The 144,179-nt window shown below is 40.8% G+C and overlaps 1 long non-coding RNA gene across 3 annotated transcripts; it reads right to left on the reverse strand.

The window, feature by feature from the left end:
* Window positions 1-11,975: 11,975 nt before the first annotated feature.
* On the reverse strand, window positions 11,976-68,232 carry LOC105877236 (uncharacterized). 3 transcript variants are annotated; one of them, XR_012920937.1, is made up of 4 exons: window positions 68,051-68,232; window positions 37,088-37,180; window positions 36,611-36,724; window positions 11,976-12,236 (listed from the first exon to the last, which is right to left on the reverse strand). It is a non-coding gene; the product is annotated as an uncharacterized LOC105877236 (long non-coding RNA). The 3 variants fall into 3 exon arrangements; XR_012920936.1 differs by lacking the exon at window positions 11,976-12,236 and adding an exon at window positions 35,114-35,718 and having other exon boundaries at window positions 68,051-68,231; XR_001156840.3 differs by lacking the exon at window positions 11,976-12,236 and adding an exon at window positions 35,114-35,718 and having other exon boundaries at window positions 36,615-36,724; window positions 68,051-68,226.
* Between the last annotated feature and the right edge of the window lie 75,947 nt (window positions 68,233-144,179).

Consider the following 144,179-nt stretch of genomic DNA (forward strand, 5'->3'; position numbering starts at 1 on the left):
AAGAAGCATTGTCTCACACACAGGTTTTCTGCTTGGTGAACTTACATACGTTCTTCTCATCTACCAGTCACTTCTAAGTCCTGTTGTTCCAAGAGTAAACAGCACTTTGAGTATGTATGTTTCACCTCTGGTTTTGTCCTTGCTCCGTTAAGCTGAATGCTTAATGAGGTTTCTGTTAGCATTTTCTCTGTTTAATTTCCCATGAAATATCACAGGGCTTCTTAATATGGAATGATGGGTGATTTTCTTAAATCTACACAATATCAAGTTGAAATTACAGGCTTATGGAATGTGAAACATACTTTTTAAAATACCAGTAATGATGTATTTCCAATCATTTTAAGCATATATGGTTGTGAGAGCTGTTGTTAATATTTAGTCAATGGGGGACAGAGATAATGTATTTCTAGTCTCATGCTTGGGAAACCAATATGAAAAGAATATTTTTAGTTAAAATATCTGAGATTAATGGAAACTTTAGGATATGATGTGATAGAATAATTTTTTCTAGTTTTGCATCTATTCTAATTCTATCATTGTTCCATTCTTGCAGAGTACTTTTCTCAAAATGGATATCTTGTCAATCTTTCTGTTGTTATCAGTAAATAAGTTAAATGGAAAACTAGATCCTATATTTTCATGTGGGACAAGAAAGTAGAATTGAATCTATCCATTAATGAACCAGCAAGTCACTTACACAGATAATCATTATACATTTTGCAGATAATATGGCTTCACTATCAGAAAAATTATCATGTCTATCTATATGGACATCACCTGTACAGTATATGCAAAAATCAGTGAGAGGTGATTTTTAAAATATTGAATCATATGGTAGACAGTACAGCAAACCGTTATGTTAGAAGTATAGGTGAAATAAATAATGTGTGCTCATAGGGGAGGAGAGAAAATTGAGCAAACTAATGAGTTTAAAATGTCAATTCAAACTTGCTGCTATTCACATACAAATTGCATTTAGCAAATGTTCTCTGGGGTGACAGTATGTATGTGTCTATGTTATTCCTATTCACAAGATGCACTAGAGGGAAAGATTTCTCAGAGACAACTGCTCTAAGATTGAACATAAACCATACTGGGCTTAAAAAGAGAAAGTCCAGGAATTACTGTGTATTTCAAATATCAGATAAAAGGGAATGCCCGGTATGCAATGATAATCAACAATGGTTGTTAACACAATATATCAAATCAATATTTGGATTAACTTTTGAATTACAAGGACAAATGGATCAAGTTTTGACTCTTTAGTAGATTAATCTTATTATGCTAAGATGTCATTTCTTCTGTTTTTCCACAAGGAGATTACAAATTTGCAAACCTCAGCTGCTCTCATTTTATGCTCTTGTTAAGGCAGAAGCTATTCAGTTCATTAATCAATGTCTCTAAGTGCTCACTAGTTATATATGGCTTTGTAGTTTAAGCTGTTTTTCCAACTTCCTAAATTATCACCTTTATTTGTGCTTGCTCTTTTTCACTATCACTTTCTTATTGACCATATAATGAAAATAAAACACCAGAGTTTAATAACATTTAAATTTCATTTACATTTCAAAGATTAAATTAAACCCAAGTATAAATGAATGTGTGACTTATATTTACATTATTTTGGCATCAATTTGCTATTCTTCCTCATACACATAAATAGAGACTATATCTAAACCCAGAATTTCAAACATTCAAGCAAGAAAACATGGGTGTTGTCATATTAGAATCAGTGGTAAGTTATGGTCATTGCACTCATAATAAGATTAGTGTATGAGCTTATACACTCATAGTGTATGAGCTTCCTATTGCTGCTGTAACAATTACCACAGATTGGTGGTATAAAACAAAGCAATTGCATTAGCTTGTAGTTGTGGAGGTCAGATATTTGAAGTGCGCCTTAGAGGGCTAACATCAAGTTGTTGGCAGGTCTGCATCCCTTCCACAGGCTGTATGGGAGCATCTGTTTCCTTGATTTTCCGGCATCTAGATGCTGTCTTCACTCCTTGGATCATGACCTCATTCTTTCATCTTAAAAGCCAGCAGTTTGGGCTATTTCTAGTACTACCACCTCTGTGGTCTGCTCTCTTCTGCCTGCCTCTTCCACTTACAAGGAAGCTTGAGACTACACTGGGCGCACCCATTTAAGATAACCTCCCGTGTCTCAGGGTCATTTGATTAGCAACCTTAATTCCATTTGCAACCTAATTCCCCCATTGCCACGTAACCTAACATATTTATAGATTTTGGGGATTAGGACATGGCATTTCTAGGAAGGCCTTATTTTTCCTACCATGCTTAAACATAATCTATTTATCTGTAGATTAAAATGTTCGTTATTTTCCTTCCTCCCAGTATTTTATAAAAACATTTCAAGGCCGGCACAGTGGCTCATACCTGTAACCCTATCGCTCTAGGAGGCCAAGGTGGGCAGACTGTTTGAGCTCAGGAGTTTGGGACCAGCCTGAGCAAGAGCGAGACCCCGTCTCTACTAAAAATAGAAAGAAATTAGCTGGACAACTAAAAATATATAGAAAAAATTAGCTGGTCATGGTGGTGCATGCCTGTAGTCCCAGCTACTTGGTAAGTTGAAGCAGGAGGATTGCTTGAGTCCAGGAGTTTAAGGTTGCTGTGAGCTAGGCTGACGTCATGGCACTCTAGCCTGGGCACAGAGTGAGATGCTATCTCAAAAAAAAAAAAAGATTCAAAATAACATAAATTGTGATTAAAAAAGAAAAACAGAAAAAAGAGGAAGGAAAATATTAGTAACTACATGGTTGGCTATTAGAAAAGATTCCCTACTCTTTTTTGACTTGAGAAGAAAGCATGTTTGCTGTGGATGATTGGTGATATTGTTTGTGTTTTCTACATGCCTACTAAGTTTGTGCCTATAGCCAATCCATGTTCAAGGCTTGCCTTTTACCTCCAAATGCTTTTGTCCCCCGTCCCTTGTTTCCAGACTTTATACATAGGTAAGTTGTTACCTCTGTCTCCTGACTTTCCTCTCTTCGAGCACATTATCCACATATCTGCCAAATGTGAATACACAAATAACAAACATGAATGTGTCATTCCCCTGATTTAAAATGCTTATTAGTAAATACCTTCAAGACAAAATCTGGGTTCTTAGCTGCTAGAGAGTCAAGCTTACTTATACCGTTTTCATCTTCTGCTACAGCCTTCTTTCCACATCACAGCTATACAGGCCTTCCGTTCTATTTTCATTATTCTGTCTGCTCAAACGCAGCCCTGAAACACCAGCGCACCTTATGCCATGGGCTGCTCCTCAACGGACTGCAGCGACCCGCGCCGGTGCGTGGGTGAGAGGGGGCTCTGCTCCCAGAGCCCTCAGCCCTCTCAGCCAGACAGACCCTCACGTTCCCAAGGCCCACACCAAGACTACTCAGGGAGAGCCACACCTCGTGTGATTAATGACTTTACACATGTTAATCAAGATTTTAAACTGCTAAATAAAAAATGTCCCACCCTACTAGAATGACAAAAATAGCAGCATAATATCAAATTGAAACTATGTGCACAGCTATACTTATATAACTTCAAATTGCTAAAAAATCAATGACTGTTATTGTATATTATTATTCACAATGTCTGGGCATTCTGTTATGGGCAGGAGATATTTGGGTGGAGAGTAAAATAAATACATGATTTATACATTTGTATATGTTTCCTTCATGTAATTTATTTCTCCTACTTTTATTATAGCAAAATTACCAATTATGTTATTGTTATCAAGATGTTCACATAATTTGTATTCTATTGAAAGTAATGGTCAAAATAATTAAAATCATATTAAAAATATACTAAATTTGAATATATTTTTAAAACACAATATGCAACACTTAAGACATTTTAAATAGGTTTTCAAAGTTATTTTTCTTCTAATATTCAAAATGATTTATTTATAACAGAAAGGTAAAACAAATTATAGATAACAAATATTTAAAATTTGAATCAAATGTAAATAGAGCAACATTTTTGTTCATTTTGTTAAATAATTTCATTAGATCTTACTAAATATTTTGTGAAACAACAATGTTCACATTTAATGTCAATGTGGAGAATCATTGGGACATGTCAAGCATTTTACATATAGAATTACATTTATGCAATTTTAATAATGATATAATTGTTTAATATTCCAAAATACTTCTCTGGCACCATGTACATATGAGAGATGTGATGAGCACTCTAATTCCTGAGCAGTCTGAGACCCATGGATTAGAAAATGTAGACAAGCATGAATGACTGTGTACACTACTCATTAATGATCATTCATTATTTAAGAATCTATCACATTTATGTGATCTAGGAGAAAGGACTTAACAAGTTAAATAATGTATCTTTCCTCTTAACTAAACACTCCTGCCACTCAGACCTTCCTTCACTCACATTGCCCTCTCCAATAAATCTGACCTAGGTGGGATTTGCTCATGGTAATTGCTTGCTGAGTGGGAGTCCTTGTCCGCACCTATCTCAGTTGACACAAGCACAACACACAAGCTTTGATGACATTCTTTTTCTTTGGGGACAAAAGGCAAGGGACATTGGAGAAGCATGTGCCCGTGGACTGGTGGTGTTGGTCACGCAGTGATTGTTGGTGGTATGGACCACACTGAACATGAGACCCTGAGTGACCGACCGCAGTGCTTCTGTGCCACTTTATCACAGTCCTTCCATGTTCACGCATTTATTCGTCCGTGTGTGTGTGTGTGTGTGTGTGTGTGTCTGTGTGTGAGTGGTGGTGATGGGTGTGGCTATTTCACACACAGAGAGAAGAACAGGGGCCCTTTTTCCCTGGGCCTAAAAGTTGCATTAACAAATGAAAACTGATACTAAATAAACAGGAAATAAAAACATTTTTTAAAGAACTTATTTCACACAAGAAATATCATTAAACATGTTAATATGACATTTTTTGTAAATTGATTATCATTACAACTATGTATTATATGCAGTCTGAAATCACTCAACACCAACTATACCAAATTAATATATTTGAAGGTTGTGTTAAGGAACCTGCATTTTTAACCAGCTCCTTAATGTAGAAGACAGTTTCAAAAACATGGCTACATGCTGTCAGCAACTTGAGTCCCAGGTCATGCCTGGCTTCCCTTTGCTTAGTGCAGAGCCTGGTGCATAGCATATGCTAAGTAAAAGAACTCTGGGTTGGGAAAAAGCTAGTTTGACTCAATAAACAATCCCTTACTGACAGCCTTCAGACAACGTTAGCACTGTACTCTTTCATTATGGAAAGAAGAGGCTATATCTGACTGACAAAGGGGAACGCCCTGAGAGGTAAGTAAGAAGTAGTGGCAACTGGGCTCCACGACAGCAACAAAAAAAAGACTAAACAAGAGTTGTGATGTTTGTCCATAATTGTACTCTAATGAAGAAAGTACAAAAATCACAGAAACAGCAGATAAATTTTTATTTTGTTTCATGACATTTGAGCTAAATGCTAGTTTTCACTAAGCTAGTATGTATTTTGTTCTAAAAATTATATAATTCTATTTTAATGGCTAAATATATGTTGATTACAGAAATAAAATAACAGAAAGAGAAAAAATGTTCATATATATGTGTGTACATATATGTATACATACATACATATATGTGTGTGTGTTTCTCCATTTGTGCTGCTAAAACAAAATTCCAAAGACTAGGTAATTTGTAAACAACAGAATGTATTTCTCACAGTTCTGGAGGCTGGAAAGTTCAAGGTCAAGGAGCCAGCAGGTTCCATGTCCCCTGAGGGCCTGATCTCCCTTCCAAGACAGGACCTTTACCTGCATCCTTCCGGGGAGACAAAGGCTGTGTCTTCACATGGTGGCAGGGATGGAAGGGGTGAAGTCACCCCCTAAAGCCCTTTTGCAAGGTGGCTAACTCCACTCATGGTGCTGTACCTGCCAGGACTTACTCGCCTCCTAAAGGCTCTGCCTCTTAGTACTGTCACATTGGCATTAAGTTTCAACACATGAATTTGGGAGGACATTCAGACCACAGCAACATAATTATCTATTTCCTTCTCTACTGATCAATTCTATAGGAATTTTAATGAAAACTGTTTTTAATGTATTTAGCATGCTTAGCAAGAATTTTTTAATTTGTTTCCTCATCAAGCACTGCATATTCCAGAATCAGTTTTAATGTATGGAATATTTTTATTCAATTCCACATCCATGTGTGGAGAAAAATCTAACCTGCCATTCTGCTTCTGTAAACTCCGCTCGCTCAACCCTACTCCCTCCCCTCGCTGGCGCCACTCTGTAACTCCCCAGCCGTTAGTCCTTGGAAATTACTGACCAAGATTAGGAGTTCCCGACATTAGCTAATGTGGTACATGTTTGTGCAAGGTCAAAGCCCATGAAACTTTCCCCCCACCCTGTGACCCCTAGCCACCTGCGTGTGGTTTCTGTCTATAAAAATCCTAAGGAAAAAAGGGCTGGTGCGGCAGCTTCCTTAGCTCGCTTGCCCCTGCGCGCGCTGGTAAATGAATCCACCTCATGCTATTGCATCAAGTCTCTGGACTCTGAGTTTTTTTTGAGCGGTCGCCTCTCCCCCACACGGGCTGTACATTTCTGCGGCCCAACACATGAAAGTTTAGTTTACTTCCAATATTTTATAATGTTATGTCTTGTATACAAATTTTTCAGATGTCTTTTATTATTTCTTAAGATAAATTCCTAGAAGTGAAAAGGCCTTTTCCAAAGGCACCTAGTTTTTAGGCTTTTGTTAAATGTTCCCAGATTGCCATTGCAAAATATTATACTAATTTACAATCCCATCATCAATGTATGAGAATGTTCAGGGCTGTAATTTTTGATGTTTTCATCTTCAAAGTATATTGTAGCATTTTTTTTGCACATCTTGGAGCAGGAGGTGACATGCAGGGAGGAAAAGTCATATAGGAGGCTTTTGATTGCTTGAGGCAGCATAATTGTAACCACTGCTTCTGGGCCACTGACCCAAACTTAAACCTAACACCATTCTGCAACGAGCTTCTTACCTTGTTTTCCTCCCTCTTTAAGCCATGACCATGGCTGCAGTTGTCAGGAAGCACATGGCTAGCATGTGCTAACTATATGTACGATCAACAGCAACTGGGGATAAACAAAATTTGTGACAAGACGATAGTATTTTGGAATGTGTTATTACATTTTACAACCTAAAACCTTAGGTTACATTTACACGCATATCTATAGACACTGGGGTATCTAACCTCATCTCCATCATTACCACTCTAGACAAAGTCAAAGTCACCATCATCTCCTGTGAAGACTATTACAACAGGCACCTAACTATTCTCCCTGCTTCTCGCCCTGTGCAGCTAACACACACAGACACACACACACACGCACACACACACGCACAAATATATCCTCTATCTGGCAGCCAGAGTGGTCAGAATGGTTCTTTTACAACATGTATTAGATTATATCACTTCTCTGTTTAAAACATTCCACGGTCTTCTCTTCTCATTCAGAATGAAAAGCCAAAACCCTACATGGACTTCAAGACGTTTTCTTTCTTAATTTGGGCCCCTACCACCTCCCTGATGTAAGCCCCTATCAGTCTCCCTCTCATTCAGTTGGCTTCTTCAACATTTCTAAAACAGTCCAAGCACACAGCTGCCTCAGGACATTTGCACTTGCTATTTTTAACTGTAATATTATCCTGTTCAGGAATTCATGTTTTCCTCCCTTTCCTTAGATCCCTTCTCAGTTGTCACCTTATCAGACAGGCATTTCCCTAAAAACTTACACACACCCCCAACACACATATTCTCTTGCACTTTTAGAGTCTGCAATTTCTTGGCATGGTGCAACTCTAGAGTTTCATTTATCACCCTCATCATTCCGCAAGGTTCACGTTGCCAGCAATGTGGATGCCTCTGCTAATGCCAGTAACAGAGGCACGTCTTCTAATTTTTGTGTTGTAAATTCGTGATTGAGGGCCAAGCTTAAAACATAATTTGTTTACTGTCAGAAATACAGATGCCATTTTACTTTTATTATAATTAATTACCCCCCTTTCTCTATACATCAGTTACTTTTGCTTATTGGAGCCTAATCCCTGTACTTACATAAGAAATAATTACTCTGTAGCATAGTTTTCTTGAATTATATAGAGATAGACACTGCACTGATCACTGCCTCATGATAATGTGTTTTAGCAAAATGATCCCATCTTATCTTCACAACAATCCTTTGAGGGTAGGTCCTACTTGTGGCTAAACTGAGAACCATAGAACTGAAATAACTAAAAAAAGTCAAACAAAGTAAATGTGGTTAAAATGCGTATTTTTAAAATCTAATTCTAAAGTTTGGTCCTACCTTTATATTTCTAGCTTTGCAGGAGGCAGAGCTTTTCCCTCGTGCCACTCGGGTTACAAGTAGCACTTTTGCCTTTTCTCCCCTGCCTCCCTCTGCCACTCTTTTCTGGGCTGCTGGGATATTCAGAATATACTGCAATCCAAAAGAAAAAATAAGTTGTGTCTTGTTGTGCTATATAAAATCATGAACATTACTGCACCAGGAAAATAATTTATACACATACCATGGTTCTTCTCACTGTTTTCTAGAAGCTCTAAGCCTTTCAAAGAGCGAATATATCTTATGTTTTTGTTTCTTGCTTTGAGAAACGATTTCTGCCATGAAATTTAAATTCTAACCAGTCAGTCTTCTAGTTGTCCAATGAGCAAAACATATGGACTTTTTTTACTTTATGCAGATTCTGGTCTTAAATGCTCTCTTACCTTTTCATGCACACACTTCTGAATCCTACTGATCTTTAGAGATAATTTCAATAACCTCCACAAAATGATAAATTTTTTAAAGTATATACATTGAGCTATGCAATCTCAGAAAGCCTGTATTATTTCCCTTAATTTAAAAATATTATATATACTACATATGCACATGCACACAGTTATGTATATGCAAATGTTATATATATACACACACGTACACAATTATATAATACCACCTAATACTATAAATATAGTATTATTTAGTTAGTATACATAATATTACATATGCACATACACCCAATTATATAACACACATCCAGGTACCAATAAACAGATTTCATAAATATTAACTTTTTTTTAATTCAGATATATTGCAAAGAAATAAGAGCTTACAGATATATATCATGCCTTTTTGTTCCCTTCTCTATTTCATTCTTAATTTTAGTTTCTTGTAGCAAACTTTATTTTGAGATCATTGATTATTCTTCCTAGAAATACATAAATACAGTATTATGTGGCTATATAACAACATAAATGTTATATTTTCTACAAAATGTGATATATAACCTAAACACATATAGCAATAAGCTATGTGATTATTAAGTTTTCTTAACTGATGCCATAGCATACATATCTTTGGAAAGTATTTTTAAGTGATCATATTTTCAAGATTTACAGGTGACACTTGTGGACTTACTTTGTTATTTTATTCTACTATATTGTGATGTAATATTTTAATCTTAAACATTTAGAATTTTGCTAAACTTGCAGCTAGAATTTGAAGTTCAAGGTCAAAGTTACCTTTATCTTAAAATGTACCAATTCTTGCCACATGGATGTCCAAAATGGCCCTACAAATGTATAGCCCTCTCTGCAGGGGCATGTGAATTCCTATATCTCTGTATATCTTGCAAACTTATAAATAGGACATGGCATTACATTTTGCATAAATTTGCATTTTCTGTTTACTACTAAGTTTGAGCATCTTTTCGTGTAAGTTGTCCATTTGGCTTTTTTTCCTTATAAATTATCTGTGTAATATCCTGTGCCCATTTTTCTATGGATTGTTTGTGTTTCTTGTTTATGTAAAATTAACCTTCTTTTCATAGGTCATAATGATATTCTTTTATATTTTCATATAATATTTAAAACTTTGGTCAAATTTTTATGTCATTAATTAGTGTAATTTTTTTAACTGTTTGAAGTAAGATTTAACTTCCCTTTTCCCATAAGTACAAATGTTCCCTGAAAAATTAAAATCAATTTATAACTAGAATAATTCCATTCTTTACCAGTGTTGTATATTACAACATCTGATAAAAAACAATTTACATTGGTTTATTTCTCCAATTCTATGACAATTTCATTTTGTTTTCATGATTGTAGCTACATTATGAGCCTTGTAATCTTATAGGGAAGATTTTTAATGGTGGTACTTTTAGACTAAACTTCATAGTATGTGTGTGTATTTAAAATATTTAATGACCTACTAATTTCAAGTGTGTCTGAGCTATAAATTACTAACAACTTTGATTTTTAACATAATATTTTTAAAAAGATGAAATTATATCTCTCATATGAATATATAATACATATACATGAAGAATGTTATCTCGGTTATTATCTATGAGAGGAACAGCAAGATATTGCAAATAGCTAAAGGGAATTCAAAAAACCACACATATATGTAATGACAGGGATGAACCTTGAAGAAATTATGCTAAATGAAACAAGCCAGTCACAGAAAGACAAACACTACATGATTCCACTTATGTGAGGTACCTAGCATCAGCAAATTCATAGGACAGAGAGTGGAATGGTGTGGTCAGGCATCTGGGGAGAGGAGAATGAGTTGTTTGATGGGTGTGGAGTTTCAACTTGCAAGGTGAAGAATTCTGGAGGTTGGTTGCACAACAATGAATGTACTTAACATTACTGAACTACATGCTTAAAAATGGTTAAGATGCTAAATTTTACTTTTATGTTTATTTTACCACAATTAAAAAGAAAGCACACACATAAACAATAAAAAATGCTATAGTAACCGTACACATACATAGAAGCTATGACACAAAGGCACATACTACTTCAGAATCAAATCATTTGGAAGGTTGTACTAGACCAGGAGTTGGCAAACTTTTCCTTAAAGAGATAGATAGTAAATGTTTTAGGCTCTGTGGTCCATTAGGTCTTTGTTATAACTACTCAGCTTTTCAGTGGCAGCACTAAAGCTATAGACAATATTTAGAAAAGGGGGTCATAGCTATATTCCAATAAAACCATTTACAAATCAAGTGGCTGGTCTGCAGATTATAATTTGTGCTAAACTACACCTGGCATTCCATAAGACTTTTTCTTTTTTTTTTTTTTCGCCATTTCAAAATCTTTCCCAATGTTTCCTGAAACTCTTTCACCTGCTATGATTGCAATAATCTCAAGAAAGAAATATTCAAAATCACAAGGAAAGCTGTCTAACTAGGCATGACTTGATTATTTACATAGGTGTAACAAGTGATAACAAACCATATAAGACTTCTTGAGTTGGGTTTGCAAACTAGAGCCATGCAATATTGAACAACTACTCAGGGTACAAGCTCAACTTGTGCCTGGAAGTTTCCACAAGGAATCTCTAGATGTTTAAACACCTCTCTACTATTTTCTTTCTCAAAACTATGAAACCAAGCCCCGGAATCAATTCATCTACGATAACTATAGATATGAGCTCAATTTTCCTTAAGTTCTTGGCCTAACCTTTTTTACACCTATAAGGCTAAGAACCAGGCTTGTTTTTCTGGAAGGTCTTTGTAGGCATCAGTTCTATAAATAACACCAAGATTTGTCCCTTAAAAGCGACTGTTCCTGTCTGATTAAATGAGCACCATTCTCAGAGCTGACACTGCAGGTGAGCACTACATAATTGATTACCCAGACATCCTATAAAAAGAACATACTCTCTTTGCACGCATACAAATAACAAGTTTGCCACAAAAAGTAAGGAAGCAGTAAAAATGTCTGAATTCTAAGGCATGAGTGAGAAACAGGTCTCATTGGAAAAGGTCATTTTAGCTCACAAAAGCAGGATACACTAAATTATTATGGATTACTAATTAAAAAGAAAGGGAAGGGGCTTTCTCATATACTTAGAAAGTAGAATATTAAAACAATATCAACAATATTACAAACAAATAAAATTTATTTCCCGCATCACTTCCTTCATACCTGTATAATTAATTCTTCATTCAATGAATCTTGGGTTATAATCTGCTAAAGAGTCCTGCATACGCCAACTTAATCCTCTGGTGCGATGTGAAAACTTTCTAAGCATTTCAGCTTCTAATCTATTCTTTGAAGGGCCAATAAGTTAAAGTAGCTGGTACAATCATTTTTTCCTAGTGCTCTGAGATGGTTCTTTGTTGGAGACACAAAACATAGCCTACACTTTATAGCACAGCATTTAGGCAAGCACCTGAGAAAGAAAAATCAAAACACAAAAACAAGTCAAGACTATTTACATCTTAATGGAGATGTTAACTTAATACCATAACTTAGAATACTAAAATGAAGGAGAGTACAATATCCTATTGGGTACAGAACATAGCTATGTCATAAGAGTTTAGATCAGCGTTTCCCCTAGGGCAAACATGTTATGAATGGTGAGGATATTGGGAAATCTCCAGGGACTTCCAGCAAAGCATAATTTCTGAAATATTCATGTTCATAAAATATTCCCTACAGAAAATTAGGGAGGGCTGAATATCTCTTCAAACTAAGAATTTCTTATATATATTATAGTACCAACATATCAAAAATAAAAACACCCTTATTATCTCTAGTACCTCTCTTGTTATGAGGTGAAATTACAAATCTTTGCGATTTTTTCAGGAGCCTGCCGGGAAATCTCAAAGATTGTTTTATATTAAAGGTATCCAGAAAGTTATTATTCTTGTTACTAATATTATGATATGATAATATGATTAGTGTGATCTGAATCATCAGCAGACGTGTGTGGAGTTGACTGAAGGTTGTAACAATAAACATTTAAAAACAAACACAGAATCAGACAATGCAGAACACCCTGCCTGACATGCCACAGGACATATGTTTGTTGTCCATTTCAAAAGCTTTCAAAACGAAGCTAAAGCTGAGGAGTTTAGAGTACAGGAGAAATAAAGGTGGGGAAAATAAGTAGATCCAGGGTCAACATTATTAAACATCCATGTTAATAATTTTTCTTAAATATATGTATTTCCTACTCTTTAGCTCAGTAATACCCAAGAGAAACATAATATGAACCATAAATGTAATTTTAAATTTAGTCTTAGAACCTTATAAAAAGTAAAAGGACACATAAGAAATACATTTTTATGGCATCTTTAAAAAAATCATCCCCATATATACAATAACATCATAATTTGAACATGTGATCATATGAACTATTAAAACATTGGACACTTTGTAGCACTGCACGTCTCAGTTCTTGCTCTGTATAAAGATTTCGTAAGATTTACAATTGAAAAAGTGGATTCATGTATCCGATTTGCCTCAAACATACTTAAAACATTTCCGTTGACTTGGATATCAGTTTTAAATTCATTCAAATAAAAAGAATAAGCTCATCCTTCAGCCACAGCAGCGCGGTGGCGGTGGAGGGAGGCCGGGAGGAGGAGAGGGGAGAAACCCAGCGTGTCCGCTCCCTTCCGGAAAGCAGCAAGCCCAGCCTTCTTCCGCAAAGGGCGGAGGTCAAATGGCGCAGATGATTTTCAGCCTGGGCACCCGGGCATTGCATGCGCGCACGCTCACACTCTGGGGGGAGTGATGAGGGGGGAGCTGCGTGCGTGCCTGCAGCCGTGCGTGCCTGCAGCCGTGCGTGCCTGCAGCCGTGCGTGCCTGCAGCCGTGCGTGCCTGCAGCCGTGCGTGCCTGCAGCCGTGCGTGCCTGCAGCCGTGCGTGCCTGCAGCCGTGCGTGCCTGCAGCCGTGCGTGCCTGCAGCCGTGCGTGCCTGCAGCCGTGCGTGCCTGCAGCCGTGCGTGCCTGCAGCCGTGCGTGCCTGCAGCCGTGCGTGCCTGCAGCCGTGCGTGCCTGCAGCCGTGCGTGCCTGCAGCCGTGCGTGCCTGCGCGGGGCTCCCCTGGTGGCCCGGCCTTCTCGCTGCCCGGGGCGGGTGTGCGGGGCTCCCCTGGCGGCCCGGCCGCGGCGAGAAGCCCGGCTGTGCTGGCTGCGGATCCCGCGTGTGTGTGGGGAGCGGCCTCACAGCCCCTGCTTCCCCTTCGGCGACCGGGGAGTGTCCGAGCCCTCCGGACACAGGGCTCTCCTGGCCCCGGCAGCCCGCGCAGGTTTCCGCCTCTTTCGGCAGGCCCAGCGCCGGACAGGTCCGCGTCCCTTCTGGGGAGATGCACCATTTCAGGGTGCCAGTGGGAAAGTGCCCCATTTATGGACTTGACCGTTACTTCAGTCACCAGCTAATGAGGCTTCCAGATATCTCTGAAAGCTTTAAGGGCCTCTCGGAACACGGCGTCGTGGCTGCTGGTACTGAGAGGCAGTTTATGTAGCGGAAAGGACAGGTCACCGGGAACCCGGGTCCGCGCTGTCCTTGTTCATGACTGACTTCGTGATTAATCCAAATCACTTAACCTCTCAGGGATGCAATTTTTGTTGTCCATGTTTTGGTGGCGGTGGTGGTATTTCTTTTGCATATTAAGGATGATAAACAGCTGTCCTCTATAACTCTTAAAAAATAATGTGAAAATCAGATTCGATAGTACTTATGGAAGCATGTTACCTGTTTGTAAAGCCCGTAGGAGGAAATTTTGTGGGTTTTGTTTTTGTTTTTAGTTACACCAAAGAGCATCAGAGTGTCCCCTCTGTCCCCAAATCAGGCAGCCTTTTGTAGGGCACAGTAAGAGTAGGAGCAGAAGGGGGATTATAGTTCTACAAAATAAATCAGCACAGGGCTTCCCTCCAAACGATGCTCACAGCCTGCTCTAGGCTCTGGAAATCCTTATCCATATGCTTTTTTGGAAATAGCAATGAAATGAAAACTGCTGTCAAAAGCACTTCAACAACAAACAGACTTCTGTTGAAAATGTAATGCTTTATTACACTTTTTATGTTTTCCAAAGCAAGTGTTTATCTATTAAAATGTCTTTTATAAAAGTTCATCAGCAAAGATCATTATAGTTTCCTTAATTGAACTTTTAATTAGACCCCAGAGATCATTTTAATTGTTTCCTTTGATTATGTGTTGAGTACTATGACTTGTTGCCTTGTAGAAATAGAATTGACGTTTACTTCCTTATCTTCTTTAAAGCATTCAGATGAGGATAATTTCATTAGTTCCTGTCTAAATGGTGTTTCACATCTAGGGCCTAGAGCTAAGCAAATGGTTTTTAATAGACTGCACCATTCACTCTATTCATGTAGACAAATTAATCCTGATGTTTAGAAGAAAAAACTCTAAAAATCCATAATTATGAACAACAACAAAATTCATTATTTTCTTTGAAAAGACTGTGACATTAAGAAAAAAATATATAACTGATACTCAGAAGAAAAGTGAGTTCTTGTCAATCTCTAGTGAGTTTGCCAGGGGAAATGTCAAGTACATGCTGCTTTTTATCTTTAGATATTTGCTTCACTATCTGCATAATCAATTATTTATTCTTAGCTCAAACTAATTAGCATTTTCATAAGAAAAGTATCTTGAAGTTTTAATATTCTTCTAATATTAATGTGATTATATCAAACAAATCAAACCTGCATATAAGGATGAAAATAGGAAATTTCACATGAAATTATGGACAATTAAAAGTATGTGAAATCTCGCTACCAAATTGTAGGGACACATTAAAGCAAATAGCATCACTGTATTTTAATGATTTATAAAGTGAAAAGTAGAAAAATTGTTATATCTGTTTTGCTGGATTTTGATTTGCAAGTGATTTGTTAACCATTAAATCAGGAGACATTCTGGGTTCAAGTTCTCATCCAAAATTTTTGGTCAAAAATATTTGGTATAAAACTTGTATTTAAAATTAAATGTCATGAAATATATACACATTTTCAAAATATGAAATATAATTATACTTCAAAGAAGTACATATTTCATAGAAACCTTATTGCATCAGAAACCACAAGTACCTTATTGCATCAGAAACCACAAGTACCCAGTAAGTAGAGAAACTTAAAATTTATGTAATTAAGGGAGAAAATACATAATTATCTAAACCCTGGAATAATCTAACCTCTCTTTTCTCTTTTTTATTACAAAACTTTAGTAGAAGTGAAATCACATGCTAGGCATACGCTTTGCACATTGTTCCTGATTAAACACAACGTAAGAATTCCCTCCATCATATTCAGAAGCCACTACATGAAGCTTGTTAGCTTGAGTTCTGTTTTCATGCGATAGTGAACCCTCCAAATTTTGCATGCATAGGAATTGTCTCTCTTTGTACGCTTATTTGTTTGGCTTCTTCCCCCTTGTGGTAGGGATAGGCTTCTTGTGAGTAGGCAGGTTAGGACAACCTGTAGGAACTTACGGCTATATGCAGAACACCTCCTTCCATGATGATGTTTAAAGTTAAGGTTAGGTTTAGGGTTAGGGTTAGGGTTAGGGTTAGGGTTAGGGTTAGAGTTAGGGTCTTCGGAGCCTTGGTTTCAGTGACACCAAAGCAGCTGCAGCAGCCTCATGATAACCTCAGTAACTTATAATTCTGAATAGTAGTATTTATCTTTAATTTGCACAACACAATGATTTATTTATAAGGGAGTTAGGGGTTGAAGGAAGCTAACAAGCTTTGTAGCTGTCAAAACACAAATTTTGAAAGTTGTATCAAATAAACTTCTTGAAATTTCCTGTAAGCCTGAATTCTTCAGCTCATTCACTCAGTTTCCTGCCAGAGAACTGCTCAATTAAATGTCATCATAAAATTGACATTGTCATGCATCCACATCAGGAAGTCTAAATGGTGAATATGAAGTGGATTTGCATCCCCCTTCCACATGGAGGAACCCAAAGATAGGAGCTGGCCCTCCCACACTTTGAAAGAAACAAATATTATCTGCATCTTTGTATTATATTCATACAACTTTTATTCTCTAGTCCCACGATACCAGCTCTAAATATCGACTAACTAGCTGTCTAATGTTTTATTTTCATTTGGAGAGTTGATAAGGAACAGAAAGAAGAAAAAGAAAGAGGGAAGGGACGGAGGGAGGGAGGGAGAGAGTGAAAAATGGTGAGGGGAAGGAGGGAAGGATACAAAGAGAGAGGGAGAAGGAGAAGAGAGAGAGAGAGATACAGACATGGAGACAGAGGAATGTGTTGTTGCCAGAGCTGTGATGTAGAACAGAATGCACTGGTATTTCTCGTTGCAGCCAAAAGTGACAGCTGGTCTTATTCTCTTTAGGGATGTAGATGCAAGTTCTTTCTGCAGCATATAATCTCTACAACTCTCCACTCTGTCATCCCTGCAGGTTCGGCCAGTCCCTATCTTGGCAGAGTTCTTAATGCCAAATCTAAGCATGTGTTTAATTTGTCTCTGAAAACTCTTTGCTCCAGCACAGATACATGCCAAACACAAATTGGCCGAGATCCTTTACATAGGAAAATTATTTTATGTATACCGCAAATATTTATCAAGCCCCTTCAGTGCACTTGTTATGGCTTCAAAAGCTGAGGATACAGCATGAACCAAAGTCTCTATTCTCATGGAGTTTGCTTTCTAGTTGACACATATATGTCTGTATAGTTTCTGTCAATATTGTTTTTGTATAATGGAAAGTTTATCAATGTCAAGGACTTTGCCTGAATAATCAATCACGTTTACTTCAGGCACAAAGTCTAATCTGGAATGTAAAAGGCCAATCAATATTTTATCCAGAGCATTTTTTTTACCAACATCTATTCTAATCTTTTTACAATCTAAGTTATTTAAAACTCAGAACCAGCATTTACTATCTCCCTCACTTTAGAGATGAGGACAGTGACTCAGAAACAGGCTAAGAACCTTGCTCAAGATTAAACAGGGCTCACACTCAGCCGCTGAAATCTGTGCCTTTGGCAGCTACCGATTCACCATCGCTGCGTCTTTCTTCCTCTACCTTTGCTTGTTTTCTCTGGGTCACTTTGTAGGTATCTTTTTATGGCTCTAAGTTCTTTTAAGCAAGTTACCTAATTGCTCTAGTTCAGACAGACTGGATTAGGAAGGAAGCACGGGGACCCATTCAAACGCTCTCAGGGGAGGCCACACGTGGCGGCTTCCTCATACCTCTGCCTCCCTCCCGGTGAAAACCAGCGTTGGGGGATGGAGCTGTGGACAAGGCCTGGACAGGACTGATGGCCGTGGCCTCTCTATGGAAACACAAACTATGGCTGTTTCCATACAGAGTAAATGGATTTTCTCAGTTTCTTTTTATGTCAAAGACTGTCGATCTTATTGACCAAAAGCACCTAGGAGACTTCTGCCAGGTCACTGCGCCTCGCGTGCCCCTCCCCCGCTGGCAGCGGGCTAGCTCATCTGGGCGCCGACCGTCGGCTCTCCTCACGCGCCCCTCCCCCGCTGGCAGCGCCCTAGCTCCTCTGGGCGCCGACCGTCCCTCTCGGCACGCGCCCTCCCCCGCTGGCAGCGCGCTAGCTCATCTGGGCGCGGACCATCCCTCTCCTCACGCGCCCCTCCCCCCGCTGGCAGTGCGCTAGCTCATCTGGGCGCGGACCATCCCTCTCCTCACGCGCCCCTCCCCCCGCTGGGAGCGCTAGCTCATCTGGGCGCGGACCATCCCTCTCCTCACGCGCCCCTCCCCCGCTGGCAGCGCGCTAGCTCATCTGGGCGCGGACCATCCCTCTCCTCACGCGCCCCTCCCCCCGCTGGCAGCGCGCTAGCTCATCTGGGCGCGGACCCTCCCTCTCCTCACGCGCCCCTCCCCCGCTGGCAGCGCGCTAGCTCATCTGGGCGCGGACCATCCCTCTCCTCACGCGCCCCTCCCCCCGCTGGCAGCGCGCTAGCTCATCTGGGCGCGGACCATCCCTCTCCTCACGCGCCCCTCCCCCCGCTGGCAGCGCGCTAGCTCATCTGGGCGCGGACCATCCCTCTCCTCACGCGCCCCTCCCCCGCTGGCAGCGCGCTAGCCATCTGGGCGCGGACCGTCCCTCTCCTCACGCGGCACACAGGCGGGGCGAAAGGCACATTCCTAGGTCACCGTTTGAAATATTTTCACTTTTAAAATGTTTTTGTTGTGTGATACAGGAGAAAAAGAGAGAGCAATCCCAAACGATTCTTGAGCTGATCAAATAATATAATCTAAATTTGGAACCCAAAATGATGGTAAAGGAATTATAAAAACAGCTAATATTCTCAGTCAAAGGTCAAAGACTGTATTCTAGGAAACTTTCACTTTTAATTTTAATATCAAATAGAATAACAATTAAATATAATAAAATTAATGCGTCATGCTCAGGTAAAATTATTTCTACTTTGAGGTTTATTTTCACCCTGACTTTGTTAGCCAAGTTGGTTCAATTTTAACTGAAATACATTTTGTTTTATCTTTCCTTTTCAGCTTTCCGCCCATCATACTTTACTCTGATTATGTATGACACTGATTATGTTTCTGTATGACTTTCTGGAGTCCATGTAGACCACACCAGTGAGTGACATCTTCTTGATGGGAAAACAGTGTTTTGTTAAAATCTTCTACATAGGGCAGAGTTGTGAAGATTGTGTAATTCTTAATCATTCAATAAGGCCCAGAGTGTTTGTTTTCTGTGAAAATGTGGTAATTGACATATAGTTCTTAGCTACAATCTAAGTTGGTTGGAGAAGAATGTGTTTGTTGTTCAGTGACTTAGAAACCCTAACCAGAGGGTGAGACAGAAACAGAGAAAGGGAGAGAGGAAGGCATGGAGAACAATGGAAAAGAGAGAGATGTTCCAATGTGACGAGCCTGTTTACTATTGAGGCCTTGCTATGTAGAACGAAGAATGGAATGCAGCATGTTGCCAGTTTTTTTTTTTTTATTAGTAGGCCCAGTAAAAAAATACAAAAAGATAAATTGATATTATTTTAAATGTAAAAGTCAAACAAACTTGGTGGAGTTTTAACTCAAATAAAATTATAATGAGAGAATTATATTGGTGGGTGTCACTTATTTAAAAGTAAATAGCCTCTTAGGGGAAGAGGGTAAATAGAAACTAGTGAAGACAAATACCAGGGTATTATTTCACAATATATTTCTCACATTGAAAATGTTCGTGATTTTTACTGTGTTAAAACAATTAAGTAGATGAGGGACACAGAAATGGTGGAGATAAGGTGACCTCCAGGATTCCTTCTCCCAGAAAAAGAGGCATAGATCTCAGTCTGCTACACACGAGTGGATTGCTCCCCAACAAGAACAGCATTGTGAATTGACAGAGAATCAGCGTGGGGCACACAAAACAGGAAAAAATGGTGAATAGGAGATAGGATCACGAAATCTGGAGAGTGTATGACACACAATAGACAATAGAGCGTGGAGCGGCTGTGCCCACCTGAACAGAGTGCAGTGGAATCAAACCCACAGGAGAATGTCCTGCTTCCCCGCTGACCTCCCCACACTCACTCAGACAGGGACCTGCCTAAAGTCAGTGCAAAATTGTGACAGGAGACACGAGGCTCTGTGGAGAGGAGACAATAGTGGGAGGCATCTTGAACTCCCTGGAGCTCTGTGCCAGGACTGCACTGGGCGGTGGAGGGGCTGGTCTGAGCTACCTCTGGAGGGAGCTAGGAGACAGGTAACTTGCCTCTGGCACTCCTGGCATCAGCGGGTCAAGTCAAAGGAGGTGATTGTAAATAAGAGACTCTAAACTGGAAACCAGTGAAGGAAAATAGGCCCGCTCAGGTTGGGTCAGTAAGAGCGAGAGCTCCTGCTGAACAGGTGTGAGATTGTGGGAAGGTGACAGAAAAGACACAACAGAGCATTCTGATAGCTCAGCTACCCGATCCAGTACCTACCAACTCCTGAACAGTGCTAGCACTCGGTGGGTGGGTGGTCACCATTTCCAGGGCCCACAAACCAGCTGTGGTATGATATGGTGTCAGGCAGCTCCCTTCCCCCAGCCCAGGGACTGTCACGACAAGTCCTGCTCTCACAGGACATATGGTCAATGAGCCAGTCCTGTTTTGATGAGTGAATTCTGAATACTTCCCTAGTCATGGAAGGCTAATGCCTGCAAGACATATAGGCACTGGGGCACTCGGTAGACTGAGGCACCACCACCACCTCCCCCTAGCCAGCATTTGTCATGCCAAAGTGGTAGTCTCCACCCCTGGAGGTAGGGTGAGACAAGAAAAGCCACTTTCATTCTGTGGGGCCTTGGTGCAGATCAATAGTTGACAAGCCAGTGATACTGCTCACTAGAACAGTTTAGGTCACCCAGTAGGATTGTAACTCTGGGGCTGGATTTCCGCCTCCTGTCAGCTGCCAACAGTGGGGTCCATGGTCAGGGAACAAAAATCCAGACAAGAGGCCCAAACAGGCTCCCCAAGTAAACCCTCCCATCAGAAGCAGCCTCCCAACTGTGGTAGAAGAATCCTGAACAACATATTAGCAGCTCCCTCTAGTGGCAGATCAACCAACGCTAGAAGTGCACACATCCAGGCTGATATGCAGCAGCTGCCATCTGCCTTGCTTCTACAGCATATACTGGAACAGACCCTACACAGAGCATGTTACTTTCCAAAAGAAAACTAGAAGGTGGGAAGCAAGGCTGATCCAAATGGGAAGAACTCAGCAAAAAAACTTTGGAAGTAGGAAGAATCAAATAGAAAGGATACACCCAAAGAGGAACACAGCTCTTTAGCAATGACATTAACCAAATTCAGAACACTAAAAGGAAGAAGAATTTCAAACATGGATTGTAAGAAAACTCAATGATATGCAAGAAAAAATTGATAACCAATACAAAGAAACTACACAGACACACAAAAAAATCCCAGACTTGGAAGAAAAATACACTACAGAAATTGAAACACTAAAGAAAAATCAAACAGAACTCCTAGAAATGAAGAATTTATTCAGAGAACTACAAAAAACAGTGGAAAGCTTCAAGAAAATGGTAGATGAAATAGAAGAAAGAATCTCAGAGATTGAAGATAATACCTTCCGATTAAATAAGCCAGTCACAGAGATAGAGCACAGAAATAAAAGAAAAGAGCAAAGCCTACAAGAAATGTGGGATTATGTGAAAGAGCCTAACATTAGAGTTATGAGCATCCCTGAGGGTTAAGAAGAAACCACTCAAGGGTTGGAAAAGTGATTTGAAGATATAATAGAGGAAAACTTCCCAGGCCTTACTAAAAATCCAGATATCCAGGTACAAGAAGCTCAAAGTACCCTTGGGAGATTCAATGCAAACAGGAAGACACCGCAACATGCAGTCATCAGACTGACCAAAATATCCACTAAAGAGGCCCTTCTACAAGCTGTAAGGTGAAAGAAACAAGTAACATACAAAGGAAAGCCCATCTGAATGATGCCAGACTCCTCAACTGAAACCTTACAAGGAAGAAGAGACTGGGGCCTTATTCTCACTCTTCTGAAAAGAATAATACCTAGCCTAGAATCTTGTGCCCACAAAACTAAGTTTTGTATACGAAGGAGAAATAAAGACAATCTCAGATAAGCAAAGACTGATGGAACTCAGACAAGACAAGCCCTCCAAGAAGTACTCAGGGCAGAGTTACACATGGATCAGCACAATAAACACTTATGAATGTAAAACCACTCAAAAGCTAAAGACCAAAGGTCAGATACCGCAATGGCTCAAGAGAGAAAACAAAACAACAAAGTTCAACCCAACAGAATGAACAGAAATTTGCCCCACCTATCATTTTTCTCAATAAATGTGAATGGATTGAACTCCTGACTCAAGACACATAGGCTAGCCAAATGGATTAAAAAAATACAAGCCAAGTATCTGCTGTCTTCATGAAACACATCTAACCTGCAAGGATGCATTTATACTCAAGGTAAAGGGGTAGAAATCAATATATCAAGTAAATGGAAGCCAGAGGAAGGCTGGAATGGCAGTTTTTATTTCAAATAACTTAGTTTTTAAATCCACAAAAATAATGAAAGACAAAGAGGGTCACAATATAATGGTGAAGGGTACAGTTCAACAAGAGTACATAACAATTCTAAATATGTATGCACCCAACTTAGGTGCACCCAGATTCATAAATCAAACTATACTGGATCTAAACAAATTGATAAATAGCAACACCATAATACTTGGAGACTTCAACACCAGGCTATAGCACTGGACAGATCCTCCAAACAGACTATTAACAAAGATATAGTGGACTTAAAAATAACTCTAGAACAAAGGGGCCTGAATGACATTTACAGGACATTTTACCAAAAAAAAAAAAAAATCACTGAATATACATTCTTCTCATCAGCTCATGGGACATTCTGTAACATTGACCATATCCTAGGACACAAAGCATGTCTCAAAATATTTAAAAAATAGAAATTATGCCATGTATCTACTCAGATCACAGTGTAACAAAAGTAGCAGAAATAAACCCTAACAGAAACTCTCATTTCTACACAAAGTCATGGAAACTAAACAACCTTCTGATGAACAATTTCTTCATAAATGAGGAATGAGGAATGTGGAAAACAAGATGGAAATCAAAAGATTCTTTTAACTAAATGACAAAGGATATACAAATTACCAAATTCTGTGGGACACAGATAAAGCAGTCCTGATAGGAAAGTTTATTTCCATAAATACCTATATGCAAAAGACAGAAAGATGAAAAATAGACAACCTTAATGAAACCTCTCAAAGACTGGAAAAGAACAGATTGACCCAAAATCCAGCAGAAGAAGTGAAATTAAAAAGATCTAATCAGAATTAATTGAAATTGACAACAAGGAAACTATACAGAAGATTAATTTTTAGAAAGTTGGTTCTTTGAAAGATAAACAACATTGACATGCCTTTGGCTATACTAATGAAAAGCAGAAAAGAAAAATCTCCAATAAACTCCATCAGGAACAAAAAGGAAAAATTATAACTGGTACCACAGAGATACAAGATATCATCTATAAATACTACAAAACCCTTTTTGCACACAAACTGGAACACGTGGAGGAAATGGACAAAGTATTAGATGCATACAGCCTCCCTAGCTCAACCAGGAAGCAATAGAATTCCTGAACAGACCAATATTAAGTATTAAAATTTAAGCAGCAATAAAAAGCCTTCCTAAAAAGAAAAGTCCTGGACAAGATGGGTTCACACCTGAACTTTACCATACCTACAAAGAAGAACTGATGCCTATCCTGCAGAAATTATTCCACAACATCGAGAAGGATTGACTTATTCCCAACACATTGTATGAAGCCAACATAACCCTGATACCAAAACCAGGAAAAGATGTAACAAAAAAGAAAACTACAGACCAGTATCTCTCATGAATATAGATGAAAAAATTCTCAATAAATCCTAACTAACTGAATCCAGGTGCTTATCAAGAATATAATCCATCACGACCAAGTGGGCTTCATCCCAGAGATGTAGGGATGGTTCAAAATATTCAAATCTATGAATGGAATTCACCACATAAATAGAAACAAAAACAAAGACCATATGATCCTATAATAGATGCAGAAAAAGCATTTGACACAATTCAACACGCTTTTATCATAAGAACACTTACCAACATAGGCATAGATGGGGCTTACCTAAAAATAATACAAGCCATATTGACAAACCCACAGCCAACATTATACTGAATGGGGGAAAATTGAAAGCATTCCCACTTAGAACTGGAACCAGGTGAGGTTGCTTACTATCTCCACTTCTATTCAACATAGTGCTGGAAGTCCTTGCTATAACAATTAGACAAGAGAGCAGAATTAAGAGCATCCAAATGTGACAGAAGAGATCAAAATCTCACTCTTTGCTGATGATATGACATTATATCTAGAAAACCCTAAGGATTCAACCAAGAGACTCCTGGAATTGCTAAATGAATTCAGTAAAGTCTCAGGATACAAAATCAATACACACAAATCAGAGGCATTCATATATGCCAATAACAGTCAAACTGAGAATCAAATCAAAGACTCAATTCCCTTCAAAATGGCAACAAAGAAAATAAAGTACCTATGAATATATTTAACTAAGGAGGTAAAAAATCTCTATAGGGAGAACTATGAAATACTGAGAAAGGAAATAGAAGAGGACATAAACAGGTGAAAAACCATACCATGCTCATGGGTCAGCAGAATAAATATTGTTAAAATGTCTATACTACCCAAAGTGATCTAAAGATTCAATGCAATCCCTATTAAAATACCAACATCATTTTTCACAGATATACAAAAAATAATTTTACACTTCATATGGAACCAGAGAAGATCTTGTATAACAAAAGCAATCCTAGGCAATAAAATAAAAATTGGAGGTATCAATTTACCAGACTTCAAACTATGCTATAAGGTGATAGTAATGAAAACAGGTTGAGACAGACACAAGAACAGGGACATTGACCAGTGGAATAGAACTGAGAACCCAGATATAAAACCATCCTCATAGAGCCATCTAATCTTTGACAAAGCAGACAAAAACATACACTGGCAAAAAGATTCCTCATTCAATAAATGCTGCTGGGAAAACTGGATAGTCATATGTAGAAGACTGAAACAGGCTGCATACCCTTCACCTCTCACAAAAATCAACTCACGCTGGGTAACAGACTTAAATCTAAGATGTGAAACTATTAGAATTCTAGAAGAAAATGTTGAAAAAACTCTTATTGACTTTGATCTAGGCACATAATTTTTTCAGAAGACCCCAAATCAATCACAGCAAGAACAAAAATACATAAATGGTGACCTCATAAAATTAAAAAGCTTCTGCACAGCTAAAGAAACTTTCATGAGAACAAACAGACAACCCATAGAATGGGAGAAAATTTTCACATGCTACACATCTGATAAAGGGCCGATAACTAGAATCTATTTAGAACTCAGGAAATTAACAAGAAAAAAATCAAACAACCCTATCAAGAAGTGGGCAATGGCCAGGAATGTTGGCTCACACCTGTAATCCTAGAACTCTGGGAGGCCAAGGCAGGTGGATAGCTCAAGGTCAGGACTTGGAAACCAGCCTGAGCAAGAGTGAGACCCAGTCTCTTCTAAAAATAGATAGAAATTAATTGACCAACTGAAAATATATATAGAAAAAATTAGCCGGGCAGGGTGGCACATGCCTGTAGTCCCAGCTACTCGGAAGGTTGAGGCAGGAGGATCACCTGAGCCCAGGAGTTCGAGGTTGCTGTGAGCTGAGGTGACACCACAGCACTCTAGCCCAGGGAACAAAGTCAGATGCTGTCTCAAAAAAAAAAAAAAAAAAAATGGGCAAAGGACATTAACAGAAACTTTTCAAAAGAAGACACTATAATGCCCAACAAACTTATGAAAAAATTCTTAACATCTCTAATCATCATGGAAATGCAAATCAAAACCACAATGAGATATCACTTATCTCCAGTGAGAATGGTGTTGGGGACTGACATTATACTTTCCTGGTTTAAGAATTAAACTTAGTGAGTAATGTATGTGCTCTGCCCAGGGTGTTTGAGAGTAATGCATTCCAGACAGGGTCTTTATGACAAACAGGGGTGCTGCCTAGAGGCATAACAAAGGACCTGAGTTTCTGCACTAAGGCAAGAGCTGCCCAACCCCACAGCAGTGGGAGTCTGAGGCCACACGATAAACACATTGTTGCTGTGATTGATGCTTAGCCCCATGAGATGGCTGGTTAGTCAATGATGGGTAAGATCCCTCAAGGGAGGGGCAACCTAAGACAAGCACAGCCACAGGGGATCAGCCTAAGAGGAACTGGGGATGAAAAATGCCCCCTGTGGCGGCCTTGCCCATCCTTGCTAATCTCAGTCTGTGATCTATGCCTGGCACCTAGAGCAACCATCTGGAAACCTTGAGTCAGGGGACATCTGTGTCCTTAAGGCTACGTGTTCCGGAATTTATGGCCATTGCTGTAACTCTGGCAAAGGGGAGGGCCATGAAGGAGGGTTCACTCTCACGAATGCCAAGAACTATCAAAAAAGACTGCAAAACTCACAAACTTGCACAAAGGGCTTTGCAATCTTACACAGAAAACCACTTCTTCAAGGACATCTGCCTGGCGATTGCTTGTCCCACCTCAGACTGGGGCCCCTGGTCATCCACCCCCGCAGTCAAGGACACTTACGTCAAAAACAATTATATAATCCTCCTCCTTTTTCCATTAAAAACCTTTGTTTTCCTTTACCTCACGGAGTTTGCACATAGTTTACTATGGCACGTGTATTCCCATTACAGTATGCTCCTGAAAATATATAACTTTACTTTAGAAAGCTCTCTCTGATTTTAGGTTGACAGTTGTTTTTGTTGTTATTTTTTAAATATTCTCTATATTAATGAGGTCATTGTTTTCTTTTTTGACTTCTGGATTTTTGTGTCATAGTAGCAGAATTTTCCTCCTCCCAAGATTAAAAGAAGTTTTCTCAAGTTTTCTTCCTTGGTTTGATGGTTTTATTATTTATAGTTAAATTGCAGATCCATTCAGAATATGTTTTGCTACAGGGTGTGAGATATATACAGTTTTATCTGTGTATATACATAGTTTTGTTTTACTTTTCAAATGGCTATTCAGTTATCCTTACATTGCATAGTGAATTATGATTTGTTTGTCACTATGACCGTACCCTAAATTCCTGTTCCTAATTGTCTAATTCTGGAATTTCTATTTTACTCGGTGGTTCTTTGTCCCTTTTCATACATCGATACCACAGTCTTTCAGTAGTGTAAGTTTATCAATATATCCTCATACCTGGTAGGGTAAGCTTCACTTTTTCATCTGTTTCTTTCATAACTCATGTGTGTACTTGTTTTGATACATTTCCATATAAATTTTAGGATTAGATTTTCTAATTTCAATGTAAAAATACCTGTGTTATCTACATTGGGATTTTAATCAATTTATAAATTAATCTTTATAATTTCACTGTTTTATGCAAAAATCCAGAAGTCAAATATATTTGTCCATTTATTTTATGTGTCTAGCAGTTTTTAAAGCATTTTTAAATTATATTTTATATCTGGTTATCATTGATTTAGAAAGCTATTGATTTAAGTACATTATTTTTTACCCTATTTTTACTAAAATTTTTAGCACTGAATAATTGAAACAAACTAAAAATATGATGTCTTAACTCTTCTCTAGTTTCTTCGTCAAATTCCTTTCATTTTTCTAGTTGCATTATCTAAAGTGTTCAGTGAGCATTAAATGTTAAACAAAACAATGTACACATTAAACAAAAAAAGTGGTCAGCTTTTATTCCTGATTTTTTGGGGACTGCTCCTTCTGTGGCTTCTTAGCTGAGACAGGCATATTTTATCATGTTAAAGGACAAGTCCATTTATTGTTATTTAGTTTCTTTTTTTTCTTAAAATCAAGGGTGTTGACCTTTGAAGCATTTTTAGGTATGTTGGATTTTAAGTATATTGTAAAAGATTTATTAATACTGAAACTCCCGTTCGTTCTTGGAAGAACTACAAGGGCTGTTTGGAAAGTATCCAGCCACGTACCCATCCTTGTTATAGGAACAAGTGCTTGGAAATTTCTGGACAGCTCTGGTATACTTGCTCATGATAGTATTGTTCTGTATTTGTCTCTTTTTTGAATGTTTGAAACTATATTAATTATGAAAATTTCTCATGCCTTTTGTCTTGTCTTTATTCCCAATGCCTATGAGATTTTAGTATCAATATTATAATTATTTTATATAAAGATGTCCATATTATGGCTGGGCGCAGTGGCTCACACCTGCAATCCTAGCACTCTGGGAGGCCGAGGCGGGCAGATCGCTCAAGGTCAGGAGTTCAAAACAAACCTGAGCAAGGGCGAGACCCCATCTATACTATAAATAGGAAGAAATTAATTGGCCAACTAACATATATAGAAAAAATTAGCCGGGTATAGTGGCACATGCCTGTAGTCCCAGCTACTCGGGAGGCTGAGGCAGGAAGATCGCTTGAGCCCAGGAGTTTGAGGTTTCTGTGAGTTAGGCTAATGCCATGGCACTCACTCTAGCCTGGGCAACAAAGTGAGACTCTGACTCAGAAAAAAAGATGTCCATATTTTGAAACATTCTAAATAATTAGTAAAGATAAAATTTAAAAAATCTGTTGAAATTATCTGCTTTTTAATGGTTTGTTGAATTCTCTTCTAAAACAGTGTAGTTTTGCTACTAATTTTATGAGACAGAACTTTTAATGTTGAATTGCCTTGCAAATATATATATATATATGCGCATATATATTTTTTACTTGTACTAATTTAGATTTTTCAAACTTTTCTGGTGCTCTGGTGTTAGTTTTGGCAAGTTATATTTTCATAAAAGATTGCTACTCTATCTCAGTCTCCAAATTTATTTGCATCATGGTAGGCAAAGTGTTTTAACACATTCTTTTTTGAGTATTTTCCACTTAATTGTTATTTTTTCATTTAAAAAATATTTCTTTTTTTCTTATTTTTAAATTGTGATTTATGTATTTTATTATATTAACGCTTTGATAAATATTTATTACTTACATTTTAACCTTTTATTTCTGCTTTCTTTAAGCCATTTTGTGGTTTTTGTTCATTATATTGATAATTTTCTAATTCTTTGGTATTCTTAATTCATTTCTTTTTAATTCATATAGTATTAGTATTAGAAAGATATTAAGGCAATAACTTTTCTCCAAAGATTGTTTTAGTTATAGTTTACAGTATTGGATATGTACAGTTGTTGTATTCTCTTTTTAGCTTTTTTTTAGAAAATTATTAATTCTTCTTTGACATAAGAATGTTTTAAAAGAACATGTTCACGTTTCAGAAAAAAGCTTTTTTCCTTTTCTGATTACTTTCAAATTTCTGTTTTCATTTCTTATGTTTGTTTGGTTTTGTTTTTGTGTTTTAGAGAAAGGATCTTTCTGTTTTGCCCAGACTGGTCTCAAACTCCTGGGGTCAAGGAATCTTCTTGTTTCAGCCTTCAGAGTATCTGAGACCACAGGTGCCTGCCACCATGCTCAGCTCCCATTTTTATTTCTATATTATGTGAAATATTTCTATATTGAGATTTTCTTTGTGCCCTCATATATGGTTGGCTTTTGAAAAGTTCTATAGACTTTTAAAAGAGGATGATTGAATAATAGATGGTGTAAATTTCATGTTTAATTATTAAGGTAACAACTGAAAAAAAAATTTTTTCTCGTTTGTTTTTGTCTATGAATGTAAGATAATACCATCTACTAAGTAGGTTTTTTCACTTTCTCTTCATTCCTATAATTCTACTTTATAAAAGTTATGGTTTTATTTTCTGCTTGACTAATTATAATTATTGTGTTATTATTGTGATCTGATACATTTTGCATTATATAGCACTCTTTTAAGATGTATTTGAATGTGTTTCGGACCTAAATTTCACCTTTTTGTTTTTAAAATGAAAGACCTGTTTTCTTTAATTTAATTTTTCTATTATGACTGTCCAACTTTTTGCCTTCTGAATTATTTTATTATTTTGTATAATATTTTTTCTAAAGTATTTATTTTACTATGTCCTATAGAGCAGAGTTGGGTCAGACATTGTTAGACAAGCAGAAATTTTTATTTTTAATAGGTAGTTTAAGTATAACTATTAGTATAATAGTTACATTTACTCCTTGAGAATTCTGCTCACCTGCCTGTTTTCAGTCTCTGAGACAGGTTTGCTGTGGTTTTCAGCATATTGGCCTTCTGCATTTAAGAAGGTTGTATTTTTATTCCAGTAGCTGCCTTCATTCTTGTATCTTTATATGACATGCTCAGTTCTTAGTTTTTAAGATAGTATTCTTTTCCTTTTCCTGTCCTTTCTTTCTTTCAGCAAAATAACTAACTAAAAATATTCTATAGTCATTTGTGTTGCACTTCTTGTCAATGTAGCCTCTGCTCTCTCGCTTGCTATCTGATACTTCCAGGAATCAGAGATCTCACTGAAATCAAAGTGTGAATATGTAGTACTTTAAGGTAAACCTTTAGGGACAGAAAGGCTGTTCTTTCTAGAGTTTTTGGAGATCCGTTACTTGGAAGCATTTGTTATTATTTCCTCTTACACATAGCAACTTGTTGCTGTTGCCCATTTGTGGCTTCTTCTTATTCTCAGACAATTCTTACATGCATTCTAATCTTGAATTATGACTACTTAGTTTGGATGAGAGTCGAGCTTGCAGATTTGGCTTGTGTGTGATATTCAGAAAGATGAAAGGGAAATCCCTTGCTTATGCCACTACTTGATACAAGAAGTATCTTGTTCGATTTTGTTGTCTATCTTCTGCCACTAAAATATAGGCTTAATGCAGACATCAATTTTTGTTTCCTGTATTTACTACTGATTGTCCAAATTTCAGAATTGCTTGGCATGTAACAAGTACTCATAACCATTTGTTGAATGGCTAAATTAATAAATATGAACATTCCTGCCTTGAATTAAGATTTACTTGTCTATGGGTCTCAATGCCAAGAAAATTTAAAGAAGAAAACATTCAATTCAACTCAATTTAACATTATAAAATGCAGACCTGATGTTAAATTTTCCTTCTAAGGCTTCTTTTCCATTTGAAATTCTAATCTATCAGGTAGTTTATATCCAACTCATTGGATTTTTGTTTAGATATTATTAGAATAATCCAAATATAGGTGCTATAAACATTCATGTGTTAAGTCCTGTATGGGCATATATTTCCAGTTATTTGGGGTAATTATCAAATAGCGGAATGTCTGAATCATATGTCATGCATCAATTTAGATTTTGTGTATTTTTTTGCTATTTGTAAAAGACAATTGTAAATTTACATGTAGTTTGCATTTGTTTTATATTGCTGATATTACAAGTCATAACAAACTTCATGGCTTAAAATCTCCCTTACCTTTTCCAACTTTTGGAGGAGTTCCTCATTCCTTGGCTCAGAATCACATCACTCTGGCCTCTCCTCCCTCCCTCTTATAAGGACACTTGTGATTGAATTGGGTCAACATAGATAAACCAGGATAATCTTCCCTTCTCAAGGTCTTTACTTTAATCATATCCAAAAACTGCAATTCCTATGTACAGTTACATATTCATAGATTCTAGGGATCAGAACATGACATTATGGGGGGGCATTATTATTCTACCAGACTCTACTCTCTGGCTCCTAAGATTCACATCTGTCCTTCATGCAAAATGCATTCACACATACAGGCAACATTGCCAAAAAGGCTCAATCCCCTCCAGTGTCAACTCAAAATCCAAAATTTTAATTAATCTCATCAGTTCAAAGATCCCACATCTTAGCATTTAAATCATCTAAGTCAGGTATTGGTGAGGCTCTGACTGTAATTTATCCTCAGGTACAGTACAGTACCTCTTTGTCAATCTGTGAAACTCAAGAAAGAAGCTATTTGCACCCAAATTTCATCATGGGACAGGCAAAGGATGACAGTTATAAACATTGTAACTGAAGGAGGGAGAAAATTGCAAAAACAAAGATGTCACTAGTTCCAAGAAATTTTGAAATCCAGCTAAGTACACAGCTTTAGCTGTCAAGATCAGGGAATAATTATCTGTGATTTGTGGCTCCACCCTCTTGGCTCAAAGTTCTAATCTTAGAGTCATCCTTTTTCTTTCTTTTTCTTTTTTTCTCTTTCTATGAAGATTAGCATGTTATTGATGCTGAGTCATTTTTACAACTTACTTCCTGCCGGCAGAATTTTGCGGGTCTGAGGACCTTCGTTCATTTTGTACTCTCTCAGTTCCTTTCAGTTCAATATGACAGTATAAAGTTCTCAAGTACTTTGTAACAACTCTTAAAATCTAAATTGTCTGATATTAGTATAGGTGACTTAACTCTCTCTTGGTTAATATCTGCATGGAGTATCTTTTTCCTATTCTTTCACTTTCATCCTACTTATGTCTTTGCTTCTAAATTGAGTCTCTTATAGACAGCAAATAACTGGATCATGTTCTTTTTACTTTTTTTTTTTTTTTTTTTTTTTTTTTTTTTTTTTTGAGACAGAGTCTCGCTTTGTTGCCCAGGCTAGAGTGAGTGCCGTGGCGTCAGCCTAGCTCACAGCAACCTCAAACTCCTGGGCTCAAGTGATCCTTCTGCCTCAGCCTCCCAAGTAGCTGGGACTACAGGCATGCGCCACCATGCCCGGCTAATTTTTTATATATATATCAATTGGCCAATTAATTTCTTTCTATTTATAGTAGAGACGGGGTCTCGCTCTTGCTCAGGCTGGTTTTGAACTCCTGACCTTGAGCAATCCGCCCGCCTCGGCCTCCCAAGAGCTAGGATTACAGGCGTGAGCCACAGCGCCCGGCCGTTCTTTTTACTTTTAATCCATTCTGCCAATCTCTGCTTTTTTTTTCTTAGAGAGTTTAATCCATTTATATTTGAAATAATTAAAAGAGATTATTACCACCATTTTGACAAGTGTTTTCTGTATACCTTTTAGCCGATTTGTCCCTTGTTGTTTTCACCATTCTTTCCTTCTTTTGTGTTTAGTTTTTTGTAGTTACACATTTTCATTCCCCTCTCAGTTCCTTCTGTCTATATGTTATAACTATTTTCAATGTGGTTGCCAAAAAGATACATATAATATCCTAGCTATTATGATCTAATTTGAATTGATACCAACTTAACTTCAATTATATACAAAAACTTTTCTCCTATTCAGCTATTTCTCTCTTATGTTATTGATGTCACAAATAATAATTTTATACTTTGTGTGTTCAATAACATAGGATGTTTATAGTTATCTATTTATAGTTTATAGTTTATCTACTTATCATTTGTCTTTGGAATCCTGTAGAAGAAAAATTACAAACCAAAATTACAATAACACTGGCTTTTATGTTTACCCATGTATTTACCTTTACTGGCGATCTTTATACCTTCATATAACTTTGAGTTACTGTCTAGTGATCTTTCATTTCAACATTTCAAATTCTCTCTTTAGCATTTCTGAAGGGCAACTATAATGATAATCTCTTCCTCAGCCTTGTTTATCAGGGAATGTATTAATTTGTCTTTCATTTTTGAAGATTAGATTTACTGGATATAGAATTCTCAGTTGATTGTTTTTTAAGCACTTTAAATATATGATTCCATTGTTTTCTAGTCTCCAAGGTTTCTGCTGAGAAATCCACTGATAATCTTATTGACGATCCCTTGTGCATGATGAGTCACCTTGCTCTTCTTGCTTTCAATGTTTTCTCTTTGTCTTTGACTTTTAATGGTTTAATTACAATGTGTTTTGATGTGAATCTTTTTGGAGGTTTCCTACTTGGAGTTTGTTGAGCTTCTTGATTTATATTATCCATGTTATTCCTCAAATTTGGGACAATTTTAGCTATTTTTCCTTCAAGTAATTTTTCTGCCCCCTTTTCTGTCTTGCTTCTCATTTGGGACTCCACTTATAGGTCTGTTCATCCACTTGGTGTCTCACAAGTCTATTAGGTTCTGTTTATTTTTCATAATTCTTTTTTCTTTCTGTTTCTCAGACTTGATAATCTGAATTGTCCTATCTTCAAATTTGCTAATTCTTACTTCAGCCTACTCAAATCCACTGTTGAACTCCTCTAGTACATTCTTTAATTTATTGTAATTTTAAGCTCCAGAATTTCAGTTTTGTTACTTTTTATAATTTCTATTTGTTGCTATTCTCATTTTATTTGTATATTGTTTTCCTGATTTTTATTTTTTAGTTCTGCATTCATGTCTTTCCTTAGTTCTTTGAACATACTTAAGACAGTTGTTTTAAAATCTTTGTCTGGTAAGTTTTTTGTCCAGTCTTTCTTTGGAATGGTTTTTATTAACTTATTTTGATCCTCTAGATGAGCTATGTTTTCCTGCTTCTATGTATACCTTCTAATTTTTATTGTTGTTGTTTACAATTGTGCACTTGGCTATATAATGTGGTGACTCTGAAAATCAAGTTCTTCCTCTTCCCAGTTTTATTATTATTATTATTTAATGCTGTAGTAGTCTGTTTAACATTTTTCCAAAGCATTTTTTTTCTTGTCATGTGTGAAAACTGAAGTCTCTCTTTCTCTTCTTTTCTTTTCTTTTTTTCTTCCTTTTATTTCATCATATTATGAGGTACAAATATTGTTAGGGTTACAAATATTGCTCCTGCCCCTTCCTTCCCCCCCATGTGTTAGAGATTCAAGTGTGTCCAATCCCCGGGTGGTGAGCACCACACACTGAAGTCTCTCGTTCTTTAGCTCATGTTTATTTAATGTTTTGAAAGGTATTTCCTTGAATAACAAAAGCTGGAACAAACAGAAAATGAAAGAGAGAGAGAGAAAGAGAAAACAACTACCTCTACCAGTCTTTGCTATATGCTAGAGAATTTTCCAGTACTTATCTTGGCCTGCTCTGAGCCTAGGAATCAGCCCAGTTTGAAGGCTAAAGGTCTTCTTAGGACTTTTCATCTTCAAATACAGGACTTGCTTGGGATATGGGCAGCTTTCTAAATTTCCCCATATGCATGGCTGCTTTTGAATGGCCAAATTTCTCAAAGATTCCCAGCTCAAGTTCTTTCCCAAACCTTAGAGGATGCATTGTACATCTCCACTCATAATGTCTTCCCTTGGGTGTTGGTAGATTTGTCTTCTCTATTGTACCGTTTATGAGCGGTTCCTGCTCCTTTTCTCCCACCTGCATTCTGAGTGAAGCAAAGTGAGTACGTGTATCAATCCTTCAGGTATCCTCCAAACAGGTTAGAGCAGATATGCATAACACTTTGCAATTACTGTCTACTTTGCTCCCCTTCATTCCACTAGGGATTGAGATGTCGCCTGCTGAGGACTAAGACCTCCATTGTGCCCTGGAGGGAGAAAGAAAAGAATGAGTAAAAAAGCTACAGAACATTCATGCCATTTTTAAGATGGCTTTTTCTTGATTGAACATTTGCTTAGTTGTTGCAACCCTTTGGCTGTTTCCACAGATATACAAAGCTGGCTGAGAAAACTGCTGCTTGTTTTGTTTTTGTTTCATTTATTTTGTTTTTTATTTCTGTGGGAAAACAAGAGCTTGGAGATGCCTACTCTGCCATTTTGCTTATTTCACTCAAGTAAAATAATACTTTTAGAAGGTCCTATGCCCACAAGAATGGGTAGAACCTTAGATAAAATAATCGTAATAGATTTATGAAAATTGGAAATCAGATGAATAAGCAATAACTGATTTAGTAGGACCAGCAAAGCAGAATTCCCAAACAGAGAATAATAAAATTTGAGAACACATTCTCATATAGAAATTCATTTTGCTTTACTCAGAATGCAGGCAGGGAAACAGTGGCAGGCACTACTTGTAAAAGCCATAATGGCAAACTATTTGCACTGTAGAACCTCAAGAATTGGCAATACCATAAAGGGTTACAGAAATCAGAACTCCATTTTGATTTTGTTAACATTTTCTGCCTGCTATTATCTGCATGTCAGAGGAAGGCTGCTGGAAGGGAAATGATGGCTTACTCATTTGGGAAATTGATGAGCATTTAAATCAGTGGTTTACAAATACATGGGTAAGCAGCCAGGCATAACAAAATCAGTACGACTTTAACATTTCTAAATATGAAAGGCCAGGCATAGAGTGGTTATCAGAAGCACCAGCAGATGTGTAAGGAGTCCACCAGACTAGCATGATGGTCTTTAGTAGAACAACACAGCTACCGCCAGGCTGTGATTCAGCAGCAAGGAAACCAGAGAAATACATACTCACTCAGACCTCTTTCTCCAGCTGACCTTTCATCTATGGCTAGTTCCATTGGCTGACCTACACCAGGAGCCGGGCAAGGCATCCCGTTGGCACAGTCCACAAAGAGCAGCTGCCTGGGTCAGAGGTGAGAGAGAGGAAAAGGAAAATAGACATGCAGTAGCAAGCACATAATAGATCTCAAAATTGTATGAAAAACAATTAGTACCTAAAATAACAGTTACTGTGCTTTATAAAATCTAGGCTCTAAAGCTTTAATTTGGCTCTCAGCTTATCTATTTTATTGTCAAAATAAAACTCTCAATAACTTACTCCAGGAAGAATAACAGAGAAAATTAGTAGCTGTATATGTTAATCTAGGGTGTAATGTTCTGTGGGACTTTCTGTGCATCAAGAATACAAATGGTCATTTATTTTAATGTTCTCACAGTGCGTATTTGCTGTCAACATTTAATAAGCTATGCCTCAGCTGTCTTTACCTTCTAAGGGCATGTTTCTTCCATCACTCATCATCTCTTCTTTGCCATATCAAAAGTTTTGCATTTGGACAAATAGCAGAAATCACTATCATTCTGTAGTAAATAGAAAGTAATGTGATAAAAATAGGTATTTTAACTTACACACTGTTATAGTTTCTTTCTTTCATAGGACTACATTTTTTATGCTAAAAGCAAAAGCAAATTATCTCAACAAAACAGAAAGAAGAAAACAGTTGCTCACTGTTGGGACATAAATCAGAGCCCCGACTGCCTTTTGTTCCACCCTGTGTTTTCAGGAATGATCGCGTTGCCAGGAGCCTTGCAAGACAGAGACGTCATCTCCCCAGAGCATGCTCACTGTCAGATATAATGAAGTCGACATCTTCCTCCGAAGTGAAGAGGAGGCGCTTGCTTTCTTCCTATTATAAAAGATTGGAGCTGTTTTCTTGTGATACCATCCACTGTGGGCGAAGGTGTCACCCGGTGCTCTTTGCGTTACTTGGTGGGACAGAGACAGGGAGGACTACAGCAAAAGCAGTGCTGATGTTCTGGCCGTCACTACGGCCATGAGAAAGTTTGTTTCCTCTGACACAGAAGTCTGTGTCTTCTAGCAGCACAGATGCAACCATGGCAAGTTAATTTTGTTAACTCGAAAGTAGGGTAAAGTTTCAGACACTTCCCAGTTCCTGACACTTTTGATGACGAAGCTGGGGCAGTGACAGAGGTCATGCCTTTCTAGGAAAAAGAGGACGAGCACCCAGTGGACTTACTATTCATCGGATTTGAAGGAAGTCCATGGGAATCAGTAGCAAACATATTAACCACATTGTGTGCTTAAACTGAGATATAAATGATCTTCCACATTATTGCCCCTTGAGACGGAAGAATTGGGAAGTGGCAGCAGCTACACACAGGGAAAGAGGCTCAAATCAGCTGTCTTCACTTTGTCCTGCTCATTCTTCTCCCAATGGGAGGACTTTATTGCCAGTCTGGCAGACAGACTCAGATTTGTCTCACTGTAACAATTAGCGCTAAGAATTGCCCTGGATGGACAGAAAGTTCAGACTTCTTTCAGGCAACAGTATCAGAGAAGCGGATCACATTGAATGTGAAAGAAAAAAAACCAAGGATATTATTGGCCAATACCATGGGCAGAAATCAGGCAAACTGTTAGAACCTTTGTTCTCAGCCGGTTCACTTGGGAGATGAAGGGCGTAAGGCTTGCTGCGGATCCATGGTAGCCAGGGAGCGTCCTTAGCACCGCCACCAGAGGAGACAGCAGGAAGTCTGCGCCCCTGTTGTCTTTGCAGCGGGCCCTGGCTGCTGCAAGAGAAACTTGGGTCTCTCGGTAAGACTTCCCCGACACAGACACACGGCTCCTGTCAGCCACACGCGAAGCACCCACTCGTCACTGGTGTTCAGGCTCCTGTTCTGGGCGAGCCCTAGGCGGGGCATTACCTTAGGAAGAACCCCAAGCTGAGGAGTAGGTGTGGCTGTTGGAAAGAGGGTAGGATTCCTTCTAGGCAGAACGTAAATTCAGAAGGAGTAAAGGAGTGGAGTGAATGAAGAAACCCGTGAATAGGTCTTTACCATTTGGGTTTCAGTTTCCAAGAGAGCAGAGGATAGCGTTTGCACTCCCTTTTCTGAGAGGGTTGCAGAGCTGCTTCCGCCACTTGGTGACTCCCTTTAAAATTGCTTAGTTTCTGGATTTTAGGTGTTTTTGTTTTATCCTTAAATGGGAGTACTTGTCTAATTCAAAATGCCATGTGAGACCTAAAAGATATAATGTGATTTAAAGTGTAAACTTGTGTCTTTGGTTACAAAATGTTTTTTCAAAAATATCAGCTTATTAAATGCTGCTGAGGCACTAAACCACATGAGCTTTTTTCTAAATGTTAAACTATTCATATCATCTATATTATTTTTATTGTATGCTAACATTATTAAAATAAAAGACGGCTTTTTTCAAGGACACATCTAATAGAAGCATGTAGACAATAAGGACATGGTGTCAATGTCATTGTGAGATTTTACTTCACATTTAGCTCTGAGCTCCTGCAGTTGAAGATGGAAAACGAAGTAGAAAAACAGTTTGAAATTGCGCACTCTATCTGTACTCCAACTTAAAGTCCATTTTAGCGTTTACAGATTTCAGACTTCTGCCCTTCGAAGGCATTTTGATCTAGTTAGAGGTAGAGACACAGAAATGGCATGGAATCTGAGTTTGTCCTGACAGGTTCGGGTCCTGGTTCTGACCTCACAGACTATCTAAATGTCACCGTGGCTCAGCTCCATTCCTAGAAAGGAGCCATACAGCAAGTCTAAATAACCGTTTAAGCATTACCCCAAATAGCATGCGAATAATAGCTAATAATGGAAGGCTTATGAATATTTATTGATTATGACATCAGGGACTATGCTAGGCATTGATCACATCTTATGAGATCAGACAGCATTTCCCCAGTTATACAGTTTAATAGTTTCGATGACTCTCCTGCAATTGGAAACCCTTTCATGGGGACATTTTGGATTTGAGTTCCAGATCTCTCAGTGCTCCAAGCGCTTCCTCACACTGCCTCTCACATAGTATTTGACACAGGTGTTTGAGAAGTGATGTCTTCATCTCCTTCCTATTGTATAAGATGCTCTAAGATTTAACTCTGAAACACATCAGATCAGAAGAAAGTTATGTTATGCTGCTTTGTCAAAGAACTATTTGAACAGAAAAATAAGATATTGTACCCAAGTCTGTAAAGGTGTCTGATTTTTTAAAAAATTACTCTTAACAAAAGTATCATTTTTGCTGTATAATGGCCATATACATGGGACAATCACCACTGTTCATTCAGAAGATATTCATATCTCCTGAGAAACTAATAATCTTCCATACAATGAAGAACACTGAATAATACTGATGCTTTCCTCTATAATTACCTATTAATCCTAAGTAAAATTAACTTATAAATTGAGAAAAGCCATGGACTTCATGTGAAACATGCCATGAATTAAGAAATATCTCTTTGAATTCAAAACAGTTCTCTCTTTAAGGCTGTGTGTGTGTGTGTGTGTGTGTGTGTGTGTGTGTGTGTGTGTGACTGTGTCAATTTAATAAATGGAAAAAATGTACATTCCCCAGACATGTTTCCCTGATAGTATTAAAGGTCCTCTGTTGGTGTATTTTTTATTAATTGGCATATAGGTTATCTTCTGGTAAGCAAAGGTTTTAAAGCACGGCCACTAACACTTGACATGTTGACATGAGCACATGACATGCATTGAAATGTCCAATATCAGGGGAATGTGCACAAAAGTCTTAAAGAGATCACATATAAGAAGACTAAATGATTTTTATTTTGCAAGTTTGAGAAGAGAAGAACATTATGGACAAAGACATTTCAAAGACTAATGAGTCAGGAGTCTCTAAGACAAGGTGACAGAGAAGCTGAGCAATGGTGCTGCAGCCTGTACTTCAAAACATAAAGCCTACTGTCCAGTGAGGTGAGTGGGGTGACTTTGGTGGGTCCCAGCAGGTAATGTGGAGGCTGCACTCTCCATCCCCTACTCTCGCACATGGGCACACACACACACACACACACACACACGCGCGCGCCCACGTGCACGCAACCAAACCGACTTTGTTGATGTTTGTGGAGACTAGCCATGGGTTCCTGGCACAGCTTTGCTTTTTCATAAGTCATCTTCTATTCTGTCAACATCAGTGGTACCTCAATCCTGTGAAATTCTAATGCCAATTTCTCTCCCAATTCTGAAAGTGTCCAGAATTATTAATTTCTTCCAAAAAAGGAAGTTATTGAAAAGTTATTGAGTAATATGAGATATTATCCACTTCTTTTTAATTCCATATATAATATACTTTATTTTATATTTTATATATATATATATATATCTCCTCATCCTTTGGTAAATACACTTAAAGAGTTAGTAATAAAGGGAATACACAAATAAGATTAATAAGATGAAATTTTTAAGGTGTGGTGTTTTGTAAAGGGGGAATGCATTCAAGAAAAGAATAATTATTTTACACATCCCCTCTTTTTTTGAAGACAGAGTCTCACTTTGTTGCCAGGGCTAGAATGCGGTGGTGCCACCATAGCTCACTGTAACCTCAAACTCCTGGGCTCAATTGATCCTCCTGCCTCAGCCTCCTGAGTAGCTGGGACTGCAGGCATGTGCCACAACATCTGGCTAATTTTTAAAATATTTTGTATAGAGGCAAGGTCTTATTGGGTTGCTCAGGTTGGTCTCAAACTCCTTGCCTCAAGTGATCCTCCTGCCTTGGCCTCCCAAATTCTAGGATTATAGGTGTGATCCATCACACCTGGATAGTTACCCCACTTTTTGATCCATGATGCTCCTATCACTTAGCATCTTTCCTGTATCCTCTGATACCAGACTAAAACCAATGAAGGCACTCCTTCACCTGCCACTGAGAAGTCACACCTATTAACAGTGCATGTTTGGGTACGGAAAAATTCCCCATCACCTATCCTGAATAATGTCAATTTCGAAAATTGTGTGAGAACTTTACTGGGAAAACAAGGAAAGACTTTGACCTTTAACATTGTTGGTTTCAAAGTATAATCTAAGTAAATAATCAGATAAGCACACAAATATGTGTTTGAAATTTCTAAATGAAAAATGATAATTAGATAAAGTGAAATACAAAACAAGCACAAGATATGATTATATGTCGCTATACTTATCGCAGGAAATATGTCAACAATATATTGAAAAGTAACAAAGGTAAAATTATTATGTTTGAGGTCTTTATAATTATTAAAATTACATATGTATATATATTTTATATAAATATATACCTAATGCTATAGACTGAAAAGATAGTCATCAAAATGCTAACTCTTGGTAATGAAATTATGGGTGCTTTAAAGAAGTTTCTTCTCTATATATTCATGTACTATAGAATTATAACTAAAATTATTAATTTCATATAAAAGCATGAGAACTATTTTATATATCAAAGACAAAAATGAAATTAAGAAAAAATTAAAGATTAAGTAAAGAAAATAGATATAAAGGATACTGTTGAACATAGAAAGTATGATCTTTATAGTCTAAGACATCAAAATCTTTTATCAGGTTGAATTAATTTCCACAGATATTTATGGCATTTCTATGGTGTTCTAGTAATATCTGAAGCACTAGTAGGGAGGATGAACTGAAATTGTGTAACTGGCTTTCTGATACCTAAACTGGGAGAAATGCAGGCCATTGTTCTCTTCTCTACCCCCGGCAGGAATCCCGAAAGTCTCAGTGAGTATGACCAGCCTCCCAGCCCGCCCCGAAGGAGCACCAACTCAGGCTGCCCCATCCTGTTATCTTTAGGGAGAAACTCTTCCCTAACCGCCCCTAAGAATCTTTGCATGAACATGACTTCACATTTGCCCACACCTTCAGATATATCTAAGAACTCAGAGGGTCATAAGCACAAAAACATGGAACAGGAACTCAGAGGAAGGTTACTAAAGGACAAGAGGCCTTTTGGAGTAGCAGGAGCATGCTTCAGATGCAAGCTGCAAAAGAAAGATTGTATAAGTTATGCAAGTTTTAATCATCATCATGGGCCATTCTCCACAGGATAGAGAGCATCAGTCTCTGTGGGTGAAATGTGAGAGGGGAAAAATACTACCAATATTTAAATCAAATGGATAATTATTAAATAAACATTTTAAGGATTATCACTTTCTAATTATACTCAGGCCCCTACCTGCATCTTCCAGGTAGAGTCAGCTAGTCCTAATCAAAGAATAAGTAAAAGACTAAGGGAATATATAACAAGTATAAGAGAAGAGTAGAGTCATGATCATAATCATCTGGCCTGACTAGGAGGCAGCTCACAGATCAGCCCCGGGGCCTGTGGGGATGTTGGGAAGGGCTGCCGGGCAGGGTGGCGCCGTCAGCCACAGCCCCTCCCCACATATGCACACGCTGCAGTCACACCTGCTCCACCAGGGAGAACCTGGTCCCCTTGACAGTACATTTGGGGCTAAAATTTGCCTCCATTTACCATATTTTGGCTAAAATGGAGGATTGGAAAATGTGGGAAACCCTCCCAACATTAGAAATTTAGAGGAAATTTCAATGTTGTGGAGAAATGTCAAATTCATTCCATGGTATTAAATGATCAGAATGATGAAAAACTAGAATTTTGACAATTCATTCTAGATAAGTTAAATATATATATAATATATATCTAAATACTTTATGGTGTATATGCATATATAATATATACCATATCTAAATTACAGAAGGAAGTCTTGTTTTTAAATACTCAATGCTTAATATAATGATATTTTGGATTTCTCTAGTATTTTTTTTTTTTTTTTTTGAGACAGAGTCTCGCTTTGTTGTCCAGGCTAGAGTGAGTGCTGTGGCGTCAGCCTAGCTCACAGCAACCTCAAACTCCTGGGCTCGAGTGATCCTTCTGCCTCAGCCTCCTGAGTAGCTGGGACTACAGGCATGCGCCACCATGCCCGGCTAATTTTTTATATATATATATCAGTTGGCCAATTGATTTCTTTCTATTTATAGTAGAGACGGGGTCTTGCTCTTGCTCAGGCTGGTTTTGAACTCCTGACCTTGAGCAATCCGCCCGCCTCGGCCTCCCAAGAGCTAGGATTACAGGCGTGAGCCACAGCACCCGGCCGATTTCTCTAGTATTTTAATATGCTTATTTCAGTAGCCTAATGAAACATCTTTAGAAAACTCTTACCTGTGGTGCATATTTATACTTCAATATTATCTTCACATTTCACATGTACAAATTAGAGCAGGAGCACGAATCATAGATTAGAATGTCAAAGATGTTAGTGATTACATCCTATATAATACATTGTCTCTGCTAATATTTTAATTAGTTATGTAAAATAAATCTCTGAAATATGCTTAGTAGCATGGGTGATCCTGCAGCGTTAGTGTATATAAGAATCAACAAGTTAGCATGTTCAAATACTGTTTTATGGGCTCCACTATCTGAGGTTTTGAATTAGTAAATCTAGAAAAAGACACAGAAATCTGCAGATGCAGCAATACCCCAATGTAATTCTAAAGCAGGAATTCAGAAACAAAGTTTGAAAAGTGTTACTCTATATATTGGTATGTGGATCTTTTCTTGCATGTATGCACAAAGAAACTTTTGTTAAAATGGCATACAAAGTAGCATTTTCTTTCTTCATCAATTGTTACTTTTCTTCTCTTTCTTTTTTCTTTTGTGTCTTTTTTATTTTAGCACATATTATCAACAAAACATTGTGTGCAACACTGTAAGGGATACAAGGAAAGGAGGCTGATATTTAGTCACTCAGATAAATACTGTGTAATTTTTGGATTACTGCATACTCTAAAGTTTTATAGGTAAAATGTATTATGAAATTAATGTCATGAAAGCTTAGAGATTGGTTAATTCCATTTGATTGGGAAATAATGTCACCATGGAAGAAAGAACACCTAAGGAAGACATTCAGGGAGGTTAGACCAAGTTTTGTTGACAAGGAAAGAAAATGAAGAAGAATCAGACATTGGAATTTTAGAATGGGTGTGGAAATATAAGATAGTCCATTATTTCTAATGCTATTCTGGATAGCAGGCATAGATGTGATTTGTGACAAGAATTGAAGAACTTAACTTCCTATACAATATTCAAGAATGTAGATTTAATAGTTTAAAAATGTGGAAATATTAGATATTTCATAGGACAGTAACAGATTTGATGTATTTTAGAAGGAGATTTATCTCATGCATGGTGGGACAGATGAGAAAATGGAAAGGCTGGTGGTCACAGACAGAAAAGGGTTCATGGTGGCAGTAAGTAGAGGGCATACAAGGACAATGAACATTGGGATTCAATTCTGAAGTAGAGTGAGAGGCACCTTGAAACTGGTCAAGTGTGGAAAACATGAAAATTTGAGAGTTCCCATATTTTCTGGAGTTTGTATGATGAGGTTTAGAAAAGACATGCATGCCATTAATGGAGAGTGTTAAAGGCAAGTTTGAGGCATAACGACAGAAGCCACGGGGCATGATGCATTTTGGCCACACACATCTCATCATGCTCTTGTGTCTCCATCATGTGCAAGTAATCCCCTCACTATCCCAGACCCAAGCCAAGGATCTTCCCCTTTCTGGAGCCTCTTTTTATTGTTGCACTCCTTGATCACAAGGCTGGGGATCAGTGTAATCAACAGGGCTAAAATGAACTTCGTGACAAACTTCATTGAAGAGGATACCTATGTATCTTGAGGATTCATATATCCTTACAATCACCATATGTAATATTTGCTTTTTATCTTTTCAAAATTTGACAAGAGAGAAGAAAGAGAGAGAACTATTTTGCATCTTTTACAAGTAGTTTCTCTATCTTAATTAGAGAAACACAAATTATATATGTACACAGTCACAGGAAAAGAATGCTGCTAAATTTCCTTTTTCTGAAACGTAGAAAGATGACTACAAAGATTTTTTTCATTTTTGATTTTTTATATTGCTGTGAATTTGATGCCAATATTCAATAAAGCACCCTCTGGTGCTTGTGATATGAAAATGTGATTGCCATTGAACATTAAACAAGGGATGCTGGTAATTTTATGACAATTATGTTTTAGCTTTCCATACCAAAACAATTGTTATCAAATCTCACGCTTGAAAACTTCAGCTGATTGTCATAGGGAGAAGCATCTTGCCACCAATTGCATAATTATAGAAGGACACTAATGGGATATTTCACCTTCTTTTGAAGGGTAGGGCTAAGCCATCGTAGCCAATGAAATGTAGCAATGGGCTGATGAGCTGATGTAGCTCATCAAATCTTGTGCTCAGATATTTGCCATTATATTCCATTTAAATACCATGTATTATAATTCAGTTATATTCCATATTTCAGGAAATGAGCTTGATACTCCCATCTGCCACAGAGAATATAGGTCTTGTGGGAATAGAAAAGACAGCTACTCTGTGTGCCATTTCCTATCTCCTTGGAGCGAGACTTGCTCTCATTCATAAAGGACTCTACAAAATTTCTGCTCTCATTATTTTTGCTCACTCTCATATCTCCTGACGCCCTCTCACTGGAGAAGAGGGGCATCTAGTCTACAAAAGGCAGACCAAGGACTGCATAGACAATTAATAGATGTGTGAAAATTGTGTAGGAATTAATACCATGCCATCTGGAGGTTACCACAGAACTTATTTTCATAATATACCTAAAAATCAATCATGCAAGAAAACACTTCCCACGTTTAGTACTGCAGTTTACATCCCCGTAAGCTTTTTGTACATACTGTGATAATGGAGTGTGAACATTGACACTATACCTAAACAGGAATCTTCGTGTTAATTTTTTTTCCTTTGAGATAGAGTCTCTCTCTGAGGTGTTTGCCTCCATGCCCAGATAATTTTTTCTACTTTTGATGGAGACTGTGTCTTGCTCTTGCTCAGGCTGGTCTCGAATTCCTGGTCTCAAGTGATCCTCCTGCCTCCGCCTTGCAGAGTGGTAGGATTACAGGTGTGATCCACCATGCCCAGCCTTGTGTTAAACTTTAAAGATGTTTTTGCCATATAAGATTTTAATTTGTGGCTAAAAAGATTGATTGCATAATGCATGTTAAGTCTCAGGCTTTAACCACTGCAGTACTGTGCTCACTGGCCCCGAAACCTCGCCCGCAGCCGCACTCGCAGTCCGCACGGGAGTCTGCGCTGCGCATGGACGATGGGCACGTTTGCTCTCGTGTGATGAGGAAAGCTTGAAAGCACTGACAGCTTGTTTTGCTTTACAGGCAGCTTTACTTGTAACGTCAATCAGACATTACATGTCATCAGGTAACATACATATATGTTTTCATTATGTTATTTTTAAATGTTCACAATTTTATTTTGATAACTGAAAAAGTAGAAAAGTCTTATCGCAGCTGTCAGCTAAAGTCAAGGCTCAGCAGTGCGCTTTCATGTCACGGCTGTCGGCTAAAGTCGCTGTGCGCGTTCATCTGTGCTGTCGACTATAGTTGACACTGAGCTGTGTGAGTTTATCTGTGGCTATCGACTATAGTTGACACTGGTACTGAAGTGGTTAAAAAAAACCCAAAGGCATAGCTATGAAAAAACACATCTAATCATCTACTAGTGTTTGAAATGTACAATGGAACACAGACACATAACGAAAACCTTTGTAACTCATTAGTATATAAACTAAAATGCCGAGACTCCTCTACGGTTCTTTGCTTTTCTTCCGTAAGTTAATTATTTATGGCTAGACTATCTCAAGTTAAAGCAGATCAGAAGGGATCAGTAAATTGGTATTAACAGTCATTAGAAATAGCAGCTTTTACCCCATGTCCCTTAGAATGAAATGACCATATCTAGCCAACAATCATTATTTTCTTTGTCTAAGCAGTAGGGGATAATTATTAGGCAGCATAAAGAAATTGGACACACCTGAGTTCTAACTGTAGCTAAAGAATTAAGAGATCTAATATGAATAAAGATTATTATAGCTACCATTTAAGGATTTGGAATATAACATTCACTTTACACATGTTAACTCATTTGATGAAATAATCCTATGGGTACCTATTATTTTCCCCCATTCTATAATGTGGAAGCTGAGGCTCAGTGAGAGTTAGGAATTTGCTGAAGTTCACTCCATATGTGCCTGCAAGAGGATTTAAAATATCTGTCTAAATCACTGTCATGATGGCAAATTACTAACAAACAACTCTCAAAAAAAAAAAAAAATGTTGACCTTACTTGTAGGTTTTGACAATTTCCAAGGGTAAATACTCCTGTTGTGGTCAATTTCAAGCTTTCAAAGTGACATCATTGAGTTCAGAATAAGGTAGAATTGCAAAAAAAAAAATCAGCTCTTACAAGCTAGTTTGAGCCAGTCCCAGCTCACTATTGAACTCTGACTTCAAAATTTATAATTTCTACCATAGATGATACTACAAATCACAAATGAAACAACAATAAGAAAGAAAGAAACTAGCAAAGAAAAAAGTAATCTTAGGCAGGGTTCTGTTGTTTCTCCTGTCGTCAATCACGTAGAATATTTCCTGCTCAGACTTTACTCAACCTGAAGGTCTTGTTGTATGAGACGAAGGGAATTTACAATAGAACTGATTATGTGTGATAAAGCTATGGGCGACAATCCTTAAAAATTAATGTATAGGAAAAACATGTCTGTTTATTCGAGATCAACATATATGGAGGATAGGAAAGTTGGTGAGAAAAAAAATAAAGGTTTGAAAAACTCTAAAGGAGTTATCAATGATTAAGATATAAATGTATATCAGAACATCACACTGTACACCTTGAATATATAGAATTTTTACTTGTCAGTGATATCTAAACAAAGCTGGAAAAAGTGTTTAAGAGTCGGAAGAAAAAGGTGATTGTAATTGACTGCCTACTATTTATTGCTGATCCTTTTTATTGGGTACATTATTAAATTATCACAATAATATTCAAGGTACATAGTATCATGATGATGATTTTATAGATAAGCAAAATGAGACTTAAGGCTAGAGATCCAGGGAGGTAGCAGAGACCCTTTTCATCCTCTGCACTTTCAACTGTATCCTCTAAAAAGAAAAAAAATCTTGTGAGTTGGTGTCCACACTGCACGTATTCCCATCTATGTACTTTCTATGTGTATTTTCTGTCTTTTACATCATGTTGTAACTTGTCTCAAGGTTTATATAACATAATCTCTGTTCTTTCCTGTGTCATAGGATTCTTCTATTTCCAATTAACTTAGATGAATGAAAAGTATGTGGAGAATGTTCAGTTATACTTAGTAAATGATTGTCATCCTTCACTCTGATCTTTATTCTCTCACAGTCTTAAAAGAAATCCTTTTTAATTTGTCCAATTACAAATTTCTATTTTCATAAATGCACACCGCACTGTAGCATCTGCACAGCACGCCTCATCTGTCCAACGAAACATTGCTCTCCCTGTTGAATGTGAGCACGTAAACGCAGCTTCACTCCAACGCTTTTTCCTTTTTTCCTTCTCTCCATCTTTCCCTCCCCCCACACATCTTGGAGCCTGCAAATATGTATAGAATATGCACTAAATAAATGGTTGTCACCTGGTTGATATGTTAGCGATTACATATTGAAAAGATAGACAGAAAAGTGTTAAAATGCAGCATAATTTAATGGAATCACAGAATATGCTTTGGCAAGAAAAATGGAGAATGTCTATTTTAAACTTTTTGTTGAATATTGAAGAAATTGAGAACGGAGAAGGCCTTATTCTTCTTGTCACAAATTATAGGAATATGTATCAGAGAATCAAAAATTTGAAGCACAGGGTTTTTTAAAGGAATTAAGCAAATACCTACAATTGTGAAAGATACATTTTTCTGAGGTCACATATCTGGGGATAAAATGAGGTCACAATCTAATGTCCTTAACATATTGAGGCTTTATTATATGCCAGACACAGGGTGAGCAGCGCCCCTGAGCTGCTATTTTAGAGTAGGTCTGCAGGTAACACATTCTCTTAGTTTTCTTTGATATGAGACTATCTTGATTTCCTTTTCACTCCTTATGCACATGAAGGCTCTTTAAATCCCTGCAACAGCCCTAACTAGTGGACGGCCATCATCCTTGCTTTTAGATGCAGAAACCGAAGCTTAGAGAGGTGCCCAAGTCCCAGTGGTTACCCGCACCACACCTGGCAGAGCAGGCATATAAATTAGCATCCGACCCCCAACCTCGTTATCTTGGGCACTATGTCAAATATTTATTTGCTTCAACCATCTTTGTATGACTTCCAGCCTCAAGAAAATCCATGCTAGATATTTCCAAGGGGCACAGGGAGGCCTCCCGTGCCTCTGCGCGGCGCGGGTGTCCGCCTGGCCTCGCCGCCGCGCTTGCTCCGAGCGAGGGTCCCCTCTCAGCGCCGCGCCGCGCCGGCCTGCCCTTCCTGGGCGCCGCCGGCCTCCTCGCCTGAGGCCACGGGAAGTTCGCCTCTGGGCCAAACGTAGAGCGCGCTCTCAGGCCGGCCACAGCCCGCAGGCCTTCCGCGCCCGCTCCTCCGCGCCCTGGCGGGCGATTTCTCCGCTCCGACTCGGTCCTGTGCCACCTCGGCGCCCCCTCTCCTTCCTCCTGGGCCCTTCGGTCAGGGCTTCCCTGGGGAAGGAGGAGATCTCCCGCTGTGCCACCTGTCACCTGCCCCCAGCCAGGTGCTCTTCCTTGGAGAACCGCCCGGACCCTAGGGCGCCCGCGCTTCTCTCCCGCCCGGCTGCCCAGTGAGGCTGCCCTGCGGCTTCCCGCTTGGCTTATGCCAACTGGCCGCCCGGACACCTGCTTGCCGGACAGGGGACACCACTGACGCCACCTACCTGGGCTGAGGCTGTCAGCTGGTGTCTAGGCCCAGGGCGTTGCCCTCTATCGTCCTCAAAGTGTTCGATGCGAATGCTTTCGGAAGCTTAGCTCAGGGTCCCATCATGGTCCGGGAGGTCCTTCTGCTCTGACCAGCTCCGCGGCAGCTCTCTCGCCCTGGACTCCGGCCCGCCGCGGTGCGCAGGCCCAGCTATTGCGCACACCACAGTTGTGCGCTCTGAACCACCCCTTTGCACCTGGCTCTTTCTTTCTTTCCCCTTGGATTTACGTATGTCTTTAACATTTTCTTCCCTTTGGAAAAGTTTTGGCCAGAGTTGAAAGGATATGCCCAATAATCCTCTGGTTTATTTGGGTTCACCATCTCTCTGGTTAGGTTCAGCCGTGCCTAAATCCAGGGGAAACATCCCTGGTGAAAACTTGGGTCCCCACTACATTACTTAATCAAAAAATATGTTCTTATATAGTATTACCACTTTTAAAGCTCTTTCATATTATTTTCTAATTTAAACCTGACAGCAATGCTACAAAGGAGATAGGAAAATATTGTTTCTTATACAGCAGATTATGGAAACCAAGCTCAATGCTATTTAGCCCCTTGCTTATGGCCTTATATTTTCTGAATGATGGAACATGGGTTTGAATTCAGTTCTTCCATTTTTAGTCAACTAAGTTATGCCATGGTGTCTTCAAAATGCATAATTCCCCAAACTGAAATGAGCAGCAGAGTTGATTTTTTTAATTGTCAGGTTTGAAAAGGATGAGTTAGCAGGAAGGACTGTGTAAAGTAGTGCATCTGGTTTCCCCATTGAGACCCTGTGCAGAGCCCCAGGGAGAGCGTCGCAGAAAGTAGAAGATATGATTTCATTTTCTAATCAAAAAAAGAAATTCTGAAAATAAAAATTAAGTGAAAGCAAACTTTAGAAACCTACCAGTTGAACCTGTGTTAATGATCTTTGAAAGATGATTTCAGAAAATAGATGGTAAGTAACCAGGCAGCTAAGCATTCACATTTAGATAATAGAAATAATTTTTTTTTTTTTTTTTTTTTGAGACAGAGTCTCACTTTGTTGCCCAGGCTAGAGTGAGTGCCGTGGCGTCAGCCTAGCTCACAGCAACCTCAAACTCCTGGGCTCGAGTGATCCTTCTGCCTCAGCCTCCCGGGTAGCTGGGACTACAGGCATGCGCCACCATGCCAGGCTAATTTTTTTTATATATATATCAGTTGGCCAATTAATTTCTTTCTATTTATAGTAGAGACGGGGTCTCGCTCTTGCTCAGGCTGGTTTTGAACTCCTGACCTTGAGCAATCCGCCCGCCTCGGCCTCCCAAGAGCTAGGATTACAGGCGTGAGCCACAGCGCCCGGCCGAGAAATAATTTTTATTTTTGCAATTTTTTCTTGTTTCCACAACTTGTGTACCATGAAGTATAAGTAATAGATGTTATGAACACACTAGCATGTCTTTCCTGAGATAAGTCTTAGCAACTTCCTCTGATATTTTTGGTTTATCTAAAATTTCAATGGATCATTCTCAGTAATTGACATTAAATCGAATCACTGTTTCATTACTTCTGAATTTAATGAAAACACAAAGAGGACATCAGAAAATGGAATCACACATAATCAGCTTTAGTTTTAAAATGTCTACAATTTTCCTTGCAAGTATGTTTTAAAAGTATGTTCAATAAAACACATTATCAAGAATGGAGGGCCACGTGGGGGTCTTTATATTTTGTATATTTAAGGATAAATATTTTGTAAGTCTCCTTAATAAAGCACTCATTTTTAAACATTAATTGTCCTTCCTCCTGGTATGTTAAATTATGTTTTAGACTACTAATCATTAAAAAAATTGTTAGCAATAACAACTCACAAAATGAATTAGAATAAATGTTTCTAGCATCTGCTCTTTTTTCTCATTTCTCTTATACAAAGTTATGCATATTATCCATTTAAACTATTGCATAAGAAAAACACAAGTCTTGAAGAAGACAAAGCATCTGGTGCTATGTTATCCTGGCGACTGTTGAATAGATTTAACCAAATAGACTATCTCTAGTCTTTAGGGAGTCAACTTATTAACTGGTTCTAAGTAACTAAAGGTCAATTATTTAAACATTATTTCACTGCCCATATTATGGCATAGTTCAAATTTTTTTCACTTTTTAGTTTGGTATATTACAGACCTGAAAAACAAGATTTTAGTCATTAGCTTTTATGTTCAACTTAATAGAGAATATTATTAGGGTCATTCATTTATTATTTTAATCATTAGTTCAGATATTAATACCTCCTATAGTTCAAATTGAGTTCTAGGTACTAAAAACAGAGTGGTAAATAAGTCAGTTTTGTCCTCACAAAGCTCAAAACCAAAAGAGGAAATCTTCTGAGGAAATCTGAAATTTTGTGTTACGTTATAGCAGTTCAGATAAATGCATTCAAAGTGTGCTCTGGCATCTAACTTAGTCTACGTAACAGGTCAGAAAAAGATCACAAAGGAAGCAGCACTTAGGGTATATCTTGAAACTGCACTCGTGGGCTGGCTGCCTGTCTTTGTACATAGAGGTTTGTGGACATGCAGCCACACCCATTTGTTGGTGTTTGGAGCATGGCTACTTTCTCCCTACCACGGCAGATCTGAGTGGTTGTAAGAGTGACCATATGGCCCACCATGTGGAAAATATTTACTAGACATCCCTTTACAGATAAAGTATAGTAAATATTTTAGGCTTTGTGGGCCATCGTAGCAAGAAACAAATTACGGATCATACCTAAGAATGCAGCTATGAATGAAGCTATGTTCTAATAAAACTTTATTTACCCAAACTGATCTACAGATTCAATGCAATACCTATTAAAATCCCATCAGCATTCTTCACAGATATAGAAAAAATAATTTTACACTTTGTATGGAACCAAAGAAGACCCCGAATATCAAGAGCAATTCTAGGCAACAAAAACAAATTGGGAGGCATTAATATGCCAGATATCAAACTATACTACAAAGCTGTAGTAATTAAAACAATCTGGTATTGGCACAAAAATAGGATTATTGACCAGTGGAACAGATGTGAGAATCCTGATATAAAACCATCCTCATATAGCCATCTAATCTTTGACAAAGTAGACAAAAACATACGCTGGGGAAAAGAATCCCTTTTCAATAAATGGTGCTGGGAAAACTGGATAGCCACTTGTAGAAGGTTAAAATAGGACCCACACCTTTCACCTCTCACAAAAATCAACTCACGCTGGATAACAGACTTAAATCTCAGGTGTGAAACCATTAGAATTCTAGAGGAAAATATTGGAAACACTCTCCTAGACATCGGCCTAGGCAAAGAGTTTATGAAGAAATCCCCAAAGGCAATCAAAGCAGCAACAAAAATAAATAAATGGGACATGATGAAACTACAAAGCTTCTGCACAGCCAAAGAAACAGTCATGAAAGTAAACAGACAACCTACAGAATGGGAGAAAATTTTTGCATCCTACGTATCCGATAAAGGGCTGATAACTAGAATATACTTAGAACTCACGAAAATCAGCAAGAAAAAATCAAATAACCCTATTAAAATGTGGGCAAAGGACATGAACAGAAACTTTTCTAAAGAAGACAGAAGAATGGCCAACAAACATATGAAAAAATGCTCAACATCCCTAATCATCAGGGAAATGCAAATCAAAACTACAATGAGATATCACTTAACTCCAGTGAGAATGGCCTTTATCAAAAAGTCTCCAAATAACAAATGCTGGCGTGGATGTGGAGAGAGAGGAACACTCCTACACTGCTGGTGGGACTGCAAACTAGTTCAACCTCTGTGGAAAGCAATATGGAGATACCTTAAAGCGATACAAGTGAATCTACCATTTGATCCAGCAATCCCATTGCTGGGCATCTACCCAAATGATCCAATGACATTCTACAAAAAAGACACCTGCACTCGAATGTTTATAGCAGCACAATTCATAATTGCAAGGCTGTGGAAACAGCCCAAGTGCCCATCAATTCAAGAATGGATTAATAAAATGTGGTATATGTATACCATGGAGTACTATTCAGCTCTAAGAAACAATGGTGATATAGCACATCTTATATTTTCCTGGTTAGAGCTGGAACCCATATTACTAAGTGAAGTATCCCAAGAATGGAAAAACAAGCACCAGATATATTCTCCAGCAAACTGGTATTAACTGAGTAGCACCTAAGTGGACACATAGGTACTACAGTAATAGGGTATTGGGGAGGGGGGGAGGGGGGCAGGTATATACATACATAACGAGTGATAGGCGCACCATCTGAGGGATGGTCATGCTGGAGACTCAGACTTGTGGGGGGAGGGGGGGAAGGGCATTTATTGAAACTTTAAAATCTGTACCCCCATAATATGCCGAAAAAAAAAAAAAACTTTATTTACAAAATCAGGCAGGAGGGTCTGATTCAGTGCATGGAACAGTAGTTTGTTGAATTTTGTTCTAGAGAAAGTGGCCTGTATATTTATAGAAAGGCCTTTTACATAAGATTTTTTTAAAGATGAAATACCAAATGATAGAATTTGAAGAGGGAAACAATATGATGAATATATACTTTTAAAATTATATCTCAATTTATGCATTGATTGTCATTTTTGTCCCAAATATTTACTTCCTAAGAATTTTAGTTTCATTTCTGTAAGTTTAGATACTCAAGAGTCACCAAAATTAGTATAATGAGTATATATTTACCCATTAACTATATTCACTCATAACAATTTTCTTTTATTTCCTCTCTCTCAGATATCATAACACTTTATTTCTACATACTTCAGGATATGTATTCTATGAATAAAGATGTTCTCCTGTGTAATGTAGAATCACAGGAGGTTGTAAAATATACAGTCCTGTGAAACCTTCACCCAACTTCTCCAAAATTGCAACATATTACATAACAGTAGTAAATTATTAAAACCATGAAATTGATATTGGTACAATAGTGTTAATAAAATTACAGTCTTTATCCACCTTGTATAAGATTTTACATGTAATTATTTCTAAATGTGTGGTTCTACATGAGAGTGCATGTACATTTTTGTTAATAAGACAAAAATCAAGTCACAGAACTGTCCCATCACCACTCTGTCCTTCACTCCCGTTACTTCTTTACAATCGCTTCCACTACTGTCTCTGTGCCCTCGCGGGCAAGCATATGTTTTCCATCTCTACAGTTTTGTCATTTTAAACATATTATATGAATCAAATCATAGTGTATGTAATTTTTTGAGATTGGCCTTTTTTCCATTAAGCCCAATGCCCATCCAAGTTGTTTCATGAATAGTTTGTTTCATTTCATTTCTGAGTAGTATCTCACTGTACAAATTCACCATAATTTATAATCCTTTTGCTTGTTGATGAACATTGGATTATGTCGAATTTGAGACTATGATGAAATAAGCTGCTATGAACAGTGTATAGGTTTTAGTGTGAACATGTTTTATTTTTTAAATAGATATGTTAGGATCTTCTACATATGCAAAAATGTCATCTGTTAATTCATTAACAATGACATAGAGGACTTTGTTGATTGATTAAAAATATTAGCCCTGGCTTGCAAATATGAGAAACAATCCAACTGATGATGGTGTATGATTATTTGATGAATTGGTGAATTCTAGTTATTGATAATTTGTGTCTAAGTTTTTTACAGATGCCAGTTGGTAATTTGATTTTGTGCATGTGTGCAGGTTTTTCTGGTGATGGGTAGCAGGGTACTATTGGCTCCATAAAATGAGTTTGAAATTATTTTTTCCTCTTATATATTCTGGAAGAGACTGTAGAATTGGTACTGATGCTTCTTTAACTGTTAGGTACAGTTAAGTTTCCTTAATAGTTACAGAATTATCTACTTCATATTGAGTGAAACTTATATTCTTTTTTCATTTTGGGGGATTGGTTCATTTCCTCTAAGTTCTCAAATATGTGTTGTAGAGCTGTTTATAGTGTTCACAGTATTTCATTATTACCTTTCTGATGAATAGAGAATCTGAAATAATATTCCCTCTTTCATTCCTAATATTGATAAATTGTGTCTTTTCTCCTTGAAACTTTGTCAATCTTGGTAGACATTTATCAATTATATTGACCATTTCAAAGAATCACATCTTTGTTTTGATCTTATCTGTTGTTTATCTGTTTTCAATTTCAAAGATTTCTACTTATTTTATTATTTCATCCCTTCTGGTTGCTTTGGATTTATTTTTTTTTTCAAGTTTCTTGGGGAAAAATGCACCAATTATTGAAAAAACAATACTTTAGGCATTGATTTTACTTGGCACATTTGCTAAAAATCAGTTGACTTCAAGTGTAATCCCAAATCCATTCCTTTGTTCTATAGGTCTGTATTATAGATATTATAATGCTATAGTATCTGTAGTACTGTACTTTTATAAATTTTGGCCTCAGACATGCATGTTTTCCAACTTTGTTTTTCCTTTTCAAATTATTTTGGTTATTCTGCATCCTTTGCTATTTTCATATAAAATTTGGGGTTAGCTTGTCAATTTCTGGGGAAAAAAACATACATACACACTGCCTGTTAAGATTCAAGGGGGTGGGGGGTTGCATTGAGACCATATATCACTAAGGAAAGACTTCCATTTAAGAAATAGAATCATCCAACATATCATACATTAAATATTTCTCCTATTATTTAGATCTTTACTCTTTGCTATATTTTATAAATTTTTGTATATGTGTTCTAAACATCTTTTATTACATTTATTTTTTTATTCTTGTTGATATTAATATAAATTGAATTGTGTTCTTACCTTCATTTTGACCATACATTGCTAGTGTATAGAAATACAATTGACTTTTATATTAAATTCTGCAAATATACTTAGCTTACTTGTAAATTCTAATAAATTTTATTTTATGATCCCTAGTTTATTGTCATTGTTGTAGTTCGTTTGTTTGCTTTTGTTCTTTGCTTTATCCACTGGCTAGAAACTCCAGTACAATGTTGGATACAAGTTACCAGAGAGGATGTTCTTTACTTATTCTTGATTGTAGGGGGAAAGCATTCAGTCTTTTACCATTAAGGGTGAAGATAGTTGTAGATTTTTATAGTTACTCTTAATCAGTTTGTTAAAGTTTCCCTTTACTCCTAGTTGTTTGTAGTTTTCATCTTGAACAGTTAGGATTTGTCATTTTCTTTCTATCCATCTGTTGAAATGATCATGCATGCTTTGCATTTTAGTCTACCAATCTGTTCTATGCATTCACTGATTTCCTGATGTTAAAGCAACCTTACACTCTTGGGGTAAAACCCACCTAATCATGCTGTAAAACTATTTTTTTAATATTGCTTAATTTGGTTTTCTAATTTTTTGAGGGTGTATGTGTCTATATACATGTGGGGTAAAGGTTGGTAGTTTTCATTTTTGCTACTGTTTTTACTCTGCATTAGATAGAGGGTAATACAGTTTTATGGACTGAATTGGAAAGTATTTCCTTCTCCTCTATTTTTTAGAAGAGTTTGTGAAAGATAGATAGATGTTATTTCTTCTTTAAATTTTTGATAGAATCCTCCACTCCTGTGAAGGCCATCTGGAATAAGGATTTTTGTAGGAAGATACTTAATAATTATTATTTTAGTTGATATAAGTCTATGTAGATTTTTTATTTCTTCTTGAGGCAGTTTTTATAATTTATGCTTCCAAGGAATTTCTCAAATTTATATAATTGGTTAGCACAAAATTGTTCATGCTATTACCTTATGATTCTTTTAATTTCTGAAATTTCAGTCATAATTACCCTTCTTTGGATCTTAATTTTTTAATGTTTCAGTTTATATCTGGTATTATGCTGTTTCTTATATATCTCAAGTCTTCCTTATTTCTCTGTTCCACTTGTAGTCAAATTTTTGTTTTAAATAGGTATATTCCAATGTTCCATTTTAATTCCTTTCCATGAAGCTTTATTACATTTCTTTATATTCTTAGAGTTTGATATATGAATTACAGTATCTGTTTTAACATATCGAAATTTGCTTCAGATTAAAAAATTATTTGCTATGGTGCATATTCTTGGCTTGATTGGAGCCCATTTTCTCTCCTTTGTGCTTTGTGTATAAAATTACTCATTAATGTGTTTTTTCTTTTGTCATTTCAAGTCAGCTGCAAAGCCCCTTGAGTGAAGTTTTCCTTGTGGTAATTATACTTTTCAGCTTCATAATTTCTATGTGGTTTCTTTTTAATAATTTTTATCTCTTAATTAGCATTCTCAATTTGATGAGTAATTGTCATCATGCATTCCTTTAATTCTTTAAATATGAAATTCGTTAGTACTTTGAAACTATTTATAATTGCTGCTTGAAGGTTTTGCTAAGTCCAATGCCAGGGCCCCTCAGGGATAAACAAGAGCTTATACTGACTTTTTGATGGTTTGGTTTTGTTTTCCTGAGTATTTTATACTTTCATTTTTCCTTACATTTCTCCTATTTCTTATAGACACCTGGATAGTTGGAATCATAGGAAATCCAAATTGAGATTCTCCTTCCCCACCCAGTGGTTGGTACAAGTGATCTTCCTCTGCCACTTCCTGTCAAGGGATCTGTGCCTCCTGTGGGGGGAGGGTCCTGTGGGGGGGGTCCTGTGTGTGTGTGTGGGTCCTGTTGGGGGGTCCTGTGGGGGGTCCTGTGAGGGAAGTCCTGTGAGGGAGGTCCTGTGGGGGGATCCTGGGGGTGTCCAGTGGGGGGAGGTCCTGTGGGGAGGTTTTGTGGGAGGGTCCTATTGGGGGTCTTGTGGGGGATCTTGTGTGGGGGGACCTGTTGAGGGGGTCTTGTGGGCGGGGTCCTGTGTATGGGGGTCCTGTGGGGGGGGGTCCTGTGAGAGGGTCTTGTGGGGGGGGTCCTGTGTGGTGGGGGTCCTGTGGAGGGTCTTGTGTGTGGGGGTCCTTTGGGAGGGGTTCTGTGGGGGGGTCCTGTGGGTGGGGTCTTGTGTGTGGGGTCCTGTGTGGGAGGGTCCTGTGTGGGGTTCTGTGTGGGGGGTCCTGTGTGAGGGGTTCTGTGGGGGGGGTCCTATGAGAGGGAGTCCCATGTGGGGAGTCCTGTAGAGGGGTCCTGTAGGGGGTCCTATGTAAGGGGTTCTGGGGGGGTTCCTGTGGGGGGGTCAGTCCTGTCAGGGGGGGTCCTGTGTTCAGCAAGAGCTGCAGAAATAGCCTGAGACCTCTCCACTCTCTTGCAATGTTTCATTCGACATTTTTTTCCAGTTTTATCATTGGTTTTTAGGGAGAATACTTATCATTGTCCTCATTCCAGAAGTCATTTTTAGATTATCATTTTTAAAAAATAACTTAAAAATTTGAAAATATAGTAAAAATAACATAATTTTCATGAATCATTTGGAGAATAAGTTGTCAACATGATGCATCATTAGCTCTGAAGTATTTAGTGTGCATTTCCTATATAAGAGCACATTCTTCTACCTAATTGCAACAATTCCCTAGATCAGGATGTTAACTTTCCTACCTTTTTGGTGTCTATAGTGACTCTGTGCTGAGATTGTAGTTTTCCCAATTTTTCCTACTTATATGGTTCCAAATTAGAATGGCCCCCAAATACATTTACATAAAATTTTGAAGTTGGAACTTAAGAAATAGCCATTTTTAAGCTCTGAAATCAATGTAGGGCTGGTGCTTTGGTAGCTTAGACATGTAACTGAGCTGTTGGCTCTCCTTGGTGTTGGTAAACAACCAAATCAACATTTTCCCCACCTCTCACTGAGTTTCTCTGAATCCTGGCCCTGAAGCATTTGCTACTTCATAGTGGAAAGTCACAACCTTGTTCTTTGATTCACTTGCATTTTTGAGATTTCTCAGGGTGAGGGAGAGATGTGCCTGTAGCTGAAACTCGTGGGTTTCAGTGGCTCTCAGCCTTTCACATCGTCTTTGCAGGCCCTGCAAGTAGCAGCATGCGAAGGGGCCTGGCGCCTCGCCACAGATAAACCACTTTATTTACTCTGTAACCACCCCAACAGGTGCAAATTTCTAATCCTTGAAGTGAACCCCTCTGTTGAGACTGTTGATACACCATCTAGTCTTCAGAAACCATTCAAGTTTTGCCAGTTTTCCAAATAATATCCTTTTTCAGACAAAACCCACTGAGTCACATATTTTTCAAAATTATCTTCAAAATGTATTCTCCTACAGATTAGAATAGTTCCATGATATTTCTATGACTTTTATAACTGTATTATATTTATATTGTTGTCTAACAAATCATTACCAAATTATCTGCTTAAAACAATGCTCATTCATTATCGTACCATTTCTGTAGGTAAAAAAGCCTGGTGTGGACTAAGTGTTTTCTCCACCCCGGGCCTTGTGGGGCTTACATCACTATGTCTCCGGGCCCCTGCACTCACAGGGTGCTTGGCATCCTCTCCCCAACCTGTTCTTGGCAGAATTGAGTTCCTTCCTGCCAAGGATGAAGTCTCTGTTTTCATGCCTCCTGTCAGCCAGAAGTTGCTCGCCTACCTGGAAATCACCCTCAGCCCCAGCTGCCTGGCCCTCTGTTAACTGAGCAGTGTGTTTCTTCAAAGGCAGCATGAGAGTATCTTTTTACAGTATTTCACATAGTATTTCAGAACCACCCAGGATTAATTCCCTTTCATTAACTCAGATACAAATGATTCAAGACCTTAATGGCATCCGTAATATGCTTTTACCTTAGCCATACTTTCTTTGCTAAAAACAATCACAAGTCATATGTACATGATAAAAAGAATCTATTAATTTTACTAATTTCTATTTTAATGTGTGGTATAATCAAAAATGGATACCAGATTGTGACAAAGGACTTTCAGCATCTATGGGCATAATCATATGAATTTTCTCACTAGTCCAATTAATATAGTAAATTATATTAATTCATTTCCTTATATTGAACATTCATATCATAAATATCAGTTGAACATCTTGCACTATTTTCAAAATGAGATAATGAATCTCTTTGCTACTATTTTGTTTTTACTAATATTTATAAGAAAGATATGACCTTTCTTTAATATTTTTATGTTACTTACTTTATATCTTATTTTTACATTTCTTTGGCTCCAACCCATAGTCTGAGGATCAAATTACTAAGAAGCTTTAAATTAAAAATGATTCTAGTGCCCCCAAATTAAATTGACAACCTTTTATTAACTTTTTAACAAAACATATACATATAATATTACAATTTAACATAATGATAATTATTATATATTTACATATAAATATTAATATGGTAATTTTCAAAAGAATGTGAATAGATTTCAGACAATGCATACCAGAGTGCCTGAATTTGATATAAATTAATTTTCAAGTGGATAATTGAGAAATTTATTTGCCATATTTATGATATGATAAACATGATAGAATAATATGATATTTAAAGTCCAGATTATTTTTTAAATGTCAGACCATTTATCTACAAAATGAGATTATCCTTAATATGTAAGACATGGTACTGAAGGTCTTAAGAAATGTCACCACTAATCCTGTTATTTATTTTTCTTTTAGAACTCCCTAATGTCTCTTAACTGGGCATGGAGTCATGACATGTAAACTGCGGATCAATCAAATCTTTACTGATTGGTTTCCAAGAAGGGTCACCCCCAAGTGTGCCAGTTGCTCCTGAGATCACCATAAGAAGTGAGGGAAACAGCACAGTTGTGTGGCCCACAAGCAATCAGAATTCAGAGGCACAACACCAAAGTGCTGATCTTCTGTCTTCAGCTCTGCTCCCCTCCGATCAACAGCATCTGATAGGGTACGCCCAATCCACTGTGATGCAAGAATGCACTTCTCAACCTGACAGAATGTATCACACACACAGCAGCATAAAGCTCAGAATTAAAATATTGAAAATAGAACATATTGGTTTTAAAGAAGCATTTGTTTTGAAAATGTGTTTAGATAAGTTAACCAGTGAAGAAAATAGTCTAGAACTGACTTCTTCATATGTTATATATACTTGTGATCACCACGTGGTGCAAAAGTGGAATTACATTAATAAATATCAACTCTTAATAAGCGGTGTTGGACAGTTAACTGGCTATCCTATAGAAAAAAAAATGTCAGACCACAATGAATTCATTTCTCTTTTGATAGCTATACACCAGTGGTGAATGAGCAGAATAATGTTATATAAAATCACATATTTTAATGCCTATAGGAGTTTTAAGAAAGTCAAATTCTAGGAAGACTTTTTTCTGCTAATTAATCAATATCAACTTCCAGCTTGGTCTTTAGTGGGGAGCGATGGTCTCTGTTCTCTGTCCCTTATTTGGTTTGGTTTTCAGGGCTACACTTAACTCTCAGTTCCATACTTGAAAAAGACAAATAATGTGGATAATTTCAGTATAAGCTTTATAGTATTTAATCACATTTGAAACTGATAATTTAAAAAATCCAAAATTGAGAAGATACATCGGTTCAGCTTATTTAAGACAATGAGTTTAGGATCGAGCCCTGATACCTGCGAGCAAATCGGTTTAATGCTCCACCAGCATCTCTATGACTGGGGCGCAGCCATATTCCTGGAAACAAACAAAACCGTTTCAGAGTGAATTGAGAGATGTATAGAATAGTGTAGACATGAGCATATTGGATAGAAAGGGACATTAATGGGACATTGATCAAATGAATCACCAAGAAATTTATTTTATGAGAGATATTTAAAGGAATATAAAAATGACTGAAGAGAGACGTGACACCTGGTTTCAAATATCTGAATAACGCTCATGCATAAAAGGGTCTGAATTTATTCTGTCTCATTTCAAAGACCATAATTTGGACCATGTCTTGGGAGGTAAGTACAGGCCCTGCAAATTATCAAGTGTTTAATATATGCCAGTCTTGGTAAGTCTCTGCAAGTCTCATCCCAGCTGTGCCCCACAGGACACCTGTGAAGTGCATAATTATTGTCAATAAATTAATTTTCATTCCATGCTTTACTAATTACATCTATTTTTTTTTGGTGGTATTATTCATTCTCTTTAGTACTCTTTAAATTTTGTTCATAATCAGTGCCAATCAAAAGAGATAAAAATCAAAATGAGTTATGCTCTGGCTTACCATACTAGTAAATATTTTAAAGTGGTTTCAGTATATGTTTTTCTATGTCATGTATATGTCAGGTACATGAGTATGTGTGCACATGTATGAACAGAAAGTTATCACTGGTAATGACACATAAAATAAGAATTAAAGTAAAATGGAAATGAAAATGTAAATTAGTGTAAATTTTCTTCTAATCATTTTGATCACATAAATATAATGTCTTAAAATATCTAAAATGTAGAAAATATTTCATATACTAATGTATTCCTTATGCTACTATTATAATAAAAATGTTAAAAGCATGAAAATATCTAAAAATACGGGCATGGTTAAGTAAATTATAATACTCATTAAAACTACATATTTGAAATCGATGAAAATAATGATAACATGGGTTTATAGCAAAACGGAAAATGATTAGACAAAAATAAAATTTACAAATCAGGTTACAAAATTAAACATACACTACCCTAGTTATGTAAAATACAGAGCTTCAAATTATTGGAAGCAAACATCATGAAATGTTAACAATAACTGCGTAGATGGTATGATTATGTTGTTTTATTCCTTCTGCTGCATTTTTAGTGTTCAAAACTTTTTAAAGAAACACTTCATATAATTTGAAAACAAGTAAAACAAAGAGAAAAAATACCCTTGATAAATCCTGCCTGGAGACCTAGAAAGACCAGTGCCCCAAGTTTCTTCCTGTTTTGAACAGGAAGATTGATTATCCCCTTTATACATGTGTAAATTAAACCAAGACATGCATGTACCATACAAGTGAGAACAGAATAGACTGTGAAACAAACTTATTAAACAATTACAGTGTACTTTATAAAGTAGCATACTCTATAGTCTCTAAAACTATGACAGCATTCTACACGAGCTGATGCCACGAAGGTGGGTGTCCCTAGGTCACCGCTGGCCATGTACTCAGGTTCGGTCTGATTTGCACTGCAGATTTAGAAATGAGCTTTACTGGGGAAAGGGGAATCTTACTATGCCATGAATGACCAGCCAAAGAATAGAAAGCACAGGTGCCCCGTCTTCCCATAACTCCAGAGAGGCGGCGGGGGTGGGGCTGTTTGAAAATACCTAGGTCCTGTTGTGTCAGTATTCAACATCCTTCCTTACTAGGGACAACTTGTCACTACACTTTTCATAAGGCATTCATCAGTAAATGTCCCTCTCAATGGAAAAATGAGCAGACATCTTTGAGGACACACAGTCATCTAGGTTTGGGTGACAGTTATTTGTCAGAGCTGCACCCCAGCACCTGTGCACCATGGGCCCCTGGAACCACCTTGCCGTCTGTGGGCAAGAAAGCCCGCCGCCCTGGGAGGCTGGGTTCGGTGCGCTGCTGCGACAGACAAATAGGGCTCAGGCCCAGCTGGCATCTGGCCCAGGACTTGTGGAGCAGGCCGCCAGCTCACTTGACCTTAGCCGGGAGGGAAAGATCTTTGGTAGGTGTTACATGGTAGGAAAGCAAACAAATAGTGTGTGAGTGTGGGATTGCATGTATAACAAAATAATTATCTTGAACTGTCCAGCTACATAGGACGTGTAATTTGGTGGAGGGGGCAGGCACTGGTAGAGATTCAGGAAGACTGAAAAATACCGAAGAAGGAGGGAAGCAACACACAGCTTCTGCAATGCAAACGCACGTGCACAGCAAGGAGCTGGCTAGGCTGCCCGGATGCCTTCAGCAGCGCTTTGCATGTTAGGGACCGATATTATAGCAGCTACCTGCTACGGTTTTCCAACTGTCTGAAGACAGACACAGCATTTGCCTAAGACAGCTAGGCCAGCTCCTTGCAGTAAAGAAGAAACAAGGATAGAAAGGAGAAGAAAAGCTACCTAACCAGCAGCGGGACAAGAAGCGGACATAGGAGAGTGGGAGGCAGCAGCGGCTGTGAGCTGCCTGATCTCAAACGAGGAATGGATAGCAGTGTGGGCGGCAAAACCATCAGAGGTCACCTGCAAAATACCTGTGGGATAAGAAGTTAGAGCAGAGCTTTTGGTTTTTCTGTTTTTTAGCTTAGAGTTTTGGCATTAGGTTTTTGTTTGGTTTAGATGATTCATTGCTAAAGCAGCAACAATCACTGAGAGAAAGGAGAAAAGGAAAGATAAATGCGGATGCTTAGTCGTGTTTGCTGCCTGGAGACTGGTCTTGTCGAGGTCTTCCTCTGAGCATCGCGGAGGTCGTCATCAAGACTGTCTATGCTGTCTCAGAAGCAAGAAAGAACATTCATTGACCACATGGGCCAGAAGAACTTGGTCATTTCCTTTACAAGAAGGTCAAGAAAAATACAAACCCTTCTTCACCCCATACACAAGTGACATTTTAGGAGGGACATAGAGAGGAGTCATCAGGAGGAGAGACCAAGAATACTTCTGTTTGCCCTTTGATTTTCCATGAAGAGACCTGGTGTCGCCTGAATAAGATGATTAGATTACTAAAACACTCTGACCTAAACAAGCACACGAACCTAGAAGTGAGAGCTAAGGAAGAGGACACAGTTATCCACAGACAAAACAAAAATATATAAAACACATTTAAAGTTAAAGTTTTGATGCTATTGCTCAAAGAAAAAGAATTCTCTCTCTAGATACATAGATAGAAGCATATGAATTTAAATTTCTAGAAGAATACACACACACAATACCCCTTGGTATGGTGTCGGACACTGGGTTCTTAGAAAGCGGATGTGAATGCAGATGGGAGAAATTTAATTCTAATTTCACATTGTTATTGTTTTATTTTTTTCAGCAATTCCATGTATTATTTTTAACATTAAAACTGGCTCACAATTTAGAAGTTTTAGGTACACAATCTTAAAAGTGCATATGTGATTGTATTTAAACATTATTTTAATGAGTTTTTGATATAAATGATTAATAAGTAGCTATTGCTGTTTATTTTATTTAGTGCTTCCAATATCTGTTTCCACTGTACCAGGAAGGGCAATGACATGGCATCACCACGTGATGTTCCCTCTTTGGCTATTCACAGCGCAGCTCTCAGCGGTTCTAGGCTGTTCATTCACAGCTGAGCACAATTTTCAGAGCTTGCCCGCAGTGGCTTCCTCAGGCTGCTGCAAAAACATTGCCTCAAACTTCACGGCTTCAAACAGAAGCAATTTACTTTCTTACAGTTCTGAAGGCCAGAAGTCTGAGTGCAGTTGCACCAAGTGGAGGTCAAAGCGTCAGCAGGGCCAGCGTCCCTCTGAGTGCTCTAGGGGCCAATCCCTTCCTCCTGGCGTCTCTTCCGGCACTCTCTGTCTTGGGCCTGGATCACCCCTTCTCTGCCCGCGCAGAGCAGAGCCTTTCCCTCCTCTGTGGGGCCGGCCCTCCCGTCCCTGCGTGCCACAAGGCACTGGTGACTGGGTTTGAAGCTTCCCCAGACAACACAGGATGATCTCATCCCAAGACCTTTAACTTAATGCCACTTGCAAAGATCTTACTTCCTTATAAAGTGGCATGAATGGGTGGCAGGGATTAGTAACATTTCTGGGTGGCCATTAGTCAGCCCACTACCGTGGCTGACCACGTAACTAGAAGAAAGACAAGCCTGACAATAGAACTCAACACTCCAAAAAGGATTCAGTCACATAACTAACTGGTAACATACATGATTATAACCACAGCAAATTCCCCAAAGGTTATCTCTTTGGCAAAGAGGACTATAGAGAGTTTATATCTAATTATAATTTAAGAGCAATAATTTTTCTGTTATTAAACATTCTGGATGATTACTCTTGTTTTCAGTATTTGGAAAAGAAAATTTTAATATAAACTAAAATGTTACCTAGTACCGTCAACTATTAGCCTAAAATTTTATGGTATTTTCACATTATTGTATTAAATGGAAATACTTCTTTAATTTTATATAAATCCTGCCCAACTTATACAGCATGGGAAAAAAATGAAAATCTTATGCATTTAAACAAAAAATTCTGGACCCCAAAATAATTGAATGTTTCCTACCAAATTACATAATTTCCAACAAAAATTACTTAGTAGATATTGTTACTGAGAACTGTTTTGACTAATTATACTTTTAGGGAGTGTTTTTTGGTCAAAAGGAATATCACTGATTTTATTATTTCCAGAAAAAGAGTGAATATAAAATAAATAGTATACTTATCTATGCTTTTTGACCCATTTATCATAGGTCAGGGACTCGTCCTTACATTTTTACAAATCAATTTATCAACTATTAGTGGGCAACATTTAATCAACACGTCGGGAATAAATGCCAAGGCCTGACGTCACAGTGATTAGGACTGATGTGTGCTGGGATGTTTTGAGCTCCCAGGGTGAAACACATAATTGACAAATGACAGTTACCCGGCATTACCAAGATGGAGCTAAAATGTCATTTTTAGAGCCTGTGGCTCCGAGACGGCACCGCGGTCGCCGCGCGGGGTCTCCCGGGCGCCGGGGCGCGCAGTCCTGGACTTCTTTCCCCAGTTGACTCTAAATGAGAAGTAACTAACCTCACAAGTAAGAGCAATGTGCGGAAGAGAAAGTTTCCACCCGTAAAGCAACAGGAAAAACGAGGAAATCTCGCCGATCGATGTAGCAACCGCCACCCTAGACGGCCTCCGGACGCGCAGCCGCGCTCGAGCGGCCTCTTACCGGAAAGCTAGTCGCGTGGATTTCATTCCTTCTTTCCCCATAAGACGGTTCTTCCGTGAGGAACGTGAGGTGATTCGTTTACTTTCCATTCTCTGTCCTTTCCCGTGGCCAGCGCGCAGACACCGGCTCAACTCCCGCGGACGCCAGCGGGAACAGGGGAGCAGTCCTGTGCGGGAACCCAACTCTCGCCAGCTCCGCGCGGGCGCTGCTCCCGCGTCCCGGCCCGCTCCCGGCGTGTCCCGGGTCCCTGCTCCCGCGTCCCGGCCCGCTCCCGGCGTGTCCCGCGTGCCTGCTCCCGCGTCCCGGCCCACTCCTGGCGTGTCCCGCGTGCCTGCTCCCGCGTCCCGGCCCACTCCTGGCGTGTCCCGGGTCCCTGCTCCCGCTTCCCGGCCCGCTCCTGGCATGTCCCGCGTGCCTGCTCCCGCGTCCCAGCCCGCTCCTGGAGTGTCCCCGGTCCCTGCTCCCGCTTCCCGGCCCGCTCCTGGCGTGTCCTGCGTCCCGCACGGGGCGGGTCCGAGGACTTGGTCGCGGCAAAGGGAAGGCGCGCCATGCGCCTGTGGCCGGCACGGGCTGTGCCATTTACATTCAGTGCAAGTGAAGGATTCCACTTACAAATGGCAATCAGTTGATTTGGGGCAACTGCATTTATCCAAAATTTGGGTGAGTGTATCGCCCTTGTAGGAGAAGGAGGAAGTGTCAATGGGCTGGATTTTCATGCCTGATATAAAAGTGCTTTGATATAAGAAAGCAAAGGGTGAACTGTTGTTTTTTTCTTCCTACCTCATCTTCTTTTCCAAAGGGTCAAGTTGAACTGCAAATGATAGTTGAATACAATAGCCATAATTTCTTTTTGATCCACAGATATTTGGGAATAATAGCACATACCCGTGGCAGAGCCTGCCTAACTTTAATTATGAGATTTCATATCATTCGTTTACTTTTCAAGTAAAATTACATGTGTTCCACTATAAGTAGGGCACATAGAATGGGTCAGATATTATAGTTGATCTAGTTGTCGGAATAAATGGATGAATCAATCATCAAAGTAATTATGAGTTTTTGATAGCTGGCTAAGAGACGGAAATGTCTAATTATGAATAATGGTAGAAATTCCTAGGAAATAATCACATCTAAGAGATAACAGTCATTACAAAAATATGTTTCAAAATACAATTTAGCAATTCAAGTTTTTAAGACCCTGTTTGAAAACTGAACTATTTCAATATCTTGTGTAACCTAAGAATGCCTTGGACATTTACCAGATAATTTAAGAAGGAAAAATAATAAATCTGAATCAATCTCTCTTTCTCTATCTCTGCCCCTCCCTCTAATTCTCTCTCTCTTCTCCTTTACTCCTCTTTCTCTGTCTCTCTAACTCTCTCTGTCTCTATGTCTCTTCGTCTACCTCTTTCTCTCTTGTGCTGTCTCTCTGTTTCTGTGTTTCTCCCCCTCTCCTTCTATCTTTCCCTATCTCTCTCTCCTGCTATCTCTCTCTCTCTCCTTCTCCTCTCTTCTTCATCTTGCCCTTGTTCCACTTCGTCACAGGAAAGCCTAAAACAAAAGAAATAAAAGGAAAAGCAATGAACAACTTGTACACTGCCCCCCCTTGACCTATGTTATTTTGTATATGGTATTTATGGCCACAAGGGGCTAAATTTTCGGGGCAAGTCTGTGAGCCTGACAAACTTTGAGTCTTTATAGGTCATACATAATAAGCTCTAATTTGAGGTAGCAAAGAAGACCAAGTTAGCTACAATTATAAATATGAAGTGGTGCAATCATTTCTGTTGCCTTCATCAGCTTCAATAGCAGCCTCAGTTGAGTCATGACCACAGAACAGATTCTATTTGCAACATTAATTAAATCACAAAACAATTGAACTAACTGTCACAATAATCAGGGGCTGTAATTAGAGACGCAAATACCATCTCCTGGACTCGATAACATTGGTCACATGAATTATCTGGCTACTGAACAGCATTGTGAAGAGTGAAAAACAGTTTAAAAGGGGCATAGAAAGCCATATTTGAACAGGTTCAAAACACTGGAAATGCCATGCATTTGGGGTGCTAAACTTAAATTTGTTGATGGAAAGAAAAATCAGTGAATTTCTTACAATAGGAAATAAAGTTATTAAACTATACAATCTCCAAGGGCTTCAAATAAAAGGACTCAGGAATGACCCTTCTGGTTGTCTTAAATATCATCTGAAATGTGGGCAGGTAATGCCTCACACTTGGATTTATACCATTTGGGAGACAGTTAATCCAGTTATACATAGAGGTGCAGGTGATTTAGGGAACTTCTGTGGAGCTGTTTACAACCTTTATTTACCTAAAACTCCAGTATCAACTCAATGATATTGGTTTTAAAAAAAAACAAAAACAAAACCACAGCATGCAGAAAATGTTCAGGCATATTACTTCTGTTAACTACCTTTCACCTAAATGAGGTAGGTGTAGACTCACCTATTTGTCATTATACTCTAGACACAAGGAGGTTGTTTTGGCCCATTCAGCCTTTTATAACAAAAGAGCATAAACTGGGTGGCTTAAAACAACAAACATTTATTTTTCACAGTTCTGGAGGATGGGGCACTCCAGATTAAGGCGCCAGCGTCTGGCGAGAGCTGATACTCTGGTTCCTGCACAGCTGTCTTTCCTGTGCCTCCTCAACTGCAGAAAGGACAAAGGAGCTCCGCCCATCCTGAGGGCTCCACCCGCATAACCTAACCACCTCTAGAAAGCCCCATTTCCTAGTACCAGTACTGTGGGTGTTAGGATTTCAACACATGAATTTGGGAGGAACACAAGCATTCAGACCATAGCACAAGAAAAATATATTTACCTAATTGCAACAATGACTGTATGCATAAGCCTCTCTAGACGTTAATAGCATGGAGTGATAACGTGTCTCCAATCTCCCTCCCAATCCTGTGGAATTTACTAATTTTCTTTTAATGTGTGATAATGATATCTTGGTTATACATCTTTTTAATAAAAGTCATCATCCTTTAGAGGTAAATACTGTCATATTTACAGATGAAATAACATCTTTATAATTTATATTTTTACAAGGGAGTAAACTAAAATTCAGAGAGATAGAAGGAAACTTCTAAAGTTGAACAACTAAGCATCAGTGACACGTTTCAACATGGTTTTCTCTAAATCCCTGCACCATCATATTTACACTGCTCTAGGCAATGTCTCTATGAGGGATTTAGAATATTTACAAGATTTGTCAAACTCCCAGAAGATTTTCTCTAAAGCCCATTTTCTTTGTTCAATTAACTACATCATTAGCATGGATTATACAAAATGCATACTCAAACTTCATTCCCTGTAAAAATAATTGTTGACTTCTAGGATCAGGGAGTAAAGAGAGAAATATACACAGAACTGGGGGTATATTTAATATTTTATTGATCTAAAGATTCCACAGTAGTAACTACCACATGGTATGTGTCAGGCATACTCTAAAACATTGCATGCAGAACTTTAGCAGGCCCCTACAAACTTGCCTTACCAGTCTTCCATTTAATAGATGAGAAAACAGAGATAGAAGTTGGACAAGACGCAGAGCCAGCTGGCAGGGGGGAACCCGGAGTCCAGAGTTCGCATTCCAAAGAAGCAACCTCTGTTACCATCCGTGGAGCGCGCAGGCGGGCCTGCACCTGGAGCGTGGGGCCCGCACCTGGAGCGTGGGGCCTGCACCTGGAGCGTGGGGCCCGCACCTGGAGCGTGGGGCCCGCACCTGGAGCGTCGGGCCCGCACCTGGAGCGTGGGGCCCGCACCTGGAGCGTCGGGCCCGCACCTGGAGCGTCGGGCCCGCACCTGGAGCGTCGGGCCGCACCTGGAGCGTCCGGCCCGCACCTGGAGCGTCGGGCCCGCACCTGGAGCGTGGGGCCCGCACCTGGAGCGTCGGGCCCGCACCTGGATCGTCGGGCCCGCACCTGGAGCGTCCGGCCCGCACCTGGATCGTCGGGCCCGCACCTGGAGCGTCGGGCCCGCACCTGGAGCGTCCGGCCCGCACCTGGAGCGTCCGGCCCGCACCTGGAGCGTCCGGCCCGCTCCTGGAGCGTCGGGCCTGCACCTGGAGCGCCGTCCCGCGCTCGCATTCTTCCCGGCTGGCCTTGGCGAGCGTCAGAGGCCGGCCGGGCCGCGCAGGCCGGACGCTCTCTGTACACCATCTGATGAGCGTTTCCCCCCTCCCCAGTTGGAACACCTATTAGATATAACCATTTAAGTAGGATTAACCAACGTTTCTAAATTCTTCCTTAAAATATTAATAGCAATGGTGTGGAGGTAGCTCGCACCAGCTCAAAGAGACAGCCAATAGGTTTTGAAGAATTACACAAGCCAGTTTTTAAGCACAGTCGCTATAAAAGTAAATCACGCGAACATTAAATACATTATACTAAAATCAAAGGTCATGAATCCTCTAGATCTATTACATTCTAATCATTGTGCAAATTTTAGACGTGCGCGCTCTGGAGACCAGAGACGCTTACGCGTGTAGAAGTGCCACGCCGGGGCGCTGGGGGGCCCTCAGGCGGGGAGGGGGAGCGGGGCGCTGCCGGTAGAGGGGCTGGGGGGGCACTGGCGGTGGGGGCCTCTGGCGGGAGGGGTCCGAGCTGGCGGGGGAGGGGCGCTGGGGGGCGCACTGGCGGTGGGGTGCTGGGGAGGCGCTGGGGGGGGCCCTGGCAGGGGGCGGCGCTGGGGGGGTGCTGACAGGGGACGCTGAGGGGGGAGGGCGCTGGGGGGCGCTGGCGGGGAGGCGCTATTCCCACTGCCTTGCTGGCGTCCTGCTGGCCTTGCAAGCAGCCCTGAAGAAAGTACTTTGCAAGAGATTTGCAACTGATAAAACTCAGGGCTTAATTTAGCGTTTTGTTGATTGTCTGGACTTAGAAAAGTGAAATAGAAAATGCTATATTAATAATAATTCAGATTAACCTTAAAGTTGAGTCATGTTTGTAGCCAATACACTGCAGATAGCACAAAAAAGTGAGGAAATATTATGTCAACATTTGAAAACTATTATCTGATTCAAAAGAAAAGTCGCTCATATCATGGACAAGGGAGGAAGTTCTGGCACGGACGCGCCTGGCTTCACTGTCAGCATACTGGTTAACATAAACAAAGCATTTGCATCCGAGCTACGCTCCTTCACGGATGACAGGAGTGGCTTATTCACTGAATCAGATAGTGATCAAACATTTATTTGTAGCTAATTATATCAAATAATGGTTGAATTGTACAAGAGATTGTCTACACAGACAAGAGTTTAGCCAGAATCAATGAAACCCTTCATTTAAAATTAATTGGCTGTAAGAATTTACAATAAATGGTATTATATTTTATAATAGTTTGCAAATTTAGTGCCACACATTATTAATATCAGTAATTTTTTAAAAGTGTGTATGTGTGTATTCACACATACATAGTTTTTTGTTGTTTCTGAAGAACTAGTTGTTAAACATTTACCAGCATAGCACTGAATAAATGCCCCTATTGTCTGTTCTAAGGAAGAATTCCTGTTAAGTACATTGTACGTGTGTGTAGCTTGTTTATTTGTGCCACAAATATAATTGGATTTTACTAACTCTGACCTGCTAAGTATAAGAGGATCAGGAAAAAAACAAACTTGCACTTACTAAAATAAATATGAACTCCCTATATGATCATTGATGTAGATTATCAAAAATCTCATTCTTCAACCTCATTCACAGAGAGAACATTGTCAGCTCCAGGCTTCAGAATATACTAGCTAACGTATATTCCTAGCTCAGCTTATAGCTGGATGCTACATTTAATAGAAACCAAATTATTAAAAAAGAAAAGAAAAGAAACTCTGTCTCGATGTGATCACAAAATGAAAAAAATCATTATTTTTTCAGGCTAAGAAAGAAAAGAAAACCCTAATTTGACATTCTCTACCAAGCTCAATTACATCAACTTTTATAAAAATGCCAAGAATTCTAGCCTAACTTCTGCCTTTGTCTGGTGTAAGATAGCCTCTTGCTTGCTGCTGCCTATTTGAGACAATTACTGTTCTACCACTCTCTTAAAAAAGATTCATAAATAAATATCTGACTTTTTTATTATTTTGCCACTCAGTTCTCTTTTTTCCTACTGTCACTTTTTGCCTCCTCGGCCATTTTTTAAGTCATTACAAAATTGGTAGGTGTCTCCTACACTTGTTCTGTCCTGTACATCCTGAATGATTTGAAGACCCGTATTAATGACCCATTAAACATCTTCAGATACTTTAGTTTTGTTGCCAGATATAACTCCAGTGACCTATTTCACTCAATTTCTGTGAGTTCCCCCCAATATTTCTACACTATCGACTTCCCACTATCTTGTTCTTGTCACCCCCTGAAATAGTAAATCCATAACCCCACTCTCTCATCACAACCTCCTCTCTTATTGCACACCACTTGACAAATTACGCCCAGTGTGCTAGTTCTTCAAGCTCGTTGTGGATACCAGTCCATCAGCGCTTCCAGTACAGCCCATGCAGCACTCCCGACCGCGTCTGCGTAGACCTCCACGTCCAGACGTTTCATCCCCTGTTGCCACTCTCTTACCTCTCTCGTCTCACGGCCCTTCTGACGTATCTGTCAATATTCATGCTCTGGGGCAATCTGGCAGCCAGTCGACTTCATGCTTATAGCTGGGTTGCTGAGTAAAGCTGATGAAAATGTCATGCTCATAAAATAGGGCGACTCTAAACTCACGATCACCAGAACGGTGAGACACTCCACACTAGCCAACATTCCCACAACGCTCTGTGCCCGAGCCTGCACTCAGCCTCCAGTATCTTCCCTCTCAGAGCAAGAGGTTCTCCCAATTTGAGGTCATTTAAAGACCACGGTACTTAGTTTTCTTTGAAAATGAATATGCCTATGAGATGAAGAGACCAAGACGGAGGAAGCCTGGCTCCCTGAATGAATGGCGCGGGGAGCGGACATGTCCTGCGCTCTGAGGACTGCCTCCCTGCATCGCCACACAGCTCGGCGTGCGCGGGGCACGGCCTGCCCACCGTCGCCAGTCCTGGGGGGGCAAGTGACAGAAACATTTAGAAATGCTTACAGCAACTTGGCTTTGCTGAGATATTTTTATTGGTTTTCCAAAATTATCCTTCTGTGATGGATTGAAAAAAGATAATCATTTCTTCACCATAGTTAGCTTGAGAAATGTTACCAATTGTTACATAAAAGAAGACACTTCTATATAAATGAATTTGCTGTCATTTTGCTTCTTTATAACATGCAGCTGAATAATACCTTAGCTAATAACATCTCGGTTTGGTCTCCCTGCTTTTCTTTACAAAAACATTTCAGTTGTTTAATCTCTTCGATTCTCCCACTCCAACTCATACCCATTCTCATTTTTAGGCGATTACCTGAGTTTCTATTAACAGAGGTAATGATAGGGAAAAGTCCCTGCCGGGGGCCCTGGGGCAAACCCACTGCTGATTGGATACAAGTGAAGCTTGGGCTGATCCTACTAATCCCACCATTAATTGGATATTGGTTGTGTGTAACCCCAAGAAGTGCATGAAACTGGAGAGAAATAAGGAAGTGGGGCTCAGAATTTGGTGGTGTGCCCCTCTGAGCCCACATGTGAAATAAAACCCGATTTTCCAACCCTCTGTGTGCTGCTCGGTTCTTTCCCTGGTCAATCGCTGGTCACTCACCGCAACATTTTGGTTCCCTGACCGGGAAAGTGGACCGAGCTGGCCCCTTGAAGCCACCGGATCTGGATAAGCACAGCGGACGGTGGGACCTCTGAGCTTCCGCCGGCCAGAGCCTCAGACTCACCCGGACACGGGATAGGCCTGTCAGCGAGACGGAAGAGGAGCCCGATCACCTCCTGAGGATAGGGACGCCCCGGGGAGGGAATGTGTGACCTCAGTGTGAATGTGTGAGTGGAAGGAGCACAGCGACTGCTTGCGGTCATTGTGTCTGTGGCCCCACGGCTTTGGCTACGGGGTTGAGAGGGGCTTCCTACGGCATAACGGTGATTCACTGCCCGTGATAGGGAGTGGCCGTGATAGGGAGTGGCCGTGATAGAGAGTGACCGGGCACTCTATACGGGTGCGCCTTAGCCAAGACCGGCCTAAGTTCCGCGAGGGACACAGCCAGGCGGACACCTGAAAGAAGCCCCTACCCCTTGTCTGTCTTGTCTGTCTTGCAACGAAAGAGAAAGGGAGAAGCCGGAGCAGGGACCAGAGTCTGGGCAGGGACAAGGTTCAGAAAGGAGTGTTGTCGGTGGTGCAGGGAACGGGAGCGCTGGTTAAACCAGTTAAAACGCGGGAGGGGCCGAGTCCAAGCCCACAGCTCTAAGGTGCATGCTGATGAATTTCATATGTTCACTATGGAGAGTGGTGACTGGGACTCCGGGTCACCAGATCAATTCTCACACACAGATTCATGGCTGAAGATGCCCCTTTAGGTTCAGTTTCGCGCTGACGAGGGACAGAGTGGGGTTCTAGCGGCTCAGTGGGTCCGCGGTCTCAAGGCAAAGAGACCTGGTCGAGGACCCACCACCACCTACAACCCACAAGTCACACCACCCTCCCGGGCACCCCTGACTACACCCGCCGCCGGTTGCGGTCTGCCCAGCCCTTACCCCGGCCTTCCAGATGCCTCTGCGTGAAACGCGAGCTCCGCCGCAGGTTTGGGGTGACGGAACCACCCAGCCGGGGCAACCTGCCCGTATTATCAGCCTTTCCCCACCGCCGACCTACTGAACGGGAAACACCACACGCCGTCCTACTGGGAGAACCGCAGGCCCTCGTCGACCTCCTGGAGCCTCCCTTCCCACTCACCGCCCCCGTGGGAAGATCGCCGGCCACTCCCGCTGACCCTCTTCAGTACCGAACAACGGCGTCGGATCACGACTGCACTCGGAAGTGGCTGCAGGAGCGGGCGCCGGCGGGCACCCGGATGTGGAACAGTGGGCACCACGAGCGGCGCCCGAGACCAACCCAGGGTGGGATGTCAACACACCAGGAGGACAAGCGGCACTCGAGCGGTACAGGGAGGCTCTTCTCCAAGGAGTGCGGGAAGGGGCCAAAAAGCCGACCAACGTGAACAAGGCTGCCTTAATTACCCAGGAGGCAGAGGAGTCACTGTATGACTTCTACGAGCGCCTCTGTGAGGCATACCGGATAGACACACCTATCGACCCGGAGGCGGCCGAAAACCAGAGAATGGTGACTGCAGCGTTTGTCAGAGAATGGTGACTGCAGCGTTTGTCGGGCAATCGGCCTCCGACATCTGGAGGAAGCTGCAGAAACTCGAAGGATTTGCAGGCGTGGGTATCATGCAGTTAATGGAGGTGGCCCAGAAGGTGTACGTCAACCGGGACCAGACCGCTCAGAGGGAGAAAGATCGGAGGACGAAGAGAAAGGCTGCCCTCCTGGCTGCTGCCCTTAGTAGGCCTGACCCATCCAAGTGGCCGGGACCCCCACGAAAGGGGGTAACCAGAGGATGGACACTCTTGGCAAGAGACCAGTGTGCCAATTGCAAGCGGTTCGGCCACTGGAAGAATGAATGTCCCCACAAGGGAAGTCACCTGTCGCAAGGAAGGGCCCTGTTCGGGACTATCCAACAGAAACCGGAAGCCCAGGAGCTAGTGGGGGTCGTTGGCATTGACTCTGAGTTGGGCCGACTGGGTTCCTTCAATCTTGGCCCTTGGGAACCTACGGTCAAGACGAAAGTAGAGGGCCAACAAATGACATTCATGGTGGACACTGGAGCAGAACACTTATTGTGACAACCCCCGTGGCCTCGCTTACAAAACAGGAAACAACTATAGTCGGAACTACCGGGACTTGAGTAGCCAGACCCTTCTACCAGTCCCGGGTATGCCAAATGGGGGCCACCAGATAAGGCACGAGGACCTCTACATGCCAGACTGTCCGGTGCCTCTCTTGGCATGGGACTTGCTGAGCAAGTATGAGGCAGACGCCATAAGAGGACCAAGGAGCTGGAGGAGGCCAAAAAGAAGCTGGTGGAGAAAGATGGGGAGTGCGCTGACCTGAGGTGCAGCCACCAGCGGGCAGTGGGGGCCCTGCAGGCCTCCTGGGTGCTGAGACCCAGGCCTGCAACGGAGCACTGAGGCTCCAGGAGAAGATGGAGGGGGACCTCAATGACCTGGAGCTGCAGCTGGGCCACGCTACCCATTGGGCCACGGAGGCCCAGGCGGCCACACGCTGCTGCAGGCCCCGCCGACGGAGGAGCAGGCAGGGCGGGACGAGGAGTGGCGGCTGAGCCCCGCGAGCAGGCGCAGGCCCTGGAGCGCCGGCCGCGCTGCTGGCTTCGGAGCTGGAGGAGCTGCGGGCTGCGCAGGAGCAGGGCAAGCACAGCGGCGGCTGGCGGAGCAGGAGCTGCTGGAGGCCACTGAGCGCCTCGACCTCCTGCATTTGCAGAACACAGGCCTCTGAACTAGAAGAAGAAGGTGGAGGCAGATTTGGCCCAGCTGAGTGGGGAGGTGGAGGAGGCTGCCCAGGAGAGGCAGGAGGCAGAGAAGGCCAAAAGGCTATCACCGATGCCACCAGGATGGCTGAGGAGCTGAAGGAGCAGGACACAAGTGCACACCTGGAGCGGATGAAGAGGACGCTGAAACAGATGGTGCGGGAGCTCCGGGCCCGGCTTGAGGCGGCTGAACAGGCTCCCTCAGCGGTGGGAAGCAGCAGGTAGCTGTGGGGGTACTGATGCAGACTGTGGGCCCCTGGCAGAGGCCTGTAGCCTCTCTGTCCAAACAACTGGACTGGGTAGCGTCGGGATGGCTGCCGTGCCTGCGAGCACTGGCAGCTACTGTCTTGCTAATCAAAGAAGTGGACAAGCTTACGCTTGGGCAGAATATCCGTGTGCAGGTCCCACATGCAGTTGTGGCTTTGGTGAACACATCAGGGCGCCGATGGCTTTCTAGCAGTTGGCTGGCGCAGTACCAGGGACTGCTGTGTGGGGACCCACGAGTCACCATCGAGACTGCGGACCTTAAACCCTGCCACCTTCCTTCCTACTGGGCCAGGGCCCCAGACCATGACTGTGCCGAGGCCGTGGAGGAGGTCTGTGCAAGCCGGCCAGACTTGAAAGACAGTCCGTTGCCGGTGTCCGACCTGGAGCTCGACACGGACGGCAGCAGCTCGCCTCTCCAAGGCATTAGGTATTCTGTGGACAGGCCGCAGAGCTCAGGGAAAGTGGAGCGCATGAACCGAACCCTGAAGGTTACGTTGGCCAAACTCTGTCAAGAGACACAACTACCCTGGGTAGATACGCTAAGCGTCGCCTTACTGCGGGTGAGATGCTCCCCTGGTGTAAAACGAGTCGAGACAGATGATGTGACCAGCCATTGGACGGTGCAACAAAGTGGACAGGACGGACTGCCCCTGACTCTGGCTGGAAGCCTAGGACTGAAAGGGACCACTGGCTTGGACTCTTGTAGGACTGACAGTCTTCTTGGGAATTGGACTCGGGGCCTCCGCCCCAAGAGACTAGACTAATTTGCTTCTTGGTAATTCTTTCTGGGTCTGCACGGGGTGCCTCTGTGTTGTTCTTGGTCGGGGCTCTCTGGGCCCCGCTCCAGTAGATACAACCAACTGCCCCTCAAGTATAGGGGGAGGGGTGGCAGCTGGGGTTGGACTCCCTGCTATCTCTCCAGACTCAGAGACTCGCTGGCAAACCCTGCAGAATAGACGGGCACTTGAAAAGGGTGGGGGCACTTGCGTGATCCCGGGGGAAGAATGCTGTTATCATGTAAACCAATCAGGAATTGTAACCATCAAAGTTAAAGGGCTAAAGAAAGAATCCACAAGAGAAAACAGGAGTCAGAACAGGCGTGGGGCTTTAATTTGGCTATTGCCCCTAGCGGGACCTCTATCCTTCTGATGGTAACCATGGGACCCAGCTTGCTCAACGCAGTTATTAGATCCATAGAGAGGTTGATGCCGCTGTGTAAACTGATAAGGGCATCAAAAGTGGGGAATGGTAGGGAAAAGCCCCCGCCCGGGGACCCCGAGGCAAAATCCACTGCTGATTGGATACATGTGAAGCTTAGGCTGATCCTACTAATCCCACCATTAACTGGGATTAATGGTTGTGTGTAGACCCAAAAAGTGTATGAAAGTGGAGAGAAATAAGGAAGCGGTGCTCAGAATTTGGTGGCAAGCCCCTCTGAGCCCACAGGCGAAATAGAAGCTGATTCTCCAACCCTCTGTGTGGTGCTCAGTTCTTTCCCTGGTCAGTCACTGGTCACTTGCCGCAACAGTAAGAGTAAGAGGAGCCATCTGTGTGGAATTCCCTTCACCTCAAGTCACCTGCCTTGGAACCAATCTCATTGCAGAGATCCCTTTTCCAGTCTAAGGCTATCCCCCCCCCCCCCCGGCATTGTCCTCTCTGGAACTCCTGTGCTTCAGTTAGCGCCGCGTCCCTCCCTGTCCTGTAACGGCCGTCCCACCTTTGTCTCACTCCTCCCCTTGGCCTGACAACACAGCCCCACCACTTCGCGCAGGCTGTTTTCCTGAGATCACTTTTGATTCTCTTGGAATCACTTATTCCGACAGACACTTTGCACCCTTATTTTGCTAGACCTTCTCACAGAACTTCTGCTCGTGTCCACTCTTGGCCTCCTGAAACACACTCTGCCTTGGAGCCCATCAGAACATTCTCAGGTCATTCCTTCCTGGGTTCCCTCTGATCTTTGCTCTCAGCTGCCATTGCAGGTCCTCTTGCCCTGCTCAGCTCTAAGGCCGTGGTTCCTGAGCGCTGTAAAATAAGCACAGGTGCCTGAAAACCCCGTTCCACTACCTTTAGAAAAAGCTGCTTAACCTGCCTTTGGGTCCCTGCTCCAACTTTATTCATGTGTTATCCTTAAATTCTGTGTCTCAGTCACAATTTTTTTTTATTTCCTTGAATGTCCATGTCAATATACCTCCTGGAAAAGGCTTTTTGTCAATCTCTTTTGGTATTCCTTCACCTTCCGTCTTAGAAAGCAGCATGCCGAGAAGCCCTCCAGAACCTTCCTACGCAGAGTTCATAACCCTGCTGTGGCTCCCACTTCACTTTACATGTGATAGACTCAGTGCATCACTTTATAAAGGAATCGCTATTTAATTTGTTTCTCCTCTAGATTGCAAATGGCATTATGGAACACTTGGTGTCTTTCTTATCAACACCAATATCTATAAGATTTATCACAGCACCTGGAACATCATATGGTTAATGATGTTAAATGAAAAATGCATTAATATTTCCAGAATTGTACTGGGATGTGCATTCTAGAATGAATGAGGAGCTAGATCTTAGAGATAAAATGAGTCAGTAGAAATTTGTAACAAAGGGTATATAAATCTTGTTCCTTCCACAAGTAAACATTTATGCTATTTGAAAACATCCTTAATCTATTTTTCTTCATATCTGACTTATCCATTACATAAACCCAGAACCTCTGGATGTTATTTTCACATTGATTGAAAAGAATAAAATTTGTACAAATTATACCACATTGTATTCCTAAAATGATTACCTTTACATTAAAAAGAATGGTCTAAAATTTAATGTTTTTGCTTCCAGAAAACATATTTCCCTATAATTTGGAAGAATTCAGTCATGTGTTTTCTTAGCAAACACACCCTCCCACACACAAGTCTACTGCTACCCAGAAATAAATTTTGCGGGCAATTGTAATCCATGGTCCAGCTGCTTCTGTTGATAAACCTAAACTGAAGGCTACGGTGTGTACCTAAGCCAGATGTGAAGTACGGTATGTGGTAGCGATGACCTGTGACACTTCAGAGACGGCGCCTGCAGCACAGCCCAGCCTGCCCAGAAGCCACGCGCACTTTCCCTCCAGCTCTGCCGCTGCCCTGGGCTCCAGCAGGAGCCAAAGGGGCAGATGCCTGTTTGTCACCTTCGCAGCTCTTTGTTCTCTCCGGACTTGCCAGGTGATGAGCTCACCCAGGAAAAGGCAGGGGAAGCTCCCCGTATCAGTGCCTTTCCCCACCCAGTCTCCCCTCTCACAGCTGAAACTTTCTAAAGGAAGATAATCCCGCAAGAAAATAGCAATTGTATTACTAATAGTGTTGCACAAAGCTGTGAACTGGCAGGCTCTGCTGATATTGTTTAGAATCTCAATCTGAGAATACCTGAGAGGATTAAATATACCACCCACTCACCACCTCCTCCCCCGCACGCAGTTTTAAATAATGTTCACCTGAAACTCACACCTAAATGCATCGACATCTTTATCAACTATCCATCCCTCTGAAAGGTCTAGAAAGTGCTGTGGTAGTGAGCTGATGTTTCCCAGTTGCTCTTGGCATTTGTGTTTTCCATACATAGCAATCAACGAGCAGAAACTAGCTCGGGTTAGAAATAAAGTTCTTATCTGGAATTATCTTGAGAAACATGTTACATAATGTAGAAAATGTTTTAAATCATGTGTGTCATTATGCCCCTCCCACTTCAAATGCCTATTGACTTTAAGAGCACCTTATAATTTCCTTTTAAATTTGTGTGACTCTTTCATTATTGTTTTGCCTCATATAAGTTTCATGAGAAACAATGTCCATTTCACTTAATTTATTTACAGAGTATTTGCTGCCTAGCACAAAGTATGTGCTGAATTTGTGGGTTAATTGATAGATATAAGAATAATTGCATCTTTAAAGAAGTATTTTCCATTTCTTTTAACTGATGTATTCAGAAGTAGAAAAAATAGGCAGTCTTCAAAACATCCCTGTTTATCATTCAGAGAGACAGAAAATGGCAGTCTTGCTTTGAAGTCTAAATGTATCTAAATGTTGCCTCTTGACTTAGTTGGTGTTATTATAAAGAGCACATGAAAATGTACTCAAAGCGCTATGAAAATGAAAAGTGAGCTTATTAACAATAAACAGGCACTGAATTAAGTTTTTAACATATTTGTAAGTGTAAGAGACTTGAAATAACCCCGAGTTTTCACTTTACCTGTAAAGAAAAAGAGAAAAGGAGAGAGTGAGGGAAAAAGAAAGGGAGAGGGAGGAGCCCCGGGGACAGCCTTCTCTGCCCTCCCACCATGGTGCTGGCTCTCAGTCGTCTGAAACAGCTCCCCGAACTTTCTGGCACCAAGGCCGGTTTCATAGACAATTTTTCCACAGACCAGGATATGTAGATGGTTTCGGGATGATTCAAGTGCGTTGCATTTATTGTGTACTTTATTTCTATTATTATTACATTGTAATATATAATGAAATAATTATTACAATTCACCGTATTGCAGATCAGCGGGAGCCCTGAGCCTGTTTTCCTGTGGCTAATACCAGGGCTGATCTGACGGGAGGTGGAGCTCGGGCAGTGATGGGAGGGGTGGGGAGCCTGCAAATGCAGAGGAAACTTAGCTTGCTCACTGGCCGCTCACCTCCTGCTGTGTGGCCGGGGTCCCAACAGGCTGTGGACCAGTGCCCGACTTGGCCCAGGGGTTGGAGACCGCAGGAAAAGGCATAAAATGGCAGGCAGCAGCCCTGTGTCTGTCTCAGGGGCAGGGTGGCCTTGGGGAATCCATCAATCTCAGCGTTTGACGAGGTTGGGGTCAGCCTGAGGTGAGTGGGGGTGGCGCGTGCAGTGGCCTTTGGCCTTTGCCTTTTGCCAAAGGAACTAGACTCTGTCAAGGAATCTGGGTTTTCTCCATATACAAATAAAATTGCTCAATTTAAAATTACATCCCAAATTCTTGCCATTATAGTTATATTTTTACCCAACAATCTTCCCAATTTGCCTGTCTATCCCTCCACAAATTCTCCTAAGTAATTTTTATGCCCTTGTGTTGGCTTCCTCAATCATTTTGTCAATTTGTCATGCCAATAACAGGTCATCTTTAATTTAGTTGCCTCAATTTATGCACAGTGCTAGCTGTTAGGTATCAGATCCAAAGGCTCTCTACCCCATTAGTAGTTCTTATGAAGCACCTGTCTGTCACCCACAGCCTCTGGCAGTCTTCTGCCCACAGGTAACATGCCATCCCCTGCCTGGGGATTCCGGGCAAAACTGCCTCTTTTGAATGGAGCAGCTCCCAAGGAATTCCTACTTAGATCTTCGCCCTCTCCTCAGGAGTATACATACTATCATCTGTTCTTTGGTTCTACCTCCATGTCTTAAAATATCTGTATTTTGTGTACCCATTAGTATAATTAATTTTAGGAAGTAATTGCCAGTGGCTCTGGCAGGAATCTACTTATAAAAAGTGTAAAAACTAATAAATCTTGGCCATTTTGGGGGGTTCCATAAAGAAGTAGCTGTCTAATTATATGCAGATATAGGTGGAAGGCACTGGAGAGGGAATGCTAGATATATCTTCATTATGGGGTCCTCTATTTTTTGAGCTGGGGATCTCACTGTGTTGCCCAGGCTGGTCTCAAACTCCTGCTCAAGTGATCCTCCCACCTCAGCCTCCCAAGTAGCTGAGACGATAGGCATGTGCCACCATACCTGGCTTATGGGGTCATTTTAATTATTTCAGAATTATTCCTTTGCCTTAATGAAAACAGGCAATATAGATAATGTTGATAATAATATCTTTCTCCAAAATACAGAAATACCAATTTCTATCTTTTCCTGACATATGACTATATTCATAACTGAATAACACCAGAAAAATAATAATCATAAATTGGAGTGCTAAAATAAAATTTGGAAAAGTGATAAAATCATGATTCTTGAATATATATATGCACATGCATGCATGACATGCATATACACATGTGCCCATATATAGCACATGTTAGAGATTTTAACTCCATATTAATGAGGTAACCAGAAAAATATTATATCAGATTGAAAAGAGAAGCCACATATATAATATACATATACACACTTCTATATATACCTTATATAGAAAGAGAGAGAGGAGGAGGAGGAGCAGAAGGAAATATATTTTTAAGTAGACTCATTCACAACTGACTTTTCCTTTGTTTTTCTGGCTGAGGGGATTGGGTAGGCGGTTGCCTGAGTGGAGAGTTAATGGAAACTCCAAAGAACAGAATTAATTTGTGGATCTAGAGGCAAGAATTATTTCGCCTTGCTAGCAATTATTTACAACTTACAAAATTATAAAATAGCTCAAAAGCAATGAAAAACAACTTGAAATTTTGTGTTGTAAACAATGCAGAATTTTCCACTGGAAACACTCAGTAATCTTTTGGGGTTATCCCAAATTTACTTACAACAATAAGAATATTGCATTAATAAACACATTTTAGAGATCTAGTAATTTTATAGCTCTAACCAAACTACATTGAAGAATGTTCCTATTACTTGCTTAGACCTGAATCTGATAATATTGGAACTCATTTCAGCTTTCCCAAATTTGGACAAAGGCTATTCAGCAAAGAATACTTGAAACCTTCATCCCCGTCCTTAAAGAAATCATAGTACTCTTTTAATATTTTAAGTACAATTGGGTGGATATATAAGTAAATGTACAAAGTTACTGTGCCTCAAGAAAGAACATAGAGGGATATAAAGTATATTGTATACCTTATTTTTGTTTTTAGGCTTGGAAATACACGTTCATACTCTAAGCAAGTAGCCTATAAGGTACACTTGTTGTTACACGTGGAGCTGTGGAGTCATGATGTATATAACCTGAGGGTATGTCTTCCCTGGAAAGGCTCCCAGGAATCACATGGGAAGAACACGCGTTTTTCTCTTCCCACTGCAGCTCCACCTCCACACTGAGAATCAATGCCATGGCGCACGAGCATCAGTGTCGGAACGGTATTATTACCACTGTTAATAGAATGAATGGAATTTGAGATTCATGCAAGAAAACTTTCCATTAAAACCAGAAGCAGACATAAGAAAAAATCCACTACCATTGTTAATTATCCTCTGAGATTTCATAACATTTATAGTATAGCACTTTTTTATATTTTGTTTTTATTTAGAATTGATATATAATAATTGTACATATTTATAAGACACAAGGTGATGTTTCAATGCATGTACATAGTGTAATGATCAAAACAAGGTAATTACTGTATCCATCCAAAACAGGGTAATTACTATATCCATCGACTCATTTTTTTGTGGTGACAACATTCAAAATCTTCTCTTCTAGCTACCTTGAAATATACACTGCATTGTTATTTGCTGTTGTCACCTGACTGTGTAAATACAAGACCAACATTTATTCTTCCTCTCTGAATGCAACTTAGTGACCATCAGGCAACCTCCCCCCTACCCTCACCAGCCTCTGGTAACCACTACTCTTCTCTCTACTCCTATGAAATCCATTTTTACAGCTACCACATGAGTGAGAACGTGTGATATTTGTCTTTCTGTGCCTGGCTTACTTCACTTTAACATAATGTCCTCCGGGTTTATCTGTGTTGTTACAAATGACAGGATTTTATTCTGTTTTATAGATGAATAGTATTCCAGCATGTGTGTATACACACACATGTATACATATGTATATTTTTTATACACACACACACACACACACACAACTTTTTCTTTATTCATTCATCTGTAGATAGCCGTTCAGGCTGATTCAGTACCTTGGTTATTGCAATATTGTGAAAAGCCTGCAGTAAACATGTGTGTGCAGATATCTTTTTGAAATGCTGATTTCATTTCCTTTGGATATGTAACCAGAAGTGGGATTGCTACAGAGGTCCGAAAACCATGCATTGGGGGGAAAAACAGTCTCCTCAATAAATGGTGCCAAGAAAACCAAATATCCAGATGCAGAAGAATGAAACTAGATCCCTATCTCTTACCTTATATAAAATCAAAACATTGAAAAGAACTTTTTGATTTGCTTTAGAATATTCATATGAAATTTGAAACTTTAAAGCAAATTTTGACATGTCATGTTATCATTTACCTTTGTTTATACTGTGCTACATTTATTTTCAAAGACCTATCTAGAATTTTGAAAAGATTTGATTTTTCTAACTAAAAAACTAAAATACTGTAGCTTCTAAAATTTGAAATAAATACTTTAATGTGCCAAAAATACCACATTTACAATTTGCTTGTTGGAAGCTAAAATATTAACTCTTTATATCTGAATTCATACATTAATAACCCTGAACTTTCCAGAAGGAATTGGAGGCCTCCAGCAAAACAAGGAGGAAGATGGTATGAGGAAATCTAACCATAATAGCACCTTTGTACATTTCAAACTGTAGCCTTTGTTATTTGCTTTACTGAGGCATAATTCATATACCATACAATTCACCCATGTTAAGTGTACACATAAATTATTTTTAATAAATTTACATAAATTCAATTTTAGAACACTTCCATCATCTCAAAAATTCCCTGGTGCCCACTGGGAGTCACTTCCTGCTCCCACACTTGCCCCAGGCAGCCACTAATCTACTTCTTTGTCCACAGCTTTGATTGTTCTAGGCGTCATTTACTACAAATGGATCAGACATATGTCGTCTTTGGTGTCTGGCTTTTCTCACTTAGCACAATGTTTGTAAGGGTTATCCATTTTTTGCATGTATCAGCATTTTGTTCCTTTTTATTTCAGACTAGTGTTCCATTGTGTGGATATACCATATTTGGATTGTTCCATCTTTTGGCTTTTGTGAACAATGTTGCTACAGCCATTCACACCCAAGTTGTGAAAACACATGATTTTCTTTCTCTTGAGGGGAAGTCTAAGGGTACAATTGCTAGGTCCTATGTTAAATTTATGTATAATCTTTCAAAAACTGTGAAACTGTTTTCCAATGTGCTGTTGCCAGATTTTATTCCCAGCACTATGTGTGAGGGTTCTAATCTCTCCACACCGTGCCAATACTTGCTATTGTCTTTTTATTTATATATGGTCTACTGGGGAGTGAAGTGGCTATGTCATTCTTGTTTAATATCTTTTATATTTAATATTTTAATTTGCTTTTCTTTAATGACTAATGATATATATATATATATATATATATATATATATAATCTCTTTTGTTATGTGTTTTCAATTACTCATATTAAAATGTATGTAGAGGTGTATTAAAAAGACTAGAGGAAAAAATGTATATATATATATATATATATATATACATATATATATATCTAGCAGTGGTTTTCTCTGGACCACAAAAGTATGGCTGATTTTTATTTATTTATCTATCTTAAACTTTTTCAAAAATTAAAATAAAAAGTGGTAATAACTAAAAGCAATGTAGCATAGCTTTCCTCTTACTAGATTATAAAATATAGTGTTAAAAAACTAATATTTTTCAGAATGAGCATGACCTTCTAGGACCAGTACCTCCACTATTTGTTGTTGGTGTACTCAGTTTTATCTTTTCAGGACGCCCGTTAATAATAACATTAGATTTTTTGCCAAGTCTTAATTTCTCAATTGACTTTGAATCTATATACTTCAACTATTTATGGGTCAGGCTCTATGCCCTAATTCTGGCAGCAGTCCCAGTGATTTGATTCCTTCCCAAAATCTGTATACAAAATTATTTCCGGGACTGGTCCTGGTAATTGTTAGGTTTGTTCCAGGTGGGAACCCAAAGAGTGAGTTAGGATAGAATGTGGTTAATGCAAAACTGCGGCTTGTAAAGCAATAGCCGCAGGAGTCTGGAGAGTCCCCACACATTGTAATCTAACAGCCACTGCAGGCAGCACTCCTCCCCCCCCCCCATAGGGATGAAGCCTGTCCTTCCCTGCCTTCCTGATAAGGAGCTGAAGGATGGTGTGACTGGGGCAGGGCTCCTAGGAGCTCGTTGTTTGAAAAAGAATTAATCACAAGTGGCTGTTCTGGCTCACTTACTTACTCCCCCCAGAAAAACCCTCTATAAAACCTAAGGCTCTCCCTTTTTCTCTCCTAGATGCTTTTTTGTCTTCACCCATCTGTACCCAGATGCTCAAAATAACAGAATTGCGCTACACATGAGAGGTTTCGTGTGTCTCTCTCAGGTATGGACCTAACAAAAGTAATGGTCTTTTATAGACTTCTAATTTTATATGGAGTAAAATAATGCTAAATCGGACCCTATCTTTTGAAACAGAGTTTTTAGATGAATTGCATTTTTCTCTCTACTCAATTTACTCCAAACTTTCAGTTCATTTGTCTTTACAAAGGGGCCGCTGGAAGAAATCATAGAAATAGACAGCAAGAGGAGAGCAGAGTCAAGAAAAAGACTGGGAGAAGTTAGAAGCAGAAAACTATTCTAGATGGTGAAGAAACATCAACATATTTTTATTGCACTCTTCTACATTCCAAATCTTTTTAAGACACAAACACAAAATGAGTAGTGAAAATTTTGGTCAAACATACCAAGGACATATTTACATTAGAAGTATGGGAGAATTGAGGGCTCTCTTTTTTTTTATTTCAGCATATTATGGGGATACAGATTTTAAGGTTTCAATAAATGCCCTTTTCCCCCCTCCCCCCAAAAGTCTGAGTCTCCAGCATGACCAGCCCCCAGATGGTGCACGTCTCACTTGTTATGTATGTATATACCTGCCCCCCTCCCCCCTCCCACCTGCCCAATACCCTATTACTGTAGTACTTATGTGTCCACTTAGGTGCTGCTCAGTTAATACCAGTTTGCTGGTAAGTATATGTGGTGCTTGTTTTTCCATTCTTGGGATACTTCATTTAGTAGTATGAGTTCCAGCTCTAACCAGGAAAATATAAGATGTGCTATATCACCATTGTTTCTTAGAGTTGAATAGTACTCCATGGTATACATATACCACATTTTATTAATCCACTCTTGGATTGATGGGCACTTGGGCTGTTTCCACAGCCTTGCAATTATGAATTGTGCTGCTATAAACATTCGAATGCAGGTGTATTTTTTGTAGAGTGTCATTGGAACTTTTGGGTAAATGCCCAGCAATGGGATTGCTGGATCAAATGGTAGATTCACTTGTATTGCTTTAAGGTATCTCCATATTGCTTTCCACAGAGGTTGAACTAGTTTGCAGTCCCACCAGCAGTGTATGAGTGTTCCTCTTTCTCCGCATCCACGCAATCATCTATTGTTTGGAGACTTTTTGATAAAGGCCATTCTCACTGGAGTTAAATGATACCTCATTGTGGTTTTGATTTGCATTTCCCTGATGATTAGAGATCTTGAGCATTTTTTCATATGTTTGTTGGCCATTCTTCTGTCTTCTTTAGAAAAGTTTCTGTTAAATTGCCAGGGGGGGATCAAGATGGCAGACGAGAAACACCACCAGACAGAGTGTCTCTGCAGAAAAGACAGATTCTAGCAGAAATTAGAAGAAATAAGCAAGAAGATGAGCATACAAAGGATGAGGGTCGGAAGGAGAGGTACCATGGGAGACTCTATGGGAGGTGGTTGCAGAGGAGAACTGGAAGCTTAGACCACCGGAACAGCCCAGAGACCAATGAGAAGGTTAGGCCAAGTATCCCCTCCCTTGCATCTTGGACTGCTAGTGGGCTCCCCAGCGGGTGGAGAGACCTGCAGTCACCAGCCCAGAGACGGCTGCTGCCAGTGAGGGGTAAGCCAGTAGCGGATGCAGCACCAGGCTCCCAAATCCCTCGGGGCATCTCTGTGTGCACAGAACCGAGCCGCGCGGCAGGCACCGTATTGCCTCATTCTCCCCTCCACTGACCCTATCAGTAGCTGCCCAGAGAGACAATATAGACATCAGCCGGAGGCACCTCCAGGGAATGGGACCTTCCCTTTGGGGGCCCTACAGCTGATAAGGGAAACTCAGACTGTGAGCTCCCTACCCGCCAGCCCTCCCAGGTGCTGGTGGCATGGTGATCCCAGGAGAACAGGGCAGACCCTGAGGCTGAGAGACATAGACCGAGCTTGGGCTCCCTGTGGGTGAATTGGGACTGGCACTCCTCTCCCTGGTGGGGATATAGTTTGAACTCTGTGGCCCAGAGGTCAGACCTGCAGACCAGATCCCATGCACCCAGGTCACGCATTGCCCGTGGCACAGAAGGGATATACATGAACAGCCTACTGAGGTGTGTGTGCCTTCAGGGGCAGATCAGCATCCTAGAGGGCAACCCTCCTCCCAGGAGGAGGCCATGCGCCCAGCCCAGGTGGTGTTCCTGTGCAGGGAACCTCCTGGCCGGCATCACAGTCAAGGGAGACCTGGTGGTGTGTGGTCTGGCCTGCTGGCAGAGGCCCAGGAGTAGCCATGGAGTTGGAAAGGGTGGAAAGAAGCCAGGCCCGCTCCAGACTGCGGGTCTCAGACAGCCCCACTCCCACACGCAGATTCTCTGACTGAGCGGGGCCATTCCAGCTCCTCCCTGACAGCTCTTCCTGGAAGCACAGAACAGAACTTTGACCCCTGCTAACAGCATTGGTCATGCCTGAGGGCAGGCTGACCCAACCCAGCTCTGCCCAGACTCTCTCCTAGACCAGCCCTCACTGAGGGGGAGAAAGGGATACACCTGGAAGTCCCAGGGCTCCACCCACCACCTGAGGCACTAGAGTGCCTCTCTACAGGAATAAGAGCTGATAACCCGATACAAAAACAACAGCGTAGCCTGTTCCTCCAAGCAAGCACCACCTACTGATAGGGAGGACATTCTGCACACCCTTTTCACGGCACCCACTGACTCATTATACAGGGAGTGGTCAAATCTCACCCACAGACACCACCTACCAGCTCAGAAACTAAACAAGGCGTGTGAATACCCAAACGAAAACCTAAAGGAAAGAAACAACAACTGATTGACATAGGAAGAAATCAGTGAAGGAACTCTGGAAATATGAAGAACCAAACAGAAACCATGCCCCCAAAGAGGAGCACCAGCCCCCTAGAAACAGACACCAACCAAAATCAGGCAACCAAAATGACAGAAGAAGAATTTCGAATGTGGATCATAAGAAAATTCAATGACCTGCAAGAACAACTCAATAACCAACACAAAGAAACCACAAAAAGCCTCCAGGATCTGGAACAAAAGTTCACTAATGAAATCAACACAATGAAGAAAAGTTTAACCGAACTCCTGGAAATGAAGAATCAATTCAGGGAACTACAAAATACAGTGGAAAGTCTCAAGAACAGGGTAGATCAAACAGAAGAAAGAATCTCAGAGATTGAAGATAACACCCTCCAATTAAATAAATCAGTCACAGAGATAGAGTAGAGAAACAAGAGAAAAGAGCAAAACCTACAAGAGATGTGGGATTACGTGAAGAAACCTAATGTGAGGGTCATAGGGTTACCAGAAGGGGAAGAAGACAACACTCAAGGGTTGGACAAGCTATTTGAAGATATAATAGAGGAAAATTTCCCAAGCCTTGCTAAAAATCTTGATATACAAGTTCAAGAAGCTCAGAGGACCCCTGCGAGGGCTCTTTTTTTAAAAACCTTTTTATTGAGAGATTGATTTTTCAACTCTTTGATATTTTATATGCATTAAAGATCTTCTGCAGCTTGTAGGCTGCTTTGGGCAAGAGGTGCTGAGATGAGTCCCTGGGCACTGGACATCCAGGTCTCACTTCGCATCTGACTGTGGCCCTGGGGAAAATGGTGAGCAGCTTACCATGTATACCACTGCAGGCATTAAGAAGAGAATGGAATAGGGCTTCACAGAGAGTTTCATTCATTAAAACGCTCTTCATTCTGTCTGGCTCCCCATCTACTACCATGTTTCCCCGAAAATAAGACCTACCCATAAAATAAGCCCTAGAAGGATTTCTAAGCATTTGCGAAATAGAAGCCCTACCCTGAAAATAAGACCTAGTGATGGGCGTGGCTATGCAGTGCACCTGCACAACCCATGCAAGTCGTCGCGGAGCGGTAAAGAAGATGAGCAGCCCTTCTCATCTGCTCCATGAGAGCTCTATTGCTCCACATGAGAGATTGGAGCAATGGTTCTAAAGGAAATAGAGTCGCAAGAAATTCAGGATGGAATTCAGGGTTTGGAGAGTTATGATGATGTTCCAGTATAAGACAACTTAACTATATTTGAATAAATGTAGATTGTTGTATCATACTTAAAAAAATATAACACATTCCCTGAAAATAAGCTCCAGGGTGTCTGTCTCCTTGAGGAAAAATAAATACAAGACTCCGTCTTACTTCGGAGAAACACGGTGCCTCTTAGTCCTTAATTCTGCATGTAGAGAGGAATGAGGGATAAGTCTCATAGTGGAATTTCCAACAGAAACCAGCTTGAGTTTCAAAATGGGACTAAGAAATTACTGGGATTAAGAAAATTACTTCTTAGCAAATTACTGTCGGAAATTATATTCAGCCTCACCTACAAAAATGTTTGAAGTTTTAGTTATATTTGTTAAAGTTCTTATAGTCATTATGGCTTCTGGGGAAGAAAACTTTGACCAGTTTTCCTCTGTGCTCCACATGGCTGAGCCAGTTGTCCAACTCAGAGCTCCCTGTTAGAGATAAACCACTACCTGTGGGCCGTGGGCTCTTTGCTCGACCTCTGTGTGGTGTGTGTTCCTGTTTTATTTCTTTTGGATATAAATTCTGTGAACTAGTTCTTTATTTTTTCTTCTCTGCCTCTACAACATTAGTGACCTGTGGATCTATTTTGCCTTTAATCATCTACTTCTTCTTGGCTTATCTCTTGAAAGAAAAATCCATATTCCACCTCTGAATAGAGTTCGTTTTGTTTGAGGAATTCAGGGCATTCTTTTTAAACTTTATTAAGCGTGCTATTTTAGGCTTAATGGGTCCTGTCACTGCCCAGACCCAGACTCCTCAAGATCCTTGCAGGCCAAGCAGGCACGGGCCACATGGCCAATGGCACAGCTCCGACTTCTCGTGAATAAAAAGGAAAACAGTTTCATGGGTCTATTATTTGTCTCTTCTCACTCTGCTTTCAGGCAAACTGGGCTGCCCTAAACTATCCTATGAGAATTAAAAAGCAAATAAGTCCATCATTTTACATATTTGATGACATACTTCAGCCCTCACCTAAGAGTATTCCTCTAACAGCTCCCCCCCTCTTTACCACGGCCACAGGAACAGTAGCTATGCAGGCAGAGCAATGCATATATAATATGGGTGAGTCTCAATGGTGCCACGTACTGTTGCGGCAGTGTGTATAGCTAGCATTACAGCTCTTGTTACAGCTCTTAATAATTTGACCAGGGAAAGAACTGAGCGGCACACGAAGAGTTGGAGAACAGCCTTTATTCTTCTACAGCAGACTCAGCATACCTAGTATTACAGCTCTCTTCGTGTCTTCCAATGCTCTCCCCCTGCCTGCCCTTCTGCCCCTGCTTTTATACCCTTGGTAGGGCTCAAGAAGCGTCCAATCAACAACAAGTTTTAACATCCAATCAAAACAGTGGGATTCAAAAATTACCCAATCAGGATCATGCAAACAGCATGGCCGGAAACAGGCAGTGGCATGTGGGCCTGGGGGCATTCCGGCACATGGGGTCCCGTCGGCACTCGGGGTCCCGGGCGGCTGTGTGTTTTGGGGCCCGGCCCCAGCAGCATGCCCTCCAACTGGCCACATGCAGCACTGGCCCGTGGAGATGCGGAACCACAGGGAGGCGGCAAGCGGCTGCATCCCAGCGCCCACCATTTTCCTCATCATTCCCCCCTTTTGATGCCCTTATCAGTTTACACAGAGGCATCAACCTCTCTATGAATGTAATAACTACATTGGGCCCCATGGTTACCATAGCCCTTTGACTTTGGTAGTTACAATTCCTGATTGGTTTACATCCCCAGAAAGCCCTAAGCAAGAACACAGAGGTACCCCATGTAAACCCATAAAAGGATTACCAAAGCAAGTTAGTCCAGTCTCTTGGGACAAAGGCCCTGAGTCCAATTTCCATAACAGTCCAGACCAGTGGTCCCATACAGTCCAGCCATATTCAGGGCCAACTTGTAGACAAGAGTCTGAGCCGGATCTTCAGTGGGTCCTGTTGACCTTGTTGCACCGTCCAATGACTGGTCGCATCATCTGTCTCAGCTCGCTTCACTCGGGAATGGTGGATCCATGGGGTGACACCTGCAACTTTTACCCAGACCAGGTCCCCAGGTTTATGGGGGTGGACTGGGAGTCCCAGTCCAATCTGCTTTCTTTCTTGAACAGTCTGGTGTATAGTGGCCATGCTTTTAGCCAAGGCCTGGAGCTGTTGGTCTAGGTTCAATTCTCCAAATTGCTTAGCATCCCCCTTCAGGCGTTTGATGATGGGGGGTGGCCAACCATATAGGATCTCAAAGGGTGAGTACCCAGTGGGGCCAGGAGTGCATCTTACCCGCTCACAGCAAGGTGATGCTTAATATATCTACACAGGATAATTGTGTCTCCTGACAGAGTTTAGCCAATGTAACCTTGAGGATTCGGTTCATGTGCTCTACTTTCCCTGAGCTCTGTGGCCTATAGGCTGTATGTAACTCCCGCTGGATACATAATGCCTTGGATAGGATCTGTGTAACTTCTGCAGTGAAGCTGGGTCCATTATCGGTGCCGATGGAGAGAGGCAAGCTGTACCAGGGGATGACCTCTCTCAGCAAGAGCTTCACTACTTCTCTGGCCTTCTCAGTTCGGGTGGGGACAGTTTCAATCCAACTTGAGAAAGTACATATCATAACCAGCAAATATTTGTATCCCTGGCTTGGTTTGATTTCTGTGAAATCCACTTCCACATCCTTGAATGGGGACACCCCAGTGTGCTGAATTCCTGGAGCTGGCCTTGGTTTAGCCACTGCATTGTTGCTGGTACAGATATCGGGCGACCAACTGGGTAAGGGCTGTTTTTACCATGACACAATGGGATAGGCCAGCTTTTCCAGGATGAAGATGGTTTGGTTGGGCAACTGCCACCATCCATCTGCGTTTTTCTTGCCCTGTTCCTGCTCTGCCCATTGGTCTTCCTCTGGCATGTACCTGGGTTTCTCTGGCCACTCGGGGGCCAAGAGAATGTGGCATTTGGTGGGATCTTCTGGTTGTCCCATACTGGCTGCCCGCCTTGCTGCCTGGTCTGCCAGGTGGTTACCGTTGGTGACTGAGTCTGTGCCCTTCTGGTGCCCCCTGCAATGGATGACTGCAATCTCCTTCGGTGCCCACACTGCTTCCAATAGTTGAAGAATTTCTTCCTTATTCTTGTTTTCTTTTCCCCCTACGGTCAATAGCCCTCTTTCCTTGTAGATTGCCCCATGTATGTGCACCGTAGTGAAGGCATATTTGAAGTCTGTATATACATTGGCCCTTTTGTCATGGGCATACCTGAGGGCTTGGATGAGCACCCATAACTCTGCCCTCTGGGCTGACCATCCCTGAGGCAGAGGGGCTGACATGATGACTTCGCTCCCTCTGGTGACTGCATAGCCAGCCAAGCATTTGCCACTTTTGATGTAGCTGCTGCCATCCGTGTAGAGCTCCAGGTCGGGCGCCGGCAACAGACCATCCCTCAAGTCTGGCCGGCTTGCACAGACCTCCTCCACGGCCTCAGCAGTCATGGTCCGGGGGCCCTGGCCCGGTAGGAAGGAAGGTGGCAGGGTTCAAGGTCCCCACATGGACACCTTGCCCAAACATGCCAGTCCGCCTTCTTGACCAACAAACGAGGCAGCCATCCCAACGCTACTGAGTCCAGCCGCTTGGACAGACAGGCCTCTGGCCTCTGCCAGGGGCCCACAGTCTGTGCCAGGACCCCCATAGTTACCTGCCTCTCGCCTCTGAGGGCAGCTTGTTCAGCTTCAAGCTGGGCCTGGAGCTCCCACACCATCTGTTCCAGTGTCTTCCATTCCAGGTGTGCACTTGCGTCCTGCTCTTTCTTCAGTTCCTCAGCCATCATGGTGGCATCGGTGATGGCCTTTTTGGCCTTCTCTGCCTCCCCACTCAGGTGGGCCAAATCCACCTCGAGCTTCTTCTGGTTCAGGAGGCTTGTGTTCTGCAAATACAGGAGGTTGAGGTGCTTGGTGGCCTCCAACAGTTTCTGCTCCGCCAGCCACCGGCTGTGCTCACCCTGCTTCAGTGCAGCCCACAGCTCCTCCAGCTCAGAAGCCAACTGCACAGCCCAGCGCTCCAGGGCCTGCGCCTGCTCTCGGAGCTCAGCTGCCAGCTGCTGCTCCTCATCCTGCCCTGCCTGTTCCTCCTTCACCGGGGCCTGCAGCAGCCGTGTGGCTGCCTGGCTGCCTGGGCCTCCATGGCCCAATGGGTAGCATGGCCCAGCTGCAGCTCCAGGTCACTGAGGTCACCCTCCATCTTCTCCTTGAGCCTCAGTGCTTCCTCACAGGCCTGGGTCTCAGCACCCAGGGAGGCCTGCATGGACTCCACTGCCCACTGGTGGTTGCGCCTCAGGTCAGGGCACTCCTCATCTTTCTCTGCCAGCTTCTTTTTGGCCTCCTGCAGCTCCCGGTCCTCTAGTTGACGTCTGCCTCATACTTGCTCAGCAAGTCCCGTTCCAAGACAGGCACCAGACAGTCTGGCATGTGGAGAACCTCGTACCTCATAATTGAATGTTCCGCTCCAACGTCCACAAATGTCATCTGTTGACCCCCCACTTCCATCTTGACTGTGGGTTCCTGAGGGCTGAAGGAACCTGGTCGGCCCAACTCGGACTCAATGCCAGTGAGGATCCAGGTCACACTAGCCGACTTCCCATGTGCGGGCATTCATTCTTCCAGTGGCCAAACCTTTTGCAATTGGCACACTGGTCTCCTACCAGAGATGCCCGTCTGGTTCCCCCCTTTACTAGATGACTTCCCTTGTGGGGACATTCATTCTTCCAGTGGCCAAACCCCTTGCAATTGGCGCACTGGTCTCTTTCCAAGGGTGCCCGTCCTCTAGTTCCCCCCTTACTTCCCTCGTAGGGGCATTCATTCTTCCAGTGGCTATACCTCTTGAAACTGGCACACTGGTCTTCCAGGGGCACTCGTCCTCTGGTCCCCCCCTTTCGTGGGGTATGGGCTGCCTAAACAGGTCGGATCTACCGAGGGCAGCAGCCAGGAGGGCAGCCTTTCTCTTCATCCTCTGATCTTCCTCCCTCTGAGCAGTCCAGTCCAGGTTAACGTACACCTTCCGGGCCACTTCCATTAACTGCATGATACCCATGCCTGCAAATCCTTCGAGTTTCTGCAGCTTCCTCCAGATGTCGGAGGCCGATTGCCCGACAAACGCTGCAGTCACCATTCTCTGACAAACGCTGCAGTCACCATTCTCTGGTTTTCGGCCGCCTCCGGGTCGATAGGTGTGTCTATCCGGTATGCCTCACAGAGGCGCTCATAGAAGTCATACAGTGACTCCTCTGGCTCCTGGGTAATTAAGGCAACCTTGTTCATGTTGGTCGGCTTTTTGGCACCTTCCCGCACTCCTTGGAGAAGAGCCTCTCTGTACCGCTCAAGTGCCGCTTGTCCTCCTGGTGCGTTGACATCCCACCCTGGGTTGGTCTCAGATACCCACTGTTCCACATCCAGGGTGCCCACCGGCAGCCACTTCCAGGGCACCCATTCCTGCAGCCACTTCCGAGTTCCAATCATGATCAGACACCATTCTTTGGTACTGAAGAGAGTCAGCAAGAGTTGCCAGTAATCTTCCCACGGGGGGGGGGGCGGTGAGTCTGGAAGGTAGACTCCAGGAGGTCGATGAGGGCCTGCGGTTTCTCTGAGTAGGACGGCGTATGGTGTTTCCAATTCAATAGGTCGGTGGTGGAGAAAGGCTGATGATACAGAGCAGGTTGCCCCGGCTGGATGGTTCCGTCATACCAAACCTGCGACAGACCTCGCATTTCATGCAGAGGCATCTGGAAGGCCAGGGCAGACTGCAACCAGCAGACGAGTGGTGGAGATGCAATCCCAGTCACCACTCTCCATGCTGAACGCATGAATCCTATCAGCATACCCCTTGGAACTGTTGGCTTGGATTTGAACACTCCCATGTTTATCCAGCACTCCTGTTCCCTATACTGCCCAACAACACTGGTTTTCTGAACCTTGTCCTTGCCTAGACTCTGGTCCCTGCTCTGGTTCCTAACCAGTGTTCCTGTTCCCTACGCCACCTGACACCACTCCTTTCCTGCTGTCAGGTGTCTGCCTAGCTGTGTCCCTTGAGGGAACTTAGGCGCATCTTGGCAATCACTGTTATGCCAACATCTCCACAGAACCCCAGATTAGGACCCACTCAAACCCCGTAGCCGAAAATGTGGGGCTACCGACACAATGACTGCAGTCACTATTCCCTCCACTCACATTCACTCAGAGGTTACACATTCCTTCCCCTGGGGTAACCTTGTCCTTAGGAGCCGATAGGGCTCCTCTTCTGTCCTACTGACAGACATACCCTTAGGAGCCGATGGGGTTCCTCCGTCCCACTGACGGGCCTAACCCTGGGAGCAGATGAGGCTCCTGTTCTGTCCCACTGACAGGCCTACCTAAGGCAGGTCCCAGGAACCCTACCTTATCCGATGTCCTGGCCTTGGTCTGCCGCTCCAGCTGGCTAACCCCAGAACCCACCTGCTCAGCCTCCTGCTATTGCAGCCAGCAGCACCGTGGAGGTCAGTACCTGCCAGGAGGCCTGTCGCAGCATGGCATGCATCAGTGCCCCTGCTTCCCCTCCCTCAACAAGGCCTTGGCAAGCTGATTGCCCTTGGCCAACAGCTCTTGGTACTGAAGGGAAGAGATGCTGCTCAGTGCCGTCCACCGTCTGGGTGCAGTCCGCTCTCCATCTGTGCCGTACTGTTCTCCATCAGCATCATTCCCCAATCGTTCTGGCAGCTTCAAGGGGCCAGCTCCACCCACACCGTGTGCCGATCAAGGGGCCAGCTCTGTTAGAGGATCCAGTGGATTCAAGAGGCCAGCTCGGTTGGCTTTCCCAGTCAGGGAATGAAAATGTTGCAGCAGTGTGTACAGCTAGCGTTACAGCTCTTGTTATAGCTCTTATTCATTTGACCAGGGAAAGAACCGAACAGCACAAGAAGAGTCAGAGAACAGCCTTTATTCTTCTACAGCAGGCTCAGCACACCTAGTATTACAGCTCTCTTCCTGTCTTCTGATGTTCTCCCCTTCCTGCCCTTCTGCCCCTGCTTTTATACCCTTAGTGGGGCTCAAGAAGCATCCAATCAACTACAAGCTTTAACATCCAATCAGCAACAGGCTTTAACATCCAATCAACAATAAGCTTTAACATCCAATCAAAACAGTGGGATTCAAAAATTACCCAATCAGGATCACACAAACAGCATGGCCAGAAACAGACAGCAGCACTGGGCCTGAGGGCATTCCGGCACGGGTCTGCAGGGGCTGTGTGTGTGGGGGGAGGTCCGGCCCCACCTCGTGCCTCTAACTGGCCATGCGCTGCACTGGCCCCTGGAGATGCGGAACTATGGGGAGGCTGCGAGCAGCCTGGTCCTGGCGCCCGACATTTTCCACATCAGTATCTCCCTACCCTACAGACACTGGCTGATTGCTGGGTGCAGGCGCTTACAGACTCTTCCATCTCATCTTTAGAAGACTACAAATTGTATGATATTAAGCTGATTTATGAATGAGTAACTAGAGGCATAATTAATGGAATCCAGATCTGTTTGATTAATCACTATGCACTCCCATGTTCTCTGGAACACACCCTTCCCTTAACTGATCCTTCCTGTCTGTCCCTCTGTGCACACACACTTGTGCATTTCCCAGCACTGTCGTATATTGGATTAGCCAGTGGTTATATCTGCATGAAAGTCTTGTAAGAACCTCAGGCTCAACCATCCAAGATAAAGGTGTGAAGGGACTCTTGTTTCTTCTTCCCACTTTTAGTTGCCCCCACCCCCAGTCAAGTCCAAATCCCTTTATAATAGTATGCACATTGCATAGCCTGTGCATACACCCTTAAAAGTGTGCATACAATCTATCATTCACACCAGGATGCTTGAGGGAAAAGGAACACAAGCAAGGTCAACTGAGACTGTTCTGGACAAACCATCAGGCATCAAACTGGTCCACACTCAGACTTCTGGACCCCAGGGCTACCCACCCTGGCCAAGCAGCCGGTTGAACACAGCATCATCCAAAATTAGATTTGTTTCTGTTCTCTCCTTTTTCTCTCCAGTTAATCTGTACCAATCCTAAAAGTTTCAGGGTTTTTTTTTTTTTTTTTTTCTCTAAATTATCTACAACACAGAAACGTTTTCAGGTCTTCTACATGTTCACATAGAAATTTGTTGTCACTCTTATCATAATTTATCAAAGTGTATTGAATTCCATCCTCCTCGCTGTCTTCACACTAACCTCTAATCTCCTGGAGGCTCAGTCACCATCACATGCCCAGTGCCTGGTGAAATGCTCAGGTCAATATAGAGGCTCAAGAAATACTTTGGGAATGTTAAATGAGTATGATACGAAAAGCGATCACAGTGATGCAATTGCCCAGATACTTAACTCCCTTTTAAACTAATTAAATTTCAATTCCTTTACCGGACTTGATGTGATGCTGTCCGCGGCTAGCTTCCATGTAGAGCCGTCAGCGGGGAAGTGTTACTGTCTTACTCCTTCCGTTTGCCTTCTCATGTAGCAGCATCCCTAGGAGCAGGGCTGCATTCACGCCGAAGCTGAAGCCACATGATATGCATAACTAAAAACCAATTATACAAATATGACCATTTTGTAAAACTGTACCTTAACCAAAATCTTTAAACCATGAAAGGCTTTTTGTAGCATCAGCCTCCTCGAAGGTATTTAAAATTGTAAATTTTTAAAATGTTGTTTTACACAAATTGGGAGACATTTTACAAAATTGCGAAGGTCATGGAAAACAAGATAAGCCTGAGTAACTGTCGCAGGTTGGAGGAGCAACAACTTTTACTGGTTTGGATCCTGAAACAAGAAGGCATGGAAAAACTGGTGAAATCCAAATAAAGTTTATGTCTTAGGTTACAATATTGTACCAATGTTATTTTCTTTTTTCTTTTTCCTTTTTGAGACTTTATTTTTTCTTAAGCCATTTTAGTTTCACAGCAAAATCGAGAGAAACTTTGCACAGAGATTTATGTAGTACAGTGATTTTCTGTATGCTCTCTGTGCCACCCCACCCCACCCACAGCTTCTCATTAGCAACATCTCCCGGCAAAGTGGCAAGTTTGTTACAATTGATGAACTGATATTAACACATCATTATCGCCCAAAGCCCATAGTTTACATTAGGGTCACTACTGGTGCTGCACATGCTATGGCTTTGCACAAAGGTGGATAATGACATGCATTCACCACTAAGGTATCATACACAGTATTTTCATGTGGCTAAAAATCCTCCATTCTCTGCCTATTCATCCTTCCTTTCTCCATCCTCCAGCAACCAGTCATCTTTTTACTGTCTATATAGTTTCACCTTTCCAAAAATGTTAGGTATTAATAGTTAGAATCATATATTATATAGCCATTTCAGAGTGGCTTCCTTCACTTAGTAATTTGCATGTAAGTTTGCTTCATGTCTTTTAATGGCTTGACAGATAATTTCTTTTCAATTCTGAATTATATTCTGGTCTGGGTGTACCATAGCTTATCCATTCACCTGCTGAAAGACATTGTGTTTTCTTCCAAGTTTGGGCAATTATGAATAAAGCTGCTATGAACAGCTTGTGTAGACATGTAAGGTTTCACTACTTTGGGTAAATACCAAGGAGTGTACCTGTCGAATCATGATAAGAATATGTTTAGTTTTGTAAGAATCTTCCAAACTGCCTTTCCAAGTGGCTGTACCATTTTCATTCCTACCAGCAGTGACGAACGTTCCTGTTACTCACGTCCTTTCCAGCATGTGGTGCTGTCAGTGTGCTAGATCACAGTCGCCCTAACAGATGCGTAGTCATAGCTTCCTTTTATTTTAATTTGCATTTTCCTGATGACATATGATGTGAAGCATCTTTTTATTGACTTATTTACTGTCTATATATCTTCTTTGGTGAGGTGCCTGTTAAGATTTCAGCCCATTTTTTAATTAAGTTGTATGTTATCTTATCGTTGAGTTACTAGTTTACATTTTGTTATATATAAGTAAACTGTATGTTGGTTTTACAAAAATCAGTTCCCATTTATATGTATACTATATGTATGTATATTTTTTCTTTTATTGTAATCATTTTTCTATATTTATAGAATATATATTCTATATTTTTATCATTATGCATTTTATATATTGTACTGTGCCAATAAATATGCAGCTACATTATTATTTTTAATCACTACTTAATATTATGTTCCGTTATTTGATACATGCATCCATTCAACAAATATTTAGGAGTCTGCTCTGGACTCTGGGGATATAATCATGACTAAAAATATCCTCACTCTCATGGATTTATATTCAAGTGGGAGAGCAATGCACAGTAAACTCGAGTGGGGACAAGCACTATAAAGAGAAAGGGAGCAGAGGGGTGGGGTGTTGCCCACAGGGCAGGGCAAGGCAGGGCAGGCACCAGGGGTCGGCGGGTGGGGGCGAGGTGACCGAGCAGAGCCTGGAGCGAAGTGGGAGTGAGCTATCTGCAGGGAGGGAGCCAGTTCCAGGCAAAGAAAACAAAAAAGGGAAAAGTTCTTAAGGCAGAAATGAGCTTCTCTTATTAGATATTTAATTCATTTCAAAGACTTTTTAAAGATTTTATAAACTTTATCTTTTATCTTCCTCTAGCATTTGGAGAAAATTCAATTCTTTAAGTATTTGACTGAAGCCAACACATTTGTTGTGAGATTGGGATTTTAAACAACACTCTTGTGAATGGTTAAATCTATCAGTGCATGTGCCCTATCGTTTCCCTGAAATACCCGCCTACACGTAGAAAGAATAGATTCCAAGCATTTACTTTTTAAAGATGTTTAATGCTTTCCTTGTCCCTTTTAAAATATGTTTTATAATTTGATCATCTGATACATATTTGTTTCAAAACACCTAAAATTAATCCTTTGTGAATTCTGAGTAGACAAAATGCAAAGAGAGTAAGCTTCGCAGCTGGCTGTTCAGGACTGAGGACGCTAAGCAGGACCCTGTCCCCACGGCCCGCGCACCGGGACCGCGCAGAGCTGCTCGGCCGCGCACAGAGGGGAGCGCTCCAGGAAAACGAGGCGTGGCCTAGAAAATGAACTTATTAATTTACTGAATTAAATTTAACCGTACCTTCAAGAAGAACACATTCCAAACAGCTTTCTATATTACTTCAAAAAATCCTTTCTTGAAAATTTAATATAAAATATCTAATTTATTATAGGGTACGATATTGAGCTTGTGGTGGGAGCTCTTATCATAATTATTATTTTCCCAAATCAGGAAATGTGGAGGGTTATAATGGCTTAAAGGATTTTTATCATTTTTGCTATTCAATGTAATTTTGTATCTCTAAGAGAAATGGCATATTTAACTAGTAATATCACATTTTAAGTGCATGTGAGAGAAATAATATTTGATAAAAACCATTTTTTTTTTACATTTTTCTAAAATATATTAATGCTACATTTTTGAACTTTTTTTTTTGAGAATGCTAAACTGGGATTTAAAAATTCTGCAAAAAAAAAAATGTAAATACAGCTAAAAAATCGTGCCTGTTTATACAATAAGTAGTGTTGAGGTTTGCTCTGTAGCCATTGGTGGAATGACTGAGTATACCAATAGGAATATACTCCGCGTGATCCTATTACTTGAGTTTGAAAAGATTCATAAGATAACCAATAAAACCAATTCTATGTTCATAGCATAATCAAAAATTAAGATGAGATATTTTGCTATTTTTGCTGATTTCAAAGCAATTATCTCTAAAACATTATTATTATTATTATTATTATTATTATTGAGACAAGGTCTCTCACTTTTGCCTGGGCTGGAGTACAGTGGTGTTATCACAGCTCACAGCATCCTCAAACTCCTGGGCTCAAGCAGATCCTCTTGCCTCAGCTCCCTGAGTAGCTGGGACTACAGATGTGCACCACCACACACAGCTACTTTTTTTGTTTTTTAATTTTTTGTAGAGATGGGATCTCTCTGTATTACTAGGGATAGTTTTGAACTCCTGCCTCAGCCTCCAAAAGTGCTAGGATTACAGCAGGACTCACCATGCCTGGCCATAAACTTTCTAGAAATATTTGGTTCTAGCAAACAAATGAAACTCAAAGTAATCTTCAAAATAAAATTTTAGATTTTGATGTTAAATTTTCTTTAAGAAATATTGTTAGTCATTCTTTGTCAATAGCTGTAACAGTCTCTGGAGCCTTATTATAGGAAAAGATTTTAAAGATTACTCCCCTCCCCCCAATCAACTTCTCTCTTTATAGTCACCCTTAACTAGGTTATTTAATTCTCTGGCTTGAACCATCATTTGTCATGTTATGATTCTAAAACTTCTAACACCAGTGTTCTGACTTCCGGTCTGCGTTAACGTCTAGACTATATAATATTATGTGTGTGTGTAATATGTCTGTAAATACACATTCCTGTGACTATATATGCCTGTAGACAGAGGGAACTTCAAAAAGTTCATGGATTTGGGATTAAAATATAAAAATGAAAAATATAATGTTTATTTCTCAGCATAAGCTTCATCAGGTTAAAAACACTTTTGTAAGTGATGCTACCTGCCATTTGGTCCAACCCTGAAGAACCGAGGGTCCTGAGGACCGAACCACCTCAGTGCAGTCTTTGCTACTGCGTTTCCCCGATAATAAGACAGGGTCTTATATTTATTTTTCCTCAAGAAGACATCCTAGGCATTATTTTCAGGGGATGTGTTATTTTATTTTTAAGTACGGCACAGCTATCTACACTTATTCAAATATAATTAAGTCGTCTTCTTCTGGAACATCATCATCAGTCTCCAAACCCCGAATTCCGTCCTGAATTTCTTGCGACTCTATTTCCTTTAGAACCATTGGCTCCAATCTCTCATGTGGAGCAATAGAGCTCTCATGGGGCAGATGAGAAGGGCTGCTCATCTTCTTTACCACTGTGCAACGCATGCATGGGTTGTGCATGTGCACTGCGTAGCCACGCCCATCACTAGGTCTTATTTTCAGGGTAGGGCTTCTATTGCGCCCATGCATAGAAGTCCTTCTAGGGCTTATTTTATGGGTAGGTTTTATTTTCTGGGAAACACGGTACATTATTGGCTGAATAAAAGTGGGCACCTTCTACAGATTTTTTTAAAAAATTAAGAACAAAAAGAAGTTAGAAGGAATCGAATCAGGACTGGAAGGTGGATACCTAATGACTTCCCATCAAATCTCTCACGAAAGTGCCTTGTTGACGAAGGCGTGAGCAGCGGCATTACCGTGGCAGACAAGGATGGGCCGGTGAAAGGTTCCCAGGCATTTTTCTGCCAAAGCTTTAGTGCCTTTCTCAAAACCCTCTCCCAATAAACAGATGTTGTTGTCCTTTGGCCCTTCAGAAAGCCAGCCAGCCAAATGCCTTGAGCATCCCAAACACTGTCACCGTGGCCTCTGCTCCTGTGCCTGCACCATCAAAGATTAATGTTAAGATTAATGTGGTTTTGAAGGAAAAAATAGCCAAAGGACTTAGAAATTAATAGCAGGCAGAAAACAAGTCCTGGTGGCTCACATGTGGGCTGTTGACTCAAGCTTTTTAAATCATAACCTTGGTATCAACTGTAACCGCTTCTGTACCATGTCATTCATTTGTGTGCCAATGTCTCAGTTATAAAGATGCCTCCTCTTCTCTCCTCATTTGTCAATATATTTCAATGCTGTGCTATTTCATGGCCCATGCCTGTACTGCACCTTGCAGCCTTTATTGAAAGTTAAATGACACTGCCAAAGTAAAAGAATAATTACAAATTTACATGCAAAGACAATTTACGGACTCTCATTCTCACTGTTTTACCTAATTTACATGAGATTACCTATTTCTCCTACAATCTTGCCAAGGAAGGATATTAATGGACCTTGTTTTTGGCAAAAAATTAGTGGAAATTCAAATATCATATATACTTCCGAATAACTAGAAAATTTTTGAATGTTTTATATGTTTATTAATCATTTGAATTCTTTCTTATATGAGGTAGGTAGTTATATTTTTACTAATTATATTTATTCTGTTTTCTCATTAATATTTAGTTATTTCTTATTACTGTGGAATAGTGTGATCTATGACCAACTATGTAGATTACAAATGTAGCTTCTGACCCTGTCACTTGCCTGTAAATTTTTTATTATTTATACATATTTCCTAGCATTTTATAACTTATTTTTGCCTAATTCAGAAGACATGTTTTCTTTAATTTTACTTAAGTTTTTCCAAATTATTAAACTTTAGTTTAAAGAAGTAGAAACTCTCTTTCTGCACTTATACTTCATTCTTCTATGGAATAATTAGATTTCTTACATAACTAGAGAGTTTGTCATGGACTGATTTGGTAAAATACTTAAGTGAATTTGTGGCAAAAGTACAATTAAATTGATAGAATCATGAGAGTATTGGGATACTAAAGAAAGTCTGTGCCAAAGGAGAATTGAGTGTGCTAATTATGTACCTATGTTCTTTGACAAAATTGAGTATCCAATTGTTTCAATCCAATTTCTTTTGTAGCTAATTATTTTTACAGGAGTTTCCAATGTTACTATTATCGCATATTAAATTACTACGTATCTGCTCAAGAATCTCTGCTCTATCCCGGGGATCTGGCTCTCACACCCACAGTGCCAGTGCTTTGTGCTGCGAGGAAGGAGGCCTCACCTGCTTCTGCTCCCAGTGAGTCGTGTCCCCAGCGACTGCAGTGCTGGTTCACGGGGAGAAGAGTCCTTGTGCTCTCGGTAAAATTTTCCCTCATATTCCAGATAAATACTCCGTACTATATTTGGCTGACAGACCACATTGCTCTGAGACACTGCTTTGAATTACCCTGTTAGGAATCTTTGTCCAAGCTAAGTAGGCCCTCCCAGACCATTCCGTTTCTGACTCAGCCTCCCACCCTGTCTTCCCAAACTCACACAGTCCCCTCTGAAACTCATGATGAGCCAATGGAAAATCCCACAAACCTTAACTTCTGCACGTGTTCTCTTCAACCTCCTGGCCTTGTTAATCTTGGCTGTGTACCACCCCTCGGCCTAAAGCAAAGCCACACTTTCTCTTGCATTCCAAGGCCCTTGCGGCTCGGGCAAGAGGGTAGATGCCATTCCTATTCGCATTTGCCTCTTCCAAACCATTACTTCTCTTTGTTCTTTCAAAAAATCCCCATTACTTTAAAACTCATAATGCTAGAAACCATGTGCTGATTCTTCTTCTTCTTATTTGTACTACTAGGAATAATAATTCCCTATTCTGGTCACTATTCATTTCACTCTTAACATCCACCCACCACAAGATGTTTTAAAATCTCTCTTATGTATTTATTTAACTGGCAAATAAAAATTACATACATTTATTGTGTACAACAGAATGTTTTGAAATATGTACACATCATATAATGGTTAAATTGGGTTAATTATCATATGCATTGCCTCACGTACTTACCATTTTTTGTGGCGAGAACACTTAAAATCTACTCTCGCGGCGAGTTTCAGGTGTCCTGTATGTCAGCCGCAGACACCGCGGCCGTCTCGGCCTCAGCCATCCTGACTCGCATCTGGGTCCTTTGACCAACATCTACACCCCGCGCTCCTCAGGGCCTCATTGCACCATGTACTCTCTGCTTCTGTGGGAGTTTAACATTTTCAGATCCTACATATAAGTGAGAGGATGCAGGCTGTTTGTCTTTCTGTGTCCACCTTATTTCACTTAATGTAATGTCCTCCAGGATCATTCTCAGTTACGATTGAACTGATTGTTCATGACTCCCAAATTTATTTCTCCTGCTGAAAACGCTCTACTGAGTTCCAGGCTCGTTTCTTCAAAGGCACAGTTGACAGCACCACCAGCATAACAAGCGTTCTTGTTATTCTAGAAAACATGCCCAAACAAATCTCTCCATTTCTCCAAATATGCTCTCCTGTTGATGGTCCCCATCCCAATAAGAGGCTCTGTCATCACCCAGCTTCTTGAACCAATATGCTAAAGATCTTGGATCCCTCCTTTCCTAAAACTATCATCTAGCACACTAGCAGGTCCCAAAATAGCTACCTTCAAAATACACCCAAAACTCCTCTGCATCTTTCCATATGCACCATATTCCTCTCAGACCCAACCATCCTCAACTCTTGCATGAAACACTGCCCTGAACAAGCCTGTCGTTTGTTTCAGTTGCCGCCCTGGACGATCCATTCTATCATACGTATAGAAGACACAACAGTCTTCTAAAAAATACCAGCCAGTCCATCCTCTTTCCTCTGCTTAACATGCATGGTTTTAGAGTAAACTCCACACCTTTCACTGTGGCCCCACACCTGTGTTCCCTCATCACAGTCTGTCTCTCTAACACCTTGTTATGCTTTCCTCCCACTGTTCCCTAGCTATGCTGGACTTTTATTTAGGCCTCAAATAAATGACAATTATTTCCCATCCAGAGTGTTTGCCCTTGCCCTTGTCTGTAAAACACTTTCCCGTTTATTTTGGCATGAAAAGCTCTTTTTTATTTTTAATATTATTTTTTAATAAGATCAATATTTCACTATGCAAACTGGGCAAACGGGACAGGTGGGGGGAAAAGCATGCTTCCCAGAAACGTCTGTTTTCAGAGGAAGGACAAGGAGAAGGGCAGGGAGGCGAGGGCAAGTGTGTGTGGGGGCGGGAAGGCAAGGGTTTGGGAGCCGGCAGGGCTTCTGAGTGGGCTCCACAGCGGCAGGGTGGGTGGGTCTGGGGCTTGGCCGGTCAGGGGCCTGGGGCGGTACTTGATAACTTGCTGTGTCAGGGCCCCACGTGGGGTGGAGCAAGGGATCAGCAAAATGAAAGCAGATCCTAACTAAGCTTGAGTCTCAGGAGGTGGGCGGCAGGACCCTGACTCTTAGTAGCGAAGGGGGCCAGGAGGTTGGATGCCTACCGGGCGAAAGGGCCCCTGGACCTGCTCCCGTGCACAAGAGGCCTGCCGAGGCCGCGGGGTGCGGCTGCTTCTCCCAGCCTTCCAGCCGGGAGCTGTGCCCTGCACAGGCAGCGCCCCTGCAGCGAGCCGGGCGGCAGATGGGGAAGGCCGCGCGCAAGGCCAGGGTCAGCCTCCTCCTCCTCGCAGACGCTGGGGCTGCAGGGCCTGAGGCTGCGGTTCAGAGGCCCTGGCCTGGGCACAAAGGAAGCAACCACTCAATTTTAATCAGGGGCTTGAAGGCAGTTGGCCTGGCCTCCAGCTTCCGCCTGCTGCCCTTGCTCTCCGGGATCTCAAACCACAGTGGCGCGTCCCACTTCTGTTCGGTTCTTCACCGGCCCAGCGGCCGAGCACGGGCTCCGCGGCACCGGGTCTACGCGGTGCTCAACCGCTGGGCCTGCCCAGCGTCCCCCTGCCCCAGGCTAATGAGGGGCTACCCCTTGTGCTCAGGCGGAGCGATCTGGACTGTCACCGGCTCCAGGTCCGTCTTCGGTTCTGGGCACTCCAAAGCCACTTCTTCAGGTAACTCTCCCAGGCGCAGGAACATGCGGCCCCATAGTAGTCTCCCAGGCCAGCCTGGCACAAAGACCGGCAGGCCTCGGCGACCCGCCAGCAGGGCTGGGTGAGATCCCAGTGCCGGGCGTCGCTGTGCGCGGGCGGAAGCTCCCCGTGGAGCCGTCGGGGGTCGGACCTTGCACTAGGGATTAGCCTTCCAGAAGTTCCCGCTGTCTGCGGACACGGCTGGAGGCGAAGCACCCAGGGCCTGGTGGCCATTGGCATCTGGGCGCAGGGAAAGCGCGCGCGCCGCTGGAACCTTGCGCACCGGCCACGCGTCGGGCACCAGCACAGATGCGCGCAGCCGCCGCCGCCGGGTCACCCTGTCACCTGGAGGACCCAGAGGACGCGGTCGGCACAAGCCTTCGTCCTTTCTGCTGCTGCTGGCGAGTGCTGGAGAGGGAACCAGGACTGGCTGGCGGGTGCTGTCTCTCCCCGCCGCCCCTGCGCTGCGACACCGCGTGCCGAGCAGCTGGCCGAGCGCGAGACCCGTGGTGCTACCACATCTGTCTGCGGTTCCCTGCCGCGTCCACACGAACGGAATTACAGGACATGAGCTCGTTTGCGCCTGGCCTCTTCCCCTGGCATAATGATTTAAGGTTCGTTCTGGTGGCACGTGCTTCATTTCTTTTCGTGTCCAAAAATTACCACATTGTGCTGTCCCACATGGGTTTGCCCTTTGATCCACTGACAGACATTTGGATTGTTTCCACCTTTGGGCTGCTATGAAAAATACTGCTATAGAAATTCATGCACAAGATCGTGTAGACGAATGTGTTCATGTCGGTTGAGTATTTAACTTGGACTAGAATTGCCCCGTCCGTGGTTACCGTGTTTAACTTTGCTAGGAGTCGCCAAACCGCTCTCCCGCACGTCTGCGCCACGTTGCGGCCCCAGCAGCAGTGTTGGTCGTTACTGTACTTGACATTTAGAAAGAGAAAGTATAATAATTTCTGCAGTTCATAAAAATTGCAGATAGGCTACTACTGACAGAAGGGCACTCACTTTCATTATCATAAAAATGAGTATAATTCACTGGAATGCTCTTAAGGAAAAACAAATAACGGTTTTGTTTCAGTAAATGAGATACATGCTTTATTCTTCTAGAAAGGTTGTTAATGTCACTTTTTGCAATTTACCTTTTAAGGAAATGGGGGAGAGTAGATGACAATTTATGTTTGAGCACCAACAATGATGATTTTATGTAGACTCTGCTATAATTTTAAGTTTCTATACATTCATAGATATTTTTCTCTTTGCACCTTAATGCAATTTCTATTTTTCCATTTTTACTAGTAATCTGTGTATACAGAGTAGAATGATTCACTTATGTAACTAAGAGTTCAAAAGATCTGACCACAAAAACAAATTGTTTGAAGGCTCCTGGATAGTTGATTGTTGCTATCAAATTTGAAGGTCTGTCCAAGGTGATGTCACACAAAGTGCTCTTGAGCATGTTTCTCTCAAAAGCATGTGCAGAAGGCAACTCCTGGGCTGGCCCTGACAGTGAGTGACAGCAAGTAGAGACTGGCAGAGTAAGTAGCAGTCAAGATTAGACAACAGGTTTTTTGGGGATCTAAGAGACAAACTAGGGGATGGTGAAGACACTAAACAGAACTTTTTAAGAACCCTTTGCAAGGCCCCGGCAGTTGGGCAGGGCAGATGGTCAGGGAAGGACTGGTGCTGCAGGCGAGCTTTAGCACTTTGTACTCACTAATTTGATCTCATTTTCCCCAGATTCCTCAAATAATAATATCCCAGTATATGATTTTGAAAATAAAATGAAATCCCTATACTATAATTTTCATCTTAATAATGTTGCGGCAGTGTGTATAGCCAGCGTTACAACTCTTGTTACAGCTCTTATTCATTTGACCGGAGCCGCAGACTAAGAGTTGGAGAACAGCCTTTATTCTTCTACAGCAGGCTCAGCACACCTAGTGTTACAGCTCTCTTCGTGTCTTCCGATCTTCTGGCCCTTCCTGTCCTTCTGCCCCTGTTTTTATACCCTTGGTAGGGCTCAAGAAGCATCCAATCAACTACAAGCTTTAACATCCAATCAGCAACAGGCTTTAACATCCAATCAACAAAAAGCTTGAACATCCAATCAAAAACAGTGGGATTCAAAAATTACCCAATCAGGATCACGCAAACAGCGTGCAGAGAAACAGGCAGTGGCTTGTGGGCCAGGGGGGACTCCGGTGCTCCGTCCCGGCATGGCTGTGTGCTACAGGGCCTGGCCCCAGCTGCGTGTCCTCCAACTGGCCACGCATAGCACTGGCCCACGGAGATGCAGAGCAACAGGGAGGCGGCAAGCGGCCACATCCCAGTGCCCGTTATTTTCCGTATCAATAAAGACATTTCCTTGATGATAATAATGAAATAATAATAATGAAAATGACTTTTACAGCTGAGAAGCCTTTTTATATGATATTATCATCAGAGAGGACAGTTAATACAATGGGGTCTAGATTTTTTAAAATGTATGTTTTCCTCTCAATGTCTACAGAGTTTTCCATGTCCTATTTGCAGTGCAACTCAGTTGGTGTCCTTTTGGTGTGTTTTTGGTTACAGACCCTTCAAAAAACCAAAGTCTTCATGTTGTTGAGCTGCAGGCAGTCATGAGTTAATCGCCTCTACATACACCTTCACTGGTAAAGGTAACTTAAAAGTGATTTTCATAGACATTGAACATGTCTGTTTCTTCTCACACACCAAGGGATAACTGATTTCTTTTGGTTAGCTATATATTAGAGATTAATAAAGATTATTGGTTCTCAATTGTAGGCAACTTTGCTGTACTGGCACCCCTGCCCCCCAGATCCACCTACCCTTCCAGGGACATTACAGAAGGTCTGTGATTGAGGTTGGGGTGGGGTGGTTGGGTATGCTACTTACAACTAATGGGCAGAGGCCAGCCATGCTGGTGAACATCTGATAATGCGCGGAACACACTCCCACAACAAAGAATGACCTGTCCCCGAATGTCCAAAATGTCAGTGCTGCAGAGACTGTGACACCCTGCTGTATACCCTTCTCTTGGGGTTATTAAATAATGTAACTAGGATATGTTTATCAAAACTAATAAATTAACGTTGATTCAGTGCAATTAAGTAAACTCAGACTTTATTTGGATTTCACCAGTTTTTCCTTTAACACGCTTTTCTTTTCTAGGAATAACCTTCTTTAGTCTCTTCTGATTTGTGAGATTTGTTCATTCTTTCCTTGTTTTCCATGATCTTGATATCTTGAGACTTTTGAAGAATACTGGACAAGTATTTTCTAGAAGTGCTCAATCTTTTAAAAATTTACTTTTATCTCTTTAATGTTTACCTTTCAACCAAACCATACATTCAGATAGCTTAAAGTGCTAAATCATGTAGAATTTTTATTGAAAAAAATAATATATGCCATTTATCCCATTTTTTTACCCCCTGAAGAAATCTATTTTCATAGTTTGCCATTTTTTGAGCTTATTTATTTTTAGCCTATTCCCTCCCCCACTCCCAGCACTGCTACCTATATGTGAGCTCTTTCTGTGTTCTTGCTCTGTTTTTCCTGATCTCTGAGATCTTCACATTATCCTATGTTTGTTGATGTGATAGCTTGATTATGTTCAATAACTTGGTTCCAAATTTTGGTGATTGTTTTCATTCCTGTTGTATTTTTCACTTGGGAGTATTCTTTGATAAACTTTTTAAACAACTTTATTGAGATGTAATTCATATACTGTACGGTTTACCCCTTTGCGGTGCACATTTTAATGGCTTTTAGTATAGTCACAGATATGAGCATCCAGCACCACAGTAAATTTTAATATTTTCAACACTTCAAAAAGAAACCTTGTACATGACAGCTGTCACCCCCTACCTTTAAGCCCCACTCTCATCAACAAACAATCACTAATCTTTCTCTCTTTGTAGATTTCCCTATTGTGGCCTTTATATAAACAAAATTATATAATATGTGGTCCTTTGTGACTGGCTTCTTTCACTTGGTATGTTCAAGTTTACTTGTGTTGTAGCATGTACTCTGTTCCTTTTCATGTCCAAAAATTATTCCATTGTGTGGTTATACCATGATTTCTTTATCTTTTTGTCAGTTGATGGACATTTGGGTTGTTCCTACTTTGGGTTATTATGAGAAATGCTGCTCTAAACATTCATGTATAATACTTTCTGTGAACAAATATTTTCATTATCTTCGGTCTATACATAACAGTAAAATTTTGGAGTCATTTGAAAACCATATAGGCAATCATTTGAGGAACTGCAAGACTGTTCAGCATGTATGAGGGTTCCAATTTCTCCACGTTCTCACCAATAGTCATTATTATCTAACTTTTTCATTCTAGCTACTCTGGTTTTTGTGAAGTGGTATCTTATTGTAGTTTTGATTTGCATTTTCCTAATGGCTGAAAGTGGGGAACATCTTTCATATGCTTATTAGTCATTTGCACCTCTTCCTTGGAGAAATATCTATTCTATTTATATTCTTTGTCCATTTTTTAATAGGGCTATCTGTCTTTTTATTATTGAGTTGTGAGTGTTCATTATATATTATGCTTACAAGTTTCTTGTTAGATATAAGATTTGCAAATATTTTGTGGATTGTCTCTTCACCTTCTTTGAAGTAAAAATGTTTTTTTTATTTTAATAAAACTAAATTTAAAATATTTTCTAAATTCAAGGTCATGAGAATATATATATGTATGTATATCTATATAATTAGATAAAAGGTTAAGAAGTTAGTGAACTAGGTAAGAAGAAGTAAAAATATTGAGTTGTTTCTGAACTCCATAGTCCATCACAGATACTAAAATGAAAAAAAAAGAAAAAGTAAGTTTACCCAAAAAGCAGGCCTACATTAGGACTATAACTTTAAAACATAGTAAATTTATGTTTTGTGAGTGTGTTGGTGTATATATCCCCAATATGTTCCCAATAGGTCATTCACTGTTTAGATAGAAAACTTCAGAAATTTGAATCTATTCAAATTCTACTCTTTTAAGAGGGGTGGGAGGAGTGTCTCAACTGGTTCTGCAGCTAGAAGTAAATATCCTTAATCATTCCAAAGTGATAAAACTTCCTGAAACTCTTTTTATTTGTTCACACTGGTATTTCTCTGGATTTTATTTAGAAATTGACTCTTGTGTCTGCACACATGTATGTGTATGTGTGTGTGTGATTTTAACGGTTCATTCCATTATTTTTCTATCATCTAGAAATTCCATAGAGTGCCTGATCCACTTATGATGCTCCATCTCATTGCCAATACTGTTGTCATTATACTAGTTCCTTGGATTTCTTTATTTTCATGTTAAGACAGATAAAGTCAATATGTAAGTTCAGTTTTTGTGTCCTTTAAAAAATATTTTTAACTTCTATGTTTTTAACCATTCTAATTGGTTACAGTACTACAATAATTTTATAGGCTGGTAATTCTCAAACTTGAATGTGTGACATCATGATCACCTGGAGAACTTGCTCAACAAAGACTGCTGAGTCCCCTCCCTACTAGGCCTGGGTGGGGCTAAACAATCTTCCCAGGTAATGCCAGGGAGAACCACTGCTATAATTGTGTATACGTCTGGTTTTAGGCTCTGGAATTTGTTTGAGTTGAACGAATTTAAATTAGATCTTGAAGGTAAAGGACAGTATCATCTGACATCTATGTTATACTGAGTATCATCTTCCTCATTTGGAAAAAAAATGTATATTTTTAGGGAGCCTTTCACAAAATTCATGTTCTTTCAAATCATCTGGAGATGGTAAGATGCAGATTTTGATCAGTAGGTCTAACATGTGGCCCCAAATTCTGCATTTCTAATAGCTCATAAACGGCTAGCAGCATTTTTGCTCATAATCTGGGTGCTTGTTAGAAATACAGGATCTCAGGCACCATCCAAGACCACTTAAATCAGATTTTGCATTTTAATAAGCTTTCCAGGTGGTTCATGTTCATTTTAAGGTTTTGGATGCACTAGTCTAAAAAGAAATCTGTAAAACTCCATGTCGTGTGAATATGTTTAAAATGTATTTTGAAAGCTCTCCCAGGGAATCTGCTTGTCAGCCGGGCAGAGAAGCACGGACTGGCTGGTCTGGCCTTGAGCTCAGCCTGCTGCAGATTCTGCCATCCCGCTTGGCCCGTGCTGGTGAAGCCGACGTGCCCGACTGTGCAGCTGCTTCCTTCCGTCCTGCTCCCTAGTCACCTTCCCAAGGCTCTGCTCTGTTAGAGAATTATGTCAATTCAAAAAAAGACCTCACCTTGCATCAACAAAATAACGTTTGTCTTCTGTCATCCTATATAATGTGATTAAATCTCAAAAATATGAGGTAACTCATAATCAAGCCACAAATACAAGACTGTAAACTAAACCAGCACTGGACACAGCAGGTGGCATACGTGCTGGCACTTAAATGCTTATTGACAGAATATTTTCTGCATTTTGGAAGAATTCAACTTTTCCCCTCCATTTATGAACTCTCCTTGTATGAAACATTTTTCTTCTAGACTTAGACTTCTGGTAAGTGTTTTAGAGAATAATTTCATGTCATTGCTTTCTTTCTGGCTTGATCTCCTATTATACATCCAATAGTTTGTTATATACATGTGGAACAAAATGTGTGTTTGCCAAAGTCCTGTTTGGATCCAATTCTATAATCAAAACTCTCAGGCAATAAAAGGAAAATAGAGGCGACATTTTATGCTGCACTATTTCTTCTGGAAAATGAAAGTTTTAAGGGCAAAGATTATGTCTCTTGAATGCTGCTGTATACAATATCTTCCCTGCCATGGATGCTCAACACTTGTTAAATGAGAAATTCACCCCATGGTTCTGTGAGTTAGAATTTTGATCAACTTCCTGAAAATGAGTTCAGATGACAGAGTGGGTAGCTGTGACAGGGCCTGCCAGGAAAGCAGGGATCGACACACATAGCTCAGTGAGCTGTAGCTAGTTATGTTCTTGTAACTCTCCTAGATCCATAATTCAAAGTCTCACAGCTTGCATAAGATTTATCAGACAGAAAACAGTAATTACAAAGACATAATGAAGGGGTGATTTCCAGGGAAGACTCTTTGGTATATTGGATGGCACAGTAAGAAACGTATTTTTGTAGCTTTTAAGAAAGATGAGCACCACAGGTGTTGGCATGGCAGTGTGTTCCCTTTGGCAGCTAGATCTTCTTTTATTAGGATCATTTCAGGTAGTCTTGCATTCAGATAAAACTGGAAAGTTATTCTAAAATTTATTACAAATAATTAAAATCAAGAAAGATTCACCATCATAAAGCATGCATGTTTCCTGGTGACCCGCCTCCGTTGGCACCCACTTGAGTAACTCATTTTTTAGGAAGAGGGTCCTCTGCCGAGGATCCAGCGCGGCCTCTGCCTTGACCACACCCATCACACCAGCAAAGTCCCTGTCTACTGACAAGACAGTGAAAATTAATGGGTTAAATCGTGTTAAAATGTAAAGGTTCAATAATCTGTGTCAGGTGGTGTTTTGTCATCTGCAGGGCAATGATGGCAAAGACAAACAGCAGAACAATATACGCCAAGTGTGCAGGTTTGCGGTTATGTCGGAGTGTAGCTAAGGGGCGAGGGAATGCCGCCGGCGGTGCTGACTCACCGCAGTCGGAGCCGTCCTGATGCACCGCACCGAGTGTGGTGTTCTCTGCCAAAGCAATGCGGCCAGCAATCTCTGGACAGCGTTATTTGCTAGGAAAATGATCTAACTTTTTTGAACGAAACATTTATTTGGAAAAAGGATTCCATTTAATACACAAATCCATATATCACATTTTCTTTCAAACTCATTATTGTACCAGCCCCCATATTAGTTGGATCTGCAGTTCAGTTATTTGAACCATGTTTACAGGCTCACTTTTCTTTACCTAAATCAACAGAGAGAACAATAGGTTTATATGTAGGTGTAAAAGAAAGAGAAATTTTTATAACATTTGGAAGATATATAGTGAGAGTATCTGATTCTTGATTTAAAGTAAAAATGATGAAATTATAGCTGTAATCTAAAATTATAATATTCATAAAATCTACTTGGCTTTGAATTATTACTGGAGAGTATGTGAGTTTAAAAAAAATTATGATGAGTTTCAACCAAATTCCTATGTTTTCAATGAACTAAAATGAGCCTTACTTACAACATACACTTAAAAAAAAAATCTACCAATAAGTATATATTAACATATTTTAAGAATTAACTCATTGATGTATTACATTTTAAAATCAAACTTTAAAAAGTTTCTTTTGTACTAAAATATAATGTGACAAGTGAGATTATTGAGCACTTTGAAAAGATCTTTCAGGAATGCTGAAAAAAGAAAGAGGCTGGATGACTGTAGTCTGCAAACATACAGGCCGTATTTCTAAGACTCTGAAGAAGTTGAATGCTGTAAAATACAGACTTTTTTGCTAATTTTATGAATAAAGAAATACAAGAAAATATTATCAGAAAGGAACTTCGGCTCACTCCAAGAAGGCCTGCCAGCCTGCTGGCGCGGGGGCCTTGCCGATGGCGCACGAGAAGGCGCAGGCGCCCGGCCTGGAACGCGGCCCCCGCGACTGGCTCCCGGGCCGGCGCCTGCATCTCACGGGAGAATGACTCTAAATCCAGGAAAGCCATGCGGCGTCTGAATCCAAGAGCCACACAAACAATGGGACATTCACTTACCAAACGTGCCTAGAGGGCCAAAGTGCGGTAGCAGGCCCCGATGCGATGCCGGGAGGAGGACTCTTGCGTCGTGAGGGCGGAGCCGCAGCCCACGGCTGGGGTGGGGGCCCCGCAGGGCGTGGGGGGCGGGGGCGGGGGTGGGGTGGGGGCCCGCGGGGGTTGGGGCGAGGGTGCGGTGCGGGGCGGGGGTGGGGTGGGGGCCCGCGGGGGGGGGGGGGGGCGAGGGGGCGGGGCGGGGTGAGGTGGGGGCCCCGCGGGGGGGGGGGCGAGGGGGCGAGGGGGCGAGGGGGCGAGGGGGCGAGGGGGCGAGGGGGCGGGGGGTGGGGTGGAGGTGAGGGTGCGGGGCGGGGGTGGGGTGCGGGGATGGCGGGGGGTGGGGTGAGGGTGCGGGGCGGAGCGGGGGTGGGGTGGGGGCCCGCAGGGGGTGGGGCGAGGGTGCAGGGCGGGGGGTGGGGTGCGGGGGATGGCGGGGGGTGGGGTGAGGGTGCGGGGCGGGGCGGGGGTGGGGTGCGGGGGATGGCGGGGGGGGTGGGGTGAGGGGGCGGGGCGGGGGTGGGTTGCGGGGATGGCGGGGGGGAGGTGGGGTGAGGGGGCGGGGCGGGGGTGGGTTGCGGGGATGGCGGGGGGTGGGGTGAGGGTGCGGGGCGGGGCGGGAAGCCCCGCGCGGAGGGTGCCAAGTTCCTCTGCGCTGGCCTGTGCGGTCTGCAGGCCACCTGTGCGTTTTCGTGTGGTGTTGTCGCTCAGCTGCTTCCAGTAAAACCTTCACTTACTGGGTGAGAGTGGGCATCATTTTATTGTGTCTAACAAAAAAATATTTTATATTTTCATCCCTGAATAACATGCTTGCCATACCTTAGGGTACTTATATCACATTAGTGTGTCTGGTTCTTTAGGAGTATCCGTGTGAATGTGTGCTGAACTTCATAAATATTGTTTGTGTCTTGACACAGTTATATACTTTTACAACATTAAGCAGCACTCTTGGTGCTGATAAGCCAGCGCCAAATCATCTTTACATTCTTGTGATGAACACTATCGATCATTGGATTTTTAATGCATTAATTTATCATAATAGTAAAATTTTAACTAGAATCTTTATATGTAAATTTATAAGTACATCAATTTATAAATTTATAAAACATCAAAGGAAAACTTTGATGTTTTCCTTATATTATCCCGGAGGGTTTTCTTTTTTTATGTCATCCTTGAGTTCACCTCAAGGCTAACTGACAGTCCTTGAGAGGCTGGCGTCCAGGTTATACTAGCATATTAAAATAAGCCAGAGAGCTCTCATTCCTTGTCCATTTTGTAAAATATTGCATATATGGAAATTTGAATCAAATTTTAAAAATATGTATAGACCCATTCATGTTTTCTATTTCTTCATGAATACATTTAATAATTTTTATCTTTCTTGACTATTGTCTATTTATCAGTCATTTCAAATTTAATGGCCGTAAGTGGTTTATAGTATTTAGCGTGATCTTAAAAACGTCATTTCCTCTATAATTGTGATATCTTTTTCATTCTTTATGGTTTGATCATTTATGGTTTGTTTATTCTTTTCTATAGCATTATCAGATTACAATATTTTTAATGTTTTACCCAAAGCTTAGCATTTGGTTTTGATCTTTCATTTGTTATTTTATTTATTTCAACATTTTTATTTCTTTCCTTTAACTTTGTGTTTGTTTCATTAGTTGTTTTCCAAAATTTTTAAGTAGAATTGTGAACTGATTTCCTCCTACTTCTATAATATGTGCATTTTAATCTATAATTTTTTATGTGTAGCTTTATCTATTAGTCAAAAATGTACTGTTTGTCAAAAATGCATTTTGTTTCCCAGAGTCAATTTATTTTTTTGCTTCCTTAAGAATGACTGGCTTAAACTTCCAAATGTGTAATTTTTCTTTGTGTTTTAACTGTCTCACTTTTTTTGGGTTTTAATTTTATTGCATTGTTAGCAGAAACATGTTCTATAGTTTCTTTTTGTTTTGTTTTTTGAGTACTTAATCTGTAGGGTTTCATGTGATGATTTTTTGGTAAACATTGTTTATGCGCATAAAAATGTATTATCCATCAAATTTAAATTGTTAGTGGTGTCATTCACATCCTCTTTAGCTTAAGATTTTTCTTGTTTTAGATGTGTCCATTTTGAAATGTGTCTATTTTTCTATATATTTCATTTTATTGTGATAAGATCATAATATAAGATTTATCTTCTTAAAAAATTTAAAGTGTACATTATATTGACTATAGTTACATTATTGTACAGCAGATCTCTAGAGCTTGTTCATCTTACTTACTAAAACCTACCCCTGTTGATTAAGACTTCTTATTTCCTTCTGCCCACATCTTTGGTAACTATCATTCTAGTCACTGATTTTATGAATTTGAGTATTTCAGATACCTCATATAAGTTTAAACATGCGGTACTTGTCTTTATCTGGTTTATTTCATGTAGTGTAATATTCTCAATATCTATCCATGTTGTCACATATGGAAGAATTTCCTTTTTTTTAAGGCTAAAGAATATTTCACAATATGTAAATAGCACATTTTCCTTATCCATTCATCTGTTATGGACATTTATTTAGGTTGTTTCCATATCTTATCTATTTTGTGGACAGTGTTGCAATGAGCATGGAAGTGCTAATATCTCTTAGAGATCCTGGTTTCAGTTCTTTTGGATAAATACCCAGATGTGGGACTACTGGATCATAGGTAGTTCTATTTTCAATTTGTTGAGGAAACTCAATAGTGTTTTTCGTTTTGCATTCTCAACAAAGAGTTTGCAGGGGTTCCCATTTCTCCACATACTTGCCAACACTTGTCTTTTGTTTTTGTTTGTTTGCTTTTCTATAATAACTACCCTAACATATGTGAAGTGATATATCATTATAGTTTTGATTTGATTTTGATGATTAGTGATGGTGATCACCTTTTCAGATATCTATTGGTCATTTGCATGTCTTCTTTGGAGAAATGTCTATATATGGTATAAAAATACACAATGAAGAAAGGACAGTCTCTTCAACAAATGGTGTTGGGAAAACTGGATATCCATATATAAAAGAGCAAAATTAACTGCTTATAGCATACACAAAAATAAACTCAAAGTGGTTTGGAGATACACTGTAAAAGTCCTGGGAGAACACATAGTAAAATTCTGGGGCATTGTTCTGGGCAGTGACTTTTTTGAATATATGATACCAAAAGTAAAAGCAACAGAAGTAAAAAATAGACAAATAAGATTGTATCAAACTAAAAAGTACAGTACAGCAAACAGAACACGTGACATTGTGTTAAGGCAACCTTTGGAAAGAAAAAAAAATTGCAAACTGCCAGCATGTGGCGTACACCTGTAGTACCAGCTACTCAGGAAGCTAAGGCAGGATAGCTTGAGCCCGGAAGTTGGAGACTGTAATAAGCTGTGATTGTGGCACTGCATCCCAGCCTGGGTGACAGAGTGAGACCCCATCTCTTAAAAAAAAATGCAAATCATATATCCTATAAGAGATTAAATAAAGAACTCATATAACTCAATCACAAAAAAGCTAATAATCCAATTAAAAATGGTCTAAGGGCATTAATGGAAATGTATCTATTTTTAAAATCTTCCCCAGAATTATTGACAACTTGTTAGTGTCTCCTTGTATTTCTGTTGATTTTTGTTTTATTAATTTTAATTAAATAGTACATACCTGATAAGGATTTTTATAGTCTTCTGATAGATTTTTTTAATTTATTTTTTCCCAAATTCTGTGGGTACAAATGTTGTTAGGATTACTTTTTATCATTGTTTAATGAATTCCTTTGTTCCAAATAATTTTCTTACATTTATGTGTTTGACACTTTTGTTATGGTCAATGTATACCTAATATAATTCATTTCTCTACCACTTTACATTCAACAGTCATTTTTTTCTATGTTTTACATAAATAGAATACAGTTAGATTTTCCCACTCAATATATTAATAAGACTTTCTTTCAGGGTCTAGATTTAAATTCTTTATTTTTTAATTTAACCTAAAAGACTTTATTTTTAAAGTCTATTAGTCTGCAGTTTTAGGTTTATAGAAATGTCGAGCAGAAAGCACAGAGAGTTCCCATATGTCTTCTTTGCATGTGGGCAGTTTCTTCTGTTATTAACATCTGGCATTAGTGAGGTGCATTTATGACAATTGAAGAACCGATATTGATACATTATTAACTAAAACCCATAGTGTACAGCAGTTCTTACTCTCTGTTGTACAAGTGATGGATTTTCTCAAACACATAATGCTGTGTATCAACCACTTCAGTATCAGGCCAGAAGTTTCACTGGCCTAAAACCCTCTGTGCTATGCCTGTTTATCCCTCCTGCCCTCAGCACCTGGCAACCCTGGTCTTTTTACTTTCTCAATAGTTTTGCTTTCTTCAGATTATATAGTTGGAATCAAACAGTAGGTAGCCTTGTTAGACTAGCTTCTTTCACTTAGCAATATGAATTTAAAGTTCCTTTGTGTCTTTTTATGGCTTTATTGCTTATATCTTTTTAACACTGAATGATGTTTCATTATATGGACATACCACAGTTTATTCACTCACCTACAGAAGGATATCTCTGATGTTTCTCATTTTGGGCAATTATGAATAAAGGTGCTATAAACATTCATTTACAGGACTTTCCATGGACATAAATTTTGAACTCATTTGCTAAATACCTAGGGGTGTGATTCCCAGGTGCTGGGACTGGTTAATTGTGTAAGAAGCTGCTCGACTGTCTTTGAGAGTGCTTGCCCCCTTTGCATACCTACCAGCCATGAAAGAAAGTGCCTCTTGCTCAATCTCCTCGCCAATATTTGGTGCTGTTAGTGTTTGGGATTTTATCCATTCTCATGGGTGTATAGTGGAATTTCATTGTTTTAGTCTGAAGTTCCCTAATTATAGATAATGTTGAACATCTTTTCATATTCTTATATGTGATCTAAAAGTATCTTCTTTGGTGAGGTATGTGTTCAGATCTTTTGCCCACTTTTAAATTGAGTTTGAATTTTAAGTGTCCTTTGTATATTTTGGAGTTGCACATACTTTCTCCTAGTCTGTGAATGCCTTTTCATTCCCTTATCAGTGTATTTCACAGATTATAAGTTTTCAATTTTATTGAAATCAAACATCTGTTTTTAAGGATTGTAATTTTTGTGTTGTATCTAAAAAGTCAACACCATACCTAATGGTCACTTGGATTTTCTCCTGTTATCTACCAGAAGATTTGTGTTTTACTTTTAGGTCTGTGATCCAATTTTTCTTCATTTTTAGGAGAGGTCTGTGTCTAGATTCACTCTTTTGAATGTGGATGTCCAGTTGTTCCAGCACCATTTCTCAAAAAGACTGTCCTTTCTATTAAGTTGCCTTCACTGCTTTGTCAGTGATGAATTGACTCTATTCGTGAGTCTGTATCTGAGCTATCTATACTGCTCCATTGATCTACTTGTACATTTTTATTGCTAAAATATTGATATTCATTTATATCATGTATACTTTCTATTTTCATATCTTATTTTTATTCAATAAATTATCTTTGTCTCCACCTTGTTTTTAAGTATTACATAATTTTTTCTTGTTTTATAATGAACCTTAAATTTGAACATTACTTGACCAGGAAAAAATGTAAATCAAATGAATTTGTCCATTTATTTTCCAGAATAAAAGCTAATATTTTATCTACCTTCTACCTTACATTATTTTTCCTGAATGTTTTCTTTCATGATATATTTGAAAGCCATAAATCAGTCATCATTATTGCTATTTATGCAGTTAATCCTTAGTTAATTTTACCTTTAGTTATTAATAGTTCATTACTTATTTCAACTCATTCTTACAATCTGGGTTTATTTTCCCTTTTTCTTAGGTAAATCCTTTCCTTGTTATTTTAGTGAGCATATGTGAGTGACAAATTTTCTCAGTGTTTTGTTTCTAAAACGTTTTTATTTTACTTTCACTCTTGAATGATAATTTATGAGTATTTATCTTTAAGAAATGGTATCATTTCTCTTAAGCACTTAATATTTTTCCCCCTTTGTTCTGAACTCTTGAGGAGTATTCGATAAGTCTAATTCAGGGGTTAGCAAACTTTCTGTTAAGGGAAAGATAGTAAATATTTCAGCTTTTGCAGGCCTTATTGTTTCTTCCACTGCTACTCAAATCTACCTTTGCAGCACAAAAGCAACCAGCCAATAAAATTTTATTCACAAGAACAGGCAGAACACTTGCTGACCATTTTCTATTTTTTTTTTTTTTTGTCAGTTTGTCTTTTGTCACAGATTGTTAAGATTTTCACTTTGCACATTAAGCCTGATACATTGTATTCTTATGAGGGGGCAGTGTACCAGTAAGAATTAGTCTGAAGGAGAATGACACAGAGGACATAGATAAGTGACCAACACCATGCTCCACAGGCCAGAGTAGCCTGAGGATAGCTGAGCGAGTGATCCTGGGCACACTTAGTGATGCACAGCTGTCAGTTGGGAGGAGTTCAATTTCATTGGATAACAGAGTTGAAAATTGCCTACAACTAGGAATTTGATCTCTCTCCCAATTATCATGATTTTATGTAATACTTAAGAATATAGATGGTGTCTTGGGTGGGTAGGGGGTATGCTGGATGAAATGATTGACTGATTTTGTATCAGAAATGATTTTAAAAAATAATGCTAGAATTGGCTAAGATTATATTTTCTGACATGACACAGATTAGGAATTTGAAAGCATATGAAAAGCTAATAGAAAAAGATAATTAAAAATATCCATACCAACCATAAACATGGTTTGAAAATGTGTTATTTTTGATCACAAGTACGATTTTTTAGAGGGATGTATATGTTTGAGTAAGTGATCTGATTGATACAGTATGTCCTCTTTTCAAACATATACCTCTGCTCTAGGTATCTTTTCTTCTTTTGTTCTGTATAAGAGAGGTGAGAGGTGATATGGTATGTTTGTAAACATAACTAATTTTTGTCTGAAGTGTTATGTTTGATCCCTAACTCCACTGTCCGTTAGGGTGTCATTCATTCCTTCATTCAAAAATTAATTGTATGAACTAGTACAAATGTGGTCCAAGCTCAGTGGCAAGCAGTGCCTACAATGATGCATTAGAGAACAGACTGCCTTCCTGGGCATCCATGATCAAGAGAGAGCAGAACAGGGAAACCAGAAATCACACAGAAAGAAAACTGATGGCTTTAAAGGAAACAAGTTGCTATGGAAACAACATGGGTCAATATCTCCTCTAAGTGGTTCAGAGATTTCCTCACAGAAGGGACATCGAAGGTGGTTTTGAAGTATCATTACAATTTCATATAAAGAGAGGGGATATGGCCGGGTGTGGTGGCTCACGCCTGTAATCCTAGCACTTTGGGAGGCCGAGGCGGGCGGATTGCTCAAGGTCAGGAGTTTGAAACCAGCCTGAGCGAGACCCCATCTCTACCAAAAATAGAAATAAATTAATTGACCAACTAAAAATATATATACAAAAAATTGGCCGGGCATGGTGGTGCATGCCTGTAGTCCCAGCTACTCGGGAGGCTGAGGCAGTAGGATCGCTGAGCCCCAGAGATTGAGGTTGCTGTGAGCTAGGCTGACGCCACGGCACTCACTCTAGCCTGGGCAACAAAGTGAGACTCTGTCTCAAAAAAAAAAAAAAGAGAGGGGATAAAATATTCAAAGAGCTTATTTGAATTATTTCCCTGGCAATATTTAGTGAGACAGCTCATAACCAATGTGATGAATAACTTTGTGTGTCAACTTGGCTGGGACACAGTGCCCAGCTATGTGGCCAAACATTATTCTGGATGTTTCTGTGATGGTACTTTTGGATGAGCTTGACATCACATTGGTGGACTTTGAGTGAAGCAGATGGCCCTCCGCCATGTGGGTCGATCTTCACCAGTGAGCTGGAGGCGTGGACGGTGCACGTCACTCATCCCCCCCGACTGGAGGAAGCTCTGCCCGCAACCGCCTGCACTCACGCTGCTGCTTGGCGCTCCCGGCTCTCCTGCCCGCGGGCCCTGCACATTTTGGCCCTGCCAGCCTCCATAATGACACGAGCCAATTCTGTACATTTGTTTCTGTATATTTACACATCCTATTGGTTCTATTCTCTGGAAAACCATGACTGCTACAACCGAATAAACCGCACTGAAGTGGTGGGGCTGGTGACGTGTGACTGGTCTTAAGGGATAAGCTCGACCTCACGGTGGACTGCAGAGGACAGAGGAAGAGAGAGATGACGCTGTCAAAAAGATGCTCAGATTCTTGGCTTGGGGCAGTTGGATAAAATTATATATATGTATATATATATACATATATATATATTATTGAAATAAGGAAGGAAATGAAAGAAAGCTACAAGTATCAAGGAATGACTAATTTTTGCTCCAGGTATGTACTAAAGGCAGCTATGGGACCAAGATGTTTAATAAACAATTAGACTCCGTGCCCCAAAGAGGAGAGAATTCTGGGATACAGCCAGAGATTTAAAAGTCAAATGGAAACTCCTGACATTAATTTATGTTGTATAGTAAAAATCATATTTTTGACTTTACATTTTAATAATTAGATAGGAATAACACAAACCTTATGTGATATCTACATAAAATTTTGTAATTTTTAATTTTTTCAACAGCTTGTACATCACTTGGGTGCTTGTGGTTTGTGTAAACGTTGATGATGTGCTATCTTCTGTGACAGCTTGGTGGCTATTTGGACTCACAGGTCATTTAATAAATCCTGGCTGGGCCAAAGAAGGAAATTCAAAAGAAAACATTTGTTAAATTGCAAATGCTATGTAAGTGTACATTTACTTTAATAAAATGAACTTTTTCAAGCTTTAATGCCATTATGATTGAGTCCTAAAAAAATAAATAAGTAAATAACAACGATAAACTGAGAAAATGTTCTCAATCTTTTTAAGTGGAATTTTGAGCTTTCCGGCTGGGACGGGAGAGGGCCATGGACAATACAATTCAAGCCGGGCAGGGTGCTGCTCTCTGATTGGCATAGAAGGCTGTCTAAGAGACAGCTTGTAAAGGGCATCGGATTAGTGATCTGCTTGTTAGAGCTTTAATAAAGGCCCATCCACTGACTGGAATGACAGGAATTTATATTATATGCCAAACCAGTAAAGATTAAAGAAGTAAGGCCAACTTGTCCATCACCCAATTTTAAGGAAATACTGTGCATTTGCAACTTGATATATGAAAGTGGGATTCCCTAAGTTAATGCAGAATTCAACAGCAGGAGGTGTACTATTTAGGCATCTGTGTACACAGTTGAATACATTACTTCATGAAATATTAATATTATGACATTAATTTAACTTGATTTGATACACACACTATAATAGGGCAAAAAAATTAAATGTTATCACCAAACCAGGATGCATTGCTCTGCACAGAGCTATCAGTCTCATTTCACATGGTCATTAAGGAACTGAGTCAAAGACACTAGTGAAATTCTGAGAATAAAGCAAATCATTAAACGTATTTGATGATCAGGGATACGTAGTACAAAAGGTCTTTGATGATTAAAATACAAACTGAGTCAACATCTAAAGGTGCACAGAATGCCTTAAGCCAAAACGATAAAAGAAAAAAAAAAAAAAAAAGAAAGTGTAGTTCCTGGCCTTGTTGTCAGCTGTCAGTAACAAATATCATAGACTAGATCACACCAAGTTCCAACAGTTTCTAAACAAGACACGTATTGAAAGAGTGAAAGCACGCGGTCCCGTCGCATGCAATGCTGGAAACGCGTTTGCTTGTCTGGAACCCGACTCCCGGCGTCCTCGCATGGTCTGTCTTCTCTGTGAACGAATCTTGCCCTCAATTTTCATCCTCTTCGTGGAATCCTTCTCACAACAGAGCCCACATGCCCTGGTTCCATTTCCGCTGCTTGGGTAGTGTGCTGCGCGCGGGCACCCTTGCTGGACAGCGGGACTGCGGGCTCCAGCGGTGCGTGCGGGTCTGCGGCGGGACTGCGGGCTCCCCGCGTGCGTGCGGGTCTGCTGCGGGACTGCGGGCTCCCTGCGTGCGTGCGGGTCTGCAGCGGGACTGCGGGCTCCCCGCGTGCGTGCGGGTCTGCTGCGGGACTGCGGGCTCCCTGCGTGCGTGCGGGTCTGCAGCGGGACTGCGGGCTCCCTGCGTGCGTGCGGGTCTGCAGCGGGACTGCGGGCTCCCTGCGTGCGTGCGGGTCTGCAGTGGGACTGCGGGCTCCCTGCGTGCGTGCGGGTCTGCGGCGGGACTGCGGGCTCCCTGCGTGCGTGCGGGTCTGCGGCGGGACTGCGGGCTCCCCGCGGTGCGTGCGGGTCTGCGGCGGGACTGCGGGCTCCCCGCGGTGAGTGCGGGTCTGCGGCGGGACTGCCAGCTCCGGGGCGCGAGCGCTCAGGAGTTGCCGCTCGTGGGAACTGATCAGCGTCACGAAGACTAGTAGGCTGAAATTGATACGGATATATTTTGAAAGAAAAGTTGTAAGCAAATTTTAGAACAAGCATCATGTGTCTCCAGACAGTTTGAAAAGCATGTAGACATGTTTATCTGTAGCTTATTCTCTGGTAGAGAACCCTCTGCGACCAGATGCAGATTACACGTGTTCAGAAAGAATGAAACTGATGTGATATTAATGTATTTCTTGTTGAGTCCCCTCAGGAAGCACATTGCGTCAGGTCATTTGTTTAAAATTTATTTGTGGATTATTTTGTCAATATGTAAACAATGTCTTCTGCAAAACAGGACACCGTTGTTTCTTTTTCAGTCCTGTTGGGTTTCTTCTCTTTTTTTGCATTATTTTATTTCTCAGGACCTTCAGACAATGACAGGGAATATTCATGTGTTCTCAACAGAAATGTATTGAACATTTTACATTGAGTAAAGTGTTTATGGTTCTTTTGGTTTTATTTTTGTTTTTGTAGATGAAAGATCCCTTTCTACAATCCTAATTTGGCAGGAAGCTTTATTAACATCTACTGAGATAATTATATCACTTGTTTCCACTTTTTACACTTATATCCTAATATTAAACTAACCTTGAGTCCCTAAGGTAAAATGAACTTCACCACAATGTAGTATCTTTTTATATATTGATATGTTCATTCCATTTGCTAATGTTTGGATCTTCTCATCCAAGTCCATAAAAGAGCTATTAATAGCAAATGTTCTTTCATATTTTATTTTTGTCTGATAATGGTGTCAAGGTCTGTTATCCTCAGAAAATGAATTGGAATGTCTCCTTTTTTTCTAGTTTATGAACAGACTTGTCTAAGATTTGTGTAATTTCTTTTTTAAACATCTGGTAAGACTCCTCTATGCCTTACATTTTCTTTGAGTAAAGTAATTTAATTATGGTTTAAATTTTAATAGATTTTATGTTAAAAAGTAATATACATTTTCCATTCATATTTTTGTGGTTTTGATAGTTATTTTTTCTAGGAATTTGGTCATTTCATCTAAAATTTCAAATTTGTGGGCATAAAGTTGATCATAATATCTTCTAATTTTTTATGACCTTAGGGTCTATAGTGGTGTCCTGTTTTTCATGTCTTATATTTTATATTACTTACTTCTGTATACTCCCTCCCTATGATATTCTCATGTGTTATCAATTTTATTAGTATATTCAGAGAACAAGCTTTTATCTTTATTGATGCCTTTATCATATATTTCTTCCTATTTTGTTATTTGTACTCTCACTATACTTATTAGCTTTCATCTTAGGGTTGTAAGATTTAGGGGAAAAAAGCCTAACACGATGCACAGTTAGATATGAATGCAGATAGAAGTTTCTTTAGTGTAAATATATTCCCCTGCAATATTTGTGACCTGCTTTTACTTAAAAATATTTTTTTCTGAAATTGAAGCATAATGGAGTGTCCTGGATTTTATTAATATATGTCCACTTTCCTAATACTCTTTCTTTTGGAATTGACATCCTGATTATTGATTTTTATTTCTTAAGTATTTATTTTTAAGTATTTAAAATTATTTATTAAGTGTTAAAAGTATTTATTTTTAAGTATTTAGATCTTAAGAGTATTTATTTTTAGGCTTTGTTCTGTTACATTTGCATTTAAGGCTATATATTACCTCTCAGCATGGTTTGGCTGGGACCCTCAATTTTTGGCATGTCTTAATTTCATTATCATTGTGTTTGAAATATTCTAATTTACATTGTAAATGTGTTTACAGAATGACTGGTGAAAGCACATTCTTTACAGCATTATGGGAAAATATTCAAATATCCATCAATGGTAAAATACATAAAGATCTAGAATGCAGTCCTAAAGAGCAATTAGAAAGAACAAACTACTCATAAATCTAACAACCTGGATGAATCTCAAAAGCATAAATAAAAGCTAGAAGACCACACTATTCTGGCTGAAGTGCTATTGGCTGAAAAGGTACTGGACAAACTTTTTGAGGGGGATGAAAATGTTCTATATCATAACCTTAGTGGTGGTTCTAGAAATACTTGTAAAAATTCTGAGTTACATACTTACAATTTGTATTTTCACTACTTGAAAATTATATCTCTTTTTTATAGGCAGTGAACAAAAAAGTATTAAGTTGTGATTAAAACTGGAAAAGTATTTGCATCAGCAATTACTAGTATGAAAGAAAAAGCTATCACATTAAAAATATCAATTCTTAGTTGTGTCTGAACAGCTTACTTAACACTATAAACCACAATAAAAGAAATGTCAAATTCAGATAAACATTAAATATGTTAATTTATGATATATTTTAATATATTTATGTCACTTTTTCCTAATATAACCCTATGCTTTGTTATTATACAACCAATATTATATATAAAGAATCAAAATAAAAAATAATGTAAATAATTTGTCAATGACCACAAGATAGGAAGAGTCAAAACTGAGATTTAATTCCATACTCCTTGAGTTCAATCCAAGAGTAATTCATTCATTTTACAAATATCTATTGAACATTTAGTGTGCCATTGTCCATAGATTGTTGTTTGAACAATATCCCGTAAAGCTTAGAGCTTATAAACAGTGCCAGAGATATTTTATATGATACAAAACACACAAATGGGAGAAATGAGGGGCAGCTCCTCTTTTACTTGCATTAATACTTTTATAAATAATTTCTCTGCAGAAAATTTCATAGGATAAAACTTCATGCTAAATCTACAATGTTTCTGAGTTACTAAAACTTAAAAGTCAAAAATTGTTCCCAAATTGTACCATGTTACATTCTTATTGAGTTGAATTTTAATTCATTAAACATTTATTCAAGTAGTCTGTCATTAAAAAAATAAAAAATCAATGTGACCTTGTGGTGGGTGACACATAAGCTGACATTCCAATCAATGGTTGCACCTCAGAGCTTTCCCACCACTCTGATTGTAATTATCCAGCTTTCTGACTCAGTTCTTCCGACCTTCAACTCTGGCATACTTCATTGACTGTCAGTGACTTGCACCTCAAACCTTATTATTACCAGGAACTAATCCACCCGAGGTCCTTGGACTCTAAGTCCCCTTGTCGCTGTAAGCTTACATTCTTTCAGCTTCCTGTGCCCTTTGTTTCATTCTGCATTCACTGGACAGCTATCCCACCAGAACTTCTCTCTCCCACGTTCTGAGTCCACTCCAGGTTTTGTTTTCTCATCTATACTTGTAATCGACTCCAAAATGTGCCAATTTCATTGTGCCTTAATTAAGTTAATGTCTTTGATTACCCTTTGTTTTCATAGTCAACTAGACATACATCAATCACCCACAATCATGCAACAGTGTTTTATATTTCTTACCATTATGCTGCTCAGCCTGGGCTGTTGTTGACATACTGGTGATGACTAGCTCCATCACAATTTCATGCAAAGCAGCTTTGGCCAGTGTCTTAGAGATACTTGGCAATGCTTTTCCTCTTCTCTGATTGACTCATTATAACTCTCCTCTTAGCAGCTGTTCAAAATATTCTCCGCTGTGTTCATATCCCCCTCCTACTTCCACATTCCACTCTTGGGTAAAGACTCTGGTTCCTATTTCACTATGAAGATAGATGACATTCTGCAGTCTACCATCTGTACGGTGTTTCTAAAATAAAAACAAAATCCATCACATCACTCCTCATTGCCATTATCTGGCTCCAGCTTATCTTCCCAGTTCATGTCTTTAGATACGCGTGGATTCTACTTTGTTTTCAGTATCTTTGTTTCCCTACTTAGTCCATGCTTTCTCATACTTCCTTGCCTCTGCTTACCATTTGCCTAGAATTTTATTTGCTCTTTTCTTCATTTGTTTCTCCCTGCACACATTAAGAGTCACCTCCTCTTGGAATCCTTCCCCAACTGGTTTAGGTGCAGCGCCATGGCCCCAGGGCCTTTGTCACAAAGCTGCCCTGATCATGTTGCTGTTACCCTTGTCCCTAGTATGCTCTGAGCAAGCCAAGAGCCCGACTGGTTTCATTTTGATGACTTTTTCAAGCCAATAACAGTGCCTAACACGATAAGTGCCCAGTGGACTTTTACTCAATGTATTTAAAAAAAATAAATGTTCTGAACTTTATTGACAACCACTCTGAAATGTCTTGATAGTTTTACAAAAATTCCTTATTTGATAGATTTATCTCTTTGTTTCTTTTTCATTTACCTCATTTTTGTCCCCCACCAGTTTCTCTTTCTCTTGCTGTAGAAATCGCAGATTGTTACTCATCGCTGTAACTGCACAGTTGGCTTTTTATTCAGTCCCTCCCTACCCCATAGGATAACCCGCCAAGTCATTCTACCGTATATTCTTGGTCTAAAAATATTTTCCCTCCATTTCATATTGATAAAATTTATTTTCTTATTTCTGCTTCTAAGACAAGCTGTCTTTCCCGTGCTTTCTCTTTAGATACTATTTTTTCCCCAAATTCTAAACTCCACCTGTATCTCCTTCTCTGTTACTAATTTGATCCTTAACTGATGACAATCTCATATCTGCCGCTACCATTCCAGCGAATTTGCTTTCCTTCTTTTCAGTGCAAAACCCTCTCCTCAGTCATAATCCTCGATCTCTCCTCTCAAGAGACTAGGACAGCCCAGTTGTTCTTAATCGTACAGCTCCTCCACCCGCCTGCTGGAATGAGTTAATCTGAAGTTCTGCTCGTGCCTCTCTTCATGTTTTATTCTTTGGACTCCCCACTAATCACCATCTCAAGTGGGTTGTTCTACCAGCAGTTACAGCCATGCACTGCACAACGACATTGCTGCCGAAAGCTGACCATATGTATGATGGTGATCCCATATGATTATAATATATATTTTTACTGTAATTTTCTATGCTTAGATACATTTAGATACACAAATCCTTCCCAGTGTGTTACAGTTGCCTGCAGTATTTGGGACAGTAATGTGCTGGACCGGTTTGTAGCTTAGGAGCAATAGGCTACCCTACAGAGCCTAAGCGTGTAGTAGGTGCACCATCAAGCTCTGTGTAAGTGCACTCTATGACGTTCGCACAATGACAAAATTACCTACTGATGTATTTTTCAGAACATATCTCTATTGTTAAGCAATGCCTGACTGTATATTCAAACAATAGTATCTATCTTCTCAGGCTATATGAAAATATAGATTTTGAGCAATTTCAATTAAAATAGATCTGATATGGTTGCAATTGAATTACAATTGTGTGGGGACCAACTGCAGTTTGGGCCACTGACTACTTGATATCCCTCTAGTGTTGCCCAGCCTTACAAACGCTACCCACGAGACCTCTTGATTGCTGCTGAACCCATCCTTCCGGAAACATGGAAGTGCTCCTGGGGCCACCTGAGTTGGGCTCCCATCAGCCTCTGGTCACTACATTTTTCTCAACTGATCAATATGTAACTTTCCTTTTTGTGTGTTTCTATTTAAAGACACTTTAGTATATATTGTTAATTTATTAACACTAGACTTAAACCCAACAGTGCTGTATATAACTCATCCCTAAATGAAGCTTCTCTAACAGAAGTATTTTCTTTGTAAGCACATCACAGTTTTCTTGCACTTGGGAACACTAGAAAACACTTCGGCACTATGCTTGGGGGCATTTTAAATAGCAAAACTACCACTGAAAAGCACAAAAATATAAAAACGTGGCACTAAATGTAGCATGGAAAGGACACTTGGTTACTATGAGAGTTGAGATAGAAAAGCAATGTCCACCTTGTTCAGTCTCAGCTGAGAAGGTGCATATTGAGTAACTCCAAATGTTTTGCTGCTCTGCAGATGTTTGCAAATGACCATAAAAGCACTGAAAATATTGATTTTTAATAACAAATTAATTTTATCAAGTAGGTACATTTACACAGATGGAATCCATGAATAACAAGAATGGACAATATATACAGTTCTGTTGCTTCTTTATTAACTTTCACTCACTTAACACCTACTTAACTATTTATAAATGTTTTACAATAAAATTATTCATGCTTCCCTTAGGATATTCTTTTCCTTTTCTTGGCTGGATTTCTGTATAGCAACAGTATCTCAAGTCAAATCCTGACTTTTGCTTATGATAAACCACAATTTTCTCCCATTCATGTGTTTTCTAATGGTATAAACTTTCTTCTGATCACTAGAGTTAGAAGCAAACATCACACTATGCAATATGTTTCTCTCTCTTTTATTATATAATTCATTCTTGATATTGCCATCAGCTTTATTTCCATGAAATAGGTCACATTTCTCTATGCAACAATTAAATATATTAACAGCTTTCAATTTTCTGAATATGTATTCAGGTACGCTCAAAATGCCCAAACTACTTTCTTTGATTAAGTAAATATCATACTACAAAGCATTCTATGCTCTAACAGTGTTGTAAAATCTACCCACTTAGATTTTATTAATAACCCTACACAAATGTAACCATTATCCTCATTTCTCATACTGTAGATCATTTTTACTGTTTTGGAGCATTATATAATTAAAATAATTTAGTGTATTATTAGGGTCTGGATTTTTAAAAATCTAATATAATAGAGACACAGAAATATTTTGGCCATTTGCATTTCACTGATTATTTATTGATTCAATTTTTGATGGAAATATGACTGTTTTCAGTTCAAGTACATTACAAATAGTGCTGCTATAAACATTTTTAAATCTCTTTTATTTGCCTCTTGGTTAATGTGTGTATACGTTTTTGTTAAAGACATAACAGTAGTGTTTGACTGTTCCAGGCCAACACTTGGTACTATCTGTTGCTTTTGAATTAACCATTCTAGTTGGTGAATAAAGATATACTGTTATGTACTATTTTTAATTTCCTTGGTGATTAATGATGTTAAGGTTCTTCCTGTACATGTTCTGGTAGTTTGGATAAATGTGTGAAAAATGTTTTAAAATATAGGTTTTATTATTCGTCAGGTATTGTGAGGCCAACAGAGCAGAAGACAATTGTCATTGAAAAGACAGTTTGTTACTCACAGATCCCAGGAGGTGGGGCTCACCATGGCAGTGGGGCAGGCGCAGGGAAGCCCAGGGTGGGTCAGGAGGCAGAGGAGGTGGGGAAGATGTGGACAAGGGGCTTGCTCGTGCCTCTGCCAGAAAGAAAATGGAAGGCAAGGGAGGGCAACCTGACTGAGGGTGGGCTAGCAGGAATAATATAGCAGGCTCTGAGTACCTGGCCCTGGTGATTGGCACTGGGGTAGTGACCTGGCGTGTGAGACGGGATGAATGAAGGCGGTGGGGTGTGAGCTCTGGGTTGGTGGCTTGCACATGAAAGGAGCCCTCCCCAGGGAGCTCTCTGCTGTCTCTAGGAACTGCCTAGTCCTGGGGGACCCTGCAGTGCAGCAAGGACCCAGAGTCAGAAAGCATCAGAAACGGAAAATAAAAGTTACGGTTAATACAAAGAGTGTGTTTAAGGCTTTTGTTTGCTTATCTATTTTTTTTTCCAGATTGTTTAGATTCAAGAAACCAGCTTTTTGCTGTTTATAAGATAACTTCTTTTATCCTGTGACTGCCCTTTTCATTCTCTTAATATGCCCCCCACCTTATTTTTGTTATTAAGGTATAATTTATATGCAGAAAAAATTTACTCTTGTTAGTGTAAAATTCTGATAATTTTGGCAAATATTACATGTATAGGCATGTAACCACAATAAATTTATAGAAGAGATATGTCACCTCCCCAAATCGCTCTTGTCTCTATGTAGGTAAAACAAGGTTTATTTTAACAAAAATGGCAAGTAACTGGAATTATACATTGTGTTTCCTTTTCAGCCTGAATAATTTCATTTATAATTGAGACTCACGCAAGCCATTCTAGGCATCAGTAGTTGGGTCTTTCCTGTTCCAGGGAGGATCCCACTGTGTGGTGCAGAAGATTGTTCATCTGTGCTCGGGTGAGGCAGAGTCGGATTGCTGCCGATTTTTAATAAGTGCTAGTAAAACCACTGTGCATACCGTATACAGATTTTGTATGAACACAGATTCTCAAGTCACTTGAGAATACGTAGGAGATCAATTGCTGACTCATTTGGTAAATGTAAAGTTAACTCTGTAAGAGACTGCCAAACTCGATTTCAAAAGCTCTGTACCATTTCACATTTCCAAGAGCAAAGTTCCTTTCTCCCATTTTTGCGATATTGTGGGCTCCTGAGACTCTCAGTTTCTGGTTTTCCTCTACTTCTAACAGTTCAGGGAGTCTGTTTTCAATGTATAACTATTTGTGTAATTATGCCTGTAAAATTGTATAAATTCTGTTTGCAATTTTTAATATCCATGTCAAGTCTGATACATGGTCATGCCCCCCTCATAGAGCTAAGTGGGCTGTGTCCCCTAACTCTCTAGTTTCTGGAGTGGACCGCGTGCTGACCAGGGCTATTGATCTGAGCCGTGTGTGGAGGGTCTCGCTGGAAAGCCATCTGCTCCTGCAGCGCTGCTGGGGGACATCTCGAAGATGCCCGTCATTGTTCCACCTTGCGTTTCTGTTGATGTCATCCATCGTTCTTTCTGTCATTTCTCTGAAAATGTTTGTGTTGCTTTCCTCTGGTTGACTTTTGTATTTTATTTTTTTATGTTTTACTAAAATCTTTGGGTTCAGCCAAAGATGTGTGTGTGCGTGTGTGTGTTTCACATTGTTTTGCTTGGGTTTTACAGAGTTCTTTATTGTCTTGGTTTGTGTGCTTCGTCTACTTGGCAAAATTCTCAGCCATTACAGCCTTACATCTTGGCTCTGCCTCATTCTATCTCATCTCTACTTCTAATAATGTTTGTTAGATTTTTAATGTATCTCGTATATTTTTAACATTTTTTCCAGCCCATGCCAACCATTTCTTTTCCTCATATATCAATCCGGGCATTTCTACATGCCTGTTTTACTGTTACACATTTCTGCTCTGACTGCGAATTCTTGATTTTAATTCATCTTTTGTTTGTCTATAATCTCCATCTTTTATTTTCCTACATATACTATCCACAGATATTGAAACATTTGATCTTTAACTCCTATATCTGGATCATAAAATAATCACTTTTTTGTATGTTTTATATCTTAGTTTAAGCCTTTGATCTGGATCTTTTCATGTCTGCATTTTTTAAATTGATCAGGTGTCATGCTCCTGTGTATAATTTGTGCAGGGCAAGAAATTGTCTGTAAATTGAAGAGGCTCTCAGTAGTTAGCTTTTTCACCGCAGACACCTCCTTGTCCTCTGCCTGGTAGAAAGATTCGGGTAGATGGGGCTGATTCAAAGTTGTGTTGTGATTTTCATCTGTGTACCTCTGATCCCGTTGTGTGGCTTCCTAAATTTCCTTCCTGGGAGTGTGGGTGGCCCCTGGCCTGTGACCCGGCTCTGCGTTCTGCCTCTGACCTCTGCTGCCCCAGCCCCACAGACTGCTAAAGAGCCCACAGTCTTCCACACCTGCTTCCGCTTTGCTTTTTATCACTCTGCCCCAACCAGGTTCAACTTCTGGCAATCATTAATAGCAATAGTTTCTTTGTCCTTCTCTTCTGAAATCACTAAATTTGTCTCTAAAGCCCTACAGACTACCGAAATTTTAGTTGGCTTCTTTATCTCATAAAGGTGATCCTTTAACTGCACCTTTTGCCTAGATTTATATGCTTAGAATTAGAGTAGATATTCAGGGGAAATGGCTACAAAATATGGGCCCATCTCTCCCCAGTTCTCAGTGATCTCGGCCCCTCAGGACTTGGCAGTCGGGCAGCTCTCCACTGCCGTCCAAGGCACATGTCTCAGTCTGGTCTAGCCAGAGGCATAGTCTGTCTCTAGTCAATCCATTATAGCCACCAGGAGCCATCCTCACACATTTTCCTTAATAGCTCTGTGTCTTGGTCCCACTGCTTGCCATCCACAGATGCCCATCTCCATTTTACTGCTGGTTAAACATTGCCTTTTAATAATAACTCAGTGGGAATCTGCATGAATTTCCATATTCAGAAGTGATTTTTCATCCCTTGGTGTTTTTGTATTTTGCCCTATGTCTTGACCTACATGAATTATCAGGAGTACCAATTTGCAGGTGTAATGAGGCCATCAGCTTCTCTATGTTATTAGTCTTTCTCACTGTAAATAAGACCATTTTTACTATTCATCTTCCATGCGGTTATCTTACATGGCAACACGTATACACCTGTCACCTGGTAGCAGAATGGAAATAAAATACGCATTTGTTTGATGCGAATTAATTCAATGGATACGTTAAGTGCGATTAGGACTCACTGAAGAAAATGAAGCACCTTGGGATTTGGGATGTTCCAGGAAGGCACCCTTTCAGGGGGAAACCTCTTCATTGAAATGTTTAATAATAATAACTCAAAAGGCAGTTTTAGACCCTACTGAAATACAAATTTACCTTCATGGAGTAACATATTAAAATCTATCTCTTTTTATTTCTTATTTTGAATGAGTTTGTCACATTTTTTGCCTGTTTTATAGAAAAGGAAAATTTTTCAATGCAGTTATATTTAAGCTTATGAATAAAGAAAGGGAGATTTCATTTGTTTTGTTTCTCTTTCTGTGCGTATCTGAGACTTCCTTTCCAGAAACCCCGGCCTGACACCACCACACTGAGATGAGTGTCGTTTCCCTGCGCTCCAATGGCATTTCGTTGTCTAGTACACTACTAAGATTTGTTTCCGGTCATAAGTGACACTTCTTCGAATTAGGGCGAATGTCTCACCCATGCCGGGCTCACAGCACAGGACCCTCGTGGCTCTGTGCGCTGGCGAGGCAGACTGCAGCGCTCACCTCGCGATTTAGGGTGCAAACCGCCGTTTCCATTCGGAGAATGTACCCCTGAGCAAACAAACAAGATTTCTCTGTCCCCTAGGAGATAACCTAATGAGACAGGCAGGCAAGAAAAACAAATGTGTAACATAATGATGTAAGGAGATGGTAACTGCTCTGGAGGAAAACAAAGGTAAAGAAATACAAGGTAACACTGGCGGTATTTTTGGAGAAGCCTAAGAGAGCAGGTAAAACGAGGTTGCAAACACACTGAGAATCTTTACGGGAAGAAAAAGGTCAAATCAAAGGCCTCCAAGTGGGACCCTCGGCCATTAGCAGGAGAGGCCGTCGGTGTGTGTGCGGGGCTGGCACCGCTGGGCACAGGCGGGCGGGGAGCGACGGCCAAGCAGACCCGCAACCCGCGCGCTGCTGCAGGGACCCGGCGCAGGACACGCAGTGGGACACGCGGTGGGCCTCGGGGCTGCTGCAGAGACTGCGGCGCAGGGCACGCGGTGGGACACATGGCGGCCTCTGGGGCTGCTGCAGGGACCGGGCGCAGGACACGCGGCGGGACACGCGGTGGGCCTCGGGGCTGCTGCAGGGACCGGGCGCAGGACTCGCGGCGGGACACGCGGTGGGCCTCGGGGCTGCTGCAGGGACCGGGCGCAGGACACGCGACGGGACACGCGGCGGGCTCGGGGCTGCTGCAGGGACCGGGCGCAGGACACGCGGCGGGACACGCGGTGGGCCTCGGGGCTGCTGCAGGGACCGGGCGCAGGACACGCGGCGGGACACGCGGTGGGCCTCGGGGCTGCTGCAGGGACCGGGCGCAGGACACGTGGCGGGCTCGGGGCTGCTGCAGGGACTGGGCGCAGGACACGCGGCGGGACACGCGGTGGGCCTCGGGGCTGCTGCAGGGACCGGGCGCAGGACACGTGGCGGGCTCGGGGCTGCTGCAGGGACTGGGCGCAGGACACGCGGCGGGACACGCGGTGGGCCTCGGGGCTGCTGCAGGGACCGGGCGCAGGACACGTGGCGGGCTCGGGGCTGCTGCAGGGACTGGGCGCAGGACACGCGGCGGGACACGCGGTGGGCCTCGGGGCTGCTGCAGGGACCGGGCGCAGGACACGTGGCGGGCTCGGGGCTGCTGCAGGGACCGGGCGCAGGACACGTGGCGGGACACGTGGCGGCCTCGGGGCTGCTGCAGGGACCGGGTGCAGGACACGCGGCGGGACACGCGGCGGCCTCGGGGCTTAAGCACCGGCTGCAGAGGGAAAGGCAGAGGGTGTCAAGACTGGAAACAGAGCCGCTAGTCAGATTCGATGTCCCGTCTAACTAGACAGTCGCAGGGAAGTGAGGACTTCCGGTGGCCATGGGGCCTGGCTGCTGTGCGCTCACCGCACTGGCGATTATTCTGGGATGGATAAGCGTGGCCTTCACAGAGCGCGTTCTACCGGAGTGCCGACAGTCACAGGTGCTCCACTGGCCCGTCGCCGCTTTACGTGAGATTCACCTCATACAGCTTCGCTCATTCCATACTTTATTCCATTTCCTGTTTTCTTCTAACATCCCTTTTCTGTTCCAGTGTCTCCTCCAGAAACCACATTACATTTCACCGTCACATCTCCTTAGGCTCCTCCTGGCTGTGATAGTTTCTTTCTCAGACTTATAAAATTTTTGTTTGTTTGTTTCTCTTGACACTTTGAGGAGTTACCGTCCCAGCATTTTGTAGAGTTTGTCCCTACTGGGATTTTTTTTTTAATGTTTTTTTTTCATAATTAGACTGGGGAAATGTTTTAGGGAAGAAGACTGAAAACACATACAGAAGTAAAGTGTCATTGTCATCCCTTCCTATCAGGCATACAGACCCTCAGTGTGACTCATCCTAACGTCCACCTTTATCACCCGGCTGGAGACACCGCTTGTTGGGATTCCCCATTAAAGCTGCTCTTTCCTTTTCTTTGTTTTAAATTTCTTTCCTATTTATTTATTTATATATTTTATTATTTCGGCATATTATGGGGGTACAAATTTTAAGGTTTCAAAAACTGCCCTTTCCCCCCCCCCGCACCCCCCACAAGTCTGAGTTTCCAGCGTGACCATCCCCAGACGGTGCACACCTCACTCTTTGTTTATGTATACACCCGCCCCCTCCCCCTCCCCCCTGCCCAATACCCTATTACTGTAGTACCTATGTGTCCACTTACGTGCTGATCAGTTAATACCAGTTTGCTGGTGAGTATGTGGAGAAAAATCTAACCTGCCATTCTGCTTCTGTAAACTCCGCTCGCTCAACCCTACTCCCTCCCCTCGCTGGCGCCACTCTGTAACTCCCCAGCCGTTAGTCCTTGGAAATTACTGACCAAGATTAGAAGTTCCCGACATTAGCTAATGTGGTACATGTTTGTGCAAGGTCAAAGCCCATGAAACTTTCCCCCCACCCTGTGACCCCTAGCCACCTGCGTGTGGTTTCTGTCTATAAAAATCCTAAGGAAAAAAGGGCTGGTGCGACAGCTTCACTGTACGCCCCTGTGCGCGCTGGTAAATGAATCCTCATGCTATTGCATCAAGTCTCTGGACTCTGAGTTTTTTTTGAGCGGTCGTCTCTCCCCCACACGGGCTGTACATTTCTGCAGCCCAACAAGTACATGTGGTGCTTGTTTTTCCATTCTTGGGATACTTCACTTAGTAGTATGGGTTCTGGCTCTATCCAGGAAAATATAAGATGTGCTATATCACCGTTGTTTCTTAGAGCTGAATAGCACTCCATGGTATACATATACCACATTTTATTAATCCACTCTTGGATTGATGGGCACTTGGGCTGTTTCCACAGCCTTGCAATTATGAATTGTGCTGCTATAAACATTTGAGTACAGGTGTCTTTTTTGTAGAGTGTCATTGGATCTTTTGGGTAGATGCCCAGTAATGGGATTGCTGGATCAAATGGTAGATCCACTTGTATCGCTTTAAGATATCTCCATATTGCTTTCCACAGAGGTTTGACTAGTTTGCAGTCCCACCAGCAGTGTAGGAGTGTTCCTCTCTCTGTCTGCATCCACGCCAGCATTTATTGTTTGGGGACTTTTTGATAAAGGTCATTCACAATGGAGTTAGGTGATATCTCACTGTGGTTTTGATATGCATTTCCCTGATGATTAGCGATGTTGAGCATTTTTTCTTATGTTTGTTGGCCATTCTTCAGTCTTCTTTAGAAAAGTTTCTGTTCAAGTTTTTGCCCATTTTTTATAGGGTTATTTGATTTTTTCTTGCTGATTTTTTTTGAGTTCTAAGTATATTCTAGTTATCAGCCCCGTATCAGATGCGTAGGATGCAAAAATTTTCTCCCATTCTGTAGGTTGTCTGTTTACTTTCATGACTATTTCTTTGGCTTTGCAGAAGCTTTTTAGTTTTATCATGTCCCATTTATTTATTTTCGTTGCTGCTGTGATTGCCTTTGGGGTCTTCTACATAAATTCTTTGCCTAGGCCGATGTCTAGGAGAGTGTTTCCAATATTTTCCTCTAGAATGCTAAAAGTTTCATAACTTAGGTTTAAGTCTGTTATCCAGCGTGAGTTGATTTTTGTGAGAGGTGAAAGGTGTGGGTCTTGCTTCAGCCTTCTACAAGTGGCTATCCAGTTT

Source organism: Microcebus murinus, chromosome 9 (assembly GCF_040939455.1).
Source record: "Microcebus murinus isolate Inina chromosome 9, M.murinus_Inina_mat1.0, whole genome shotgun sequence".
NCBI classification, from domain to species: Eukaryota; Metazoa; Chordata; class Mammalia; order Primates; family Cheirogaleidae; genus Microcebus; species Microcebus murinus.